The 135,488-nt window shown below is 39.9% G+C and overlaps 1 protein-coding gene across 1 annotated transcript; it reads right to left on the bottom strand.

Moving 5' to 3' along the window:
- Nucleotides 1-16,477: 16,477 nt before the first annotated feature.
- On the bottom strand, nt 16,478-92,994 carry ZC4H2 (zinc finger C4H2-type containing). The gene is made up of 5 exons (XM_052663520.1): nt 92,872-92,994; nt 42,448-42,619; nt 40,443-40,615; nt 39,458-39,620; nt 16,478-17,810 (listed from the first exon to the last, which is right to left on the bottom strand). Exons 1-5 carry the CDS (start codon nt 92,922-92,924, stop codon nt 17,697-17,699), a joined length of 675 nt encoding a protein of 224 aa, XP_052519480.1. The 5' UTR covers nt 92,925-92,994; the 3' UTR covers nt 16,478-17,696.
- Between the last annotated feature and the right edge of the window lie 42,494 nt (nt 92,995-135,488).

The raw sequence follows: 135,488 nt of genomic DNA, 5'->3' as shown, positions 1-135,488 counted from the left end.
GGGTGTGCCACAAGAGCACCATCTCAGGTTTGCCGTGTGTCTCCTCTGGGGAGTTTATCTCAGGCTGCAACCCTCCTGGCAGATGTATACCATTCAGGATCCCAGGAAGACTTGGTTAGCAATGGGAGCCTGCTCACAGTTTGGTTGAGGATGCCGTCTCTGGAGCCAAGCTTGCCTCTTGCTTTCGGGCTCTGGATGTCTCCTGCCGGCCTCTCTGCTTCTGGCAAGGGGATGGGCCAGTCCACAGCCGGCTACCTCTCCTTTGGTATTTGCTAAATCCTTTGTTCTGTGAGTGGGTTCCTTAGGTTAGAGCTTTTCATGGGAAAGTTCTCTCTCTCTCTCTCTTTTTTCTCTCTCTGGCTATCCCACAGTTTGGGTTGCTATCTCATGTTAGCTCCCTCAGATTGTCCTCAGGGCATGCAGGCCTGGTCCTTACCCTAAGCATGCAACTTGCACCTCCCTGTTCAGCCCCAACTCCCTGGTGGCTGACATGAGTGTCTGGGCTACTTCTCTGCTGGGAGTTGAGGTTAGGTGCGTATTATGTGGTTTTTTCTCCCCCCCTCCAGGTTTGCCCTCTGAGATTTCAAAACTCCCCACAGATCCGCCAGTGAGAGGTTTCCTGATGTTTGGAAACTTCTCCTCCTTCATTACTCGCTCCCTGGGATGGGTCTCTATCCCTAACTTTTTTGTCTCTCTTTTTGTCTTTTATATTTTGTCCTATCTCCTTTCAAAGAGAATGGGCTGCTTTTCTGGGTGCTTGGTGTCCTCTGCCAGCGTTCAGAAGTTGTTTTGTGGAAGTTGCTCATCATTCAAATGATCTTTTGATGAATTTGTGGGGGAGAAATTGGTCTCCCATTCTATTCCTCCACCATCTTCTCTTTTCCCCCTGGAAGTGTATTTTTTTTTTTTTTTTTTTTGCTCAGTATGAAACATGACTCAAATGATAACTTTGTACTGGGCAGCAAGACTCATCTAGACCTAGTTCTAATTTTCATTTATTAACCTAGTCTCCCTAGGTCAGAAAAAGTAAGTAAGACAACATTGAGCCAATGATAAATAATAATTAATTCCTCTTGTCTTTTTCCTGGGTCTTAAGAGGGTGACTCTTTTGAAATTGGATACAAAAGGGAGCAAAAACAATGAAAAGGGAGAGGAAGGGGAAAAAAGAAACTATGAAAAGACAGTAGAGACTAGTCCCTGACTCTGGTGTCTCTACATTTTGAGCAAGATACCAGAGAGAGTCTAGTTTTGCTCTGATGAACAAGATCTGGGGTGGAGTTAAAATGCTTTACAATGACCTGGAGACAGATTGGAGTGATGCCTTGAGACTCAGTCTCACTTCCTTGGCTATTTATAGGATAGGCAACGTGAAGGTCTATATCTGAGCTCTGGTCCAAAAGCAGGCATTAATACCAGACCTGTCACAGGCCACTTGTCCTGAGATGAAGAATGCTCAGATCCCTGGACAATTTGAATAATTTCTATATCTTTTCCCTTTTCCACCTACTTAGTATGACCTCTTCTCCCCCTTTCTTTTTTTAAGTGCATGGCTTTAAATGGGGCTTGGCAGACTCAAGACATGCAGCTTCAATCCCTGTGTCAGGAAAATCCCCTGGAGGAGGTAATGGAAACACACTCCAGTATTCTTGCACAGAAAATTCTATGGGCAGAGGAGCCTGGTGGGCTACTGCTCATGGGGGTTATACAGAGTCAGACTGCGACTCAGCACGCGCATGCACACACACACACACACACACACACACACACACACACACACACACAGTCTTTAAATGGGGCTTAATTGAGCTGTAGCTTGTGGATGGACAAGGAATAAATTAAAGGAAGAATGTAAATTACTAAAGTCAGCCAATGTCAGTGAATTCTATAAATTTATAATCTGATTACCAAAGCTTGGAGCATCTGCAAACTCAGCTAACGTCAGATGCAGGGCTTCCTAAGATTCTATGAGACACTTTTAATTAAGTCTTGCCCTTCAGTCCTGACTTTGACTTATCTATTATGCAATAAATTCACCAAGCTTACAGTCAAGCTCTGTACTAAAACCTTAGGTTAGAGAAATGAACTAGCTATAGCTATTATTATCTCTAATTTACAGACAAGGAAATAAGATCAGAAGGAATCACTTCTCTATCTCCACTCTCTTCTGGCAACACTCCATTCTGCCCACCTACCCCTTTTCACCATGATCCAGCCACACTGTCCTCCTTTTAGTTTCTCTAACAGCCTAACCCTCTTCTCATCCCAAGGCCTTTGTACTAACTGTTATTCTTCCTGAAATGCTCTTCTCCTGCTTCTCTGAGTAATTGACTTCCTCTTAAAAAAATTCCTTCTTCAGGTTTCAGCTGAGAAAGTTTCCCTGACCACTCTGCTAGGTAGCCACTCCTTTTCCAGTTTTTACTCTCTAATATGTCATCCCATTCATTCCCTCAGAACATTACTTAACACAAGTATTATTTTTATTATTTATTCATATGCTTCATGTTTATCATGTGTCTTCTCCCTTGCCTGTCCCTCTTCACTACAATGTCAGCTCCTTATGGGTTAATTTTTGTCTTGTTCCATCCTCAGCAACAAGGACAGAATTTGGTATGAAGCGGGTACTTAACACTATCTGTTGATTGATGGGCTGAAATGTGGTAAAACTGTGGGGTTGTTTATTTAATTAGCCTTAGCACAGTACCTGACACTTTAGTAGGTACCCAGTTAATGTTTGTTGAATGGATGAGAGGACGAATGAATAAACTTGCCCAAGGATGATCAGTTACTAAGAGGACAAGTTAGAATTCTCTGAATCTTATAAACCTTGCACTCTTTACACTCTATTCCCTCCTCTCCAATTCCTTCAGTATCTTCTTTGCCTATTGATTTGAGTTAACAGTGCTTCTGCCAGCTGTGAAGCCTCTGTTTTCCTATCAAACAGTATGTGATTAGTATCACGAATCAGTAGTCACAAGTATATGTGCCAATCATTAAAGATAGCAAAGACCAACCTCCAACATAGGAGACAGATAGTAATGCAGCCCCCATCACCCTCTCCCCCAACACACACAATAGGTAAGGCAGGTTATGACTTCAGGTCAGGAGTTATGTTAATAAAGTGGCCAGACCCAGAGAGCCACCTCTTTTGTTTCCTAATTCATAAGGCCTCCACCAACAGAGGGAGAATTCAAAAGAAAGGCACACCCTCATTCAGTGTCACCAAGCCCCTGGTTGTTTCTTTGGGAAATTGAACACACGACTGGCTGGTGGACTCCTGTTCACCTTTATCCAGTTGTTTGGTTTTAATCAGTGAACACTTAGAATTGACAGTATTAATAACAACCTTTCAAATCCACCCAACGTCTCTTACACATATCTGGCAAATGTTTAAGTGGTAACATACCTATTATGTCAGTTAAAAACCTCTGAATGTTGCCTATTTCCCTACCCAACTGCAGCTACTGCTAGGGAAAGAATTAACTTCTTTGATGGAGAAATCCTAACTGTGGTTACCAATATGCTGACAAAAGTCTTATTGGCATGTATTTTGATACTTTAAAATTTTAAATCTACCAGTCTACCTTCTTTCTCCTTCCTTGAAATCATCTTGATTGTGGTGGATACCTTCAGGAAAATAAGGCATTTTTACCCCTGCCTCCACTCCACTCTCCAGCTTGCCAACAGCCACAGGCATTTTGTTCTTCACAAGGATGTCCAGCCTCTGAGGATTTCGCAGCCACTCAGATAGAGATCAACTTTTGTTCCTTCTGAAGATCTTTCTAAAACAGTTTTTCCATTCAAAGGCAATCAAGTGGAATGAAAAACCATGTTTAAAAGACAGAATTACTTGGTTGAAATGAGTGACAGCCTTGGTTACTACCTTCTTAGTCATCACCATCATCTTGAGGGCTAGACTTGAGGACACAATAGAACCATCTGGGGACTCTCAGAGCAGTTTAAAAACAATCACCTGATGTGAGTACAGAAGAATGTCAGATTCAGCATTTTTGGCTCTGAAGATGGAGGACGGGGGCCATAAACCAAGAATTATGGGCAGTCATAGAAGCTGGAAAGGACAAGGAAATGGATTATACCCTAGAGCCTCCAGACAGCAAAAAACAAAACAAAACAAAACTCTGCCAACACTTTTGTTTTGCCCCAGGGATACCCGTGTTGAACGTTTGATTTACAGAACCATAAGATAATAAATTTGTATTGTTTTAACCCATCAAGTTTGTAGTAATTTGTTAAAACAGAGAATTAAAAAACCAATTCCTTCTCTTACTCTCTTTTCTCTTTTTCTATTTATTTCTTGGTGAAACTACATTTATCCTACCAAATCTCCTACATTCTGAATTTAGTTAATTTCATTCCTGTGGTGTCATTTAACATGTTCCTCTATCACTTGTATATCCTGTAATCTGGTAATTATATTTCGAGACTTGATCAGATTCACATTCAACTTATCAGTGTAGCTACTTCATAAGCATTGAGTTTTCCTCCTTTCTCAGATGATCTGAGGCATTCAATCCATGGACCAGCATTTGGAAACCATAGATCTTGTCTGACTTCTAGGAATATTGAAGCCCAGAGATAAGATGGAACCCACACAAGATCACATAGGAAGTTAGGGGCAGAGATGAGACTATAATTCCGATTTGAAGTTCATTATACCACCAGGTCCTGGGGCTAGATGAATCTTCAAAAGATCACTGAGGCAGAGATCATATAATCAGCTTTTTAGATGGTTCAATATTTAGCTCATGGGATAGCCTCAATCTTGGAAAAAAGTTTCAAGTCTTCCACCGTAAACTGCTTGAGAATGGGGGGAAAAAAAAGAAGAAGAGTCAGGTTAACTGGACTGACCCTTGCCAATCTTGTGGTTTGTTCTTCCTCAGAATGACATCCTAAGGAGGTCACCCTAATGTTGCTTCTTGCCACCTTCTCAATCAGGGTTCAAGAACATAGATAACCCTTGTGAGATAACACACACACACATGCATCTGTGCAACTAACATGAGTAGAATTTGTTATAATTTATAAGGCCACTTTATCATCCATTATGCCATTTTACCTTCCCTAAAGTCCTGGAGGTGTACTAAGCAATAATATTACCCCTATTTTACACATGAGCAAACTGAGGCTCAGAAAGGTAAGGTGACTCACTCCAGGTCACAAAAATTTCAGATCTGTCTGAATCCAGACTCTACAACCTTGGGTCCTCCACCCATGTCTTCCTAAACCAAGCCCCTCATGTGCCCACCTGGAGGCTCAAGCCCATCACAGGCCCTGAACCAGTCCCTACCAGAGTAACAACTTGGTCAGCAGCTTCTTTTAGTAAGCAACTAGACCTGGGTTTAAGATGTATGGCCAATCAGCGTGCTGCCCAGTTCACTATTTATTTATTAAACAGCCACCATTTATTAAGCACCTACCATCTGCAAAGTATTCTTCTAAGCCCTTAGGTAGATTCTCTACAACATTATTTTCCACACTTTACAGAAGAAGAAAACGAGGCTTAAGAGAGATTATTGACTTGCCCAAGATCAAACAACCAATAAGTGGAAGATACAAGATTCAAATTTGAACCTGTCTAACTGTAAACTGAGCTTCCCTGGTGGTTCAGACTGTAAAGACTGCTCAATCCTTGTGGAAAGGATTGAGTCAGACAGGGAGATCCCCTGGAGGAGGGCACACAACCCACTCCAGTATTCTTGCCTGGAGAATCCTGTGGAGAGAGGAGCCTGGTGGGCTATGGTCCATAGGGTCACAAAGAGTCGGACATGACAAGCGAGTTAGCACAACACAAAGCACAGCTGCAAACTGCCCCTGTCCTCTACTCATGCTGCCATAACACACGCAATTCTGAGCTCCCATGTAGCATCTAGGTGGCAGCCCTTACTCCTCTTCATTAAGGGAACAGGAAAGGATAGTGACCAGGGTCTAAATGCACAGTACTAAAGGCCCAGATGAGGTTAGGGACCATGAATGCTAAGCAGGACCAGGCTACTAGGGCTGGGAGTTGTTCCCAGCAGCACTTGGTTGCCTGGGACAACATTAGCAACAATCCTTGATTTGAGGTTCTTCAGATAAAATGGGCTTCCCTGGTGGCTCAGATGGTAAAGAATCTGCCTGCAATGCAGGAGAGCTGAGTTTGATCCCTGAATTGGGAAGATCCCCTAGAGGAGGGAATGGCAATTCACTCCAGTATTGCTATAGACAGAGGAGCCTGGTGGGCTACAGTTCATGGGGTCACAAATAGTCAGACACAACTGAATGACTAAGCACAGCACAGATAAGATGGAGAAAGGATGGGGAAAAGGAGAGCTGAAGGTATTGGCAAATGAAATGCTAAAGCAATGGACCAGGAGGTCCAGGCTGGAAGAAGACAGGATGGGGTAAATGGACCAGAAGAGGGCCCCAGGCCTGAGATATTTTGGGGATCCAAGAATAGGTGGGCAGAAGGAACTGAGGGAGAGGACGGAGACTGGGAAACATGGTAGAGGTGTGAGGTGCAGAAAGAGGACATGGAATCATAAGGTTATAACATTCCAGAGGTCCACATCTTTTGGGTATGGACAGATCTTGGAATTGGAAGTTGACAAGATGCAGATATGAAAGTCCAACAAGCTTTGATTTGTAACTGGAGGGAACCAACACCTTCCCTTGAGATGAGCTTCAAGCAGAAATGACCATCTAGTCCCTGGAAGGGGCTCAGCTTCAGTCTTTCTAGATGGTATATGGAGCTGAATTTTTCCCCAAATACAGTTGGCTTGTCCCGTTGAACTGAGCTCCTTTATACACTTTCCCCACCACCCCCTCACAGCTCACTACCAAGCAGCAACAATGGCCAGAGACATCTTTGGTCTTTTTGAAGACAGGACTATGTTGGGATGCCACAGAGAAGAGAGTATACAGTAGAAGGACATCTAGCTACTTTGATGAATCAGGACAAAGGTGGCATCAGAAACCTAGAATAGGCTGGAACTCAGGAGGAAACCTCAGTTCTAGCTCTTCCTCTGTAGTAGACTGATTTGTGACCTTGTGCCAGTTCCTTCCTTTCTGTGGGCTTAATGTACCCACTAGTATGAGGACGAGTTAGACTAAATGACTCTAAGTACCTTTCCACCTTAGATTCCAAGGCTCAAATTTAATAAGGGATCATCTGTGTAAGGAATGGGAACTGTCAGGCAAATTATCGAAGGGATTTGAAGGGATCACACAGGGATTATTGAACTTGAACTTTTAGGGTATGCTGGGGGTTTACTCCTCTGCTTAACTAGGAACAACTGCTGAGTTTCTTCACACTGAAGTTGATTGAGCTGGTTGGATAACAGAGTGCTGCTGCTAAGACACTTCAGTCGTGTCTGACTCTGTGTGACCCCATAGACGGCAGCCCACCAGGCTCCCTCGTCCCTGGGATTCTCCAGGCAAGAACACTGGAGTGAGTTGTCATTTCCTTCTCTAATGCATGAAAGTGAAAAGTGAAAGTGAAGTCACTCAGTCGTGTCTGGCCCTCAGCGACCCTATGGACTGCAGCCTTCCAGGCTCCTCTGTCCATGGGATTTTCCAGGCAAGAGTGCTGGAGTGGGGTGCCATTGCCTTCTCCGTGGATAACAGAGTAGAGGCTGCCTTATTAGAGCCCTAGGCTGATTGAATACCTATCATTATTTAGGCTCTGAGGCAAAACTGAAACTGGGTTTTCTCCTTTCCCTCCTTCAATCCCAAATTTAAGGAAGAGAATAAGTGTGTCTAAATTTAAAATTATAGGATGGACTAAATAAATATATCAGGAAAACTCATTAATCTTCCATCACCTGGTATTGCAGCATAGCCTTAAATCCTCCCATCTCACTCAACACTCTCATTTCCCCATGCTGCAGCTGATCATGGTGCATCCTGCCAAATGCTTTGGGGGAAATTGAAAAGGGAGTTTAGAAAGCTATTAGAGTTGCCTAGCAGAGAAGGCAATGGCAACCCACTCCAGCACTCTTGCCTGGAAAATCCCATGGACAGAGGAGCCTGGTAGGCTGCAGTCCATGGGGTCACGAAGAGTTGGACAGGACTGAGAGACCTCACTTTCACTTTTCACTTTCATGCATTAGAGAAGGAAATGGCAACCCACTCCAGTGTTCTTGCCTGGAGAATCCCAGGGACGGGGGAGCCTGGTGGGCTGCCTTCTATGGGGTTGCACAGAGTTGGGCATGACTGAAGTGACTTAGCAACAGCAGCAGCAGCAGCAGCAGCAGAGTTGCCTATACAGAGGAATATGGATGTCTATCAGCATCTATCACCCTGCTACTAATTGCGACAAAAGAGAGAGTCAGAGAGGGGAAACGAAGGGCTGAGAGATACTGGGCAGAGTTCTACCATTTTCTGGCTGTGGCAGTGCTTAGCAAGATGGGAGGCGGGCAGGGGAAGGGGAATGGAGCAGGTGTCTGATTACAATTGTCCTCCTAAGACAGGGCCAGGACTGGATTCAGTTCAGTTCAGTAGCTCATTTCTGTCTGACTCTTTTCGACATCATGAATCACAGTACACCAGGCCTCCCTATCCATCACCAACTCCCGGAGTTCACTCAAACTTACATCCATCAAGTTGGTGATGCCATCAAGCCATCTCATCCTCTGTTGTCCCCTTCTCCTCCTGCCCCCAATCCCTCCCGGCATCAGGGTCTTTTCCAATGAGTCAACTCCTTGCATGTGGTGGCCAAACTATTGGAGTTTCAGCTTCAGCATCAGTCCTTCCAAAGAACACCCAGGACTGACCTCCTTTAGGAAGGACTGGTTGGATCTCCTTGCAGTCCAAGGGACTCTCAAGAGTCTTCTCCAACACCACAGTTCAAAGGCATCAGTTCTTCAGCACTCAGCTTTCTTCACAGTCCAACTCTCACATCCATACATGACCACAGGAAAAACCATAGCCTTGACTAGATGGACCTTAGTTGGCAAAGTAATGTCCCTGCTTTTGAATATGCTATCTAGGTTGGTCATAACTTTCCTTCCAAGGAGTAAGCGTCTTTTAATTTCATGGCTGAAATCACCATCTGCAATGATTTTGGAGCCCCCCAATATAAAGTCTGACACTGTTTCCACTGTTTCCCCATCTACTTCCCATGAAGTGATGGGACCAGATGCCATGACCTTAGTTTTCTGAATGTTGAGCTTTAAGCCAATTTTTTCACTCTCCACTTTCACTTTCATCAAGAGGCTTTTTAGTTCCTCTTCACTTTCTGCCATAAGGGTGGTGTCATCTAGATATCTGAAATTATTGATATTTCTCCTGGCAATCTTGATTCCAGCTTGTGCTTCTTCCACCCCAGGGTTTCTCATGATGTACTCTGTATATAAGTTAAATAAGCAGGGTGACAATATACAGTCTTGATGTACTCCTTTTCCTATTTGAAACCAGTCTGTTGTTCCATGTCTAGTTCTATCTGTTGCTTCCTGACCTGCATACAGGTTTCTCAAGAGGCAGGTCAGGTGGTCTGGTATTCCTATCTCTTTCAGAATTTTCCACAGTTTCTTGTGATCCACACAGTCAAAGACTTTGGCATAGTCAATAAAGCAGAAAAAGATGTTTTTCTGGAACTCTCTTGCTTTTTCCATGATCCAGTGGATGTTGGCAATTTGATCTCTGGTTCCTCTGCCCTTTCTAAAGCCAGCTTGAACATCTGGAAGTTCACAGTTTACATATTGCTGAAGCCTGGCTTGGAGAATTTTGAGCATTACTTTACTAGCATGTGAGATGAATGCAATTGTGCGGTAGTTTGAGCATTCTTTGGCATTGCCTTTCTTTGGGATTGGAATGAAAACTGACCTTTTCCAGTCCTGTGGCCACTGCTGAGTTTTCCAAACTTGCTGGCACATTGAGTGCAGCACTTTCACAGCATCATCTTTCAGGATTTGAAATAGCTCAACTGGAATTCCATCACCTCCACTAGCTTTGTTCGTAATGATGCTGTCTAAGGTCCACTTGACTTCACATTCCAGGATGTCTGACTCTAGGTGAGTGATCACACCATTGTGATTATCATGGTCTTGAAGATCTTTTTTGTATAGTTTTTCTGTGTATTCCTGCCACCTCTTCTTAATATCTTCTGCTTCTGTTAGGTCCATATAATTTCTGTCCTTTATTGAGCCCATCTTTGTATGAAATGTTCCCTTGGTATCTCTAATTTTCTTGAAGAGACCTCTAGTCTTTCCCATTCTATTGTTTTCCTCTATTTCTTTGCATTGATCACTGAGAAAGGCTTTCTTATCTCTTCTTGCTCTTCTTTGGAAGTCTGCATTCAGATGCTTATATCTTTCCTTTTCTCCTTTGCTTTTTGCTTCTCTTCTTTTCACAGCTATTTGTAAGGCCTCCCCAGATAGCCATTTTGCTTTTTTGCATTTAAATTCCATGGCGATGGTCTTGATCCCTGTCTCCTGTACAATGTCACAAAGCTCCGTCCATAGTTCATCAGGCACACTATCTATCAGATCTAGTCCCTTAAATCTGTTTTTCACTTCCACTGTATAATCATAAGGGATTTGATTTAGGTCATACCTGAATGGTCTAGTGGTTTTCCCTACTTGCTTCACTTTAAATCTGAATTTGGCAATAAGGAGCTCATAATTTGAGCCACAGTCAGCTCCCGGTCTTGTTTTTGCTGACTGTATAGAGCTTCTCCATCTTTCACTGCAAAGATTATAATCAATCTGATTTCAGTGTTAACTATCCGGTGATGTAGAGTCTTCTCTTGTGTTGTTGGAAGAGGGTGTTAGCTATGACCAGTGCCTTCTCTTGGCAAAACTGTATTAGGCTTTGCCCTGATTCATTCCATATTCCAAGGCCAAATTTGCCTGTTACTCCAGGTGTTTTTTTACTTCCTACTTTTGCATTCCAGTCCGCCATAATGAAAAGGACATCTTTTTCTGGTGTTAGTTCTAAAGGTTTTTTAGGTCTTCATAGAACTGTTCAACTTCAGCTTCTTCAGCCTTACTGGTTGGGGCATAGGCTTGGATTTCTGTTATTGGATGGTTTGCCTTGGAAACGAACAGAGATCATTCCGTTGTTTTTGAGATTGCATCCAAGTACTGCACTTTGGACTCTTTTGTTGACCATGATGGCTACTCCATATCTTCTAAGGGATTCCTGCCTGCAGTAGTAGATATAATGGTCATCTGAGTTAAATTCACCCATTCCAGTCCATTTTAGTTCGCTGAGTCCTAGAATGTTGACGTTCACTCTTGCCATCTCCTGTTTGACCACTTCCAATTTGCCTTGAGTCATGGACCTGACATTCCAGGTTCCTGTGCAATATTGCTGTTTACGGCATTGGACCTTGCTTCTATCACCAGTCACATCCACAACTGGGTATTGTTTTTGCTTTGGCTCCATCCCTTCATTCTTTCTGGAGTTATTTCTCCACTGATCTCCAGTAGCATATTGGGCACCTACTGACCTGGGGAGTTCCTCTTTCAGCATCCTTTCATTTTGCCTTTTCATACTGTTCATGGGGTTCTCAAGGCAAGAATACTGAAGTGGTTTGCCGTTCCCTTCTCCAGTGGACCACATTCTGTCAGACTTTTCCACCATGACCCTCCCATCTTGGGTGGCCCCACAGGGCATGGCTTAGTTTCACTGAGTTAGACAAGGCCGTGGTCCTAGTGTGATTAAATTGACTAATTTTCTGTGATTATGGTTTCAGTGTATCTGCCCTCTGATGCCCTCTTGCAACACTTACCATCTTACTTGGGTTTCTCTTACCTTGGACTTGGGGTATCTCTTCGCGGCTGCTCCAGCAAAGCACAGCCACTGTTCCTTACCTTGGAGGAATGGTATCTCCTTACTGCCGGCCCTTCTGACCTTGAACGTGGAGTAGCTCCTCTAGGCCTTCCTGCGCCCATGCAGCCACTGCTCCTTCTACGTGGGGTTGCTAAGTTTCAATGCATTTCAGAATGAATTGTAGAGATTAGTTCACTCTTCCAAGCATTTTTATGGTGTAGTGGAGTCAGACAGACCCAAATTTGAAGGCACTTGACTTCTACCAGCTTAAAGTTTTTCATCTCTAAGCTGATGACAGTGTTGGTAGGAAGATTTGATTTGTTTACTTTGTGAAACACTCAGATAATGCTTTTTATGTGTAACTCATAAGCAGTGTTTTATCTAATCCTAGGAACAATCCAATAAGGAAAATTCTATTACTACCTCCATTGTAATTATGAAATTTTAAGAAGTTAATGAGCTCACTGAAAGTCACGCAGTCAGCAAATGGCTTTGCTAAGGGCTGAATTCAGACTCTCTGACTTTGGTGTCCATCCTGTTAGCCACTAGACTATGCTGCCTCCCACAGTGACCAGTAAATTATGGACATACTGTAAATGGTGACCCTTGCCTCTCTCTGCAACCTCATACAGTAGGTTTTGTCTCCAGTTTACAGATGAAGAAACTGGAGGTTGGAAAATTTGTTCAAGAATGCACTGCTAATAAATAAAAGATTGGGGATTTGAACTCAGGAACAACTGGCTCCTGGGTCAGTGTCATTTGCCTGTACCACTGCAAAGTACAGAAATCACTGAAGTGTATGTGAGCCTAGACTACTTATGGGGAATTTTTGTTTAGTGATGGTCTTCCCTCTCAGTGATAGCAGCAAAGAATGTGGTGAAAAGTGGGGCTTCTGCCTAGTTCCCATGAGGGGCCTCTGCCTTTTTACAACCATAAAATAGACTGTGGCAAGTGGCAACAGAACCTTGGAATCTCATCAAGCTCCAAGAAAGGAACCATGACTCTCAGCTATCAGCTTTCCCTCTGTGGTAAATTCTGCTGCTGCTAAGTTGCTTCAGTCGTGTCCGACTCTGTGCGACCCCAGAGACGACAGCCCACCAGGCTCTCCCGTCCCTGGGATTCTTCAGGCAAGAACACTGGAGTGGGTTGCCATTCCCATCTCTGTGGGAAACCCTACATGGGGGTAATCCCTTCCCTACTGTGCCTTGTCTCCTCTTCCCTTTCTCTCCCTCCCTTCTCCTCCTCTTCCCTTCCCCTTCTCTTCTTTCCTTTCCTCTTCCTCCTCCCCATCTTCCTCCTCCTCCTCCTCCTCATTGTCATCTTTGGCCTCTCAGCAAGCCCGTCATAATCATTATAATTTTCTTCCTCATCATTTACTGAGTGCTTCTCAAGTTCTGTTCTAAGCACTTTATGCATATTAATAGCTCATTTGATCTTCACAACAATGCCATGAGGAGAGGACTATTACATGAGATATTGGAGGCCCAGAGAGGTTAAGTACCTAACCTAAGCACACCTGGCCTTGAGTTAACAGATTTTCCAAAGTTCACCCTCAGAGATGTTGATCATTGCAAAGATGCTGATAATTGCTATGGGAAAGCTGAGGGCATAATATTAACAGTGAAATAAAGTTTTAAGAGCAGAATTGCTAAAATTGCCTGTCCTTTCCCTGTGGAGTGAGCACCTATCCTCAGTGTAAAAGCAACCCATCTGGCAAAAAGTATGTACAAATTCATCCTCATTATGTCAAACATGTAAAGAGGGCCCCAAATCAGGTTATTTCCAGATTGGAAGGCTTGGGTTCTAGTTGTGGCTTTGCTGTTAACTTGCTAAGTGACATCAGGTGAGTCAGCTCCCCTTTCTGGGTCTCATCTATAAAATGTAATACTACATGCTCTCCTAATAGTACAGGGCTATTAAAATGAGAATTAAACAAGAATGTTGAATAAGGTGCTTTAAGTATAAAGCATTTTACCAGTATAACAAATAATTTCTTACTCTGTTCCTCTTCCTTCTTCTCTCTCCTTCACCCACATCGTCTTTGTCTTTTACTGTATTTTGTTTTCTTTAGTCTCCTCTAACCAGGTCTCAGACCTACCTAAATAATTGCTTTTAGGTAGAAGAAACACAGGCTTTAAAGGCAGACAGACCTAGGTTTGCCTCTTGGCTTTGCCCCTTCCTAGTTGTTTGTTGGGAAACTACTTTCCCCTTTTTTTGAGCCTCAGTTTTATCATCTGTAAAAATGGACGCACATAATGTAAGTTTGTTGTTGGATGATGTGGTAAGTTATCTGCAAATATGAACAACAATTCCTCCCATCTTTGACATGAATGCAGCTCCTGCTATCAAGAGGTAGAGTCTCTTTTCCCCACTCCTTAAATCTAGATTGGTTCTGTGACTTGCTTTGACCAGTAGAGTACAGCAGCAGTTTTGCTGTATGACTTCTGGTTTTATGCAACAAAAGGCCTTGCAGTTTTGGTTCTCATCCTCTGGGAAGACTGGCGCCACATTAAAAAAAAAAAAAAGTCTCACTGTTCTACCTGGAAAGGGAGGCCCAATGAAGAAAGAAAGGAGGATAAAATACTATAAAGGGAGTTGGGAGGCCCAGGCAGCCCACAGCTGTTTTAGCCACTACAACTGAGGTACCAGATATGAGGGGGCATATATCTTCATCCCTTCAGCCCCAGCCAAGCTGTCTGAGGTAACACCACATGGAATAGAAATAAACCATTCACAGCAAGTCCTGCTCCAATTGCAGAATCACAAGCAAACAGATGATGGCTATTTTAAGTTGCTAAGTTTTGGGGTTGATTGCTTTGCAACAATAGATAGATGAGCTAGAAAAACTAAATGAAATAGTAGCACCCCACCCAGTCGCTGGAAGACATAGGTGCTCAACATTTGATTATTCCCTTCTCATTCAGAAGTGTTCCCTGGAAAATGGCTGACCTGACTATTTGTGCTACAACTGAATTGACAGATTTGACCTCCAATGTGCCAAAGATGCAGAGCAATAACCATTTCTCCTATACTTTACAGGTCAATATAGGTTAAGGTGTACTTCAAGTCACACAGGCGAGTGTCCCCCATTTGCAGAGTGAGTTTAAGCCACCTCAAAAGCAGCCTTGTAGCTGAACAAAATCTGAGATGGTGATGTCAGCTAAGACAAATGGTATTCCTTTGTTTCTTTTAAATTACTTTTATTTATTTTTGGCTGCACTGGGACTTTGCTGCTGCACATGGGCTTTCTCTAATTGTGGAAAGCAGGGTTACTCTCTAGTTTTGATTTGTGGGCTTCTCATTGTAGGGGCTTCTCTTGTCACAGAGCACAGGCTCTAGGGTGCCTGGGCTTCACATGGACTTAGTTGCACCACGGCATGTGGAATCATTCTGGACCAGGAACTGAATTCATGTCCCCTGCATTGACAAGCAGACACTAACTGGACCACCAGGGGAATCTAAGATATTATTTTTTGTGTGGCCATCCAATCTACCTGATGCCAGAGGTGCAAGGGGAAGAAGTACTTGCTATATGCCTGGCATTGAGTGCTTACTCCATGCCTCACATTGCTCTCAACAATGCCAGAAATAGGTACTATTACTTTTTCCATTTTTCCAGATGACAACACTGACCAGAGAAATTTCTGTCAGCTGTTGGGTTTCTGGAAAGAACTGGGACAGTTTAATGTACAGAATATTAACTAGGGTGCCCATGGGATCAACACTTATAAAAGAAAAGGGAAAAGAAGAAGGCAGGATTTGACAGAAGGAGCTATTGAACTGCTGTGTGTGTGCTTAGTTGCTCAGTCATGTCTGACTCTTTGTGACCCATGGACTGTAGCGCACCAGGCCCCTCTGTCCATTGGGATTCTCCTGTCAAGAATACTGGAGTGGGTTGCCATGCCCTCCTCCAGGGGATGTTCCCAACTGAGGGATCAAACCCAGGTCTCCCGCATTGCAGGTGGATTCTTTACCAGCTGAGCTACCAACTCAGTTTTAATGGAAACCACAGTCCACCCATGGGGAGCTCTGAAGCTGGGATGGCCTTTCAGAGGTGTTCCCTATTATATCCCCATAGGGGACCAGGCCTCTATACTCCTGCATCAGTCATTGAATTCATAGTCTCTGACTTCTAGTTCAGAGTTATTTCAACTACTCCTGTGATAAAGCCATCCCAAAAGGGAGAAAAGCTTTATAAAATGACCATGGAGAAAAAGTAGGGGGAAAAAATGGACTATGGAACCAGACAAATCTGAGTTCAAATCCTGAAATTTCTCTTACTAGCTGTCTGTTTAACTCTGTACAAGTTACTTCTCTGAGCTTCAGTTTACATTTTTGGAAAACGGCAATAAGAATACTTAGCTTGAGATGTTGTTTTGAAAATCAAATACAATCGTTTATACAAAGCATCTTACATAGAGACCCGACACAGAGTAGGCACTGAATAAATGGAAATTATTATAAAATAGGGCAAATTATTATGCAGTGATGCTCCTGATTTTCTTATTTATATGGTAGAATAAAGAAGAGTGAAGAAGAGCTACCCAGAAGGGGAAAGGGCATTACATCTTTTCTATTACCTGGCACTAGTAAGCACTGAGTATTTATTCCAATGAACAAATGTTTATTTAAAAGAATTTGTACAGACATAATGCTCTTACTTTCAAAGAGCAGAGGAACCTTCTATATATTATGAACATACAGACACTGTGGTAACTTAAAAGTACAGTTAAGAAAGGAAGGAAAAATATCCTCCCCTACCTAGCCAGGGCCTGATACCTGAAGCCAACATTTTTTCAGTCAGTCCCCGTCCCATCCCTTAAGTTTAAGAGGAAGAGGTGTAGGGCTTAGGGGAAACTGGAATCTTTTCTTCTCAGAGGGAAAGTCACCTGCACAATTCACTGGAAAGGGAGTCACCAAAAGCTGACCTGAGCTGAGGCTGCCTTAGAGAAGAGAGCCAACCCAAGAGAGGGAGGGATGACTGAAGTAGAGGTCTCACCTACCTGCATGGTAGTGACTGGCATTCAGTTGAATCACAACCCATTACTCTGAACTCTAAGATACACCATTGGAGTAGTTAAAAGGTTTTGAACAAAAAGTAACACGAATGTCATCCTGGAATCTCTCCAGCCTAACACAGCCCCTATAGCAGAGCCCTCAGACTTAGGAAACAAATTAGGCAGGACTTGCAGAGTAGGTCTGGCTCCTTGATTTCACTGTGGGGAACATCTACTACTAATTTTCGAAAGCTGGGGTTATTATTGGAGAAAAGTCCACAGATTTTAGGGTTCTCAGACACATAACCTGGTACCTGAGAACTTTAGTATATCTGGGAAACTGTCAGGGTAGGGGGTAATGGGGTGGTAAACTCTAATAAAACAGCTAGGCCTCCCAAATTAATACGAAAAGGAGAGCTTGTCCAAGCTGCCTCTGGCCCTTGAGGATGAGATGAGGGTGGGAGTGGGGGAGATATATGCACCAAACCTACTGGAAAGTCCAGGAAAAAGAATGTTGTCCCTTCAGAGCCTAAAGTAAAAGTACAGGGAGGGGAAACACTGGAACCTTCACCTGAAAAAAGATATGGGACTACTCAGCCCTCACGCCTTAGGCACTAGGCCTCAGAAGCAAGAGACAGAGAATCACATCTGGGATTTCTGCCCTTCCTTTGTCTCCTAACAAGGGCAGGGGTTAAAATGTGGGTGAGAGAGAAGGGATCTTCAGACACAACTGTCATTAGCACCTGAACAACACCTCTTCCTAAACCAGAAAGTCTGACAGCAGAAAGAAATAAAAGCAAAGTGAAAGGGGGGTTGTGCTTCTATCACATTAAATAGAAGTGGGGAAGGGTTCTTTCACATGGAGACATCAATCACTCTGGTCAAGGGGAGGGGTTATGAGCTGCAGAGCTCTAAGTGTTCTCCCTCTCTTCATTCATCCTGCTTCCGTTTTGGCTTTTTGGGATTCCTGGACCGACTCTTGGCTTTGCACAGAGGGCATATAGGTGCATTCCGGTGAATTTGTTGATGACATGACAGGCAGGCCTGGTGAGAGACACAGACAAAGAAAGTTAGTGGTCAGATTCTTCCAGGCCATGGTTCATCCTTCTGATCTCCCAGGGCTCCAAAAGTAGTTATGATTTCCTGTTAGGAAGGAGCAGAAATCAATGAGTGAGACCCAAGTAGGGAGATCTGTGCTGGATGTAAGGGATGTAATGGATATAAGGGAGTGAGATTCAAAGAGGGGTATTTAGGAAGAATATCCAAAACTTGGCAATAAGGCAAAATGTGAATTGTATACCCATTAAGCATTATACTGGAGCATGGTCTATTAGGCCCACTCAAAGATTATTTAATTCTCCAGTACAGGTATCAGTAAACTTTTTTTGTAAAGGCCAAGATAATAAATATTTTAGACCTTTTCAGGTCATATGATTTTAATTGCAACCATCAGCTCTGTTTCACATAAAAGAAGATATAGACAATACATAAACAAACAGGCATATCTGGGGGCCAATAAAATTTTATTTACAGAAACAGGAAACAGGTCACACTTGGCTTGTGGGTTCTGGTTTGCTGACCCTTCCTCCTTTTGACGATTTACTACTTTTTTTTTTTAATGAAGTATAGTTGATTTGTAATGTTGTGTTAATTTTTGGTGTGCAACAAAGTGATATATATATATATATATATATATATATATATATATGTATATGCATATATATGTATGTGTGTGTATATATATGTGTGTGTATTTCATGTTATTTTCCATTATGCTTTATTACAGGATATTGGATATAGTTCCCTGTGATATGGAGTAGGACTTTGTTGTTTACCTATTTTATATACAGTAGTTTGTGTCTGCTAATCCCAAACTCTTAATTTATCCCTGTCCCATCCCTTTCCACTTTGGTAACCATGATTTTGTTTTCTATGTCTACGAGTCTGTTTCTGTTTTGAAAGTAAGTTCATTTGTTATCATATTTTAGATTCCACATATAAGTGATATCACATGGTATTTGTCTTTGTCTGACTTCACTTAGTATGTTAATGTCTAGGTGTATTCATGTGGCTGCAAGTAGCATTCAGTTCAGTTCAGTTGTTCAGTCATATCCAACTCTCTGCAACCCCACAGACTGCAGCATGCCAGGCTTCTCTGTCCATCACCAACTCCTGGAGCTTGCTCAAACTCATATCCATCAAGTCAGTGATACCATCCAACCATTTCATCCTCTGTCGCCCCCCTTTTCTTCCTGCCTTGAATCTTTCCCAGCGTCAAGGTCTTTTCCAACGAGTCAGTTCTTTGTATAAGGTGGCCGAAGGATTGGAGTTTTAGCTTCAGCATTAGTCCTTCTAATGAATATTCAGGACTGATTTCCTTTAGGATTGACTGGTTTGATCTCCTTGAAGTCCAAGTTTTTCTGGATGATAGCATTCCACTGTATACATGTACCACATCTTCTTTATCTATTCATCTGTCGATGGGCATCTAGGTTGCTTTCATGTCTTAGCTATTGTAAGTAGTGCTGCCATTAACATTGTAGTGCATACATCTTTTCGAATTAGAGTTTTCTCTGGGTATATGCCCAGGAGTCATATTGCAGGATAATATGCCAGCAAATTTGGAAAACTCAGCAGTGGCCACAAGACTGGAAAAGGTCAGCTTTCATTCCAGTCCCAAAGAAAGGCAATGCCAAAGAATGCTCAAACTACTGCACAATTGCACTCATCTCACATGCTAGTAAAGTAATACTCAAAATTCTCCAAGCCAGGCTTCAGCAGTACGTGAACTGTGAACTTCCTGATGTTCAAGCTGGTTTTAGAAAAGGCAGAGGAATCAGAGATCAAATTGCCAACATCCACTGGATTATGGAAAAAGCAAGAGAGTTCCAGAAAAACATCTATTTCTGCTTTATTGACTATGCCAAAGCCTTTGACTGTGTGGATCACAATAAACTGTGGAAAATTCTGAAAGAGATAGGAATACCAGACCACCTGACCTGCCTCTTGAGAAATCTGTATGCAGGTCAGGAAGCAACAGTTAGAACTGGACATGGAACAACAGACTGGTTCCAAATAGGAAAAGGAATACATCAAGGCTGCATGTTGTCACCCTGCTTACTTAACTTCTATGCAGAGTACATCATGAGAAACGCTGGACTGGAAGAACAAGCTGGAATCAAGATTGCTGGGAGAAATATCAATAACCTCAGATAGGCAGATGATGCCACCCTTATGGCAGAAAGTGAAGAGGAACTAAAAGGCCTCTTGATGAAAGTTAAAGAGGAGAGTGAAAAAGTTGGCTTAAAGCTCAACATTCAGAAAAGGAAGATCATGGCATCCGGTCCCATCACCTCATGGAAAATAGATGGGGAAACAGTGGAAACAGTGGCTGACTTTATGTTTTTGGGCTCCAAAATCACTGCAGATGGTGACTGTAGCCATGAAATTAAAGGACGCTTACTCCTTGGAAGAAAAGTTATGATCAACCTAGATAGTATATTCAAAAGCAGAGACATTACTTTGCCAACTAAGGTCCGTCTAGTCAAGGCTATGGTTTTTCCAGTACTCATGTATGGATGTGAGAGTTGGACTGTGAAGAATGCTGAGCGCCGAAGAATTGATGCTTTTGAACTGTGGTGTTGGAGAAGACTCTTGAGAGTCCCTTGGACTGCAAGGAGATCCAACCAGTCTATTCTAAAGGAGATCAGCCCTGGGATTTCTTTGGAAGGAATGATGCTAAAGCTGAAACTCCAGTACTTTGGCCGCCTCGTGCGAAGAGTTGACTCATTGGAAAAGACTCTGATGCTGGGAGGGATTGGGGGCAGGAGGAGAAGGGGACGACAGAGGATGAATGACTGGATGGCATCACTGACTAGATGGACATGAATCTGAGTGAACTCTGGAGTTGGTGATGGACAGGGAGGCCTGGCGTGCTGCGATTCATGGGGTCGCAGAGTTGGACACGACTGAGCGACTGAACTGAACTGAACTGAACTGATGGTAACACAAATTTTAGTTTTTAAAGGGATTTCCATACTGTTCTACATAGAGGATGTGCCAATTTACATTCCCACCAATATTTCAGGAGGGTTCTCTTTTCTCCACACACTCTTGAGCATTTGCTATCTGTAGAATTTTTTTATTTTTTTTTTTTTATTGAAGGATAATTGCTTTACAGAATTTTGTTTTCTGTCAAACCTCAACATGAATCAGCCATAAGTACACATATATCCCGGCCCTTTTGAACCTCCCTCCCATCTCCCGCCTCATCCCACAGCTCTAGATTGATACAGAGCCCGTGTTTGGTTTCCTGAGCCATACAGCAAATTCCTGTTGCCTATCTATTTTACATATGGTAATGTAAGTTTCCAGGTAACTCTTTCCACACATCTCACTCTCTCTTCCCCTCTCCCCAAATCCATAAGTCTATTCTCTATGTCTGTTTCTCCACTGTTGCCCGGAAAATAAATTCTTCAGTGCTATTGTTTCTAGATTCCGTATATATGTATTAGAATACAGAATTTATCTTTCTCTTTCTGTCATACTTCACTCTGTATAATAGGTTCTAGGTTCATCCACCTCATCAGAACTTACTCAAATGTGTTCATTGTTATGGCTGGGTATTGTGTATATATACCAAAACTTATTTATCCATTCATCTATCGATGGACATCTAGGTTGCTTCCATGTTCTAGCTACTGCAAATAATGCTGCAGTGAAAAATGTTATACATATGTCTTTTTCAACTTTGGTCTCATCAGGGCATATGCCTAGGAGTGGGATTGCTGGATCATATGGTGGTTTTATTCCTAGTTTTTAAAGGAATCTCCATACCGTCTTCCATAGTTCCTGTATCAATTTACATTCCCACCAACAGTGCAAGAGCATTCCCTTTTCTCCACACACTCTCCAGCATTTATTGTTCGTAGACTTTTTGATGATGGCTATTCTGACCAGTGTGAGGTGATATCTCACTGTAGTTTCGATTTGCATTTCTCTAATAATGAGCGATGTTGAGCATCTTTTCATGTGTTTGTTAGCCATCGGTATGTCTTCTTTGGAGAAATGTCTGTTTAGGTATTTTTCTCACTTTTTGATTGGGTTGTTTGTTTTTCTGGCATTCAGTTGTATGACCTGTTTGTATATTTTGGAAATTAATCTTTTGTCAGTTGTTTCATTTGCTATTATTTTCTCTGATTCTGAGGGCTGTCTTTTCACCTTGCTTATAGTTCCCTTTCCTGTGAAAAGATTTTAAGTTTAATCAGGTCCCACTTGTTTACTTATGTTTTTCTTTCCATTACTCTAAGAGGTGGTTTTTAGAGTAATGGAACCTCTTGAGAAACCTGTATGCAGGTCAGGAAGCAACAGTTAGAACTGGACATGGAACAACAGACTGGTTCCAAATAGGAAAAAGTATAAGTCGAGGCTGTATATTGTCACCCTGCTTATTTAACTTATATGCAGCGTATATCACGAGAAATGCTGGGCTGGAGGAAGCACAAGCTGGAATCAAGATTGCCAGAAGAAATATCAATGACCTCAGTTATGCTGATGACACCACCTTTATGGCAGAAAATGAAGAAGAACTAAAGAGCCTCTTGATGAAAGTGAAAGAGGATAGTGAAAACGTTGGCTTAAAGCTCAATATTCAGAAAACTAAGATCATGGCATCCTTTCCCATCACTTCATGGCAAATAGATGGGGAAACAGTGGAAACAGTGGCTGACTTTATTTTTGTGGGCTCCCAAATCACTGCAGATGGTGATTGCAGCCATGAAATTAAAAGATGCTTGCTCCTTGGAAGGAAAGTTATGACCAATCTAGACAGCATATTGAAAAGCAGAAACATTACTTTGCCAACAAATGTCCATCTAGTAAAAGCTATGGTTTTTCCAGTAGTCATGTATGGATGTGAAAGTTGGACTACAAAGAAAGCTGAGTGTTAAGGAATTGATGCTTTTTAACTGTGGTGTTGGAGAAGACTCTTGAGAGTCCCTTGGACTGCAAGGAAATCTAACCAGTCTATCCCAAAGGAGATCAGTTTTGGGTGTTCATTGGAGGGACTGATGTTGAAGCTGAAGCCCCAATACTTTGGCCACCTGATGCGGAGAGCTGACTCATTTGAAAAGACTCTGATGCTGAGAAAGATTGAGGGCAGGAGGAGAAGGGGACGACAGAGGATGAGATGGTTTGATGGCATCACTGACACAATGGACAAGAGTTTGGGTGTATTCTGGGAGTTAGTGATGGACAGGGAGGCCTGGCGTGCTGTGGTTCATGAGGTCGCAAAGAGTTGCACACGACTGAGTGACTGAACTGAACAGAAGAGGTGGTTCATAGAGGATCTTGCCTTGATTTATGTCATCGAGTGTTCTGCCTATGTTTTCCTCTAGGAGTTTTATAGTTTCTGGTTTTACACTTAGGTCTTTAATCCATTTTGAGTTTATCTTTGTGTATGGTGTTAGTAAGTGTTCTAATTTCATTCTTTTACATGTAGCTGTCCAGTTTTCCAAGCACCATTTATTGAAGGGTTTATCTTTGCCCCATTGTGTTTTCTTGCCTCCTTTGTAAAAAATAAGGTACCCATATGTGCATGGGTTTATTTCTGGGCTTTCAATCTTATTCCATTGGTCTATATTTCTCTTTTTGTGCCAGTATCATGCTGTCTTGATGACCATAGCTTTGTAGTATAATCTGAAGTCAGGAAGGTTGATTCCCCCAGCTCCATTCTTCTTTCTTAAGACTAATTTGGCTATTCGGGGTCTTTTGTGTTTCCATATGAATTTTGAAATATTTTTTCTAGTTCTGTGAAAAATGCCATTGGTCATTTGAGAGGGGAAACACTGAATCTGTGGATTGCATTTGGTAGTATAGTCATTTTCACAATATTGATTCTTCCTACCCAGGAAAATGGAATATCTCTCTGTTTATGTCATCTTTGATTTCTTTCATTAGTGTCTTATAATTTTCTGTGTACAGTTCGTTTCCATAGATAAGTTTATTCCTAGATGTTTAATTCTTTTTGTTGCAATGGTGAATGGGATTGATTCCTTAGTTTCTATTTCTGGTTTTCCATTGTTAGTATATAGAAATGCAAGTGATTTCTGTGTATTGATTTCATATCCTGCAACTTTGCTAAATTCAGTGATTAGCTCTAGTAATTTTCTGATACTATCTTTAGAGTTTTCTATGTACAGTATCATGTCATCTGCATACAGTGAGAGCTTTATTTCTTCTTTTCTGATCTGGATTCGTTTTCTTTTTCTTCTCTGATTGCTGTAGCTAGGTCCTCCAGAACTATGTTGACCAGTAGTGTTGGAGTGGACACCCTTGTCTTGTTCCTGATCTTAGGGGGAATGCTTTCAGTTATTCACCCTTGAGAATAATGTTTGCTGTAGGCTTATCATAAATGGCCTTTACTGTGTTGAGGTAGGTTCCTTCTATGCCCAGCTTTTGAGGGCTTTTAATCACAAATGGGTGCTGAATTTTTTTCAGAGGCTTTTTTTTCATCTATTGAGATTATCATACGGTTTTTATCTTTCAATTTGTTCATATAGAATATCACACTGTTTGCTTTACATATATTGAAGAATCCTTGCATTCCAGAAATAAACCCAACTTGATCATGGTTTTTGAAATTTTGATGTGCTGCTGAATTGTTTACTAAAATTTTGTTGAGGATTTTTGCATCTATGTTCATCAGTGATATTGGCCTGTAGTTTTCTCTTTTTTGTGGAATCTTTGTCTGGTTTTGGTATCAGGGTGATGATGACCTCTTACAATGAGTTTGGAAGTGTTCCTTTCTCTGCAATTTTTTGAAAGAGCTTTAGAAGAATAGGCATTAGCTTTTCTCTAAATGTTTGATAGAAGTCTCCTGTGAAGCCATCTGGTCCTGGGCTTTCGTTTTCTGGGAGGTTTTTTTAAATCACAGCTTCATTTTCAGTGCTTGTAATTGGGTTATTCATAATTTCTATTTATTCCTGGTTCAGTCTTGGAAGATGAACTTTTCTAAGAATCTGTGCATTTCTTCCAGGTTACCCATTTTTTGCCATATAGTTGTTCATAGTAGTCTCTTATAATTCTTTGTATTTCTGCATGGTCTGTTGTAACATCTCCTTTTTCAATTCTAATTTTGTTGATTTGATTATTCTCTCTTTTTTCTTGATGAATCTGGCTAAAGGCTTGTCAATTTTGTTTTTCTTCTCAAAGAACCAGCTTTTAGTTTTATTAATCCTTACTATTGTTTTTTTTTTTAAATTGCTTTTTCATTTATTTCTGCTTGGATATTTATGATTTCTTTCCTTCTAATATTTTTTTCTTTTTTTTCCAGTTGTTTTAGGTGTAAAGTTACGTTGTCTATTCAATGTTTTTTGTTTGTTTGTTTCTTGAGGTAGGATTGTATTGCTATAAACTTTACTCTTATAATTCCTTTTGCTGCATCCCATGGGTTTTGAATTGTGTGTTTGCATTGTCATTTGCTTCTAGAAATTTTTTGATTTCCCTTTTGATTTCTTCAGTAAACTGCTGGTTATTTAGAAACGTGTTGTTTAATCTCCATGTGTTTGTGTTTCTTACGGTTTTTTTTTTTTTTTTCTTGTAATTGATATCCAGTCTCATAGCATTTTGGTCAGATGCTTGATATGATTTCAATTTTCTTATTTACTGAGGCTTGATTTGTGACTAAAGATGTGGTCCATTCTGGAGAATGTTCCATGTGCACTTGAGAAGAAGTTGTATTCTTTTGCATTTGGATGAAATGTCCTGAAGATATCAATGAGATGTATCTCATCTAAGGTATCATATAAGACTTGAGTTTCCTTATTAATTTTGTTTTCATGATCTGCCCATTGGTGTGAGTGGGGTGTTAAAGTCTCCTACTATTATTGTGTCACTGTCAATTTCTCCTTTTATGTGTTAGTGTTTAATTTTTTTATGTATTGAGGTACTCCTATTTTGGATGCATGCTGCTGCTAAGTCACTTCAGTAGTGTCTGACTCTGTGCGACCCCATAGATGGCAGCCCACCAGGTTCCCCTGTCCCTGGGATTCTGCAGGCAAGAACACTGGAGTGGGTTGCCGTTTCCTTCTCCAATGCATGTAACTGAAAAGTGAAAGTGAAGTCACTCTGTCGTGTCTGATTCTTTGCGACCCCATGGACTGCAGCCTACCAGGCTCCTCTGTCCATGGGATTTTCCAAGCAACAGTACTGGAGTGGGGTGCCATCACCTCCTCCGTTTGGATCCATAGATATTTACAATTGTTTTGTCTTCCTTTTGGATTGATCCCTTGATCATTATGTAGTGTCCTTAATTCCTGTAATCTTCTTTATTTTAAGGTCTATTTTGTCTGATATGAGGATGGCTACTCCAACTTTCTTTTGCTTCCCATTTGCATGAAATATATTTTCCCATCATCTCACTTTCAGTCTGTATGTGTCTTTAGGTCTCAAGTGGGTTTCTTGTAGACAATATATATATGGGTCTTTTTTTTAAATCCATTCAGCCAGTCTGTGTCTTTGGTTGAAGCATTTAATCTATTTACATTTGAAGTAATTATTGATATATATGTTCCCATTGCCATTTACTTAATTGTTTGGGGTCGATTTTGTAGATGTTTCTACTTCCCGTGTATTTCTTGGCTATATAATTTCCTTTAACATTTGTTGTAAACCTGGTTTGGTGGTACTGAATTCTCATAACTTTTGCTTGTCTGGAAACCTTTTCATTTCTCCATCAATTTTTAAAAATTAATTAATTAATTTTAATTGGATGATAATTACTTTAAAATATTGTAGCAGTTTTCCCCATACATTGACATGAATCAGACATGGGTGTACATTTGTTCCCCATCCTAAACTCCCTCCCACTTCCCTTCCCATCCCATCCCTCAGGGTCATCCCAGTGCACCAGCCCTGAGTACCCTGTCTCATGCATCGAACCTGGACTGAATATCTATTTCGCATATGATAATATACATGTTTCAGTGCTATTCTCTCAAATCATCCACCCTCGCCTTCTCCCACAGAGTCCAAAAGACTATCTTTACATCTAAGTCTCTTTTGGTGTCTTACATATAGGGTCATCATTACCATATTTCTAAATTCCATATATATGCATTAATATACTGTATTGATGTTTTTCTTTCGGACTTACATCACTATAAATGTCAGACTTCCCTGGTGGCTCAGATGATAAAAGAATCTGCCTACAATGCAGGAGACCTGGGTTTGATCCCTGCACTGGGAAGATCCCCTGGAGAAGGAAATGGCAACCCACTCAAGTATTCTTGTCTGGAAAATCCCATGGACAGAGGAGGCTGGTAGGCTACAGTCCATGGGGTTGCAGAGTCTGACACAAGTGAGTGACTTCACTCACTATGTATAAGAGGCTCCTGTTTCATCCACCTCATTAGAACGGATTCAAATGCATTCTTTTTTAATAGCTGAGTAATATTCCATTACTGGCAAGCTGGCAGCTTGTTCTCCACCACTGTGCTCCTGAGACCGAGCCTCCCCTGATCCTCTAGCCCTGGGATTGCAGCACCCTAAGGAGGCAGCATAGGTGAGGGGGCTAATGTTGTGGAGCCCCAGCCCCGGCTGCCCAACAGAGAACAAGCTGGAACCGCTGCCACCCCAGATGACCATAGCAAAAGTGAGCAGTGGCTGCGCGGGTACAAGAGGGCTGAGAGGAGCTACTCCACATTCAAGGTTAGGAGGGGCTGATGTGAGGAGATACCCTTCGTTCAAGGTAAGGAGCAGTGGCTGCGCTTTGCTGGAGCAGCCGCGAAGAGATACCCCATGTTCAAGGTAACAGAAACCCAAGTAAGATGGTAGGTGTTGTGAGAGTCATCAGAGGGTAGACACTCAAACCATAATCACAGAAAACTAGTCAATCTGATCACACAGACCACAGCCTTGTCTAACTCAGTGAAACTAAGCCATGCCCTGTGGGGCCACCCAAGACGGGAGGGTCATGGTGGTGAGGTCTGACAGAATGTGGTCCACTGGAGAAGGGAACGGCAAACCACTTCAGTATTCTTGCCTTGAGAACCCCATGAACAGTATGAAAAGGCAAAATGAAAGGATGCTGAAAGAGGAACTCCCCAGGTCAGTAGGTGCCCAATATGCTACTGGAGATCAGTGGAGAAATAACTCCAGAAAGAATGAAGGGATGGAGTCAAAGCAAAAACAATACCCAGTTGTGGATGTGACTGGTGATAGAAGCAAGGTCCAATGCTGTAAACAGCAATATTGCATAGGAACCTGGAATGTTAGGTCCATGTACCAAGGAAAATTGGAAGTGGTCAAACAGGAGATGGCAAGAGTGAACGTTGACATTCTAAGAATCAGTGAACTAAAATGGACTGGAATGGGTGAATTTAACTCAGATGACCATTATATCTACTACTGCGGGCAGGAATCCCTTAGAAGAAATGGAGTAGCCATCATGGTCAGCAAAATCGTCCGAAGTGCAGTACTTGGATGCAATCTCAAAAACGACAGAATTATCTCTGTTCATTTCCAAGGCAAACCATTCAATATCACAGTAACCGAAGCCTATGTTCCAGCCAGTAATGCTGAAGAAGCTGAATTTGAACGTTTCTAGAAGACCTACAAGACCTTTTAGAACTAACACCCCCAAAAAGATGTCCTTTTCATTATAGCAGACTGGAATGCAAAAGTAGGAAGTTAAGAAACACCTGGAGTAATAGGCAAATTTGGCCTTGGAATATGGAATGAAGCAGGGCAAAGGCTAACAGAGTTTTGCCAAGAGAATGCACTGGTCATAGCAAACACCCTCTTTCAACAACACAAGAGAAGACTCTACACATGGATGTCACAAGATGGTCAACACCAAAATCAGACTGATTATATTCTTTGCAGCCAAGATGGAGAAGCTCTATACAGTCAGCAAAAACAAGACCAGGAGCTGACTGTGGCTCAGATCATGAGTTCCTTATGGCCAAATTCATACTTAAAGTGAAGCAAGTAGGGAAAACCACTAGACCATTCAGTTATGACCTAAATCAAACTCCTTATGATTATACAGTGGAAGTGAGAAATAGATTTAAGGAAATAGATCTGATAGATAGAGTGCCTGGTGTACTATGGACGGAGGCTTGTGATATTGTACAGGAGACAGGGATCAAGACCATCCCCATGGAAAAGAAATGCAAAAAACAAAATGGCTGTCTGAGGAGGCCTTACAAATAGCTGTGAAAAGAAGAGAAGTGAAAAGCAAAGGAGAAAAGGAAAGATATAAGCATCTGAATGCAGAGTTCCAAAGAATAGCAAGAAGAGATAAGAAAGCCTTCTTCAATGATCAATGCAAAGAAACAGAGGAAAACAATAGAATGGGAAAGACTAGAGGTCTCTTCAAGAAAATTAAGATACCAAGGGAACACTTCATGCAAAGATAGGCTTGATAAAGGACAGAAATGGTCTGGACCTAACAGAAGCAAAAGATATTAAGAAGAGGTGGCAAGAATACACAGAAGAACTGTACAAAAAAGATCTTCACGACCCAGATAATCATGACGGTGTGATCACTCACCTAGAGCCAGACATCCTGGAATGTGAAGTCAAATGGGCCTTAGAAAGCATCACTATGAACAAAACTAGTGGAGGTGATGGAATTCCGGTTGACCTATTTCAAATCCTGGAAGATGATGCTGTGAAAGTGCTGCACTCAATATGCTAGCAAATTTGGAAAACTCAGCAGTGGCCACGGGACTGGAAAAGGTCAGTTTTCATTCCAATCCCAAAGAAAGGCAATGCCAAAGAATGCTCCAACTACTGCACAATTGCACTCATCTCACATGCTAGTAAAGTAATGCTCAAAATTCTCCAAGCCAGGTTTCAGCAATAAGTGAACCATGAACTTCCAGATCTTCAAGCTGATTTTAGAAAAGGCAGAGGAATCAGAGATCAAATTGCCAACATTTGCTGGATCATCAAGAAATGGAAGAGAGTTCCAGAAAAACATATATTTCTGCTTTATTGACTATGCCAAAGCCTTTGATTTGGTGGATTACAATAAACTGTGGAGAGTTATGAAAGAGATGTGAATACCAGACCATCTGACCTGCCTCTTGAGAAATCTGTATGCAGGTCAGGAAGCAACAGTCAGAACTGGACATGGAACAACAGACTGGTTCCAAATAGGAAAAGGAGTATGTCAAGGCTGTATACTGTCACCCTGATTCTTTAACTTATGTGCAGAATATATCATAAGAAATGCTGGGCTGGAAGAGGCACCAGCTGGAATGAAGATTGCCAGGAGAAATATCAATCACCTCAGATATGCAGATGATGCCACCCTTATAGCAGAAAGTGAAGAAGAATTAAATAGCCTCTTGATGAAAGTGAAATGAGGAGAGTGAAAAAGTTTGCTTAAAGCTCAACATTCAGAAAACGAAGATCGTGGCATCTGGTCCCATCACTTCATGGGAAATAGATGGGGAAACAGTGGAAACAGTGTCAGACTTTATTTTGAAAGTGAAAGTGAAGTTGCTCAGTCGTGTCTGACTCCTTGCGACCCCATGCACTGTAGCCTACCAGGCTCTCAGTCCATGGAATTTTCCAGGAAGAGTACTGGAGTGGGTTGCCATTTCCTTCTCCAGGGGATCTTCCCAACCTAGGGATTGAACCCGGGTCTCCTGCACTGCAGGCAGACGCTTTACCATCTGAGCCACCAGGGAAGCCCGGGAGCTCCAAAATCACTGCAGATGGTGATTGCAGCCATGAAATTAAAAGACGCTTACTCCTTGGAAGAAAAGTTATGACCAACCTAGATAGCATATTCAAAAGCAGAGAGATTACTTTGCTAAAAAACTTCCGTCTAGTCAAGGCTATGATTTTTCCAGTGGTCATGTATGGATGTGAGAGTTGGACTGTGAAGAAAGCTGAGCGCCAAAGAATTGATGCTTCTGAACTGTGGTGTTAGAGAAGACTCTTGAGAGTCCCTTGGACTGCAAGGAGATCCAACCAGTCCATTCTAGGAGATCAGCCAGTCCATTCTAAAGGACATCAGCCCTAGGTGTTCTTTGGAAGGACTGATGCTAAAACTGAAACTCCAATACTTTGGCCACCACATGCGAAGCATAGACTCATTCGAAAGAGATTCTGACCCTGGGATGGATTGGGGGCAAGAGAAGGGGACGACAGAGGATGAGATGGCTGGATGGTATCACCGACTCGATGGACATGAGTTTGGGTGAACTCTGGGAGTTGGTTTAGGACAAGGAGGCCTGGCGTGCTGCAGTTCATGGGGTTGCAAAGAATCGGACATGACTGAGCGACTGAACTGAACTGAATATTCCATTGTGTATATGTATCACAGCTTTCTTATCCATTTGTCTGCCGATGGATATCTAGGTTGCTTCCATGTCCTGACTGTTGAAAACAGTGTTGTGATGAACATTGGGGAACACGTGCCTCTTTTAATTCTGGTTTCCCCAGTTTGCATGCCCAGCAGTGGGATTGCTAGGTAGTATGGCAGTTCTACTTCTAGTTTGTTCAGGAATCTCCACACTGTTCTCCATAGTGGCTATACTAGTTTGCATTCCCACCAACAGTGTAAGAGGGTTCCCTTTCCTCCACACCCTCTCCAACATTTATTTTTTGGAGACTTTTTGATAGCAGTCATTCTGACCAGCCTGACATGGTACCTCATTGAGGTTTTGTTTGCATTTCTCTAATAATGAGTGATGTTGAGCATCTTTTCATGTGTTGTTTGTCATCTATATGTCTTCTTTGGAGAAATGTCTGTTAAGTTCTTTGGTCCATTTTTGATTCGGTCATTTATTTTGTGGAATTGAGCTTCAGGAGTTTCTTGTATATTTTTGAGATTAATTTGTCAGTTGCTTCATTTACTATTATTTTCTCCCATTCTGAAGGCTGTCTTTTCAACTTGCATATAGTTTCCTTCATTTTGCAAAAGTTTTTTAAGTTTAATTAGGTCCCATTTGTATATTTTTGCTTTTATTTCCATTACTCTGGGAGGTTGGTCATAGAGGATCCTGCTCTGGTTTATGTCAGAGAGTGTTTTGCCTATGTTTTCCTCTAGGAGTTTTATAGTTTCTGGTCTTACATTTAGATCTTTAATTCATTTTGAGTTTATTTTTATGTATGGTGTTAGAAAGTGTTCTAGTTTCATTCTTTTACAAATGGTTGACCACTTTCCCCAGCACCACTCGTTAAAAAGATCATCATTTCTCCATTGTATATTCTTGCCTCCTTTGTCGAAGATAAGGTATCCATACATGCATGGATTTATCTCTGGGCTTTCTATTTTGTTCCATTGATTGATATTTCTGTCTTTGTGCCAGTACCATACTGTCTTGTTGACTCCAGCTTTGTAGGTTAGTCTGAAGTCAGGCAAGTTGATTCCTCCAGTTCCATTCTTCTCTGTCAAGATTGCTTTAGGCATTTGAGGTTTTTTGTATTTCCGTACAAATTGTGAAATTGTTAGTCCTAGTTCTCTGAAAAATATCGTTGGTAGCTTGACAGAGATTCCACTGAATCTATACATTGCTTTGGGTAGTGTACTCATTTTCACTATATTGATTCTTTCAATCCATGAACATAGTATATTTCTCCATCTATTTGTGTCCTCTTTATTTCAGCAGTGTTTTATAGTTTTCTATATATAGGTGTTTTGTTTCTTTAGGTAGATTTATTTCTAGGTATTTTATTCTTTCCATTGCAATGATGAATGGAATTGTTTCCTTAATTTCTGTTTCTGTTATCTCATTGTTAGTATAGAGGGATGCAAGGGATTTATGTGTGTTAATTTTACATCCTCCACCTTTACTATATTCATTAATTGGCTCTAGTAACTATCTGGTGGAGTCTTTAGGGGTTTCTATATAGAGGATCATGTCATCTGCAAATAGTGAGAGTTTTACTTCTTCTTTTTCAATCTGGATTCCTTTTATTTCTTTTTCTTCTCTGATTCCTGTGGCTAAAACTTCCAAAACTATGTTGAATAGTAGTGCTGAGAGTGGGTGCCCTTGTCTTGTTTCTGACTTTAGGAGAAATGCTTTTAACTTTTCACCATTGAGGATAATATTTGCTGTGGGTTTATCATATATGGCTTTTATTATGTTAAGGTATGTTCCTTCTATTCCTGCTTTCTTGAGGGTTTTTTCTTTTTATCATAAATGGATATTGAATTTTGCCAAAGACTTTCCCTGCATCTATTGAGATAATCATATGGTTTTTAATCATTCAATTTGTTAATGTGGTTTATCACATTGATTGATTTGCAAATATTGAAGAATCCTTGCATCACTGGGATGAAACCCATTTGGTCATGATGTACGATCTTTTTTATATGTTGTTGGATACTGTTTGCTAGACTTCTGTTAAGGATTTTTGCATCTATGTGCATCAGTGATATTGGCCCGTATTTTTCTTTTTTTTTTTTTTTTGTGGCATCTTTGTCAGGTTTTGGTATTAGGGTGATGGTGGCCTTATAGAATGAGTTTGGAAGTTTACCTTCCTCTGTAATTTTCTGGAAGACTTTGAGTAGGATAGGTGTTAGAAAGTGAAAGTGAAAGTGAAGTCGCTTAGTTGTGTCCAACTCTTTGCAACCCCATGCACTGTAGCCTACCAGGCTCCTCAGTCCATGGAATTTTCCAGTCGAGAGTTAGCTCTTCTCTAAATTTTTGGTAGAATTCAGCTGTGAAGCCGTCTGGTCCTGGGCTTTTGTTTGTTAGAAGATTTCTGATTACAGTTTTGATTTCCGTGCTTGTGATGAGTCTAAGATTTTCTATTTCTTCCTGGTTCAGTTTTGGAAAGTTATACTTTTCTAAGAATTTGTCAGTTTCTTCTTAGTTGTCCATTTTATTGGCATACAGTTGCTTTGATTCTTCTTCCTTGTTTTCTGGATAAGTCTGGCTAATGGTTTGTCAATTTTACTTATCTTCTTAAAGAACCAGCTTTTGCCTTTGTTGATTTTTTGCTATGGTCTCTTTTTTTCTTTTTCATTTATTTCTGCCCTCGTTTTTATTATTTCTTTCCTTCTAGTAACCCTGGGGTTCTTCATTTCTTCTTTTTATAGTTGATTTAGGTGTAGAGTTAGATTATTTATATGATTTTTATCTTGTTCCTTGAGGTAAGCTTGTATTGCTGTGAATCTTCCCCTTAGCACTACTTTTTACTGAATCCCATAGGTTTTGGATTGTCGTGTTTTCATTTTCATTCATTTCAATGCATATTTTGATTTCTTTTTTGATTTCTTCTGTGATTTGTTGGTTATTCAGAAGCATGTTGTTTAGCCTCCATATGTTTGTAAATAGTTTTTTTTTTTTTTTTTTTTTTCATGTAGTTGACATCTAATCTTACCACATTGTGATCAGAAAGGAGGCTGGAAATGATTTCAGTTTTTTTTTTTTTTTTAAATTTACAAAGACTAGATTTATGGCCCAGGATGTGATCTATCCTGGAGAATGTTCCATTTGCACGTGAGAAAAAGGTGAAATCCATTGTTTTGGGGCTGAAATTTCCTATAGATATCAATTAGGTCTAAGTGGTTCATTGTATCATTTAAAGTTTGTGTTTCCTTGTTAATTTTCTGTTTAGCTGATCTATCTGTACATGTGAGTGGGGTATTAAAGTCTTCCACTACTATTGTGTTACCATTATTTTCCCTTTTCCCATGTTAGCATTTGCCTTACATATTGCAGTGCTCCTATGTTGGGTACATATATAAATTTTATAAATTTTATATCTTCTTCTTAGAGTGATCCTTTGATCATCATGCAGTGTCCTTTGTCTTTTTTCACGGCCTTTATTTCAAAGTATATTTTATCTGATATGAGTATTGCTACTCCTGCTTTCTTTTGGCCTCCATTTGTGTGAAACAACTTTTCCCAGCCTTTCACTTTCAGTCTGTATGTGTCCCTAGGTTTGAGGTCAGTCTCTTGTAGACAGCATATATAGGGGTCTTGTTTTTGTATCCTTTCAGCCAATCTTTGTCTTTTGGTTGGGGCATTCAACCCATTTACATTTAAGGTAATTATTGATAAGTATGATCCCATTGCCATTTACTTTGTCATTTGGGGTTCGAGTTTATACACCTTTTCTGTGTTTCCTGTCTAGAGAAGATCCTTTAGCATTTGTTGAAGAGCTGGTTTGGTGGTGCTGAATTCTCTCAGCTTTTTGCGCTTTTGCTTGTCTCTAAAGCTTTTGATTTCTCTTCATATTTGAATGAGATCCTTGCTGGGTACAGTAATCTGGGTTGTAGATTTTTCTCTTTGATCACATTAAGTACATCCTGCCATCCCCTCCTAGCCTGAAGAGTTTCTATTGAAAGATCAGCTGTTATCCTTAGGGGAATCCCCTGGTGTGTTATTTGTTGCTTTTCCCTTACTGCTTTTAATAGTTGCTGTTCGTGTTTCATCTTTTTAAATTTTATTAATAAATTTCTTTGGGTGTTTTGCTTTGGGTTTATCCTGTTTGGGACTCTCTGGGTTTCTTGGGCTTGGATGGCTTCTTGCTTCTCCATTTTAGGGAAGTTTTGAACTATTTTCTCCTCAAGTAGTTTCTCATGGCCTTTCTTTTTGTCTTTTCCTGGGACTCCTATGATTCAAATTTTTGGACGTTTAACATTGTCCCAGAAATCTCTGAGGTTGTCTTCATTTCTTTTGATTCTTTTTTCCTCTGTGCTTCATTTATTTCCACCATTCTATCTTCCACCTCACTTATCCTATCTTCTGCCTCAGTTATTCTACTGTTGTTTCCCTCCAGAGTGCTTTTGATTACAGTTATTGTGTTATTCATTATTTATTGACTCTTTTATTTCTTCTAGGTCCTTACTAAACATTTCTTGCATCTTCTAAATCCTTGTTTTCAGACTATTTATCTGTAACTCCATTTCGTTTGGAAGATTTTGGATCATTTTTATTATCATTATTCTGAATTGTTTTTCAGGTAGACTCACTATCTCTTCCTCTTTTGTTTGGTTTGTTGGGCATTTGTCATGTTTCTTTACCTGCTGAATATTTCTCTGTCTTTTCATCTTGTTTAGATTGCTGTGTTTGGGGTGGCCTTTCTGTATGCTGGAAGTCTGTGGTTCCTCTTTATTGTGGAGGTTACTTCCTGAGTGGGGTTGGACGAGTGGCTTGCCAAGTTTTCCTGGTTAGGGAAGCCTGCATCAGTGTTCTGGTGGGTGGAGCTGAATCTCTTCTCTATGGAGTGCAGTGAAGTGTCCACTAGTGAGTTTTTATGTGTCTATGGGTTTGGTGAGTCTTTTGGCTGCCTGTATTTTAATGTTGAGAGTTATGTTCCTGGATTGTTGGAGAATTAGCTTGGTATGTCTTGCTCTGAAACTTGTTGGCTCTTGGGTGTAGCTTGGTTCTAGTGTAAGTATGAGGCTTTTGGATTAGCTCTTGTTGATTCCCTGGTGTCTGGAATTTTCTGGTGTTCTCAAGTTTTGGATTTAAGCCTCCTGCCTCTGGCTTTCAGTCTTATTCTTAGAGTAGCCTCTAGACTTCCCCATCCATACAGCACTGATGATAAAACATCTCCTTTAGAAGAGAATGGGCTGCCTTTCTGGGTGCCTGTTGTCCTTTGCCAGCGTTCAGAAGTGGTTTTGTGGAATTCGCTCAGGGTTCATATGATCTTTTGATGATTTTGTGGGGGAGAAAGTGATCTCCCCATCCTATTCCTCTGCCATCTTAGGACTGCCCCTGGATGGGATCCACAATGGAGATGACAAAGGGAAGATTAGTGAACTTGAAAATGGAGTAATAGAGACTATATATAATCCAACCTTTGGAGCTTCCTTGGTAGCTCAGCTGGAAAAGAATCTGCCTGCAATGCTGGAGACCCTGGTTTGATTCCTGGGTCAGGAAGATCTGCCAGAAAAGGGATAGGCTAACCACTCCAGTATTCTTGGGCTTCCCTGGTGGCTCAACTGGTAAAGAATATGCCTGTAATGAGGGAGATCTGCCTGGGAGGGAGAAGATCAGCTCTTCCCAGCCACGCCCACCGGTGATGCAGCCTGGAGCCTTTCCATCAATTTTGAATGAGATCCTTGCCAGGTACTATAATCTTGGTTGTATATTTATCCATTTCAATACTTTAAATATATCCTGCCATTCCCTTCTGGCCTGCAAAGTTTCTCTTGAAAGACCAGCTATTAGGCATATGGGGTTTCCCTTGTATGTTACTTGTTGCTTCTCCCTTGCTGCATTTAATATTCTTTCTGTGTGTTTAGTCTTTGTCAGTTTGATTAATATGTGTTTTGGCATGTTTCTCCTTGGGTTTATCCTGTATGGGACTCTTTGTGCCTCTTGGACTAAATTGACTATTTTCTTTTCTATGTTGGGGAAATTTTCAACTATAATCTCTTCAAAAATTTTCTCATACCCTTTCTTCTTCTGGGATCCCTATAATTCTAATGTTGGTATTTGATATTGTCCCAGAAATTTCTGAGACTATCCTCAGATCTTTTCATTCTTTTTACTTTATTCTGCTTTTCAGAGGTTATTTCCACCATTTTGTCTTTGAGCTCATCTATTCATTTTTCTGCTTCAGATATTCTGCTATTGATTCCTTCTATTTTTAATTTCAGTAGTAGTGTTTTTTGTCTCTCTGTGTTTATTCTTTAATTCTTCTAGGTCTTTATTAATTGACTCTTGCATTTTCTCCATTCTGTCTTCAAGGTTTTTGATCATCTTTACTACCATTATTCTGAATTATTTTTCAGGTAGCTTGCCTATTTCCTCTTCATTTATTTGGACTTCTGTGTTTCTAGTTTGTTCCTTCATTGTGTAGTATTTCTCTGCCTTTTCATTATTTTTTTTTAACTTATTGTGTTTGAGGTCTCCTTTTCCCAGGCTTTGAGATTGAATTCTTTCTTCCTTTTTGTTTCTGTCCTCCTAAGTTTGGTCCAGTGGTTTGTGTAAGCTTCATATAGGGTGATATTGGTGCTGAATTTTTGTTTGTTTGTATTTTTTTCCTGTGATGGACAAGGCTGAGTGAGGTGGTAATCCTGTTTGCTGCTGATTGGGTTTGTATTTTTATTTTGTTATTTAGATGAGGCATCCTGCACAGGGTGCTACTGCTGGTGGAGTGATTCTTGGTCTTGTATTCAAGTGGTTTTCTTTGTGTGAGTTCTCACTATCTGATACTCCCTCGTGTTAGTTCTCTGGTAGTTTAGGGTCTTGGAGTCAGTGCTCCCACTCCCAAAGCTCAGGGCTTGATCTCTCTCCAAAGACCAGACTATGTCCAATCTACCAAGAGGAATTTCACCCGAAATGAAAGGGCCTTTACTTGAGTTCCAAAAGCCAGTGTGCAAGAACACAGTGGAGATATCTGAATAAGTGGAACCTCGGTATTGCCTGCCATGTGGACAAGCCTCCTTGGATTGCAACAGATGATTAGACGGTCTGTCCTTGGCAGTGGTCAGCAGAACTCTTGTAGAATTTTTAATGATGGCATTCTGGCCAGTGTGCGGTGATGCCTCATTGTAGTTTTTATTTGCATTTCTCTAATAATTAGTGATATTGAGCATCTTTTCATGTGTCCATTGGCCTATGTGCCTATTGGTATATTTTCTTTGGAGAAATGTCTATTGAAGTCTTCTGTTTTTTTGATGGGATTGCTTGTTGTTTTGTTATTGATTGTATGAGCTATTTGTATATTTTGAGTATTAAGCCTTTGTCCCATCATTTGCAGATATTTCCTTCTAGTTCACATTTTGGCTTTTCATTTTTTGTTTATGGTTTCCTTTGTGGTGCAAAAGCTTATAAGTTTGATTAGGTCCCATTTGTTTATTTTTGCTTTTACTTCTATTGCCTTGGGAGACTGACCTAAGAAAACAATGGTATGACTTATGTGAGAGAATGTTTTGCCTATCTTCTCATCTAGGAGTTGTATGGTATCATGACTTATATCTAAGTCTTTAAGCCATTTTGAGTTTACTTTTGTGTGTGGTGTGAGGGAGTATTCTAATTTCATTCTTTTACATGTAGCTGTCCAGCTTTTCCAGCACCACTTGCTGAAGAGACTGTCTTTTCTCCATTGTGTAGTCTTTCCTCCTTGTTGAAGACATTGAACGTAGGTATGAGGGTTTACTTCTGGGCTCTCTATTCTGTTCCATTGAGTATAAATACTGTTCCATTACATACCATACTATTTGACTATTTACTATTGTTCAAGGTCCAGATTCTGTGACTTAACATTAACAAGGCACAAATGGTTTTTGCCAAGTATAGATGCAAATTATGTGTGTTCCAAAGAAAAGGTAATCACAAAGATTACAGTTTTATTGCTCTATAGGACACTAAACATTTCTGGATTTAACACTGCAAACTTATTTCAGCATTCCTTTCCTTTCCTGACTATATAATTATCTGTTCCTCTAGTGCTTCTGGAACCAGATTTGTAATGCTGCTTGTTCCCTTGTTAATGATATACACTCACTATATATTTTCTGAGTCATGTTTCTAGCTTTTAAAAAGTTATACTTTAGCAGATCCCACTGACATTCCTGCATTCTAACTCTTCTGGGAAGGCAAGACCAGTGGGTCTCCTCTAGCACACACGACCCTTTCTTCTGTGTCCCAAACAAAAGCTGTTTTAGGAAGACCCCAAATAAGACCAAAGCCCCAGACCCAACCTTCTGTGGGGCTGCTTGAGGATACCTTGCTTCCTCCACAGTCAATACACAGCTCACTCACCTTCATAGGTGGGGGCTGCTGCCTGAAGGTGGCTGTCTGTCGAGTGTCCTGCTTCCTAGCCACTTGGAGTTGTTGAGCGGCAGCGGCTGCAGCGGCCAAGGATTCAGGGATCGGGGGCTCCTGAGGCTCTGTCTGCCACTCTGCTTTCTGTTTCTCAAAGTAACTTTGGAGAAAAGAAATACTAGCTGGATCATTCTGAAAGCAAGGATAATCTTACCCTTCTTAAGGACTCCATGCTACAGAATAAAGAGGGTTGGGCTGTGGCTCACTGTAAAAAGTTCCTGCACCCTCTCCAGCACAAGGTTCTTCTCCATGCATATTAGGCCCACTGTCTGTTGGAAAAGGTAATCTTCCTGCTCCCTGGCTCTGACAGACTCAGGAAAATCAAGAAATCACAGGGCTATCTAAGTGCTCAAAGGGCATTTGCCTACCCTCCATCCCAAGTTCCTCTGCAGCATTCCTATTAAGTGTCCTCAGGCCTCTGCTGACATACCTGTAGGAATAAGAAGCTCATCACTTCCACAGGCAACCTGCTCTACCTTAAGGAAGTTTGCTTCCTTCTACTAAACTGAACTCTATGTCTCTTTAAAGTAAGCCTACTTCTTAACTCTGAATCTTAAGATAAAATTTTAAGCTAGTCCCTGGAGGCCAGGAAAGCTCACCCTTCTGTATTTTCAAAGGTTTCTGGACACCTCTTGTAGACCTTGACTTGACTTCTAGATCTTAAGAGTCACAGACACACAGACACATAAAGTCATAGACATAGTCCTATATTCTCAAAACTGCACAAAGAACTTTGAATGCCATCTAGTAATTCTAGTTTAATCATCTAACAGCCCAACACAGAGACTTACCCAAGGTAATGCAATAAGTCAGCCACTGACTGGCCTGGGGCTATGACAGGCTTTATGTGTGTATATATACATATGTGCATGTGCACGCATGTGTGTGTGTGTGTTGCAGGGACAGGAGGCAGGCAGCTTACTCCAAGGAGAGCTTCTCCTCCTCTTCACATAGGTCAGGGAGCCTCTGCAGGCCCAGAGTCATGCGCAGGGCATCCACATGTTCCTTCAGTGGCTTATACTCATCATGTAGCCGCCGGGTAGACTCTAGCAGCTTGTTTAGGTCATTCTCAGACTGTTTGATAGTGTTTTCCATCTGGAACACAGAATGAGGTAGGCACACAGAAAAAACTCCAAGATTCTCAGTGAGACTCTACAGCTGAGTGGTTAAAAGCACAGGCTCCAGAGCCAGACCAATCTATGATCAACTCCTCAACCCACCACATATTCTTTGTGACTCTTGTCAAGCTTCAGTTTCTTCATCTATGTAATGGTGATAATAATAGTACCTACCTCATATAATTTTGGTGAAGATTCAATGACTGAATTAATATAAGCTCTCAGTATAGGGGCTATCACAGAGTAAAGGCTCAGTTTTGTTTGTTGGTGTTTAGTTGCTATGCTGTGTCCAACTCTTTGCTACCCTATGGACTGTAGCCCACCAGGCTCCTCTGTCCATGGGATTTCCCAGGCAAAAATGCTGGAGTGGGTTGCCATTTCCTTCTCCAGAGGATCTTCCTGACCCTGGGATCATACCCATACCTCCTGCATTGGCAGGCAGATTCTTTACCACTGAGACACCAGGGAAGCCCCCAAAAGCTCAATAAAATGATAATTATTATTCAGATATAGAACGTTAAAGGTGGAATAGTCATTACACACACCACCACCATTTTACAAGTCAGAGAACTGAGACTCAGAGAGAAGGAACTTCCTCAGAGAAATGCTTCTTAGGAGCAAAGTCTAGAAAAAGCCTCAGGGCTTCTGTCTCCTAGGCCAGTGGCCCTTCTTCTAGATCAGTGTTTCCCAAAATGCAGTTACCAGATAAGCAGCATCAGCTGGGAACTCATTAGGAATGCAAGTTCTCAGGTACCATCCCCAGATATAAGCAAACAGAGATTCTGGGGTGGGGTCCAACAATTTGTGTTTTAATAGGACCTCTAGATGACTTATGAGGCATGTTCAAGTTTGAGATCCACTGGTCCAGATTTTCAGCCCCTTTGTGACTCATATCTTGTTTTTTCTCTATCCTTCGTTACCTGGTAGCAGAACTACCAAATCTTAAGACTCTCATATCCTGTGATCTGATGACACAGAAAATCCTAAGTAACTATTATTCAAATTGCATTCATATTTTCTTTAAGATCCTAGGCCTGGCAATATCAGGAAATAAATATTGCCAGATAAATGAGTTTCCAAAGTATGGAAACTTAGCTTCTTCAAATGTAATTTAAAAACAAAACTATTTCTCATTATCATAGGCTCTAAGGGCTGGAAAGAGCCTTACTGATCAGCACCTCCAATCTCCCTCCTGGTGAAGAAATCACCAATACCATTGCCCAGACAGGTGATCAACCAGACTGTGCTTTAATAACTCTAAAAAGTGGGAAACCTATCACCTTAGCAGGCAGTTCATTCCCCACATTCTAAGAGTCTCCAAAAGAGAGACTCAAATGAGGGAGCCCCAGCTTGATAGGCTGGCAAAGATGATTTGTTTGGCATAGTTGAAAGCTTTGGAGCCCTAAATTTAAGTTAGACCCCAGAGGCATCTGCCTGCTCAGTCCCCCCACCCAACCCCACCACCAGAGTCATCTGCCCGCTCTGCTTTTCCCGAAGGCTAGCTCTCAACTCCCCAAATCAGAGCACATCAGAGCTGAATAAGACCTCAGAAGTGGCTGAATCCCTCTCATGGCACAGAGAGGGAAAATGAGGCCCAGAGAGAAGGAACTTGTCCAGTGATACATAGTCAATCAGTGACAGAACAAGGGCTGGATCTCAGAACTCCTAGATTCTTCCATTTCACCATAGCCTGATGTCTACTCCCCTAAGCTGGCCACAGACACATCTTGAGGAGAGGTCACAGCACTCACTACAGCCTATTCCTCCACAAAGTGCCCAAAAATAGGCTTCAGGCAGCCAGCCACATACCACATTGATATCAGCGTGGATGAGTCGGAGTTCCTCCACATGGGCCATCTTCTCCTGTAGCAGGAGGTCCATCTCCTGCTTGTATTCCTTCAGGTGCCTCTCCTCTGATTCAAGGGCCTCAAACTCAGCCTTCAAACGGGTTTTGATCTTTTCCATCTGCAGGGTCTTGTTCCTGCAGTCCCCCAAATGGAGGAAACAGATAAGCAGGAGGAGGAAGGAAAGGGGGAATGGAGTACAAAGTTAGGCCCTGAGCCAGGGCTATCTTGTTCAGTCATCTTTCTAAGTTTCCTTCTCTTTAGGCAGAAACAACCTGAAGATATGCCCACAAAGGTAGGGGATTCTTCTAACATAAAAGCTCAGTGAGTCTCAAATGTGGGTAATTGAGTTCCTTGATGGAACATTTGCAATTGTGGGTCAGGTTTTAGCTGTTAGATTGATTCAAGGGAGAGTACCACTAGCATTTAGTGGACATGAGACAGAAATGCTAAACAGTCCCAATGAACAGTAAAGTCTCATAACACATATCCAGAAAAAAAAAAAAAACCCTCTAGATAAGCACTACCCAATACATTTTCTACAATGGAGGAAATCTTCTGTACCTATGCTTTATAATACAGTAGACACCAGGCACATGTAGCTTTGTTATTGTTCAGTCCCTCGGCCATCTCTGACACCTTATGACCCCATGGACTGCAGGATGCCAGATTTCCATCTTCTTCACTATTTCCCGGAGATTGCTCAAACTCATGTCTATTGAATCAGTGATGCCATCCAACCATCTCATCCTCTCTTGTCCCCTTCTCCTCCTGTCTTCAATCTTTACCAGCATCAGGGTCTTTTCCAAAGAGCAAGATTGCATTAGGTGGCCACAGTATTGGAGCTTCAGCTTCACCATCAGTCCTTGCAATGAATATTCAAGGTTGATTTCCTTTAGGATTGACTGGTTTAATCTCCTTAAGGAATGCTCAAGAGTCTTCTCCAACACCACAGTTCAAAAGCATCAATTCTTCAGTGCTCAGCTTTCTTTATATTCCAAATCTCTCATCCATACATGACTACTGGAAAACCATAGCTTTGACTATATGAATATTTGTTGGCAAAGTAATGTCTATACTTTTTAATATGACTAGGTTTGTCATAGCTTTCCTTCTAAAAGGCAAGTGTCATTTAATTTCATGGCTCCAGTCACCATCCACAGTGATTTTGGAGCCCAAGTAAATAAAACCTGCCACTGCTTCCACTTCTCTCCCTTCTATATGCTATGAAGTGGCAGATGCCATGATCTTAGTTTTATGAATGTTGGGTTTTTAGCCAGCATTTTTATTTTCCTCTTTCACTTTCAGCAAGAGGCTCTTTAGTTCTTCTTTGCTTTCTGCCATTAGGGTGGTGTCATCTGCATATCTGAGGTTATTGGTATTTCTCCTGGAAATCTTGACTCCAGCTTGAGCTTCATTCAGTCTGGCATCTCCCATGACATACTCTGTGAGTTAAATAAGCAGGGTGACAACATACAGCCTTGACATACTCCTTTCCCAATCTGGAACCAGTCCATTGTTCCATGTCCAGTTCTAACTATTGTCTCTTCTCCTCACACAGGTTTCTCAGGAGGCAGGTAAGGTGGCCTAGTATTCCCATCCTTTTAAGGATTTTCCAGTTTCTTGTGATCTACACGGTCAAAGACTTTAGCATAGTCAATGAAGCAAATGTAGATGTTATTTTCTGGAATTACCCTGCTTTTTCTATGGCCCATCAGATGTTGGTAAGTTGATCTCTGGTTCCTCTGCCTTTTCTAAATTCAGCTTATATATCTGGAAGTTCTTTGTTGATGTACTGTTGAAACCTGGCTTGAAGGATTTTGAACATTGCCTTGCTAGCATGTGAAATGAGTGCAATTGTGCATTAGTTTGAACATTCTTTGGGACTGCCTTTCTTTGGGATTGGAATGAAAACTGACCTTTTCCAGTCCTGTGGCCACTGCTGAGTTTTGCAAATTTGCTGGCATATTGAGTGCAGCACTTTCTCAGCATCATCTTTTAGGATTTGAAATAGCTCAGCTGGAATTCCATAACTTCCACTTACTTTTTCTGTAGTAATGCTTCCTCAGGCCCACTGGACTTCGCACTCCAAGTTGTCTGGCTCTAGGTAAGTGACCACACCATCATAGTTATCTGGGTAATTAAGATCTTTTCTGTATCATTTGCCTGTGTATTCTTGCCATGTCTTCTTAATGTCTTCTGTTTCATGTAGCTACTGAGCATTCTAAATATGGCTAATGCAAGTGATAAATTGAATTTTGAATTTTGTTTAATTTTAAAATTAAGTTTTAACAGTCACATGGGAATAATGGCTCTCATATTGGAGCACACAATTCTATAGGGTCTCCTCATCAGTTCCAGAAGAGGCAGGGGATGGGAAAAATTGCAGTTCATTTCTTTCCTTAGAAAAATAAAGCCCATTTCTGGTTGTTAATTCACAGATGCATACCATCATGCTCAGTAATCCCACTTTATTCTAAGGAAATAAGTTAAGGAAGCAAAAAGTAAATACACATGGGTATGTTTTCTGGGCTACAAGTGAAATTGGACTGTTTGGCAGATACTAAAAGGAATCATTATGAAGACTTGTGACACAGAAAATTTTGAAGATACTCAGTAAAAAATAAAAAGGTATATACACTAAGATGCATTTTCAAAATACACATGCATGTGACTCAAAAAAATTGGCAAGAGTACAGTTTCAAGGCTCTTTGGGACCACTGAAGCCTGCCTAAGTGAAAGAGCCTTAAAATTTTGGAAGGAAGCCACTCTAGTGCACACTGTTGTCCTCCAACTTGCTCTCTACTTTCTGGTCCTCAAGGTCTGTCTAACCATTATCTATTACTCACATTAGGTATCTCCTTTATTCTACCTCTTTAGCTGGCTTTCTCATCTTCCTCAGTTCATCCATCCCATGGTTATTCTTAATCCACACCCTGGCCTCTGACCTCAGCCTGTTTCTGTCTTCATTCTCTCTCCTTTATTAATACTGCCTGTGGCTCCTGCCTCAAAAAGTGACTCTCAATGGCACAGAACCACAGAAAGAATTATGTTAGGTGGGTAGCTGATGATAGGGGAATTTTTTTCTTTCAATATTCAAAAATTTCTTTTCAAGTTATTATATTGCTTTTACCTTAGGAAAGCTTAAAAGGATGGGCATTATTATCCCAATTGTAAAAAAGGAAATTGGGGGTTCAGGATGGTAAGTTGCCCAAGACAAGAGAGCTAGTAAATGGGATGTTGGCATTTGAACTCAGGGCTCTCTAATGCCACCCACTACTCCACATGGCCTGATGGGAATTACCAGGCTAAAGGGCATAATAAACATATTGAATGTTTTTGGGATATCTGCTCAACTACCTTACAGAGGGATGATAATGGTTTTTACTGGTCAATTAATCCACTGTTTGGAGCCTCTCACATCTAGACTTCTATTCTCTTCCTCTAGATTACTCAGGGCTCCCTAGAGTCTCAGTCCCTTTGACGGAAATCCAGGTTGGGGAATCTGTTGTGGGCCCTACAACTTTTGCAACAGTTTGAGAACTTCTTTGATACAATTGTTTTCCATTTTGTGGGCCATCTGCTTGGTGGATCTATGATAGGGCTAAAGGCAACCTTCTTCAAGAAGAGTTATGCCACATGCAGCACCTTCTAGGTTTGCTGCAGCCAGAGCCCCTGTCCCCATGGTGGCCACTGCTGATCCATGCCTCTGCAGGAGAGACTCAATTAAACGTAGCTTGGCCTTGGAGTACAAAATGAAGCAGGATAGAGGCTAACATAGTTTGGACAAGAGAATGCCCTGGTCATAGCAAACTCTCTCTTCCAACAATACAAGAGACAACTCCACAAATGGACATCACCAGATGGTCAACACTCAAATCAGATTGATTACGTTCTTTGCATCCAAAGATGGAGAAACTCTATACAGTCAGCAAAAACAAGACTGGGTGCTGACTGTGAGTCAGATCATGAATTCCTTATTGCAAAATTCAGAATTAAATTGAAGAAAGTAGGGAAAATGACTACACCATTTAGGAATGATTTAAATCAAATCCCTTATGATTATACAGTGGAAGTGACACATAGATTCCAGGGATAAAATTTGATAGACAGAGTGCCTGAAGAACTATGGATGGAGGTTCATAACACTTTACAGAAGGCTGTGGTCAAAACCATCCCCAAGAAAGAGAAATGCAAAAAGGTTGTCTGAGAAGGCCCTACAAATTAAAAAAAAAAAGAGAGAGAGAGAGAGAGAGAGAAGAGAAGCAAAAGGCAAAGGAGAAAAAGAAAGATATATCCATCTGAATGCAGAGTTCCAAAGAATAGCAAGGAGAGATAAGAAAGCCTTCCTCAGTGATCAATGCAAAGAAATAGAGGAAAACAACAGAATGGAAAAGACAAGAGATCTCTTCTAGAAAATTAGAGATACCAAGGGAACATTTTATGCAAAGATGGGCATAATAAAGGACAGAAATGGTATGGCCCTAACAGAAGCAGAAGAAATTAAGAAAAGGTGGCAAGAGCACACAGAAAACTATACAAAAAATATTTTAATGACCCAGATAACCACGATGGTGTGATCACTTACCTAGAGCCAGATTCCTGGAGTGTGAAGTTAAGTGGGCCTTAGGAAGCATCACTATGAATGAAGGCAGTGGAGGTGACGGAATTCCAGCTGAGCTATTTCGAATCATAAAAGAGGATGCTGAGAAAGTGCTACACTTAATATGCCAGCAAATTTGGAAAACTCAGCAGTTTCCACGGGACTGGAAAAGGTCAGTTTTCATTCCAATCCCAGAGAAAGGCAATGCCAAAGAATGTTCAGACTACCGCACAATTGCAATCATTTCACGTACTAGCAAAGTAATGCTCAAAATTCTCCAAGCAAGGCTTCAACAGTACGTGAACTGAGTATTTCCAGATGTACAAGCCAGATTTATAAATGGCACAGGAACCAGAGATCAAATAGCCAATATCCATTGGATCATAGAAAAAGCAAAAGAATTCTGGGAAAAAAACAATTTACTTTTGCTGCATTGACTACGCTAAAGCCTTTGGCTATGTGGATCACAACAAACTGAAATATTCTTTAAGAGATGGAAATACCAGACCACCTTTCTTGCCTCCTGAGAAACCTGTATGCAGGTCAAGAAGCAACAGTTAGAGCCAGATATGCAGCAATGGACTGCTTCCAAATTGGGAAAGGAGTACGTCAAGGCTGTATATTGTCACTCTGCTTATTTAAGTTATATGCAGAGTACATCATGCAAAATGCCAGACTGAGGAAGCACAAGCTGGAATCAAGATTGCTGGGAGAAATATCAATAACCTCAGATATGTAGATGACTTCACCCTTTTGTCAGAAAGCAAAGAGGAACTAAAGAGCCTCTTGATGAAAGTGAAAGAGGAGTATGAGAAAGCTGGCTTAAAATTCAACATTCAAAACATAAAGATCATGGCATCTGGTCCCAACACTTCATGGCAATAGATTGGGAAATAATGGAAACAGTGACAGACTTTACTTTCTTAGGTTCCAAAATCACTGCAGATGGTGACTGCAGCCATGAGATTAAAAGGTGCTTGCTCCTTGGAAGAAAAGCTATGACAAACCTAGACTGCATATTAAAATGCAAAGACATTACTTTGTCAACAAAGGTCTGTCTAGTCAAAGCTATAGTTTTTCCAGTAGTCACGTATGAATGTGAGAGTTGGTCCATAAAAAAAGCTGAATGCCAAAGAATCGATGCTTTTGAATTGTAATATTGGAGAAGACTCTTGAGAGTCCCTTGGGCTTCAAGATCAAACCAGTCAATCCTAAAGGAAATCAATCTTAAATGTTCATTGGAAGAACAGAAGCTGAAGCTACAAATCTTTGGCCACCTGATACAAAGAATTGACTCATGGAAAAGCCCCTGATTCTGGGAAAGATTGAAGGCAGGAGGAAAAGGGGACCACAGAAGATGAGATGGTTGGATGTCATCACCGACTCAAGAAACATGTTTGAGCAAACTCCAGGAGCTGGTAATGGACAGGGAAGCCTGGCGTGCTGTAGTCCATTGGGTCGCAAAGCGTTGGACATGACTGAGTGACTGAACTGAACTGAGATGATATATAGAGCAGTCTATATTTCACTTATCCCTACCTCAGTTTACAAAAGGGATAACTGAGATTCAGAGTGATACAGTGCCTCACTCTGATTCATACAGCCAGTCTGTGGCAGTGCTGGGCCTAGAACCCATTTGTGCAGAACCATATTATGAAAGGAACATTGGCTTTAGATTCAGATAGAGAATAATTCCTAATTCTGCCTCTGACTAGCTATTTGCCCTTAGACAAAATGAATAACAACTATATCTATAGTTTAATTGTATTCATTGTGAACTGATTCTGTACCAATTATAGAGGGCTTAATGATACATTCATTCAACAAATACTTATGCAATGTCTATCACATGCCAGCCACTGTACTAGCTGCTAGAGATAGAGCAGAGAACAGGACAGTCTGTGGAGAAGAAGCTTCCTCTAATGAGGAAAATAGACCCTGAACACGTATAAAACAAAGTGATGAATAATATGGATGAGATGCAGATTGGAATGGAAGGACAGAACTTGAGAATGTGACATCTAAGCTAAGACCTGGAGAATATGTAGGAGGTAGCTGGTGGGTAGCAGAGAGACACTGAGTAGAGCATTTCAGGCAGAGAGAATACTATTAGCAATGGCCCTGGAACTGAAAAGGATATGACACATTAGAGGAACTGAAAAAAGGTCAGTGTGTCTGGAACATCTACTGCAAGAGATGTGTGTATAGAGGAAGAAGGTGTCTGAGATTAAAGTAGAGAAGTTGCCAGAATACAGCCTGGGGACTGAGATAAGGAGTCAGTACATTTATCTTCCGGAGAAGGGGCAATTGTTATAGAACTTTAAGCAGCAGGAGAGTGACATAATCTGATTATCTCATTTCACTTCTCTTAACCCTGGTCTCCTCATTGGTAAAACAGGAATAATCATAGCACTTACGTTTCACAGGTTGCATGGTAAGGGTTAAATGAGCTAAGACAGGAAAAGTCCCCAAGCAGAGTATATGGCACATGGTGGGCACTCAACAAATAGTACCTCTCCCTGCCCACACTGCCCATCTCTTCTGTTATGGATATCTCCTTTACTATAGTGGTTTAAACTTTGTTATAAAGAGCCTACAGTGGGTACAATGTATTCATAACGTATGTGTATGCATGTGTGCACATGTACTAGCATGAGCAGCAAGGTTTAATACCACTTACTCCCTGGTGGCTCAGACGGTAAAGTGTCTGCCTACAATCCGGGAGACCTGGGTTCAATCCCTTGGTCGGGAAGATCCCCTGGAGAAGAAAATGGCAACCCACTCCAGTACTCTTGCCTGGAGAATCCCATGGATGGAGGAGCCTGGTGGGCTATAGTCCATGGGGTCGGAAAGAGTCTGACACGACTGAGCGACTTCACTTCACTTCATTAAGATTATAATAATCATTAGCATAAGAATAATGGCATTTTATAGGGCTGGTTCAAGCCTTCCTAATTTGTAACCTATTCAGTTAAGATACTAGCAATTAGTACTAAAATCAGGGGTGAGAAATCAGGGGTGAGAGGTCTCTCTCATTGACACTTTGTATAAATCAACATAGTATACATTTCCCTGCTTGGGTGAGTGCCTTTTATCTAATCCTCCCTCCCCTATCCATGTCTTCCATACATGTCCAATATTGCTTATAGACCACCCCAAATTGTTGGGCAGGATACACTGCAATACCAGATTAAATAAAAATAAACCAAAGGTTTTCACCTGGTGGGGTCACAGTTAAAGCCCTGCCTGGATTTGGAAAATCAAAGGCACAAAGGCTTCCTCAAAGCACCATGGTATTTTCTCTCCTTGGGGAAGAGGACTGTCACCAGCAAAATGGCAACTTTATCCTTTTTTTATCCTTTGGGTATGAGGCCCAGGGAAGCCACAGTCCAAGGTATTTGGAGCCTTTTTCTATTGTCCACTGTGGCAAGAAATGCCAAGGACTGCAGACACCAAGTAAGGAGCAGAAGGGCTGACTCCCTGTTATGAGAGGGAAGCAGAGTTATTTACTGCTATTTCTAAAGTCATTTTCTCGGGGTTGGGGGGCGGGGAGCCTGGCCCATCCTTTAGTGGAGGGACAGCTATATTATTGCAGCCTTTGATGGTACTACAGTTACTCCTTAGCAGTGCTCTATCCTGCTTATGGAAATGCAATGGCTTCAGCACCGTTTTTTGTAAAGACTGTCCTTCCTTTGTTGGGTTACTTTTTCACCTGTCAAAAATCACTTGGCTATACTTCTATGGGTCAATTTCTGGCTTCTCAATTTTGTTCCAATTATCTATATGTCTGTCCCTTTGCTGATATCACCTAGTTTTAATCACTGTAGCTATGTAATACGTTTTGAAATCAGGAAGTGTGATTTCTACCACTTTATTTTTATATCTCAAGATTCTTTTGGCTATTCTAGTTCTTTTGCTTTGCCATATAAATTTTAGAATAATTTTGTCTATATCTACCAAAAATCTTTCTAGGATTTTGATGGGAATTTTGTTAAATTTGTATATTGATTTGGGAGGATTGGTGTCTTTATTATATTAACTCATCTTCTAAACCCTGGATACAGTGTCCTTCTATTCAGATCGCCTTTGATTTCTTTTATTAGCATTTTATAGTTTTCAGCAAAAAGTGCTATACATTTTTTTGTTAAATCTTAGTCGCACTTAGGAATTTCATGCTTCTGAATACTTGTAAGTTGTTTCATACTTTGTAAACATAGTTTCCACATGCACATTGCTATTTATAATGCTGATCTTAATTCTGCAATCTTGTTGACTCACTTATTTGACATAGGAGTTTGTTTGTTTTGTTTTTGACTTATCAGGATTTCCTACATGACAAATCATGTTATCTGAAAACAAGAACAGTTTTACTTCTCTTTTCATCTTATATGTCTTTTATTTACTTTCTGGTCTAACCCCTAGAGCTATATTGACTAGCAGTGCTGAGTGGACATTCTTGCTTTGCTCATGATCTAAGTGGGACAGCATTCATTTTTTCAGAAGTGTAATATTAGCTAGCCAAAGGCTATTCACAGATGTATTTTATCAAGTTGAGAAAGTACTCCCACCTCTGCTCATATTTTTTAAAGAGATTTTATCATAAATATGTGCTGAATTTTGTCAAGTGTTTTATCTGTATTTCTGGACATAATCATGATATTTTTTCTTCCTTAGCCTTTTAATGTGATATATAACATTGATTGATTTTTGAATAACAAACTAGCCTTGCATCTCTAGAATAAATCTCTTTTGGTCATGTGGTCAATTCTTTTTATATATAGTTGAATTCTGTTTGTTAATACTTTGATGATGATTTTTACATCTATAACCATGAAAGATTTTAGTTTGTAATTTCTTTGTACTCTCTTTACCTGAAATTGGTATCAGGACATTAAGACATAAAATTAAGACATAAAAGACACAAAATTAAGACATAAAATAAATAGAAAAGTGTTCTCTCCAATTCTGCTTTCTGGAGAGACTGTTAAGAGTTGAGGTTAATTCTGTTTAACCATTTGGTAGAATTCTCCAGTGAAAGCAAATGGGCATGGAAGTTCTTGTTTGGGGAGTTTTAAAATTAAATTTAAAAAATTTTAATTTTCTTAATAGTTTCAGGGTTATTCAAGTTATCTATTCTATATTGGATGAGTTGTGGTAGTGTTTTTTTGAGAATTTGTCCATTTCATGTAACTTGTCTAATTTACACAACTAGAGTTGTTCAGAGTATTCCCTTGCTATTCTTTTGAAGTCTGTGGGTTTAATAGTGATAGCTTCTGTTTCATTCCTGATGTTCATAATTTGTGCCTTTTCTCTTTTCTGTTTATTAGTTTTGCTAGAGGTTTTTCAATTTTACATATTTTTCAAATGATCAGCTTTCTGTTTAATTGATTTCCCTATTGTTTTCTTCCTGTTTTGAATCATTGATATCTGCTCTTATTTGTATTATTTCCTATATTCTACCTGCCATACGTTTGTCTTGCTCTTCTTTTCTAGTTACTTGAGGCAGGAGTTAAGATTGTTAATTAGAAGTATTTCCTCTGTTCTAATTCGGAGAAGGTGATGGGACCCCACTCCAGTATTCTTGCCTGGAAAATCCCATGGATGGAGGAGGCTGGTGGGCTGCAGTCCATGGGGTCACGAAGAGTCAGACACGACTGAGCAACTTCACATTCACTTTCGCTTTTCACTTTCATGCATTGGAGAAGGAAATGGCAACCCACTCCAGTGTTCTTACCTGGAGAATCCCAGGGACGGGGGAGCCTGGAGGGGTGCCATCTATGGGGTCTCACAGAGTCGGACACAACTGAAGCGACTTAAGCAGCAAGCAGCAATGTAAGTATTTGGAGCTCAAATTTCCCTCTCACCACTGCTTTTGTGGGATCCCACACATTTTGATATGTTTCATTTTCATTTTCACTCAGTTCCATGTATTTTTAGTTCCCTTGAGACTTCATCTTTACAACAGGCATTATTTTATAAGTGTTTTTTATACAATTCAAATATTTATAGATTTCCTTGGTACTTTTTTCTGATTTCTATTTTGAATTTATTAATGTCAGAGAAAACACTCTATATTTCCATTCTTTAAATTTGTTATTTTTTTTATATCCCAGAATATCATCTATCTGTATTGGTATATGTTCCATGAACACTTGAAAAGTATGCATATCCTGTTGTTGAGTGGAGTTTTCTATAAACGTTAATTAGATTCTGTCATTGATGATGTTGTAAGAGCTCTATACCCTTGCTGATTTTCTGTCTAGTTCTGTCAAGTGAGAGACGTATGTTAAAGGCTTCAGCTATAACTGTGGCTTTGTCTCTCTCCTCGTTTGGTTCTAACAGATTTGTCTCACACATTTTACAGTTCTATTGATTGTGTATACCCATTTAGGACTGCTAGGTCTTCCTGGCAGATAGACACTTTTGTCATTATCTAATGTACCTCTTCACATGCTAGCAAAGTAATGTGCAAAATTCTCCAAGTGAGGCTTCAACAGTACATGAACCAAGAACTTCCAGATGTTCAAGCTGGATTTAGAAAAGGCAGAGGAACCAAGACCAAATTGCCAACATCCATTGGATCATAGAAAGTAAGAGAATTCCAGAAAAAGTATCTACTTTTGCTTCATTGACTATACTAAATCCTTTGACTGTGTGAATCACAACAAACTGTGGAAAATTCTTCAAGTGATGGGAATACCAGAACATCTTACTTGCCTCCTGAGAAAACCGTAGGCAGGAGAAGGAGCAACAGTTAGAACCAGATATGGAACAGTGGAGTGCTTCCAGATTAGGAGAGGAGTATGTCAAGGCTGTATATTGTCACCCCACTTATTTAACTTATATCCAGAGTACATCAAGTGAAATGCTGGGTTGGATGAAACATCAGCTGGAATTGAGATTGCTGGGAGAAATATCAATAACTTCAGATATGCAGATGACACCCCCTTATGGCAGAAAGAGAAGAGGAACTAAAGATCTCTGGATGAAGGTGAAAAAGGAAAGTGAAAAAGCTGGCTTAAAACTCAACATAAGATCGGGCCCCTCCTGAGTTCTTCTGGTCTGGCAGCACTTCGTCTGCACCTTATCAGGACCTTCTGTTGAGAGACAACTTGTGCAGACGGTTACTATTGTGCCTGATTGGGTTTGAACAAGACACATCTGTGAGCTCTGTGCAGGCTTGGCATCTGGCACTTAGGGACCTCTGATATACATGATGTAAGAAGAGGGAACGTCAAGTTCTTATCTGCCCAGATGGCTCGAAGCTGTTAGGATGAACTCTGCAGCTAGATGAAGGTCACCTCCATCTCTTCCCTCCACCTTCTCTTCTCTACCCAACACTGTGAATCTCGGTATTCTGGGCTGTGGAGAACACTTAGGGAACTGATTACTGGTAGATCTGTCTCTCTCCTTTTGACTCCCCATCTTCTCCTCTTGGTCATCTCTAATACCTTCCTTCCTCTTTTTTGTCTCTATGTAACTTTGTGAACCTCTCTGGGTGCCCCAGGCAGCGGAGAGCACATAGGGAATTGATTACTGGCTAGATTGCTCTCTCCCCTTTTGACGCCCTCTCTTCTCCTGGTCACTTCTATCTCACTCCTCCCTCTTCTCTTCTCCATGTAACACAGTGAACCTCTCTGGGTGTCCCTCATTGTGGAGAATCTTTTCTCAATTAACCTAGATGCTTTATCATTGGTGTGGTATGGATGGAGAAGTCTTGAGGCTACTGTAAGAATAAGGCTGAAAACCAGAGGCAGGAGGCTTAAATCCAAAACTTGAGAATACCAGAAAGCTCTTGAGTCCAGGGAACATTAATTAACAAGAGCTCATCCAAAAGCCTCCATACCAACACTGAAACAAAGCTCCACCCAAGAGCCAACAAGTTCCAGAGCAAGACATACCATGCTAATTGTCCAGCAATGAAGGAACATAAACCTGAGCATTAATGCACAGGCTGCTCAAAGTCACACCAAACCCAAAGACACCTCAAAACTCACTACTAGACACTTCATTGCACTCCAGAGAGAAGACATCCAGCTCCACCCACCAGAACACCAATACAAGCTTCCCTAACCAGGAAACCTTGACAAGCCACATGTCCAACCCCACCCACAGGGAGGAACCTACACAATAAAGAGGAACCACAAACTTCCAGCATACAGAAAGCCCACCCCAAAACACATCAATCTAAATAGATGAAAAGGGACAGAAATATCCATCAGGTAAAGGAACATGGTAAATATCCACCAAACCAAACAAAATAGGAGGAGATAGGGAGTCTATCTGAAAAAGAATTCAAAATAATGATAGTAAAAATGATCCAATATCTTGTAAACAAAATGGAGTTACAGATAAATAGTCTAGAGACAAGGATTGAGAAGATGCAAGAAATGTTTAACAAGGACTTGGAAGAAGAAAAAAAGAGTCAATCAATAATGAATATGCAATAACTGAGATAAAAAACACTCTGGAGGGAACAAACAGTAGAATAACTGAGGCAGAAGATAGGATAAGTGAGGTGGAAGATAGAATGGTGGAAATAAATGAAGCAGAGAGGAAAAAAGGAAAAGAATTAAAAGAAATGAGGACAACCTCAGAGATCTCTGGGACAGTGTCAAACGTCCCAACATTCGAATCATAGGAGTCCCAGAAGAAGAAGACAAAAAGAAAGGCCATGAAAAAATACTTGAGTTGATGATAGTGGGAAAATTGCATAAAGTGGGGAAGGAAATAGCCACCCAAGTCCAAGAAACCCAGAGAGTCCCAAACAGGATAAACCCAAGGCAAAACACCCCAAGACACATATTAATCAAATTAACAAATATCAAACAAATATTAAAAGCAGCAAGTGAAAGGCAACAAATAACACACCAGGGGATTCCCATTAGGATAACAGCAGATCTTTCAATAGAAACTCTTCAGGCTAGAAGGGAATGGCAGGACATACTAAAAGTGATGAAAGAGAAAAACCTACAACCCAGATTACTGTACTCAGCAAGGATCTCATTCTAATATGAAGGAGAAATCAAAAGCTTTACAGACAAGCAAAAGCTGAGAGAATTCAGCACCACCAAACCAGCTCTTCAATAAATGCTAAAGGATCCTCTCTAGACAGGAAATACAGAAAAGGTGTATAAACTTGAACCCAAAATAACAAAGTAAATGGCAACGGGATCATACTTATCAATAATTACCTTAAATGTAAATGGGTTCAATGCCCCAACCAAAAGACAGACTGGCTGAATGGATACAAAAACAAGACCCCTATATATGCTGTCTACAAGAGACCCACCTCAAAATAAAGTATAGAAACAGAATGAAAGTGAAGGTTTGGGAAAAGATAATTCACACAAAAGGAGATCAAAAGGAAGCAGGAGTAGCAATACTCATATCAGATAAAATAGACTTTGAAATAAAGGCTGTGAAAAAGAGACAAAGAAGGACACTACATAATGATCAAAGGATCAATCCAAGAGGAAGATATAACAATTATAAATATATATGCACTGAACATAGGAGCACCACAATATGTAAGGCAAATGCTAACAAGTATGAAAGGGGGAATTAACGGTAACACAGTAATAGTGGGAGACGTTAATAACCCATTCACATGTATGGATAGGTCAACTAAACAGAAAATTAGCAAGGAAACACAAACTTTAAATGATACAATGGACCAGTTAGACATAATTGATATCTATAGGATATTTAACCCCAAAACAATGTATTTCACCTTTTTCTCAAGTGCAAACGGAACCTTCTCCAGGATAGACCACATCCTGGGCCATAAATCTAGCCTTGGTAAATTCAAGAAAACTGAAATAATTTCAAGCCTCTTTTCTGATCACAGGGTGGTAAGATTAGATGTCAACTACAGGGGAAAAAAAAGTAGTAAAAATACAAACATATGGAGGCTAAACAACACACCTCTGAATAACAAATCACAGAAGAAATCAAAAAAAAAATCAAAATGTGCATAGAAATGAATGAAAATGAAAACACAACCCAAAACTTACGGGACACTGTAAAAGCAGTGCTAAGGGGAAGGATCATAGGAATACAGGCTTAACTCAAGAAACAAGAAAAAAGTCAAATAAATAACCTAACTCACAGCTCAGTCGGTAAAGAATCTGCCTGCAATGCAGGAGACCTGGGTTCGATTCCTGGGTTGGGAAGATCCCCTGGAGAAGGAAATGGCAATCCACTCCAGTACTCTTGCCTGGAAAATCCCATGGACAGAGGAGCCTAGTGGGCTACAGTCCATGGGGTCGCAAGAGTCAGACACAACTTAGTGACTAAACCACCAAAACCACCACACCTAAATCAACTAGAAAAGGAAGAAATGAAGAACCTATGATACTGGATGCTTGGGGCTGGTGCACTGAGACAACCCAGAGGGATGGTACAGGAAGGGAGGAGGGAGGGGGGTTCAGGATGGGGAACACGTGTATACCTGTTGCTGATTCATGTTGATGTATGGCAAAACCAATACAATATTGTAAAGTAATTAACCTCCAATTAAAATAAATAAATTTATATTTAAAAAAAAGAACCTCAGGGTTAGTAGAAGGAAAGAAATCACAAAAATTAGGGCAGAAATAAATGCAAAAGAAATAAAAGAGACCATAGCAAAAATCAACAAAGCTAAAAGCTGGTTCTTTGAGAAAATAAACAAACTTCCCAAACCATTAGCCAGACTCATCAAGCAACAAAGGGAGAAGAATCAAGTCAACAAAATTAGAAATGAAAATGGAGAAATCACAACAAACACAGAAATACAAAGGATCATAAGAGACTACGATCAGCAACTATATGCCAATAAAATGGACAACTTAGAAGAAATAGAGAAATTTTTAGAAAAGTATAACTTTCCAAAACTGAAACAGGAAGAAATAGAAAATCTTATCAGACCCATCAAAAGCACAGAAATCAAAACTATAATCAGAAATCTTCCAGCAAACAAAAGCCCAGGTCCAGACGGCTTCACAGCTGAATTCTACCAAAAATTTAGAGAAGACCTAACACCTATCTTACTCAAACTCTTCCAGAAATTTCCAGAGGAAGGTAAACTTCGAAACTCATTCTATGAAGCCACCATCACCCTAATACCAAAACCTGACAAAGATGCCACAAAAAAAGAAAACTACAGGCCAATATCACTGATATTGGTGCAAAAATAGGTGCAAAATAGGTGCAAAAATCCTTAACAAAAGTCTAGCAAACAGAATCTGACAACATATTAAAAGATCATACATCATGTCCAAATGGACTTTATCCCAGGGATGCAAGGATTCTTTAATATATGCAAATCAATCAATGTAATACACCACATTAAAAAATTGAAATATAAAAACCATTATCTCAATAGATGCAGAAAAAACCTTTGACAAATTTCAACATCCATTTTTGATTAAAAACCCTCCAGAAAGCAGGAATAAAAGGAACATACCTCAATTTAATAAAAGCTATATATGACAAACCCACAGCAAACATTATCCTCAATAGTGAAAAACTGAAAACGTTTCCCCTAAAGTCAGGAACAAGACAGGGGTGCCCACGCTCAGCACTACTACTCAACATAGTTTTGCAAGTTTTAGCCACAGCAATCAGAGAATAAAAAGAAATAAAAGGAATCCAGATTGGAAAACAAGAAGTAAAACTCTCACTGTTTGCAGATGACAGGATCCTCTATATAGAAAACCCTACAGACTCCACCAGAAAATTACTAGAGCTACTCAATGAATACAGTAAAGTTGTAGGATATAAAATTAACACACATAAATCCCTTGCATTCCTATATACTAACAATGAGAAAACAGGAAGAGAAATTAAGGAAACAATTCCATGCACCATTGCAATGAAAAGTATAAAATACTCAGGAATAAACCTACCTACAGAAACAAAAGCCCTATATATAGAAAACTACAAATACTGATGAAAGAAATCAAAGAGGATGCAAATAAATGGAGAAATAGACCATGTTCATGTATTGGAATAATCAATATAGTGAAAATGAGTATACTACCCAAAGCAATCTATAGATTCAATGCAATCCCTATCAAACTACCAATGGTATTTTTCAGAGACCTAGAACAAATAATTTCACAATTTGTATGGAAATACAAAAAACCTTGAATAGCCAAAGCAATCTTGAGAAAGAAGAATGGACATGAAGGAATCAAGCTGCCTGACTTCAGGGTATACTACAAAGGTACAGTCATCAGGACAGATCATACTGGCACAAAGACAGAAATATAGATCAATCAAAAAAAAAAAAGAAATCCCAGAGATAAATCCACCACCTATGGACACCTTATCTTTGACAAAGGAGGCAAGAATATACAATGGAATAAAGACAATCTCTTTAACAAGTGGTGCTGGGAAAAGTGGTCAACCACTTGTAAAAGAATGAAACTAGAACACTTTCTAACACCATACACAAAAATAAACTCCAATTGGATTAAAGATCTAAATGTAAGACCAGAAACTATAAAACTCCTAGCAAACATAGGCAAAACACTCTCTGACATAAATCACAGCAGGATCCTCTATGATCCACCTCCCCAAGTAATGGAAATAAAGGCAAAAATAAACAAACGGGACCTAATTAAACTTAAAAGCTTTTGCACAATGAAGGGAACTATAAGCAAGGTGAAAAGACAGCCTTCAGAATGGGAGAAAATAATAGCAAACAAAGCAACTGACAAAGAATTAATCTCAACAATATACAGGCATGTCATGCAGCTCAATTCCAGAAAAATAAACAACCCAATCAAAAAATGGGCCAGAGAACTAAACAAACATTTCTCCAAAGAAGATAAACAGATGGCTAACAAACACATGAAAAAAAAATGCTCAACATCACTCATTATCAGAGAAATGTAAATCAAAACCACAGTGAGGTACCATCTCAGGCCAGTCAGAATGGCTGCTTTCAAAAAGTCTACAAATAATAAATGCTGGAGAGGGTGTGGAGAAAGGGAACCCTCTTACACTGTTGGTGGGAATGCAAACTAGTACAGCCACTATGGAGAACAGTGTGGAGATTCCTTAAAGAACTGGAAATAGAACTGCCATATGACACAGCAATCCGACTGCTGGGCATACACACAGAGGAAACGAGAATTGAAAGAGACGTGTGTACCCTAATGTTCATTGCAGTACTGTTTACAATAGTCAGGACATCAAAGCTTTCTAGATGTCCATTGGCAGCTGAATGGATAAGAAAAGCTTTGTATATAAACACAAAGGAATATTACTCAGTCATTAAAAAGAATGCATTTGAATCAGTTCTAATGAGGTGGATGAAACTGGAGCCTATTATACAGACTGAAGTAAGTCTGAAAGAAAACCATCAATACAGTATACTAACGCATATAAATGGAATTCAGAAAGATGATAACAATGACCCTATATGCGAGACAGCAAAAGAGACACAGATATAAATAACAGTCTTTTGGACTCTGTGGGAGAAGGTGATGGTGGGATGATTTGAGAGAATAGCATTGAAACATGCATATTATCATATGTGAAACAGATCCCCAGTCCAGGTTCAATGCATGAGACAGGGTGCTCAGGGCTGATGCACTGGAATGACCCTAAGGGATGGGATGGGGATAGAGGTGGTAGGGGGGTTCAGGATGGGGAACACATGTATACCCATGGGTGATTCATATCAATGTATGTCAAAAATGACTATAATATTGTAAAGTCATTAGCCTCCAGTTAAAATAAATAAATATTAAAAAACAAAAAAACACACAAAAATCTAAGATTATGGCATCCGGTCTTATTACCTCATGGCAAATAGATGGAGAAACAGTGGAAACAGTGACAGATTTTATTTTCTTGGGCTCCAAAATCACTGCAGATGGTGACTGCAGTCATGAGATTAAAAGGCGCTTGTTCCTTGGAAGAAAAGCTATGACAAACTTAGACACTGTATTAAACAGCAGAGGCATTACTTTGCTGACAGTGGTCCATTTAGTCAAAGCTATGGCTTTTCCAGTAGTCATGTATGGATGTGAAAATTGGACCATAAAACAGGCTGAGCAATGAAAGATTGATGCTTTTGAACTGTGACATTGAAGAAGACTCTTGAGAGTCCCTTGAATTGCAAGGAGATCAAACCAGTCAATTGTAAATGAAATCAAACCTGAGTATTCTCTGGAAAGATCGATGATGAAGCTGAAGCCCCAACAGTTTGGCCACCTGATGCAAAGCACTGACTCACTGGAAAAAAACCTGATGCTGGGAAAAATTTAAGGCAGAGAAGAAGAGGACAACAGGATGAGACAGTTGGATGGCATCACCGACTCAATGGACATGAGTTTGAGCAAGCTCTGGGAGAGGGTGAAGTACAGGGAAGTCTGGCATGCTGCAGTCCATGGGGTTGCAAAGAGTCAGACATGACTGAGAGACTGAATAACAACAATGTACCTCTTGTGTATACCTAGATGCTCAGATGGTAAAGAACCTGCCTGCAATGAAGGAACCTGGATTCGATCCCTGGGTTGGGAAAATGCCCTGGAGAAGGGAATGGCCAACCACTCAAGTATTCTTGCCTGGACAAGAGGAGCCTGGTGGGCTACAGTCCATGGGGTCCCAAAAAATCAGACATGACTGAGTGATTAACACTTTCATTTTTCAATGTACCTCTCTGTACCTAGTAATTTTCTTTGCTCTGAAGTCTACTTTATCTGATATTAACATATCCATTCCTGCTTTCCTTGGATTAATGTTTGTACAGTATATCTTCTTCCACTCTTTCAACATACCTATATCTTTATATGTGAAGTGAGATCAGCATAAAAACAGGATATAGATGGGCCATATTTTTTAATCATCCTAAGTATTTGGATTGCATTATTTAGTCCATTATCTAGTGGCCTTAAGTTAGGACTTAAGTGTGTCATTTACTTTTGTTTACTGTTTTATCTCTCTCATTTTAGTCTCTGGTTTTTTTTTTTTGTTATTGTTTTCTTATGTTTTATTGAACATTTTATGAAATTACATTTTATCTGTACTGTTTTTAAGTATACCTCTTTCTATAGTATTTTAGTGGTTGGTCTAGGTATTATGGGCTTCCCAGGTGACTTAGAGGTAAAGAATCTGCCGGCCAATGCAGGAGCTACAGGAGATGTGTGTTCAATCCCTGGGTCAGGAAGATCCCCTGGAGAAGGAAATGGCAACACACTCCAGTATTCTTGTCTGTAAAATCCCAAGGACAGAGGAGCCTTGTGGGGACCAGTCCATGGGGTCACAAAAAGTCAGACATGACTTAGCAATTGAACAATAACAACATCCTTTTTGAATCAGTGGGTGTATATCTCTTGACAAATATGGAGAGTCTTCAGCCATCATTGCAAATATTTTTTAGTTTCACCCTGTTTTTCCTCTGTAGACAAGGCCTTTCTATTGTCTAATTCTTCTTCCTTCCTTCCTTCTAACTTCCTACATAATTTATACCCCAGATAGCAACTATTGAAAACTACTTAATACCTATTTGTTGTATTGCATGTGTTTTTCTAAAGTGTAAATTATCGATAAGGAGAGAACTGTCTGTTGATGGGTGGGGCTGTGCTCCCTCCCTCTTAGTTGTATGGCCTGAGAGTACCCAGTCCTGGAGTCTACAACTGCTATGGTAGGGCTACTTGGTGACCTCCAAAAGGGCTTACGTCAACACTCACCTCCCAGGATTGTGGCTGTTAGTGCCCTTGTCCCTGTAGCAGGACACTGCCAACCCATGCCTCCACAGGAGACCCTCAAACACTCACAGGCAGGTCTTGTTTAGTCTCCTGTGGGGTCACGGCTTCTTTCCCCTGCATCCTGGTGCACACAAGGGTTTTTTGTGCCCTGTAAGAGTCTCTGTTTCCCCCAGACCTGTGGAAGTTCTGTAATCAAATATCGTTGTCTTTCAAGGTCAGATTAACTGGGAATTCCCAGTCCCTTTGCTGGATCCTCAGTTTGGGAAGGCTGATGTGGAGCCTAGAAACTTCAAAAGAGTAGGGGAACTTCTTTGGTCTTATTATTGATCTCCAGTTTGTGGGTTTCCCACCTGGAGGGTATGGCATTTGATCTTGATTGTGTAACTCCTACTGTCTCGTTGTAGCTTCTCCTACAACCTCACAAACTCCAGAATGAAAACCACCATCACAGAAAGCTAACCAAAATAATCACATGGACTCTAGCCTTGTGTAACTCAGTTCAGTTCAGTCGCTCAGTCATGTCCGACTCTTTGTGACCCCATGAATCGCAGCAGGCCAGGCCTCCCTGTCCATCACCATCTCCCAGATTTCGCTCAGATTCACCTTCATCAAGTCAGTGGTGCCATCCAGCCATCTCATCCTCTGTCGTCCTCTTCTCCTCCTGCCCCCAATCCCTCCCAGCATCACAGTCTTTTCCAATGAGTCAACTCTTTTCATGAGGTGGCCAAAGTACTGGAGCTTCAGCTTTAGCATCATTCCTTCCAAAGAAATCCCAGGGCTGATCTCTTTCAGAATGGACTGGTTGGATCTCCTTGCAGTCCAAGGGACTCTCAAGAATCTTCTCCAACACCACAGTTCAAAAGCATCAATTCTTTGGTGCTCAGCTTTCTTCACAGTCCAACTCTCACATCCATACATGACCACAGGAAAAACCATAGCCTTGACTAGATGGACCTTTGTTGGCAAAGTAATGTCTCTGCTTTTGAATATGCTATCTAGGTTGGTCATACCTTTTCTTCCAAGGAGTAAGTGTCTTTTAATTTCATGGCTGCAGTCACCATCTGCAGTGATTTTGGAGCCCCCCAAAATAAAATCTGACACTGTTTCCACTATTTCCCCATCTATTTCCCATGAAGTGATGGGACTGGATGCCATGATCTTCGTTTTTTGAATGTTGAGCTTTAAGCCAACTTTTTCACTCTCCTCTTTCACTTTCATCAAGAGACTTTTTAGTTTCTCTTCACTTTCTGCCATAAGGGTGGTGTCATCTGCATATCTGAGGTTATTGATATTTCGCCCAGCAATCTTGATTCCAGCTTGTGTTTTGAAGCTATAAGCCATGCCATGCTGGGCCATGTAAGACAGACAGGTCATGATGGTGATTTCTGATAAAACATGGTCCATTGGAGAAGGGAATGGCAAACCACTTCAGTATTCTTGCCTCGGGAATCCAATGAACAGTATGAAAAGGCAAAAAGATATGACACCAGAAGAAAAGCCCTCAAGGTCAGTAGGTGTCCAGTATGCTACTAGGAGAGAAAGGAGAAGAGGCTGGGCCAACGTGGAAACAATGCTCAGCTGTGGATGTGTCTGGTGGTAAAAGTGAAGTCTAATTCTGTAAAGAACAATATTGCATAGGAACATGGAATGTTAGGTCCACGAATCAAGGTAAATTATATGTGGTCAAGCAGGAGATGGCAAGAATGAACATCGATATCTTAGGAATCAGTGAACTAAAATTGAAGGGAATGGGAAAATATAATTCAGATAACCATTTTATCTATTAAAGTGGGCAAGAACCCTTTAGAAGAAATGGAGTAGTCCTTGTAGTCAACAAAAGAGTCCAAAATCCAGAACTTTGGTGAAATCACAAAACCAACAGAATTATCTTTTTTTTTTTTTTTTTCAAAGCAAGACATTCAACATCACAGTAATTCAAGTCTATACCACAATCACTGATGCTGAAGAAGTAGAGGTTGGTTGGTTCTAGGAAGACCTATAACACTTTCTAAAACTAACATCAAGAAAAGATTCTTTTTCATCATAGGGGATTGGAAAGGAAAAGTAGGAAATCAAGAGGTACCTGGAATAACAGGCAAGTTTGGCTGTGGATCCAAAATGAAGTGTGGCAAAGACTAACAGAATTTTGCCAAGAAAACACACTGCTCATAGCAAATACCCTCTTCAAACAACACAAGATACAGCTCTACACATGGACATCACCACATGTCAAAATTGAAATGAGATCAATGATATTCTTTGCAGTGAAAGATGGAGAAGCTCTATACAGTCAGCAAAAAAAAAAAAAAAAAAAAAAAAAAAGACCTAAGGTGACTGGCTCAGATCATGAACTCTTTATTGCAAAACAGAAGCTTAAGTGGGAGAAAGTAGTGAAAACCATGAGACCATTCAGGTACTGCCTAAATGAAATCCCATGTGACTATACAGTGGAGGTAACAAATAGATTCAAAAGATTAGATCTGATAGAGTGCCTGAAGGACTATGGATGGAGGTTCATAACACTGTACAGGAGGTGGTGACCAAAACCATCCCATGAAAAAGAAATGCAAGAAGGCAAAGTAGTTGTCTGAGGAGGTTATACAAGTAGCTGAGAAATGATGAGGAGCTAAAAGGCAAAACAACAACAACAACAACAACAACAACAACAAATGAACGCAGAGTTCCAAAGAATAGCAAGAAGAGATAAGAAAGCCTTCTTCAGTGATCAATGCAAAGAAACAGAAGAAAACAATAGAATAGGAAAGACTAGAGATGTCTTCAAGAAAATTGGAGATACCAAGGGAACATTTCATGCAAGGATGGGCACAATAAAGAACAGAAATGTCAAGTACCTAACAGAAGCAGAGGAGATTAAGAAGAGGTGGCAAGAATACACAGAAAACTATACAAGAAAGGTCTTAATGACCCAGCTAAACACAATGGTGTGGTCACTCACCTAGAGCCAGAGATTCTGGAGTGTGAAGTCAAGTGGGCCTTAGGAAGCATCACTATGAACAAAGCTAGTGGAGGTGATAGAATTCTAGTTGAATTATTTCAAATCCTAAAGATGAGGCTGAGAAAGTGCTGCACTCAATATGCCAGAAAATTTGGAAAACTCAATGGCCACAGGACTGGGAAAAGTGAGTTTTCATTCCAATCCCAAAGAAAGGAAATGTAAAAGAATATTTATACCATCATACAATTGTGCTCATTTCATATGCTAGCAAAGTAATATTCAAAATCCTTCAAGCTAGGCTTCAACAGTACATGAACCAAGAACTTCCAGATATATAAGCTAGATTTAGAAAAGGAAGAGGAACCAGTAATCAAATAGGATTGGATCATAGTGAAAGCCAGGGAATTCCAAAAAATATCTATTTCTGCTTCATTGACTATGCTAAAGCCTTTGACTATGTTTAGTTCAGTACAGTTTAGTCTCTCAGTTGTGTCTGACTCCTTGTGATTCCATGCACTGCAGCATGCCAGGCTTCCCTGTCTATCACCAACTGCCAGAGCTTGCTCAAATTCATGTCCATTGAGTTGGTGATGCTATCCAACCATCTTGTCTTCTGTTGTCCCCTTCTCTTCCTGCCCTCAATCTTTCCTAGCATCAGGGTCTTTTCCAATGAGTCAGCTCTTCATATCAGGTGGCCAAAGTATTGGAGTTTCAGCATCAGTCCTTTCAGTGAGTATTCAGGACTGATTTCCTTTAGGATTGATTTGTTTGATCTCCTTGCAGTCCAAGGGACTCTCAAGAGTCTTCTCCAACACCACAGTTCAAAAGCATCAATTCTTCAGCACTCAGCTTTCTTTATAGTTCAACCCTCGTGTCCATACATGACTATTGGAAAAACCATAGCTTTGACTAGATGGACCTTTGTCAGCAAAGTAATGTTTCTGCTTTTTAATATGCTATCAAGGTCTGTCATAGCTTTTCTTCCAAGGAGCAAGTGTCTTTTAATTTCATGGCTGCAGTCACCATCTGCAGTAATTTTGGAGCCCCCCAAAATTAAGTCTGTCACTGTTTCCATTGTTTCCCCATCTATTTGCCATGAGGTGATGTGACCAGATGCCATGATCTCAGTTTTTTGAAAGTTGAGTTTTAAGCCAGCTTTTATACTCTCCTCTTTCACTTTCATTAAGAGGCTCTTTAGTTCTTCATTTTCTGCCAAAAAGGTGGTGTCATCTGCATATCTGAGGTTATTGAAGTTTCTCCCGGCAATCTTGATTCCAGCTTGTGCTTTATCCAGCCCAGAATTTCATATGATGTACTCTGTGAAGTGAAGTCGCTCAGTCGTGTCCAACTCTTTGCGACCCCATGGACTATAGCCTATTACGCTCCTCTGTCCATGGGATTTTCCAGGCAAGAGTACTGGAGTGGGTTGCCATTTCCTTCTCCAGATGTACTCTGTATATAAGCTAAATAAGCAGGGTGACAATAGGCAGCCTTGGTGTACTCCTTTCCCAATTTGGAACCAGTCTGTTTTTCCACGTCCAGTTTTAACTGTTGCTTCTTGACCTGCATACAGATTTCTCAGGAGGCAGGTAATGTGGTCTGTTATTCCCATCCTTGAAGAATTTTCCACAGTTTGTTGTGATCTACACAGACAAAGTCTTTGACATAATCAATAAAGCAGAAGTAGATGTTTTTCTGGAACTATGTTGCTTTTCCTATGAGTCAGTGGATTTTGTAATTTTGATCTCTGGTTCCTCTGCCTTTTCTAAATCCAGGTTGATCATCTAAAAGTTCACAGTTCATGCACTGCTGAAGCCTAGACCACATCCTTGACTGTGTGGATCACAACAAAATGTGGATTATTCTTAAAGAGATGGGAATACCAGACCACCTCATCTGTCTGCTTAGAAATTTGTATGCAGGACAAAAAGCAAGTTATACCTGGACATCAACAGGACTGGTTAAAAATTAGGAAAGGACTATTTCTTGACTGTGTATCATCACCCTGCTTATTTAACTTCTATGGAGAGTACATCATCCAAAATGCTGTGCTGGATCAGATTGCCCAGAGAAATATCAACAACCTCAGATATGCAGACAATACCACTCTAATGGCAAAAAGCAATGAATAACTAAAGAGCCTCTTGATGAGGGTGAAAGAGGAAGAGTGAAAAAGCTGGCTTAGATTTCAACATTCAAAAACAAAGATCATGGCATCTGGTCCCATCCCTTCATGGCAAATAGTTTGGGAAAACGTGGAAACAGTGACAGACTTTATTTTCTTGGGTGCCAAAATCACTGTAGATGGTGACTGCAGCCACAAATTTAAAAAATGCTTGCTCCTTGGGAAGAAAAGCTATGATGAGCCTAGGTGGCATATTAAAAAGCAGAGACAACTGTTTGTTGACTAACATTTGAATAGTCAGAGCTTTGGTTTTCCAGTATTCATGTATGGATATGAGAGTTGGACAAAAAAGAAGTCTGATAAACTGATGCTTTTGAATTGTCGTGCTGGATAAGATTCTTGAGAGCCCCTTGGTCTGAAAGGAGATCTAACCAGTTAATCCTAAAGGAAACCAACCCTGAATAATCATTTGAAAGTCTGATGCTGAAGCTGATGCTCCAATATTTTGGCCACCTGATCCAAAGAGGCAACTCACTGGAAAATGCTCTGTTGCTGGGGAAGATTGAGGGCAGGAAGAGAGGGGGATGACAGAGGATGAGATGTTTGGATAACATCACTGACTCAATGGACATGAGTTTGAGCAAACTCCGGGAGATAGTGAGGGACAGAGAAGCCTGGTGTGCTGCAGTCTATGGGGTTGCAGAGTCAGACATGACTTAGTGACTAAGCAGTGAACAATAGAGGGGAAAAAAGGAGAGGGAAAGATAAAATATATCAGCCTATTTACCTGTGGAGATCTCTAGATATTGTGAGTGTTATGGACTGAATCTTGCTCTTCCAAAATCTGTATGTTGCAGCCCTAATCCCAAACGTGGGTCAAGTTTAGAGGGAGAGATTTACAGAGATAATTAAGGTTAAATGTAGTCATAAATGTGGGACCCTAATACTATTGGAGTGATGCCCAAGAAGAGGAAGATATATCAGAGGTTACTTTCTCTCTCTCTCTACATGCACAGAAGAAAGACCATGTGAAGACACAGCAAAAATACAGCTGACTATAAGCCAGGAAGAGAGCCCTCACAAGAAAGCAAATTCACTGGCACTTTGTCCATGGACTTCTAGCCTCCAGAACTATGAGAAAACAAACGTCTGTTGTTTAAAACACCCCGTCTGTGACATTATGTCTTGGAAGACCAAGCAGATTAACACAGATTTCAGTACCATGAAGTGGGGTACTACTTTAATAAAAATCTAAAAATGTAGAAGTGGGTTTGGAACTAGGTGATGAGTAGAAGCTGAGTTTTGAGGTACATGCTAGAAAAAGCCTATATTGCCTTTAAGTGACTGTTCCAAACTGGAGAAAAATTCACCCTTATTATAAAGTGGTAAAGGATTCAGCTGAAATTTGCTCTAATGTTTTGTGAAGGTAGTAACTGTTCTCAATGAAATTAGATATTTAGTTGAGGAGATTTTTAGGCAAAGTGTGCATGTGAAGAGCTGCTGCTTATAGTGAAATGCAAGAGGAGAGAGATAAATCAAAAGAATCATTAAACAAGAGGAACCAGAACTTGAATATTTGAAAAATTCTCATTCTATCCACATTGCCAAAAATATAAAGCATGTTCTGGAGTGAACACCAAGGATGTGCCTAGAAAACCACTCCCTGAGGAGATTACTCATGATTTTAATCAGGTATCTCAGCAGAAGTCAGGAATAGAGATGAGATTATGCAAACACAGACACTGTCAGTGTGGACCAGGGGAGCAGAGAGAGGATGAAGTAAAGCGAAGAGTTTGGAATCTACAAGGCAGGACAATAGGGTTATTTAGCTGCAAACATGCTTCATCCTTCAAGTAAAGAATGGCACCAAAGGTGATTTAGAGGTCATCAGGGCTGCAATTCCCACCATTGGATCTAGACCTAACAGACCCTGGAGGGAAGGCTGTTGCCTCCTCAGTTTCAGTGGGCCACACTGTCTCTGACTAGTGCCTCAGGAGAAAAGTGATAGCAAAATGCTGTGAGGGTGGGGGTGATACTGCCCAAGGCATCCAGCCAAAGATTATTCTTCAGCCTGAAAAATCTAAAGAAATTTGCCTTGTTAGCTTTTGTACTTTCTTGAGATCTATCTTTCCTCTCTTCTTTCTGATTTCTCCCTTTTCAAAAGGGAATGTTTTTCCTATGCCTGTCCTACCATTATACTTGGGAAGTAGATCATTTGTCTGATTTCACAGCTGGAGAGGAATTTTGCCCTTTGGATGAATCAGACCTCAAGTCTCATTGAACCCTAAATTAGATGATATACAGATGAGTCTTTTGACTGGGCATATGTGCTGGAATGCATCAAGACATTTGGGGCTGTTGGGAAGGGATGAATGGATTTTGCATGTGAGAAGGACATGCATTTGGTAAAAGTAATAGGGAAAAATGTTATGGAATGTATTGAGCTCCCTGATATATGTATGTTCAAGCTCTAAACCCCAAAGTACTTCCAGGTACTTTGAGAGAAATTTTAGGGAGGTGTAAGGTTAACCTCCAAAATATTTGGAAAGAGAACTGTTAGAGAAGTATAAAGTTAAATGAGGTCATCAGAGTAGGGCCCTAATCTGGTAGTACTGACATCCTTATAAGTGGAGATAGGGACACATGAGCTCTTTCAGGGAAGAAGCAGCCATTTACAAGGAAAGGAAGAGAGCCCTTACCACAAATCAAAATTTCTGGTATCTATATCATGAATTTCTAGCCTCCAGAATTGAGAGAGAATAAAGGTCTGTTATTTAAGACACTCAGAATATCCTTTGTTTCTTTGTGGCAGACTAAGCTGACTAATTCTCACACACACACAGAGTATAGACAAATGATACCATATAGGTTTCACATTGCACTCTGATATTAAGATCCAGGATTCTTTGCTTCTAATGTGGCCACCTACCACGTTTTACCTGTCTACCCTTCCAAGGATAGACTCTCACTTTGCTTCCATTCGGCCCCTGTACAAGCAATACTTTGATCAATATTTTTGTACTTGTCTGCGTAAATTTGGGGGGGGGGGGTCTCTATCCAAGGAACGGGATATCTAGTGCACAGTTAAGGTATATTCTTATTTTATCTAAGCAGTGCCAATTTGCTGTGTGTGATGTCTACACCAGTTCATACTCCTTGTAGTAGTGCATAAGGGCACCTGTACCTGTGCTTGCACTCAAAAAGGAGGAGCAGTGTGGAAGCTTGGTTGGAGATCTGTAACAGAATATATCCTGAGCCAGTCTCCTTCCTCTCTTAATTTCTGCCTGACTCAGCTAACAGCTCTATCCCACCACCATCAAGATATGATTAAGAGCTGATTAACCAAATTATTGGGCTCTGCCTACCTTCACGCCCCATCTCTGATCTCTGGGGGTCAAATGGAAATTTATCTGAAGTTCTCTGTATCAGTTCAGTTAGTTCCATCACTCAGTTGTGTCTGAATCTTTGCGACCCCATGAACTGCAGCATGCCAGGCTCCCCTGTCCACCACCAACTTTCGGTGCTTGGTGAAACTCATGTCCATCGAGTCGGTAATGTCTCTCTGTATACATCTGGGCAATTGCAGTGAAGTCAAACACTTGGCACAGACAGCAGCCAAGTGATTCACATACAGCTAGTAGGATTCACAGACCCGTGTGGGTAGAACCTGAGCATATGTAAAGCCCCAGGCTGGGAAGGACCTTTGAAGGCATTTGTTGTCCCTTTCCCAACCACTGCTTAAGTTCTTTCTATAATAATTCACTTCCAGTGTTCAGTTAGGCTATTCTTGAACAACTTAGTCACAGATCTCTTCACTATTTCTCTAGACAATCCATTCTTTCTATAGGCAGTTCCAACAATTTGAAACCCTACAGCCACACAGAACACAAATGCTCCTTGGCCCACGAAATTCATCCTCCCCTCCTTCCATAATAATAGAACCTCTTATTGTCATCTGGGTATGTGCCACCTGGACTAAGGGCTATATTTCTGTCTCTCCTTTGTAGCTTTTTCTGGCCACATGACAGTTTTCTGGCCAATGGAATGAACACACAAGCAATATATGCAGCGTCTAGGCTATGATCCTAAAGGGAAGGAGCATATCATTCACTTCCCCTCTGCCCTCTTCCCACTGCCTAATATGTATACACAACATCAAGCCATTTTCAACCATGTAGATGAGGGCTATACCCTGTTCATGGTGATGCAATAATATAAAAAGAGCTTGAGTCCCCAATATGGAATAACTACATGAAATACAGGCAGCTTGTTCCAAGGCTGATGAGAAAGAAATGAATGAATTTCTGTCTTGTTTTAGCCACTGTTAATCTGGAACCACGTTGGATTAGCTTTACTAATATATATCCTGGTTAATTGGCTACTGTATTTAATTGATTCTAAGATGCTGTTGGACATAAAGTACACATTATCTTATGGACTAGTAAAAGAGAGAAATGCTACCAATTATATTACAATAAAATGCTTGCTTTTAATTTTAATGTTCATTTAATAGTTGTTGAAAGAGCTCTGGTAGACTCATTTTGTTTATTATTTTTTTAATATAAATTTATTTATTTTTTTCAACTAAGCCACTTTATTATTATTTTTTACTTTACAATATTATATTGGTTTTGCCATACATCAGCATGGATCCACCACGGATGTACACGTGTTCCCCATCCTGAACACCCCTCCCACCTCCGTCCCCATACCATCCCTCTGGGTCATCCCAGTGCACCAGCCCCGAGCATCCTGTATCATGCATCAAACCTAGACTGGCGATTCGTTTCACATATGATATTATACATGTTTCAATGCCATTCTCCCAAAACATCCCACCCTCGCCCTCTCCCACAGAGTCCAAAAGACTGTTCTATACATCTGTGTCTCTTTTGCTGTCTTGCATACAGGGTTATCATTACTATCTTTCTAAATTCCATATATATGCGTTAGTATACTGTATTGGTGTTTTTCTTTCTGGCTTACTTCACTCTGTATAATAGGCTCCAGTTTCACCCACCTCATCAGAACTGATTCAAATGTATTCTTTTTAATGGCTGAGTAATACTCCATTGTGTATTCGTACCACAGCTTTCTTATCCATTCATCTGCTGATGGACATCTAGGTTGCTCCCATGTCCTGGCTATTGTAAACAGTGCTGCGATGAACATGGGGGTACACGTGTCTCTTTCAGTTCTGGTTTCCTCAGTGTGTATGCCCAGCAGTGGAATTGCTGGGTCATTGGCAGACTGATTTTTAAAAAATATTTAAATCAGACTTTTCCAGTCTGATTCATTTCTCATATACAATAACTTTTTAGTTCAAGGAAAAACCATGATAAAATCTTTTTGAAGATACTTTAATGGTAGTTAAACTCAACATACAGTCACAATCATATACATAATTCAGTTATATGAAGGAATGATAATGTGAACAGCCATGATCAAGTTCACATGTGTTTATGCATGGAAAATAACACAATTCCCTCATGGCCAACAGCAATTATAAGATAGAATTGTATTTAAGACACATCCTGACTATTTTTTTATATAAAATAAGTTTATAATTAATGGTAAAATCTGATTCTCTAAAACCAAATTTAAGGGATAGCCTTGACTTCCACTCTATTCATGATAGAGTAACAGGAACCAGATTTTCCATCTCACCCTTGAAAAACTAAAGCAAAACAAACAAAAACACCAAGACAAAAATATATGAAAAAGTGGGTTCCAAGATATTGGACATCAGGCAAGTAAGGTCAGTGATCTCTGAGAAGTGGAGAAGCTTAGATGAACCTGAAGATTGCCACACCCTACTGCCTAGAGAAATTCTCTAATCTGCAAGGCAGAGACAGGGAACTCAGACAGAGCCTGGTCATCTCCCTCAACAGAGGAAATGGAGTTATGAGTCTGGGGATGCCAAGTCATCTTGAGTTTGCAGGAAGGAATATTGGAGAGGGAAAGCTTGTGTAGATAAGGAATGGTTACAATTTTCAGAGGATTCTCCCTCAAGTTCTCACTGAAATACTGATCAGCATGTGTGTGTAAGGAAACTAACTATCTGAAGACAAGGAAACAACTACTCTTCCTCAAAGATTAGAGGAAGCAGTGATCAGAACCCACAAAGGCCTGAGAACAGTGACTGTTCCAAACAACCAAGGTAGAAAAAATTCACAATTTATAAAACATTAGAATACAAAGATAAGTTCTGAGGAAAATGAGCTCTACACTAAATGCTGCTATGTGCATGTGCATGCTAAGTCATACCAGTCGTGTCTGACTCTCTTCAACCCCAAGGGCTGAAGCCCGCCAGGCTCCTCTGTCCATGGGATTATCCAGGTAAGAATACTGGAGTGGGTTGCCATGCCCTCCTCCAGGAGATCTTCCAGATCCAGGGATTGAACTTGCATGTCTTATGTTACCTGAATTGCCATGTGGGTTCTTTACCAACAGTGCCACCTGGGAAGCCCTAAGTGCTGCTATGGTCCCACTTAACTAAGCTGAAAAGCAAAGCCTGGAAGGATAGAACTGATTCCAAATGTTTTAATGACATGCCAGAACAAGTCTCAAGAATATTTATAAGAATGCAAATATATGCAGACAAAAGGAAATTTCAAAATGTCTGACATCTAATCAAACTTTGCCAGGTGTGCAATTAAGCATGAATAATGCAGTTCATAATGTTGAGAATAATAAGTTAAACTGACCAAGAAATAACACGGTTGATAGAATTAGTAGCTAAGAATATTAATAGTTATTATAAACGTATTTCATATATTCACAAAGCTTGAAGAAATACTAGCCACATTAAGTAGAGATGAGGGAGAGATGAAAAAATTTCAAATATAAAAATAAGATATTTAAATATGAAAACTACAATGATTGCAATGAAAACTACATTAGTCAATTTAGACAATAAAACAGAAAAGATTAATGAACATGAAGGCATACCAATAGAAAGTTTCCCAAATGAAATATATAGGGGAAAAAAGATTTAAAAAAATAAACAGCATCAGCAAACTGTGGGACAACTTCAAGTGGCTAAAAGTACATGTAATCAGAGATCAGGAAGGAGAGAGAAAAGAAAAATATTTGAAGAATTGATAATCAAAAATGTTTCAAATTTGATGAAAACAACACACGCACCAATCCAAAATGTTCAAAAAATCTCGAGCATAGGAAGCAGGAGAAAAATTACACCAAGTGATAACACAATGGAACTGTTCATAACCAGTGATAAATAGAAAAACTTCACAGCAGCTTGAGGGAAAAAAAGGCATGTTAGCCACAGGGAAATGAACGATAGAAGCAAGATGGCATATTATTTTTAAACTATTGGGGGGGGGGAACAAACCTCTGCCAATATACAATTTTTTACATGCTGAAAACAACTTAAAAACAAAGGTGAAATTAAAACTTTTTAAGACATAGAATACCTGAGCTGCTATATCATCAGTAAAGCTGCTCTATGATAAATGTTGAAAGATGTCCTTCAAACAGAAGTAAAATGATAGCAGAAGAATATTGAGCACTGAACTTGAAAATATAAAATGATTCTTTTTCTTGTTATACAAATTAACTTAAAAAGATAATCAACAGTTTAAACCAAGAAGTGCATCAGTGTAAAATCACAGAGACCATAAAGGGAGAAACAAAAATACAACATTGCAAGTTTTTTAACACTATATCTGCAGCAGTATGAGATCACTTGAAGATAAACTGTGACAACTACTAAAACAATTTAAGAAAAAACAGAAAATAGCTTAAAATCAGAAAAAACAGATAAAATAAAATATACTTAATCCAAAAGAAGGCAGAAAGGGAGGGAAAAGGGAACAAAAGACAGATAAGATAAATGGAAAACAATAAGGTGGTAGATCTCATTCTAACCATATCAATAAACATGTTAAATATAAATGCTCTAAACAACCCCAGTTAAAAAGGAGATCATCAGGTTGGAAAACAAACAAACAGATAAACAAACCAAACTGTGGACTACCCATAAGATTCCTACTTTAAATATAAAGAAACAAATAAAGAGAAGAAGATACACCATACTAACACTATTCAAAAGAAAGCAGTCTAAATGCAGTGTGGTATCTTGGCAATGCTACCAAAGTCTCAGTGGAGACATTTTTTGTAGAAATTGAGAAGTGGAATCTAAAACTTAAATGGAAATGCAAAGGGCCTAGAGTAGCCAAAACAACTCTCAAGAAAAATAGCAAAGTTGGAGAACTTATACTGCCTTAATTCAAGAATTATTTTAAAGCTGAAGTTTTCAAAACAGGTGAAGTACAGGCATAAAGGTACAAAAGTAGACCCGTGGAGCAGAATAGAGTCCTGAAATGAACCCACACATATATGGACAACTGTTTTTAATGATGATGCAAAGGCAGTTCTGTGGAGAAAAAAACACTTTCTCACCAAATGGCCCTGAAACAACTGGATATCTACATGCAAAGACAAACAAGCAAAGGGCTTCAAACTATACTTTGCATCACACACAGAAATTAAGTGAAAGTGGATTGTAGGCCTATATGTAAAACCTAAAATTCCTGGAAGAAAACCTTTGTGACATTGGCTTAGGCAAAGATTTCTTTTATATGATACAAAAATCACAATTTGTCAAAGAAAGTACTGATGAGCAAGACTACTTTATCAATGTTACAAACTTCTGCAATTCAAAAGACACTCTTAAGAGGATCAAAAGACAAGCTGCAGACTGGGAGAACATTTTTGGAAGGCATGTATCTGATGAACGCAAAGAATATACAAGATCCACAGTAAGTTAACAAATAACCCAACTGGAAAATGGGTTAAAGGTTAAACTGAAAAATGGCAAAACGTTTCAATAGACACTTCACCAGAGAAGATAGATGGGTGGAAAAATAAATGTATGAAGAATATGCCCAACAGGATCAGAAACTGGAATCTTCACATTCTACTTTTAGGGATGGAAATTAGCACAAACACTTTAGGAAACAGCTTTTTTGTTGTTCAGCCACTCTGTGTCTGACTCTGTGATCCCCATGGACTACAGCATGCCAGGCTTCCCTGTCCTTCACTATCTCCCAGAGTTTTTTCAAGCTCATGTCCATTGAGTCAGTGACGTCATTCAACCATCTTGTCCTCTGTTGTCCCCTTCTCCTCGTGCCTTCAATCTTTGGGAGCATCAGGGTCTTTTCCAATGAATCAGCTCTTCGCATCAGGTGGCCAGAGTATTGGAGTTTCAGCTTGATCATCAGTCCTTCCAGTGAATATTCAGGGTTGACTTCCTTTAGGATTGACTGGTTTGATCTTCTTGCTGTCCAATGGACTCTCAAGAGTGTTTGCCAGTGTCACAGTTCAAGGGCGTCAATTCTTCAGCATTCAGCCTTTTTTATTCTCCAGCTCTCACATGACTACTGGAAAAACCATAGCTTTGACCATATAGACCTTTGCAGGTAATGTGATGTGTCTGCTTTTTAATACACTGTCTAGGTTTGTCATAGCTTTTCTTCCAAGGAGCAAGCACCTTTTAATTTCATGGCTACAGTCACCATCCACCGTGATTTTAGAGCCCAAACAGCTTTGCATTATCTTAAAAAGTTATAAAAAAAAGACCCAGAAATTTCATGCTAGGATCTAACCAGGAGAAATGAAAGCACATTTCCACACAAAGGCTTATATGCAAAAGATCAGAGCACCATTCATAAGAGCCAAAAGGTGGAAACAACCCCAATGTTCATGAAGTGATGAAAGAATAAACAAAACATGGTATAGCCATACAATGTAATACTGTTTGCCAATAAAAAATAAAGAAATGCTGATACATGGTACAATGTACATGAGCCTTAAAAAACAATGTTTTAATTTATGTGCAATGTCCTGAAAAGGCAAATATGTAGAGACAGAAAGTATATTACTAATTGCCTGGGTCTGAGGGTGGGAATAGAGATGGACTGAAATTTGACATAAAGGGATCTTTAGGGGATGCTGGGAATGCTCTAAAATTGTATTGTGGTGATAGTTTCACAACTCTGTAAATTGACTAAAAGTCACTGAATTGTATACTTAAAATTATACACTTAAAATGGATGGTTTTTATGGTATGTAAATCACAACTCAGTAGATCTGTTAAATGTATATCCCCCAATGACTTCTTACCATACCCAGAATTAAGTCTAAACATTCAGCACTGCTGCTGCTGCTAAGTCACTTCAGTCGCATCCGACTCTGTGTGACCCCATAGACGGCAGCCCACCAGGCTCCCCCATCCCTGGGATTCTCCAGGCAAGAACACTCGAGTGGGTTGCCATTTCCTTCTCCAATGAATGAAAGTGAAAAGTGAAAGGGAAGTTGCTCAGTCGTGTCTGACTGTTCGCAACCCCATGGACTGCAGCCTACCAGGCTCCTCCGTCCATGGGATTTTCTAGGCAAGAGTACTGGAGTGGGGTGCCATTGCCTTCTCCGAAACATTCAGCACTACTTGAACCCAAACTCTAAGCTGTTTCTACTCTTCTGCTCATGTTTTCCCAGGAGAACGAATGACTTGTCAAAAGGCTTCTATAGAGGAAACAGATTTTTACATGAATATTCACAATTGAGGAACCCAGGGGGAATGAGAAGTGGGTTAATGATGGAAAAAAAAAAAAAAAAAGAAAGAAATGAGGACTTGTTAGTCTTGTGTTTGATTGCCTTTATCACGCCATTCAGGCTTAGGATCTAATGCCCAGCCTTCCCGGCTCTATACAACAACTGAGCTAAGATTAAATTTAAGTAAAAGGTCATGAGTTACAAGCTGGAATCAAGATTGCTGGGAGAAATATCAACAACCTCAGAAATGTGGATGATATCACTCTAACAGCAGAAAGCCAAGAGGAACTAAAGAACCTCTTGATGAGGATGAAGGAGGAGAATGAAAAAGCCAGCTTAAAATGCAATATTAAAAAACAACAACAACAACAACAACAACAACACTAAGATTATGGCATCTGGCCCCAACACTTTATGACAAATAGCAGGGGGAAAGGTGGAAGCAGTGACAGATTTCCTCTTCTTGGGCTCTAAAATCAGCACAGATGGTGACTGCAGCCATGAAATTCGAAGATGATTGCTCCTTGGCAGGAAAGCTATGACAAACCTAGACAGTGTTTTAAAATGCAAAGACATCACTTTGCCAACAAAGGTCCATATAGTCAAGTCTATGGTCTTTCCAGTAGTCATGTATGATTGTGAGAGCTGGACCATAAAGAAGGCAGAATGCCAGGTTTTGGTATTAGGGTGATGGTGGGCTCATTGAATGAGTTTGGAAGTTGACCTTCCTCTGCAATTTTCTGGAAGACTTTGAGTAGGATAGGTGTTAGCTCTTCTCAAAATTTTTGGTAGAATTCAGCTGTGAAGCCGTCTGACCTGGGCTTTTGTTTGCTGGAAGATTTCTGATTACAGTTTCAATTTCCATGCTTGTGATGGGTCTGTTAAGATTTTCTATTTCTTCCTGGTTCAGTTTTGGAAAGTTGTACTTTTCTAAGAATTTGTCCATTTCTTCCACGTTGTCCATTTTATTGGTATATAATTGCTGATAGTAATCTCTAATGATCCTTTGTATTTCTATGTTGTCTGTTGTGATCTGTCCATTTTCATTCCTAATTTTATTGATTTGATTTTTTTCTCTTTGTTTCTTGGTGAGTCTGGCTAATGGGTTGTCAATTTTATTTATCGTTTCAAAGAACCAGCTTTTGGCTTTGTTTATTTTTGCTATGGTCTCTTGTTTTCTTGCCTTTATTTCTGCTCTAATTTTTAAGGTTTCTTTCCTTCTACTAAGCCTGGGGTTCTTCATTTCTTCCCTTTTTAGTTGCTTTATGTGTAGAGTTAGGTTATTTATTTGACTTTTTTCTTGTTTCTTGAGGTATGCCTGTATTGCTATGAACTTTCCCCTTAGCACTGCTTTTACAGTGTCCCACAGGTTTTGGGTTGTTTTGTCTTCATTTTCATTCGTTTCTATACATATTTTGATTTCTTTTTGGATTTCTTCTGTGATTTGTTGGTTATTCAACAGCATGTTGTTCAGCCTCCATATGTCAGAATTTTTAATAGTTTTTCTCCTGTAATTGAGATCTAATCTTACTGCATTGTGGTCAGAAAAGATGCTTGGAATGATTTCAATTTTTTTTTTTTAATTTACCAAGGCTAGATTTATGGACCAGGATGTGATCTATCCTGGAGAAGTTTCCGTGTGCACTTGAGAAAAAGTTGAAATTCATTGTTTTGGGGTGAAATGTCCTATAGATATCAATTAGGTCTAACTGGTCTATTGTATCATTTAAAGTTTGCAATTCCTTGTTTATTTTCTGTTTAGTTGATCTATCCATAGGTGTGAATCGGGTATTAAAGTCTCCGACTATTATTGTGTTATTGTTAAATTCCCCTTTCATACTTGTTAGTATTTGTCTTACACATTGTGGTGCTCCTATGTTGGGTGCATATATATTTATAATTGTTATATCTTCTTGGATTGATCCTTTGATCATTATGTAGCCTTCAGAATGGGAGAAAATAATAGCAAATGAAGCAACTGACAAACAACTAATCTCAAAAATAACTAATCTCAAAAATATACAAGCAACTCCTACAGCTCAATTCCAGAAAAATAAACAACCCAATCAAAAAATAGGCCAAAGAACTAAACAGATGTTTCTCCAAAGAAGACATACAGATGGCTAACAAACACATGAAAAGATGCTCAACATCACTCATTATCAGAGAAATGCAAATCAAAACCACAATGAGGTACCATTTCACACCAGTCAGAATGGCTGCTACCCAAAAGTCTACAAGCAATAAATGCTGGAGAGGGTGTGAAGAAAAGGGAACCCTCTTACACTGTTGGTGGGAATGCAAACTAGTAGAGCCACTATGGAGAACAGTGTGGAGATTCCTTAAAAAAACTGGAAATAGAACTGCCTTATGACCCAGCAATTCACTGCTGGGCATACACACTGAGGAAACCAGAATTGAAAGAGACATGTGTACCCCAGTGTTCATCACAGCACTGTTTACAATAGCCAGGACATGGAAGCAACCTAGATGTCCATCAGCAGATGAATGGATAAGAAAGCTGTAGTACATATACACAATGGAGTATTACTCAGCCATTAAAAAGAACACATTTGAATCAGTTCTAATGAGGTAGATGAAACTGGAGCTGATTATACAGAGTGAAGTAAGCCAGAAAGAAAAATACCAATATAGTATACTAATGCATATATATGGAATTTAGAAAGATGGTAACGATAACCCTGTATATGAGACAGCAAAAGAGACACAGATGTATAGAACAGTCTTTTGGACTCTGTAGGAGAGGGAGAGGGTGGGATGATTTGGGAGAATGGCATTGAAACATGTATAATATCATATATGAAATGAATCACCAGTCCAGGTTCGATGCATGATACTGGATGCTTGGGGCTGGTGCACTGAGACAACCCAGAGGGATGGTATGGGGAGGGAGGAGGGAGGGGGGTTCAGGATGGGGCACACGTGTATACCTGTGGTGGATTCATGTTGATGTACGGCAAAAGCAACACAATATTGTAAAGTAATTAGCCTCCAATTAAAATAAATAAATTTATATTAAAAAAAAAAAAACCAAAAAGGCAGAATGCTGAAGAACTGATGCTTTGAAATTGTGGTTCTGGATAAGACTCTTGAGAGTCCCTTGGACTACAAGGGGATGAATTTTAAAGGAAATCAACCCTGAATATTCATTGGAAGAACTGATGCTGACACTGAAGCTCCAATACTTTGGCCATCTGATGTGAACAGCCAACTCATTGGAAAAGACCCTGATGCTTGGAAAGATTGAAGGCAGAAGGAGAAGAGGGCAACAGAGGATGACATGGCTGGATGGCATCATCAATGCAATGGACATGGACTTGGGCAACCTCCAGGAGGTGGTGAGGGACAGGGAAGTCTGGTGCGCTATAGTGCATAGGGTTGCAAAGAGTCAGGCATGACATGGTGCCTGAACAAGAGCCTTACAAATTGACACTATACCATATTTCTCTGTAAACCTCGCATCATCTATCACACTGCTTTGGCCATGAGCAGGCTAAACAATTACACATTTGGAGTGACTGCAATGAATACAAATAGGTGGTATATCCAAGGTACTTATTGTAATTTCAGTAGTCTCAGAGAAAGAAAGATATTACTGTGGGTGAGGGGCTTTAATTCATTCAGTTAACATTTATTAAGAATCTATAAGCTCCAGGAACTGGGAAGGAATTTGGTGTTGAGAATGGTTTTATTTAATAAAAATAGTTATTATCTATCATCTATCTATCTATTTATTGGGATCTATTGTGTTCTAGCAACTGTGCTAGGCACTTAATAGTCTGTCTAATTTAATCCTCATCACAACCACAGAAATAGGTATGTTTAGCTTCATTTTTACAGATGAAGAATTTGAGGCTGAGAAAAGTACAGTGGCTTCCCAGGTTGCTCAGTGGTAAAGAATCCACCTGCCAATGCAGGTGACGTAGGAGACATGGGTTTGACCCCTGGGTCAGGAAGATTCCCTGGAGTAGGAAATGACAACCCACTCTGGTAATCTTGCCTGGAAAATTCCATGGACAGAGGAGTATGGAGGGCTACAGCTGAAGTTGCAAAGAGTTGGACACAACTGAGTGACTGAACAGGCATGCATGCACACACAAAGTTCAGTGACCTGCCCAACATCACAGAGCCAGGAAGTGGAAAATTCAGTGTACTTAGCCTAATGACCTTTCCATCATACCCAGGAACTTTCCCTATGATATATTTCAAGCCATGAAAAGAAAGCCATTGGGGTGAATCTTGTTCTGGATAAGTCAGTCACTAATTTTAAGGGTGAAATAGGGCACATTATGGAACCTCTTGGAAGGTCTATCTTCATGAGAAGCAAGACTCAGTGTAGCCTTGCACAGAGTTGTTGGATGACTCCATGAGATGGAATCTGTTGAATATTTGGCCCTACAAGTGAGGAAAGCATCCAAGTCATAAAAGACTGGACTTTTTGTGGAAAATTTCCTAATGAAGTCCTCCCAAGGGGAAAAGGTGCAGCTGCCATGTCCATATAATCCCAAGAATTCAAAAAATACATCCTTAGGGTTTCTCGCAATCACTAGTGCTACAGTCTCACTTAAATGTTGAACCAAGATTCCTGACTTCCCTAGGCCACAGCCTTTCCCGACAGAGTCCTAGGCCAAATGTTCAGTTTGGCTAACTTCTTTCAATGGTTCTTTGCTTATTAATGTGGAGAAGGAAGGGTAGAGAGCAGGGGATGTTCTAGAGCAATGGATGATCCACTCCTGGGACAAACATGACAGGTTCATTGGTAACCCAGCTTGACAGATGACTTAGCCCCAAGACTCACTCAACAAGCAGAGTAGAAAAGCTGAGACCGTAAGACTTGAGGATGGGCAGACCAAGAGAAGACCCTGGCTAGTGGAGATGGATGGAAAACTGCTTATTTATTGATGAGATAAGGGAACGGTGGGAAGTGGACATATCCAGAGTTACATAGGTATAACCCACCAGGTCTATAGCACAGTGGTTTTTCCAAGTATGTTCCCTTGCAATGCAGCAACAGCATTGCTTGGGAACTTGCTCGAAACGCAGATTCTCAGGGCTTCTACTGAATCAGAGATTCTGGAGATGTGATCCAGCAACCTAGGTTTCAACCACCCTCCAGGTTTGATAACCACTGTGTTAGTGTTTCAGATACACAGAGTCAGAGAAGGAAGAATAATTCCAGATTTAGCAATGAGGGGTGGAGGAGACTAGGAAAGGAGACTGTTTGGGGGTAAGGATGAGGATAAAGTTGAAAGTTCTGTTGGGGTCTATTTGAGATGCCAGTGATATATCCTGTGGGGTTGCTTAAGTGGGAAGCTGGACATGTGACTATAGAATTCAGGGGAGAGGTCAGAACTATTCACCTTAATTTTAAAATTCTTTAGAACACATCTAATTCATCTTAGTGGTCTTCAGAGACTATCTCAACCCAGAACAGAGGCTTGGTAAATATCACTGAATGAACAACAACACAAAAAATGGAGCCAGCAGGAAGCCTATTCTAGTCTGATGAAAACACTGCCTACATATTGAGTGTTTTCCCATTTAATATCTATTTGCTTATCTGGGAAAGCAGCTACTGTTGGAAAAGCAGTATTCTTAGAACAATTCATCTTGCAGACTTTCTTATAGCTCAACAGCAAATGTCAATTCCCGTGCATTCTCTCTCCTGTAGTGAAAATTGGCTTAACTTGCTTATACCTTAGTCCCAGAGTTCCCAGCTGTTTTGTGACATATTGTTAAGTGAGCACTGGGGCTGAAAGTGAGTTAGTTTTCAAGCCAGGTGACAATGAAGCCTGCTGAAGCTGCCATAGTAATGAGGGAGAGCAGGAAGGAAGGAAGGAAGGGAAGACAGGAGAAAAGGAGGCAGGCAGGGGAATACATATCAATTCAAAATTTTACCACAAGGTAGAATAACTTGAGTGCTATAATAAATCTCTCCACGGACACCCAAAGGGGGTATTAATTCCTTTGTATTAGGGAAATTGAGAAGGATTTGAACAAGAAGGTGGTGTTTGTTTTGGGTCTTCCTTGAAGAGTAAGTAGGATTTACAGGCTTAGAATAAGGGAAGGGCATTAAGAATGAGGGATCCACATTAGCAAAGGCCTGGAATAATGGAAATGTATGAAACAGCGAGGAACGTCTGTGAATAAAGAATAAGGTGAATGAAAATGAGTGGTAGTAGATAAGACTGGAAAGGTGAGTATGGGCCAGACTTGTTGGGGATAGGGGCATGACTATTACAGCAACAATTACAGACAAATGTCTATGGACATGCAGTAAGAAATGATTTACACTGAGAAATGAATCTTATATTGTAACCCAATAAACACAAACACTGATTGAAAACTGAAACAAATTTTCCACAGAAAATATCTACTATTTCTTGTCAATGTATACTGATATTTTCTATCTCATTTTTTTTTCACAAGTGCTTTTAGAAACTAATTCATTTCATGACAAATGGTTCATTGTCTGTGTTTTGAAAAATACTGCTACGGACAATGGAGAATCAGTGAATGTGTTTGAGGAATAACATAGCAACTCCAGTGCTTTAGGAAGATGGTTCTCACAGCAGTTGGATGGAATTAAAAATTGGGGGCAGAATGAAGATAGAAGCAATAGAAGCAATTCTATAGGTGGAAATGGATATAACACTGTAATTATCCAAGCTGGTCATGATGAATGCCTAAACAGGACAGTGAGTGTGGAGATGGAGAGTAGGGTAAGAATCTGAGCCAGATGTTGAAGGTAGAAATAGTGGGACTTGCTAACTAATCAAAAGTGAGTTATAAAAAAGAAAGGGTAACCAGCATCAACATTCAGGTTTCAGTTTCAGGTAACTGTGCAGGAGAGTGATGGCATTAAACAAGGGGTTTAGTGGGAGGAGCTGGATTGGGGCAGAAATAGACAAAGTCTAGAGAGTTGGTCAACTTGAGCTGTGTCTGTGGAAAAGTCAGGTGGAAAAGCCCAGTACACTGTGATATATCAGGCCAAAACTTGGAAGGAAGACAGAGAGTAGAAATTGGAGATAATATTTGAAGCCATAGGAGTACCAGAGGTAACTCATGAAAATGTGTAGAGAAAAAAGAAGACCCAGGGCAGGAACTTAGATTTAAGAGGATATACTTAACACTGTAATATTTACTTCCAAAATTAGTTTTTCCCTTCTTAAGTGAAGACAGTTTATTGTGTATGGATATGTGTGCATTTGGGGCATGGATGTCTGCAATGTGTGTGTATGGGTGGCATGTGCATGTTAAGGAGATATTGGTATGTATTTGGGGAGCTGGTGAAGGGCCCTGGTTGCTCCAGTGGTGGCTGCACTCACATTCTTTGCCTTGTGGCTTCTTTTCTTTTCCTTCCCTGTTTTCCATCTCCCCTCTTTTGCCCTATTCTTCCCTTCCCCTTTCCACATATCCACATGCTCCTTCATCACCACTTGGAAGCCCAAGGAATTGATGGGCAAAATAGACCAGTGTGGGATTTGGGAGCTGAGATCTGGAACATAATGTTGAAATGTGGTTTGGATTAAAAGGAAAGGCAGGGCTGTGAGCATGGTGTCAGAAGCATTAGTGGGGAATGGTCTGTGGTGATATTTCCCACTTCAAATTCTGCCATCAGTGTGTGAGAATGTGTTTGTGTGTATGACTACAAATATGTATGTGACTACAAGTGTGTATATTTATGTGACTGTGCCTGGAGGTGTGTATGGCTCTCAGCTTGACTTAATCAGATTATGGGGTGGTATTATCTTCATCACTGGGCTTCTGTAGTGGTTCAGATGGTAAATAATCTGTCTGCAATACAGGAGACCTGGGTTCCATCCCTGGGTCGGGAAATCCCCTGTAGAAAGAAATGGCAACCCACTCCAATATTCTTGTCTGGAGAATTCCATGGACAGAGGAGCCTGGTGGGCTACAGTCCATGGGGTCACACAGTTGGACATAACTGAGCAACTAACACTTTTACTTTTCATCCTTATCACTACTACTTCAGCAAAGAAGCAAAAGTATATTTTTAACAACAACAACAAAAGACTGCTTTATTTATACCTTTAGGAGATTTAGGATTAGAGCAGCTAAAGAATTATGGATAATGATTAATCAGATTATCAGCATTTCTTGAAATGCATATGCCAAGTGAATAGGAGGATATATTTGCTCTTCCTTTCCTAGCTGTGTGACCATAGACAGGTTACCTAACCTCCCTGAGCCTTAGTATCCTTTCTGTAAAGTGGGGATAATAATTTATACCACAGATTCCCATTAGCAAAATTGAGTATTAAATGAGCCAAGAGCTTTAAAACTAGTAGGTGTTCAACTATTGTTGGCTCTTTTCTCCAGTTCCTTCTATCCCTTCCTTCTGTCCACTTATAATACATGTTTTACCTGTCCATATGTGAACATCAAGTATGTATTTGTAGTACTTTCCCCATTTTCAATTCTTAAACCAAGTGATATAACCTTTGCATATTACTGTAAAATTGTCAAAAGCAGGATAATTTAAAACATGTTTGGTACATACATATCTAGAATTATGTCTTCTTTGTGAATTGACCCTTTCTCAAATAGTTTAGTCATGTCATTTAATTGCTGTATTTAGACCATTTATATTCAACATAATTATTGATATGTTAAGGCTAAGTCTGCCATTTTATCTTTTGTTACCTGTTTTTTCTCTCTGTTTTTATTTTTTTCTCTTTTCTTTGTTCTGCATTTCTGTGGGTGACTTGAACATTTTTTTTTGAATTCCATTTAATGTATCTATATTTTTTTAGTTAAAGTATAGTTGATTTGCAATATTAGGTTCAGGTGTACAACACAGTGATTCAATATTTTATATACTATGTACCATTTGAAGCTATTATAAAATATTGGCTATAATTCCCTGTATTTTACAATCTATGTATAATATGTATTTTATACATAGTATTCTATGTCTCTTATTCCCCTACCCCTTATCTTTCCCTTCCCCGACTTTCCACTCCTACTGGTAACCACTAGTTTGTTCTCCATATTTGCGAGTCTGTTTCTATATTTTGCTATGTTCATTGGTTTGTTTTATTTGTTAGAATCCACATATAATAGACAATATACAGAATTTATATCCTCAAAAAGCTAAAAATAGAACTACCATATGATTCAGGAATTCCACTCCTGTGTATATAATCCAAAGAAAATGAAAACACTAATTCAAAAAGATACATGCACCCCTATGTTTATAGCATCATAATTTACAATAGCTAAGATATGGAAGAAACCTTAGTGTCCATCAACAGATGAATGGATCAATAAGATGGAATTTTACCTCCCTTTTACATTCCTTTACACTCCCTGTTCATAATATAAATGTCTTAAATATTTCCTCTACACACATTCAGAACAACATGAGACAGTGTAATAAATTATGATCCAATCATCAAACAAGATTCATACAACTCAAGAAGAAAAGAAATTCTGTTGTATTTACCCAGGTTTTAGTCTACTATGTTCTTTCTTCCAAGTTTCCTCCTTTTACCATTTCTTTTCTGTTTTAAGATTTACTTTAGTCATGCTTATAAGATAGACATCCTACTGATAAATTCCCTGTTTCCTTTCATCTAAGAGTATCTTGATTATCCCTTTATTCCTGAAGATTATTAGCACTGAACATAGGATTCTTGGTTGATGATCCTTTTTCCTTCAGCACTTGAAAAATGTGCTACTTCCTACTAGGGCCTCATCACTTTCTGATCAGGAATCTGCTGACTTTCTTTTTTTTTCCCTTGAAGGCCGTCAACCACAAGTTGACACTTTCCATGGGTGCTTGCCATCTACCCCTACAAGGATTAAATCATGTGCTGCTGCAGAAACTGACCTACGACACCCCCTGAAGGACTTCAGGATGGAAAGCAGTAATCTTTGGATGAAGATCAGCTGCCCCACAACCTGCATACTGGAAAAGATACAATTTAAAGGACTATCTCCAACCTGGATGAAAGGACTTTTTATCAGGTACTCTTAATTATATAATGCACAATGAAAACTGAAGGGAAATTGACTCTTGGATTAATTCCCACTTCTAAAGGCCCCTACACTAGACTGTTCTATAGAGAGGACTGCTGATCTCAAATTCACCTTAAAACAATGTTCAAACACAGGACACTCACTAGGATGAGAAAAAGACATCAAAAGTAGACAGCTTACCCAAGATGCTAGACCTGATTCATATGATCATTTATAATGTTTTCTTGATTTCTTAGACCTCTGCATATAAATCAAATATTTTTCTACCATGGACACAATCCTATGCTAATTTTAAAGGTCAATCCAATTGTTGGGTTGTGGCCAATTACCTGTGTCTAGTACTTCCAAATTACCTTGGTGAATTTCTCCACTCTAAGGCTCTAATTGGATGACCCTTAAAAAACTTTATTTCTATCCTGTTCAGGCTACTCTTGATATTGCTAGGTGGGATCTTCTCTATTGGCCAATTAATAATGCCTGCTCTGACCCTAGTCATTGCTCAAGCTCAATCAGAGCAACAAGCAAAAATTCAGCCAAGGAATAAAACTTCTCACAATTGTGGGATGGATTTATGTGGTTAACACCAGGTTGTGGTCATTTAAGATTTAAACAATCCCCCCACCCTGCTTTATCTTGAGAACAATTAAATTTAGCTAAGGATATGCAGCCTAGTGACACTAGGAAATTGGATTGGGAGCCATATGGGCAGTGAAAATATATAATTTCCCTGAAAGATAAAGATTGGTACAGGATAAGAATAAGTCAGATCTGAGGATATAGGGGGCTGCAGCTAACGGAAGTTACTGGCTTCTTACTTATGACTTTAATAATATTGCTAGTTATGTTATTTGTACTTTGCCTGTTCTACAAGATTATTACCTCTTGTTTGACCAAATATGTGACTGAACCTCCAGTGAAAATAATGATGACTAGGCAAATTGAAGCAGTTGATCAAATATTCTGTATGTGATCAACAATTATAATAATGTAACTCTATATGGGAAGGTACAAAAAGGGGAAATTTTCCTGGACTGTAGCAGCTTAACTAAGACAAGTTAGTCCAGAGACCTTTGATTACTGTTGATAAGACCTAGTCCAGTAACAGCACATTGAGTGGCCTGCCTGAAAAATCTTCTTGAGACAGGAGAATGAGCTTTCCTAAAAATGTGGGACAAAATATGAAATAATATTTTTCATGAAATGCTTCCCAAAGTATGGCTGAATTTATAACCATGAAGGGGCCCTGTCAACTGCAAATTGGCCCTTGCTGTGGGTGCTTGCCATCTACCTCTACAAGGATTAAATCATGTGCTGCTGCAGCTGCTAACCTCCAACACCCTCTGAAGGAGTTCAGGGTAGAGAGCAGAAATGAGGCATTTTGTGTTCTAGGAAACTGGCAGGACAAGTCTTCAGATAGTTAGATACTCTCAGGAGCTGATTTTATGAGCCCAGTTCTTGTATCTCCTCATATTTAAAAAAGCCCAAAACTCCTTCATGGTGAACAACTGTTTCTCATGACTAGCAAAAGCTTCATGAGACCAGCAAAAACTTTCTACAAAAAATATGTCCTTGATTGCATGTACTCCCAACTTTTCCCCCTGCCTCTTTGGAGCAGTTTCTCAGAGCTATTTTCTGAGGTGCTGTCTCCCGGGGTGAAGTCATCATATTTCCCCAAATAAAACTTAACTCATAACTCTCATGTTGTGCATTTTTTTTTTAAGTTGACAAGGTATAGGTAAAATATTATTTCTTTGGCTGCTTCCTAGATCTTTTCTCTGCTTTTATTTTCAGAAAGTTGACTTGTTGAAGGTGTCTTGGTATGAATTTCTTCGGGTCTTTCCTAATGATATTTGCTTAGTTTCTTGGATCTGGAGGTTTATTTCCTTTGCTCAGTTTGGGAAGTTTTAAGCCACTACTTATTCAGGTACTTTTCTGGCCCTGTTTTATTTCTCTTCTCTGAGATTCTGTTGACATGAATGTTAGATCCTTTGTCATAATGCCACAGGTCTGGAGCTTCTGGCTCTGTTCAATTCCTTCTTTTCTTTCTTCTTCTTCTTTTTTTTTTGGATTTAATTTCCCTCTGTTGTTCAGATTGGGTTATTTCTATTGTTTTATGTTTAAGTTGTCTGATTCTTTCCTCTGTCTTCTCCATCTTGCTGTTGAGCCTCTTCATTGAGTTTTTAAGTCTTTTTTTTTTTTCCAGTTTTCAAACTTCCATTGGTTTTCTTTGCACTTTACATTTCTTTGTTGAGATTTTCTATTTAAATGCTGAGATTGTCTATTTTATCATTTGTTGCAAGTGTGATGCATTTGCTCCCTGAAGCATTTTTTGATGGCTACTTTAAAATACTTATCAGATAATTCTAACCTCTGTGCTATCTCAATCCTAGCATCTGTTTACTTTCTCTTGCCACTGAAATTGATAATCTTGGTATGTCAAGTGATTTTTTTTTTACAATTAAATTGGACACTCTGGATCTCTGGTTTTTGCAGGCCTTCTCTGACGTGCTACTTTTGCAGGGAAGAGGGGCAGCATAAGTCCAGGTTATCCACTGGGTCTCTGATTGACATCCAATTTGAGGAGAGGCTCTTTGCTATTGCTGGTTGGGGATGAGAGTTCTGACCTCTCTATGGGCCTCCTAGGATCCTATCCCAGCTAGAAGCGGTAGGAATGCCAAGTTTACCACTGGTGAGGATGGAAGTCATGCCCCTCCATTTGGTCTCTACTAAGATGGGTCACTTCTCCTTGCTTCCAACTATTCCTTCTCTTGGGGCTGGGTAGGATGCCTTTAAAGTCTGTAAAAAATAAGTCTAGGCTCTTCACTTGTAGGCAAAAGTTTCTTATCAACTGCATTGTTATTATGACAGTTGACCTTTTCCTGCAACAAGGTGTCTCACTCCCTATATCTGGATCCTTTTGAAGAAAAGAAAATGCAACACATGCCCCCTCTCTACCTTTTACCAGACCCTCCCTGGGATAGAGTGGGAAGCCCAGAGCCTCTGCACACAAACGGACTGGGTTTCTGTCAAAATCTGGTATTTTCAAATTGTTTGGTTCTGGAAAAGTTACTTAAATTTTCTGAGCTTCCATTTTCCCAGTTGTAAAGGAAGTGTAGGAAGTTGTCAGGATTCTTTCAGAATGAGCAATAGTAGGAGGTCAATCAGTTTGGTAAATATTAGTTCCCTTCCTCTTACTCTCCAGAAGAGGTAGAGATATAATCCCTGCAAAGGACAAAAAAGCCAAAGTGCTTCCCCATGACCACCATCACATGTGAATCTCGTATAAGGCATTCACTCCAAGAGTTAAATCTCTTGATCAAAGCCTTATTTCTTAAAGGGACACACTTGATATTCTCCCCCATTTTTCTTCAGGTTTCTAAAAAACACTAAAGAGAGACTGCCTGATCCAGGTCACCCTCAGAAGAAGGGTGGAAGCCGAGGTAGAGATGGGTAGGTGGGGGACAAGGGGTCTTGGCAGAGAAGGGCAGAGGAAGGAAGGCCTAATGTTGGCCCAGGCAGTTCACTCAACAAGTTATTATGTTCTGAGCAAGGACAGTATCATCCTCTAGCCAATGCCACTCCTGGAGAGAAGGGGGAGGGGATGTAGGCAACATCCACTTTGCCAACCTGCCCATCAGCCCGTCACCTCTGGGTCCTGAGTGCAACTGCCAGTAGGTGGTAACTGCCTCCCCAGTCTCCACCACTCCCGCCCCTCTCCCCTCCCTGAGCACCTGGTAGAAGAGGAAGAAAGCAGTGAGTGAAAGCAAAAAATACACAAGAGCGAGTGCTCTCTGTCCTCTCAGTGCGGGCCTTGCATAAGATTCCTCCTTATCCCCAGCTGGCAGTCCCCAGCTGCTGCCACCAGCCCCTGATGCGTTAGACTCTGCTCTTAAAAGGCTCAGCTGAGCTCGAGGTCCTGAAGTTGAACAGAAGACTGAAAAGAATCTAGATTCATAAAGAGCAAGGAGCCAAATAAACCTTGGAGCCAATCAACACTTTAAAGAATAATGGGTGGGAGTTACGGGAATGCCCTAACTCCCACCCAAGAAGAATAAAGCTGTCTTGGGACTGATACCACCGCCACCCTCGCCACATACACACACACACCGCCCCCCCCCCCCCCCGTATGTCTCAATCTGGCTTTCTCAAACACATCTGACAAGAGATCCCTCTCGGTCAGTCTGTTTCTCTGCCTCTCTCTTTCTGCTAGTCTCAGTTCTGACTCTCCCCTGCCTCTTTCCCATCCTTGAATTCCATAGTGAATGGGATCCTTTCCCGTCCCTCTCCGCAAGTAGCCCAACAATAGATACTTTCCGTAGGTAATAGCCCTCTCCGGTAGTGAGGGATTTGTGGAGCTTCGGAGGGGGACTTGGGGTGCACTGCAATGTTGTACTTACCTGATCTCTTTAATGCTTTCCAATTTGCACATGATTTCCTGCTCATCTGCCATGCTTTTCACTCTCAACTTCACGTCCTGAGAAATACACAAACACAGAGACTCAGGGATACAATAGACACAATGTAACCACCTCCTCTCGGCAGGAGGCTCTGAGCCTGTGCGGTAGGGACGTGGAGAAGGCCTGGGAGCTGTAGTCCACAGCTCTAGGACCAGCCAGGCAGCCCAGGGGCCTGCAGGACTACAACTCCCAGAAGGCCAAGCGAGACATTCCTGTTTCTCTTCCTGCAGCCGCACTTTAAGTCAATTTGTCACCGATAATTGTGTCAAAGTTTGCCAGGAGTACAAAACAATAGTGATATTCGTTTGGGCGGTGCGCGGAAAAAAATGAGGAAGAAATACCACAGAAGGCCACTGAACAGATGAGAGACATACTCACATCCCGCGGGGGCCCCTCACACCAACAAAAGCTTGCCAGGTGTCGCTCATTAGTGGACACTGGGGCTGGAGAGAAACTCTGCAGGTGACATTGCTTCTGAGAGATTGAGTGTTCTGGCAAACGTCTGGGAACTAGTGGCTTTGGGATTCAGATGGAGATGGAGTGGAGGTAAAGAAGAGGCAAAGGAAGGAGGGAGCAGCTGCTATAGCTGAAGGATGGGGAAGGGGTGACCTCTTTCCTTCCTGCCCTCCATCCATTCTAGTTACTGAGTTCAGATTTTGCCAATCAACAAAGGAGGTACTGGGGACAGTACTGGGTGGATACTGGGGTTGGCACCGGGGTGAGGCAACGGTAAATTAAAAAAGTCCTTTTCTGTGAGGAGCAGGAGAGTATGAAAAATAACCCATTAACTAAAGTGCATTGTGCTGTAATAATACAGAAATGGATAAAGTGTAATCTGAGCAGAGAAGATGTAAATAGGTCTCAAAAGGTAACAGAATTTTCCAGTCCATTGAGGAGGACTGACTTTCCAGTACAGGGCACAACACATACAGAAAAGAAAGGGCAAGTAGGCCAAGGTGTCTGAAGCGCAAGGTTAATATATGGAGTTCAGAGGAGGAAAAGAGAAATGGGGAGATGTACCTGGAAAAGATAGGTTGGAACCAGGTTGTGAAATGTTTGGATTTAATCATACAGGCACATATATGTCACACACTTATTAAGTGTGCTAAATAATACCAAGCTATTTTATGTTTCAAAGCACAGGGGTGGTAAAGTTGGAGGGATGTCTTAGGGAAGTGACTCTAGAGGCAAAGAGGTGAATGGTTTCGGGGAGATGAGAGCATGTAACAAGAGGTAGTTGTTTAGAGAGCATGGACAGGCCCAGAGAGTTGGGTTTTGGACAAATAAAGGACTTTGACGCACTTCCAACTAAAAGTAAGCTGGAATTCTTTCCAATTGATCTTGCCCTTTCTTTTTCTGGGCCTCAGTTTCCTCATCTGAAAAATGGACCTATGAAGCCACACCTCAAAAGCTTGTTGTGAGTACTCAATGAGATCATTCTCAGATGGTGCTAAATACAAGGCTTGCTATTGTGGGGAGCTGGAGAATAGTGGGACATGAGTCTCAGGACATTCTGGATATACATACTGAGTTTAAGAGTTCTCTAGAGAATTGAATCCCTGATTTTCTTTGGATCCTAGACATAATAACTTTACACAGGAATTGTACAGAGTTTTACACAGTAAATTCTCCCTGGTATCCAGCCTAAAATTTTCCTGGTGGTCTTGAGGATCCCTGTCTTGTAGTGTCACTAAAAAGCATCTGAAGACTATTAAGTTGGTTGCTCACAAAGACTGTGGATCCGAGCTACTGTACCTTAAGTGTCCAAAGCCAAGGCTGCAGCCCTGTTCTATGAGAGGAGGGGGAAGGGAACAAGGCCATGTAAGTTCCTGGAATGTATCTGATACTGTGCTAAGAGCTATATGTATATTCCCTCATTTCATCCTCTCAATCACTGTGAAGGTGATGAATAGATTTATCCCTTTTTACAAGGAAAAAAAAACTGACTCTGGAAAACTGGCTTGGCCAAAGCCACAAAGTAAGTTATAAAGCTAGAGCCTGGGCACAGGTTGAACCAGGGGACTTTGGAATATCTATGAAAAAATATGAAGAACAAAAGTAAAATGGGATCTTAAATGTATATATTTATGTCAAAAATTGTTTTATAAGTTAACTCTGATTTGAAGAGAAATGGAGGATGTGTATAGGGGTGTTGGGGAAGTTATTTAGAAATGGCCTCTGAGGTTTTAAAATATTTCTCTCCTTCTGTCATCCACTTCCTTCTAGAATCGTTATCTCATGCTATTTTCACACGTCTGGTAAGGGTCTAGATATGGCTTTGTATCTGTTTCAATTAATGTGTTAATACCTTTACAATATGATTTTCAAAGACATTTGGCCAGTTTCTTTCAGGCCTCACCAAAACCCTACTTCACAAATAAGGAACCAGGACAAGAGAAGCAATGTACTGATCCAGGGTAACCCAACCCGTCTGACACAGAAACATAAGCCTTGACTCAGGGACTTGCGCTGTTTCCATAGTCCCACACTGGCTGTATCAAGCTGCTGTGCCCCCATGGAATCCAAATGGCTCTGTTACTTCAGCTAGATAGTACACTCCAATACAGGGAGCCTGCAGAGGACCAAGTATGTTCCATCTTTGCAACCCAAGGACATCAAAGTTAGATGACAGTTAATCTAGGTAAAGGGGGCTTGAGCACTTGGAGCTTAGAAGAAGCTTTATGTTATTTGTAATAGTTAAGGTATCCAACTAAGGAAAGGGTTCATAAGTGTAACTGTCATGGATTTGTCTTGGTTTCTTAACCTCTTTATTAACAGGTGTCTCACCTGCTCCTTGCTGAGTGCTATGAAACCCAAGCTAGCTGTGAGATGAAGGAAAATGTTACAGATAAAGAGAAGGCAATAGAAAGAAACCTTACCTTCTGCTCTATCTCCTGAAGTAGCACTTAACACAGTATCTTCAAGACAATCTGGTAGCCTTATAGTAAGAAGTGTTCAATTACTGTTTAATTACTCTCAGTTGATTAGAAAGCTCTTTAATAGATGACAGAATATTTTAGAGCTGTGCTAGAAATGAGTTATAATGTGTTATTTTATTAGAAAATATTGGTTTGAGGTAGTAGAAATAAATGCCATGGTTCTATCAGGATCAACTTTGTCCTTGTTTCTAAGAAACAGGTAAGGAGGCAGGATATGTTGGGATGAATATTATTAAAATGCAAGGAATTAGCAAAGGAGAAGCCAGTCAGTTTCCTCTTAACCTGATATTTTCAAGGAACAGATCAAGATTTAAAGAGTGGAGGCCAGAATGTTTGAATTCATACATCTTTCCCTTTGTTTCAATAATGAACTAAGAGAGGAGGCAGAGGTGCAACAACAGCTTTCAGTCTGAATTAATTTTCAAAAAGTGCTGCAAAAAAATAATTGCAGAGGGAGGAACACTCTAATGCTCATTCTAGGAGGATACCCTGATACCAAAAGCACACAAAGATATGACAAAAAAGAAAATTATAGGCCAATATCACTTATCACTGATGAACATAGATGCAAAACTCCTCAAAAAAATACAACAACATATTAAAAGAATAATACACCATGATCAAGATATTTATCACAGGGATACAAGAATTCTTCTGTATACACGAATTAGTCAATGTGATATACCATATTAATAAACTGAAGAATAAAAACCATATAATCATCTCAATAAATATAAGTGAAAGTCGCTCAGTTGTGTCAGACTCTTTGTGACTTCATGGAATTCTCCAGACCAGAATATTGGAGTGGGTAACTTTTCCCTTCTCCAGGGGGACCTTCCCAACCCAGGGATGGAACCAAGGTCTCCTGCATTACAGGTGTATTCTTTACCAGCTGAGCCACAAGGGAAGCCAAAGGATACTGGAGTGGGTAGTGTATCTATTTTCCAGCAGATCTTCCAACCCAGGAATCAAACTGTGGTCTCTTCCATTGAAGGTGGAGACTCTTTACCAACTGAGCTATCAGGGAAGCATCATCTCAACAAATGTAGAAAAATCTTTTGACAAAATTCAACACCCATTTCTCCCAGCAATCTTGATTCTAGCTTGTGCTTCCTCCAGCCCAGCATTTCTCATTATGTACTCTGCATATAAGTTAAATATCAATAACCTCAGATATGCAGATGACACCACCATTATGACAGAAAGGGAAGAAGAACTAAAGAGCCTCATGATGAAAGTGAAAGAGGAGAGCGAAAAAGTTGGCTTAAAGCTCAACATTCAGAAAACTAAGATCATGGCATCCAGTCCCATTACTTCATGGCAAATAAATGGGGAAACAGTGGCTGACTTTATTTTGGGGGGCACCAAAATCACTGCAGGTGGTGATTGCAGCCATGAAATTAAAAGACGCTTATTCCTTGGAAGGAAAGTTATGACCAACCTGGACAGCATATTAAAAAGCAGAGACATTGCTTTGTCAACAAAGGTCTGTCTAGACAAGGCTATGATTTTTCCTGTAGTCATGTATGGATGTGAAAGTTGGACTATAAAGAAAGCTGAGTGCTGAAGAATTGATGCTTTTGAACTATGGTGTTGGAGAAGACTCTTGAGAGTCCTTTGGACTGTAAGTAGATCTAAACAGTCCACCCTAAGGAGATTAGTTCTGGGTGTTCATTGGAAGGACTGATGTTGAAGCTGAAACTCTAATACTTTGACCACTTGATGTGAAGAGCTGACTCATTTGAAAAGACCCTAATGCTGGGAAAGATCGACGGCAGGAGGAGAAGGGGACGGCAGAGGATGAGATGGTTGGATGGCATCACTTACTCTATGGACATGGGTTTGGGTAAACTCCGGGAATTGGTGATGGACAGGGAGGCCTAGCATGCTGCGGTTCATGGAGTCACAAAGAGTTGGACATGACTGAGTGACTGAACTGAACTGAACACCCATTTATGATAAAAACTCTCCAGAAAGTGGGCATAGAGGGAAACTAACTCAACATTATAAAAGCCATATATGACAAAACACACAGCAAACATCATTCTCAATGGTGAAAAACTGAAACCATTCCCTCTAAGATCATGAAGAACACAAGCATGTCTATTTTTGCCACTGTTATTCACCATAGTTTTGGATGTCTGAATCATGGCAGAGAAGAAAAAGAAATAAAAGGAATCCAAATTTGAAAAGAAATAAAACTGTGATTGTTTGCAGTTTACATGAAAACTACATGTTTTCATAGAAAACATTACATAGAATGCTTCACAGAAACAAACATAGAAATGTTCATAGAAAATGTTGCATAGAAAAGGTTCCCCTGGTGGCTCAGATGGTGAAGAATCAGCCTGCAATGTGGGAGACCTGGATTTAATCTATGGTTTGGGAAGATTCCCCTGAAGGAGGGCATGGCAACCCACTCTAGTATTCTTGCCTGGAGAATCCCAAGAATAGAGGAACCTGGTGGGTTACAGTTCATGGAGTTGCAAAGAGTTGGACACAACTGAGCAACTAAGCATACCACATACATAGAAAAATCTTTAAAAGACCACCAGAAAATGACTAGATCTTATCAATGAATTTGGCAAAGTTATGGGATACAAAATTAATACAAAGAAATCTCTTTACACCAATAATGAAAGATCTGAAAGAGAAATTAAGGAAAGAATTCCATTTACTATCACACCAAAAAGAATAAAATACCATGGAATAAGCCTGCCTAAAAGACATGTACTTAGAAAACTATAGGATAATGATGAAAGAAATCAAAGACAACACAAACAGATGGAGAGACATACCATGTTCTAGGATTGGAAGAATCAATATTTTGAAAATGACTATACTATGCAAAGGAGTTTACAGATTCAGTGCAGTCTCTATCAAATTACTAATGGGATTTTTCACAGAATTAGAGCAAAAATTTTTACAATCTGTATGGAAACACAAAGACCCCGAATAGCCAAAGCAATCTTTTTTTTTTTTTTTTTTTTGTGGCTGAGCTAGTGTTCATTGCTATGCTGGCTTTTCTCTACTTGCAGTGCACAGGCTTCTCATTACAATGGCTTCTTTTGTTGTGGAGCATGGGAGCATAGGCTCTAGGGGGTGTAGTTTTCAGTAGTCCTGGAACATGGGCTCAGTAGTTGTTACTCCTGAGTTCTAGAGCATAGGCTCAATAGTTGTGGTGCACAGGCTTAGTTGCTGCAAGGCATGAGGGATCGTCCCAGACCAGGGATCAAATTCATGTCTCCTGCATTGCCAGGTGGATTATTTACCATTGAGCCACCAAGGAAGCCCCCAGAGCAACATAAGAAAGAAAAACAGAGGTGGAAAAATCAGGCTCCCTGGCTTCAGACTATACTACCAAGCTATGGTAATCAAGGCAGTATGGTACTGGCACAAAAGCAGAAACATACCAATGAGACAGGATAGAAAGTCCAGAGATAAACCCATGCACTTACAGTCATTTAATATCTGACAAAGGAGGCAAGAATATACAACGGAGAAAAGACAGTCTCTTCAATAAGTGGTGCTGTGAAAACTGGACAGCTATATGTAAAATAATGAAATTAGAAAACACCCTTACATGATACACAAAAATAAAATAAAAATGGATTACAGACCTAAATGTAAGACTGGACACTATGAAATTCTTAGAGGGAAATATAGACAGAATACTCATTAAATCATAGCAAAATCTTTTTTGATCCATCTCATAGAGTAATCAACATAAAAACAAAAATAAGCAAATGGATTCTAAATAAACTTAAAAACTTGCAAAAGAAGCCACAAACAAAATGAAAAGACAAACCTCACAATGGGAGAAAATATTTACAAATGAAGCAACTGACAAGGGATTAATCTGCAAAATATAGAAACAGTTCATGCAGCTCAATTTCGAAAAAAAAAAATACACAACCAAATGAAAAAAAAAAAAATGGGTGGAAGACATAAATAGCCATTTCTCCAAAGAAGACATACAGATAGTTAAAACACACATGAAAGGATGCTCAATTTCACAAATTATAGTTGTTCAGTACCTAAGTTGTGTCCAACTCTTTGCAACCCCATGGGCTGTAGCATGTCAGGCTCCTCTGTCCTTTCCTATCTCTCAGGGTTTGCTCAAACTCATATCCATTGAGTCACTGATGCCATCCAACCATCTCATCCTCTATCGTCCCCTTCTCCTCCTGCCCTCAATCATTCTCATTATCAGGGTCTTTCCAAAGAGTTGGCTCTGTGTATCAGATGGCCAAAGTATTGGAGCTTCAGCTTCAGAAACAGCTCTTCCAATGAATATTCAGTTGATTTCCTTTGGATTGACTGTTTTGATCTCCTTGCAGTCCAAGGGACTCTCAAAAGTCTTCTTCAGCAGCCTGATTCCAAAACATCAATTCTTTTGCAGTTAGACTTTGCTATAGTTCAACTTTCAGATACATATATGACTACTGGAAAAACCATAGCTTTAACTATATGGACACTTGTCGGCAAAGTAACTCTCTGCTTTTTAACACACTGTCTAGGACTGTCACAGCTTTATCTCCAAGGAGCAAGCGTCTTTTAATTCCATGCCTGCAGTCACCATCTGCAGTGATTTTGGAGCACAAGAAAATAAAATCTGTCACTGCTTCCACTTTTTCTCCTTCTATTTGCCATGAAGTGATGGGACTGGATGCCATGGTCTTGGTTTTTTGAATGCTGAGTTTTAAGCCAGCTTTTTTACTCTCCTCTTTCACTCTCATCAAGAAGCTCTTTAGTTTTCTTTGCTTACTGCCATTAAAGTGGTATCATCTGCATATTGAGATTCTTGATATTTCTCCCAGTAATCTGGATTCCAGCTTGTGATTCCTCCAGCCCAGCATTTTGCTTGATGTACTCTGCATTTAAGTTAAATAAGCAGGGTGACAATATATAGATTTGATGTCCTCTTTTCCCAATTTTGAACTAATCCACTCTTCTATGTCCAGTTCTAACTGTTGTTCCTTGACCTCCATACAAGTTTCTCAGGAGGCAGGTGAGGTGATCCGGTATTCCCATCTTTAATTTTCCTCAGTTTGTTGTGATCCACATAGTCAAAAGCTTTAACATAGTCAATGAAATAGAAATAGACATTTTTTCTGGAATCCCTTTGCTTTCTCTATGATCCAACAAATGTTGGTAATTTGATCTCTGTTTTCCATGACTTTTCTAAACCCAGCTTGAACATCTGGGAGTTCTCAGTTCATGTACTGTTGATACCTAGCTTGAAGGATTTTGAGCATTACCTTCCTAGCATGTAAAATGAGCACAATTGTATGGTAATTTGAACATTCTTTTGCATTGCCTTTTCTTTTGAGATTGGGATGAAAACTGACCTTGTCCAGTCCTGTGGCCACTGCTGAGTTTTCCAAATTTGCTGACATATTGAGTGCAGCACTTTAACAGCACCATCTTTCAGGATTGAAATAGCTCAGCTGGAATCCTATCACTTCCCCTAGCTTTGTTTATAGTGATGCTTCCTAAGGCCCACTTGACTTCACACTCCAGGATTTCTGGCTCTAGGTGAGTGACCACACCATCATGGTTATCTGGGTCATTAAGACTTTTTTTGTATAGTTCTTCTGTGTATTCTTGCCCTCTCTTATTAATCTGTTCTGCTTCTGTTAGGTACTTACTTGCCATTTCTATCCTTTATCATGCCCATCCTTACATTAAATGTTCCACTTTTCTTGAAGAGATCTCTAGTCTTTCCCATTCTGTTGTTTACTCTATTTCTTTGCATTGTTCACTTAAGAAGCCTTTTTTTAAAATCTCTCCTTGCTATCCTCTGGAAGCATTCAGTTGCATATATCTTTCCCTTTCTGCCTTGCCTTTCACTTCTCTTCTTTTTTAAGCTATTTGTAAAGGATCCTCAGACAATTACTTTGCCTTCTTGCATTTCTTTTTCTTTGGGATGGTTTTGGTCACTGCCTTCTGTATAGTGTTAGGAAACTCCATACATAGTTCTTCAGGAACTCTATCAGATCTAATCTCTTGAATATATTTGTAATCTCCACTGTATAATCATAAGGGATTCGATTTAGGTCATACCTGAATTTTCTAGTGATTTCCACTACTTTCTTCAATTTAAGCCTGAATTTTGCAATAAGGAACTTATAATCTGAGCCACATTCAGCTCCCAGTTTTGTTTTTGCTGTCTGGATAGAGCTTCTCCATCTTCAGCTGCAAAGAATGTAATCAGTCTAATTTTGATATTGACCATCTGGTGATGTCCATGTGTGGAGTTGTGTCTTGTGTTGTTGGAAAAGAGTGTTTGCTATCACCAGTGAGTTCTTTTGGCAAAATTCTGTTAGCATTTGCCATGCTCCATTTTGAACTCCAAGGCCAAACTTGCCTGTTACTCCAGATATCTCTTGACTTCCTACTTTTGCATTCCAATTCCCCATGATGAAAACAACCTCTTTTTGGTGTCAGTTCTAGAAGGTCTTGTACATTTCCATAGAACCATTCAACTTCAGCTTCTCAGCATTAGTGGCTGGGGCACAGACTTGGATTTCTGTGGTGTTGAATGGTTTGCCTTGTAAATGAATGGGGAGCATTATGTCATTTTTTAGATTGCACACAAATACTGCATTTCAGACTCGTTTTTTTTTGACTATGAGAACTATTTATTTCTTCTGAGTTTTTCTTTCCCACAGTAGTAGATATAATGATCATCTGAATTAAATTTGCCTGATGCTAAGTCTCTTCAGTCATGTCCAACTCTTTGTGACCCTGTGGACTCTTACCTGCCAGGCTCCTCTGTCCTTGGGATTCTCCAGGCAAGAATACTGGAGTAGGTTGCCATGCCCTCCTCCAGGGGATCTTCCCAACTCAGGGATTGAACTTGTGTCTCTTATGTCTGCTGCCTTGGCAGGCCAGTTCTTTACCACTAGCACCAACTGGGAAACCCTATTCTCGTTTATTTTACTTTAGTGATTCCTAAAACATCAGTGTTCACTCTTACAATCTCCTGCTGTCCAATTTACTTTGATTCATAGACCTAGCATTCCAGGTTCTCATACAATATTGTTCTTTACAGCATCAGATTTTACTCTTACCAGGCATATCTCCAACTGAACATCATTTCCATTTTGGCCCAGCCTCTTTATTCTTTCTGGAGCTCTTCCCGGGAGTATATTGGACACCTTGTGACCTGGGAGGCTCATTTTCTGGTGCCCTATCTTTTTGTCTTTTCACACTGTTCATGGGGTTCTCCAGGCAAGAATACTGGAGTAGTTTGTCATTCCCTTCTCTAGTGGACCTCATTTAGTCTGAACTCTCCCCTATGAGCAATTCATCTTGGGTGGCCCTACTTAGCATACCTTATAGCTTTACTGAGTTGTGTAGGCCCTTTATCATGACAAGGCTGTGATCCATGAAGAGGGCAAAGAACATAATCTATCTGATTTTGGTATTGACCATCTGGTGATATCCATATGTAGAGTCATCTCTTGTGTTGCTGGAAAAGGGTGTTTGCAAACTCTGCTAGCCTTTGCTCTGCTTCATTTTATTCTCTAAGGCCAAAGTTGCCTGTTACTCCAGGTATCTCTTGAATTCCTACTTTTGCATTCCAATCCCCTATAATGAAAAGGACTTTTTTTTTTTTTTTTTTGGTGTTAGTTCTAGAAGGTATTGTAGGTCTTCATAAGACCTGTCAACTTCAGCTTCTTCAGCATTAATGGTTGGGGCATAGGCTTGGATTACTGTGATGTCAAATGGTTTGCCCTGAAAACAAACTGGCATCATTACATCGTTTTTGAGATTGCACCCAAGTACTGCATTTCAGAGTCTTTTGTTGATTATGAGGGCTAATCCATTTCTTCTAATGGACTCTTTCCCACAGTAGTAGATATACTGGTCATCTGAATTAAATTCATTCCTGCCCATTCATTTTAGTTCACCAATTCCTAAGATACTGATGATCGATCTTGCCATCTCTTAAACTTGACCACGTCCAAATTACCCTGATTCATGGACCTAACATTCCAGGTTCCTATGCAACATTGTTCTTTACAGCACTGATCTTTACTTTCACCACCAGACACATCCATAGCTGAGTGTTGTTTCCAATTTGGCCCATGCATTGCATTCTTATTGAAGCTATTAGTAATTGCCCTCGGAGAAGGAAATGGCAAACCACTCCAGTACTCTTGCTTGGAAATTCCCATGGATGGAGGAGCCTGGTAGGCTGCAGTCCATGGGGTCACTAAGGGTCAGACACGACTGAGTGACTTCACTTTCACTTTTCACTTTCATGCATTGGAGAAGGAAATGGCAACCCACTCGAGTGTTCTTGCCTGGAGAATCCCAGGGACGCGGGAGCCTGGTGGGCTGCCGCCTATGGGGTTGCACAGAGTCGGACACGACTGAAGCGACTTAGCGGCAGCAGCAATAATTGCCCTTCACTCTTCCCCATTAGCTTATTAGACACCTTCCAACCTGCAAGGCTCATCTTCTGGTGTCCTGTATTTTGCCTTTTCATACTATCCATGGGATTCTCCAGGCAATACTAAACTAGAGTACTTTTCCATTTCCTTCTCCATTGAATCATGTTTTGTCAGAACTCTTCACTATTACCCATCTGTCTTGGGTGGCCCTGCATAGCATGGTCCATAGCTTCACTGCATTACACAAACCCCAGTGACATGAAAAGGTTGTGATCCACAGTGGGGTAACTAAATATTAGATAAATGCAAATCAAACTACAATGAGGTATCACTGTACACCAGTCAGAATGGCCATCATTTTAAAAAATCTACAAACAATAAATGCTAGGGAGGATGTAGAGGAAAGTGAATGTTGGTGGGTATGTAAATTGGTGTAGCTAATATGTAGTCAGTATGGAGGTTCCTTATAAAACTAAAAATTGAATTATATGACCCTGCAATCTCACTCCTTGGCATATACCCTGTGAAAACCATAATTTGAAAAGATACATGCTCCCCAATGTTCATTGCAGCACCGTTTACAATATCCAGGACATGGAATCAACCTAAACCTCCATCAACATAGGAATGGATAAAGATGATGTGGTACATGTACATGATGAAATATAACTCAGCCATAAAATGGAATGAAATAATGCCATTTGCAGAGATGTGAACATACCTAGAGATTTCCCCGGTGGCTCAGACAGTAAAGCGTCTGCCTACAATGTGGGAGACCCAGGTTCAATCCCTGGGTCGGGAAGATCTCCTGGAGAAGGAAATGACAACCCACTCCAGTATTCTTGCCTGTAAAATCCTATGGACAGAGAAGCCTGGTAGGCTATAGTCCATGGGGTCGCAAATAGTCGCACATGACTGAGCGACTTCACTTTCTTTTCATACAGAGTGGAGAAAGCCAGAAATAGCAAAATAAATATTGCATAATATCACTTATATGTGGAATGTAGAAAAAAATGGTTCAGATGAACTTACTTGAAAAGCAGAAATAGAGATGCAGACATAGAGAAATACTTATGGTTGTTTAGGGGGAAGGGGAGTGAGATGAATTGGGATATTGAGATTGACATATTACAGTACTACGTATAAATAGATAGCTAATGTGAACCTACCTTATAGCACAGAAAACTCTAATCAGTGCTCTGTGGTGATCTAAATGGGAAAGAAAATCTGAAAAAAAAAAAGGGTCTCTATGTATATGTATAACTGACTCACTTTGCTGAGCAGCAGAAGCTAGTAACAATATTGTAAAAAATATTATACTCCATAAAATTAACAAGAAAAGTGCTGCAAAATAGTCAGTTTCTCAAGTCATGTTTCTTAACATTTCTAAGAGAAAAATGAGTCATTTAGTTAAGAAATATTTATTGTGTAACTTTTGTGACAAGTATGATGCTAGGCAGCAGAAATCCCATAGCAGATATGACAGACATAGGCCCTTCTCTCACCAAGTTTGAAGTTAAAGAGACTAGTTATTACAAAGATTACACACGCACATAAGTGTACCACTATATCCAGCAATTAGTGATTGGAAGAAGTCTCAGTTCTGTGAGTACACAAGAACCAACTTGGTCCTAGCAAGTAAGAAAGTGAACAGTCAGGGAAAACTTCCTGAAAGAAGAGTCCTGAGGGGAAATTAGACAGGAAATGAGAGAAGGAACATGAGGCATCAAGGATTCCTCCATTCAATCAGTCATTAAGTACGTCTTGCCTGCATGCTAAGTCCCTTCCGTTGTGTCTGACTCTTTGCAACCCACTAGACTGAAGCCCATCATGCTTCTCTGTCCATGGTATTTCTCAGGCAAGAATACTGGAGTGGATTTCCATTTATTTCTCCAGAGGATCTTCCTGACCCACAGATTGAACTGGCATCTCTTATGTCTCCTGTAATGGCAGAGAGTTTCTTCACCACTAGCACTACATGGGAAGCCCAAGTACTTCTTAGGCATCTGCTATTTACCAGACATTCTTCTAGGTACTAGAGATATAGTTCTATGCATGTATTAATTCAGTTAGTCATTTCAGTCACCTACCAAATATTAATATTACTGCCACCATGTTATAGAAGAGGAAGCTGAGGCACAGAGAAATTATGTTCTCCAGAATCACTCAACTAATAGGTAGCAGAACTGGGATTTGAATTTAGACAGTATGGCACCAGAAGTCATGCTCTTAACCACTATGTTCTATTGCTCTCCTCATGAAGCTTGCTTTATAGTGGGAGCTGCTAGACAATAATAATGGAAATACATATGGTGATTTTAGGTAAAGATAGGACTGGTAAATTAAAAGAAGATAATGGAGGAAAACGAACCCTTCCATACTGTTGTTGGGAATGCAAACTGGCACAACCACTGTAGTATGGAGGTTCCTTTAAAAATCTGAACAGAATGGAGGTTCCTCAAAAGTTTGAAAATAGTGCTACCATATGTTCCAACAACCCCTCTCCTGGGCACATATCCAGAAAAAACCATAATTCAAAAATTTACATGCACCCCAATGTTAATTGCAGCACTATTCACAATAGCCATGGAAGAAACCTAAATGTCCATCAACAGAGGAATCGATAAAGAAGATGTGGTACATATATACCCTGTAATATTACTCTGCCATAAAAAGAACAAAATAATGCCATTATCAGCAACATGGATGGACCTAGAGATTCTCATAGTGAGTGATGTAAGCCAGACAAAGACAATCGTCATATGACATCATTGATATGTGGAATCTAAAAAAAAAGGCTACAAATGAGCTTATCTACAAAACCAAAATAGAGTTAGAGATAACTAATAAAAACCTCCTGCGATATAGCACAAAGAACTCTGTTCAGTACTTTGTAATGGCCTATATGGGAAAAGAATCTAAAACAAGTGGATATATGTATTTGTATAACAAGCCCACTTGCTGTACATCTGAAACACAGCATTGTAAATCAGTTACACTCCAATAACAATTAAAAAATAGCATTTTAAAAAAGAAGATAATGGAATAGAATGGTGGTAGAAGGAGAAATGTTTAACACAGATTGATCAGAAAACGGTTCTTTTCAGAGATGACACTGAAGTAGAGACCTGAGAAGTAGTCAGTCACGTGATGATCTGGAGAAAGTGTTCCAGGCAGAGGGAACCAGTAAAGTGGTTCTAAAGCAGGAACATGCTTGACCTATGAAAGAAAGTAGTCAGGAACCTGAGGGGAACAGTAGTATATTGAGGAGTATATTGAGGGGAACAGTAGTATATTGAGGAGGTAGGCAAAGACAAATGGTATCTTGTAAATCATGGTGAGGAATATGGTTTTTATTCTAATTATGATAGGCAGCAGTTGAGAGTTTTAACTAGGGGAGTAACATTCAGTTCAGTTGAGTTACTCAGTTGTGTCTGACTCTTTGCGACCCCATGGACTGCAGCACACCAGGCTTCCCTGTCCATCACCAACTCCCAGAGCTTGTTCAAACTCATGTCCAATGAGTTGGTGATGCCATCCAACCATCTCATTCTCTGTGGTCCCCTTCTCCTCCCGCCTTCAATCTTTCCCAGCATCAGGTTCTTTTCCAATGAGTCAGTTCCTCACATCAGGTGGCCAAAGTATTGGAGTTTCAGCTTTAGCATCAGTCTTTCCAGTGAATATTCAGGATTGATTTGCTTTATGGTTGACTGGTTTGATCTCCTTGCAGTCCAAGGGTCTCTCAAGAGACTTCTTCAACACCACAGTTTAAAAGCATCAATTCTTTGGCCCTTAGCTTTCTTTATGGTCCAATTCTCATATCCATATATATCACTAGAAAAACCAGAGCTTTGACTAGACAGAGGGTGGCATAAGCCCTCTTGGAGGAGGTTACTATTAGCCCCACCATAGAGCCACTGAGCAGACGACACACAAACTGGAGAGTAAAATTATCAAGTTTTTAAAGATCATTTTGACTGCTATGAAAATAAGTTGTACTGGACAACAATGGAGGCAGGAAAACCAGCCAGCAGATTATTGCAAGTATCCAGGAAATAGATGATGGTGACATGGATTGGAGTATAATAGTGGGTATGAAGAAAAATAGACTGATGGGAAACATATTATTGGATGTATAAACTGATATGAATAGGACATGGATGGGATGAGGAAGTACGAAGGTAAAAATAGGGACATCTAAAATGACTCCTGGATATTTAGCCTGTGTAATAGTGTAGTACTATTCACTGAGAAAAGAAAGACTGGAAGATAACCATAGGATGTCAGAATTGGAAGGGACATGTTGCACATGGAAAAATTAAAGAGCAAAAATTGTAATTGACCTACCTGGGGTCAACCAGTGAGTTAAGGGCAGAGATAGATGATCACATTTTCACACTCTTCCAGAAACTTGTATGTCCTTCATCCCTTCAATTAAACTAGCCTAATAATTCATATAATGGGAGGTGGGGGAGAGTAATTGAACCCTTAACCAAGATTGCCTTTGTAGATGAGAACTGTGGGTGATTAGCATATAATTTGCATCTGCCTACCTGGATTTTGCTAGGTATTTTCAAGCAATGTTTCAATTGAAATTCTTGATATATTTTACTGATTTACAATTCCTTCTTTACTATATTTTTAATTGGAGGATGATTACTTTACAATATTGTGTTAGCTTCTGCCACTGATCAAAATTCAGCCATAGGAATACATATGTCCCATCTACTTGAATCTCCATCCCAACTCCCACCCCATTCCACCCCTCTAAGTTGTTACAGAGCATCTGATTTGAGCTCCCTGTATCATACAGCAAATTCCCACTGGCTATCTACTTTATATATGGTAATATATATGTTTCAGTGTTACTCTTTCAATTCGTCCCTCACTTTCCTTCCTTCAGTGTGACCACCAATCTGTTCTCTATATCTGTATCTCCATTGCTGCTCTGCAAATAGGTTCATCAATATCATCTTTCTATATTCCATATATATCTGTTATATACAATATTTGTTTTTCTGCTTCTGATTTACTTCACTCTGTATAATGAGCTCTAGGTTCATCCATCTTATCAGAATTGACTCAAATGCATTCCTTTTTATGGTTAAGTAATATTCTATTGTATATATGTACCACAACTTCTTCATCTAATCATCTGTAGATGGACATCTACGTTGCTTTCAAGTCCTAGCTATTGTAAATAGTACTGTGATGAACACTGAGGTACATGTGTCTTCTTCAGTTATGGTTTCCTCAGGGTATATGTCCACAGTAGTGGGATTGTTGAGTCATACGGTAGTTTCATTCCTAGTTTTTGTAAGGAATATCCATGCTATTCTCCATAGTGGCTGTATCAATTTACATTCCCATTAAAAGTGCCAGAGGGTTCTCTTTTCTCCATATCCTCCCCAGTATTTATTGTCTGTAGATTTTTTTGATGATGGCCCTTCTGACTGGTGTGAGGTGATACTTCATTGTAGTTTTGATTTACATTTTTCTAATGATGAGCAATCTTGAACATCTTTTCATGTGTTTATTAGCTATCTGTATGTCTTCTTTGGAGAAATGTCTGTTTAGGTCTTCTGCCCACTTTTTGTTTTTCTGGTATTGAGCTGTATGTACTATTTATATATTTTAGAGATTAATCCTTTGTCTGTTGTTTCATTTGCTATTATTCTCTCTCATTCCAAGGATTGTCTTTTCACTTTGTTTAGTTTTCTTTGCTGTGTAAAACCTTTTAAGTTTAATTAGGTACCACTTGTTTATTTTTGTTTTCATTTCCATTACTCTAGGAAGTTGGTCATAGAAGATATTGCTATGATTTATGTCAGTGAGTGTTCTGCCTATGTTATCCTTATGAACTTTATATTTTCTGGCTTTATATCTAAATCTTTAACCCATTTTGAGTTTATTTTTGTATATGGTATTAAGTGGTGTTCCGATTTCATTCTTTTACATGTAGCTGTCTGTTGTTTCATTCTTTTATATGTAGCTATAAAGAATCACAATTCCCCTGTCTGGTTTCATTCTTTTACATGTAGGTATCCGCTTGTTGAAGAGGCTGTCTTTTCACCATTGTATAGTCTCACTGCCGTTGTCTAAGATAAGGTGCCCAGGGGTGCATGGGTTTATCTTTAGGCTTTCTATATTGTTCCTTTGGTCTATATTTCTCTTTTTGTGCCAGTAACACACTATCTTCATTACTGTAGCTTTGTAGTATTTTCTGAAGTCAGAAATGTTGATTCCTCCAGCTCCGTTCTCCTTTCTTAAGATTTCTTTTGCTATTCAGGGTCTTTTGTGTTAAGTGTTAGTCGCTCAATTGTGTCTGACTCTTTGCAAGCTCATGGACTGTAGCCCACCAGCTCCTCTGTCCAGAGGATTCTCCAGGCAAAAATACTGGAGTGGGTAGGCATTCTCTTCTCCAAGAAATCTTCCTGATCCTAGGATCAAACTCAGATCTCCTGCACTGTACACAGATTCTTTACCATCTGAGTCATATGTTTCCATACAAATTGTGATTTTTTTTGTTCTAGTTCTGTGAAAAATAATATTGGTAGCTTGATTGGGATTACAATGAATCTGTAGATTGCCTTGAGTACTATAGTCATTTTCACAGTATTGATTCTTCCAATCCAGGAACATGGTATATCTCTCCATTTGTTTATGTTGTCTTTGATTACTTTCATCAGCATTTTATAATTTTCTGCATACAGATCCTTTGTCTCTTTAGATAGGTTTATTTCTAGGTATTTTATTCTTTTTGTTGCAATGATGAATGTGATTGTTTCTTTAATTTCTCTTTCTGATTTTTCATTGTTAGTGTATAGGAATTCAAGAGATTTCTGTGTATTAATTTTACATCCTGTGACTTTACTATACTCATTGATTAGCTCTAGAAATTTTCTGGAGACATCTTTAGGATTTTCTATGTATAGTATTGGGCTTTCCTGGTAGCTCAGCTAGTAAAAGAATCTGCCTGCAATGCAGGAGACCCTGGTTCAATTCTTCGGTCAGGAAGATCCCCTGGAGAAGGGATAGGCTACCCAGTCCAGTATTTGTGGGCTTTCCTGGTGGCTAGGTGGTAAAGAATCTGCCTGCAGTGTGGGAGCCCTGATTCGATCTGTGAGTTGGGAAGATCTCCTGGAGGAGGGCATGGCAATCCACTCCAGCATTCTTGCCTGGAGAATCCCCATAGACATATGTGCCTGGTGGGCTATAGTCCATGGGGTCGCAAAAAGTCAGACATAACTGAGTGAGTAAGCAAAGCACAGCACATGTATAATATTATGTATCAGCAAACAGTGAGTTTTACTTCTTTTCCAAACTGGATTTCTTATGTATATTTTTTCTTCTCTGATTGCTGTGAATAAGACTTCCAAAACTACGTTGAATAGTAGTGGTGAGAGGGGGCACCCTTGTTTTGTTTCTGTTCTTAAAGGAAATGCTTTTAGTTTTTTCACCATTGAGAATAATGTTTTCTGTGTGTTTGTCATTAATTGCCTTTATTATGTTGAGTTATGCTCCTTTTATGGAGAAGGCAATGGCACCCCACTCCAGTACTCTTGCCTGGAAAATCCCATGGACGGAGGAGCCTGGTGGGCTCCAGTCCATGGTGTCGTGAAGAATCAGACACGACTGAATGACTGCACTTTCACTTTTCACTTTCATGCATTGGAGAAGGGAATGGCAACCTACTCCAGTGTTCTTGCCTGGAGAATCCCAGGGATGGGGCAGCTTAGTGGGCTGCCGACTATGGGGTCACACAGAGTCGGACATGACTGAAGTGACTTAGCAGCAGCAGCATGCTCCTTTTATGCCTATTTGAAGAGTTTTTTTTTTTTATCATAATGGATGTTGAATTTTTCAAAAACTTTTTCTGCATCTATTGAGATGCTCATATGCTTTTGTCATTCGATTTGTTAATATGGTGTATCACATTGATTGATTTGCATATACTGAAGAATCCTTGCATCCTTCAGATAAAGCCTACTTGATCATGATATATGATCCTTTTTGTGTGTTGTTGGATTATGTTTGCTAGAATTTCATTGAGCATTTTTGCATATATGTTCATCAGAGTTGTGGTGCTGGAGAAGACTCTTTAAAATCTCTTAGACAGCAAGGAAATCAAATCAGTCAATCCTAAAGGCAATCAACCCTGAATATTCATTGGAAGGGCTGATGCTGAAGTTCCAATACTTTGGCCACCTGATGCAAAGAGCCAACTCATTGGCAAAGACCCTGATGCTGGGAAAGATTGAGAGCAGGAGGAGAAGGGGGTGACAGAGGACCAGATCATTGGATGGCATCACCAACTCAATGGACATGAGTTTGAGCAAACTCTGGGAAATAGTGAAGGACAGGGAAGCCTGGCATGCTGCTGCCCATGTAGTCACAAAAAGTCAGATATGACATAGTGACTGAATGACAATGAAGCAGTGAAAATATTCTCACAGGATTCAGTTTATAGCCTTGGTCTGACAATCATAAACTGAATCCTGTGAGAATACTTTCACTGCTTCATGTCTTTCAGTCACTATGCCGTGTCTGTCTCTTCATGACTGCATGGACAGTATCATGTCAGGTTTCCCTGTCCTTCACTAGGGGATATATGCATACCTATGGCTGATTCATGTTTTGGTTTGACAGAAAACAATAACATTCTGTAAAACAATTTTCCTTCAATTAAAAATAGAGTGATACCCCTACAGATCTGGAACACAAATTGCAATCTAAAAATGGGCATCAAGGGACTGCATATTCTATAATGGCTAAAGAATTCCCTGTTGAGTCAGTAACTGAGGTTAGTGAGAATCAGAGGCAGGGGATAAAATATGCCATTTTTGAGAGGCAAGGGATAAAATATGCCATCTTTGAAAAAGCTGTAAGTGGTGGTCCTGTGGTACACTCCAGTCATTGGTGGCACTAGAGCTATAAAAGCCATGTAGTGCACTAGATTTAATTGCAATCTTTCAGTCTCCTCCTTTATTAAATTTATTTTTTAATTGGAGAAAAATTGCTTTACAGTGTTGTGTTGATTTCTGCCATACAACAAGACAAATCAGTCCTGTATTCTTTAAATAATAAGTGCTCATGCAAAGATATATTTGGTAGCCAGTTACAGAAGTTTACTCATGTAAAGAGAGGTTATTGTAATGAGATAGTAGAGAATTTTGTGGAATCCAACTGTGGAAACTCAAGTATGGCCCATTCTCTGAAAACATCTGCTCAAAAATTCTACTTCTTCTTGCAAACCAGCTTCCTCTTATTTATCAGAGCTGATCATCAATTTTTCATAACTGATAATAGCTATTAAAAATGAAAGTTTTAGTCCTTCAGTCTACATGACTGACTGTACCAGTAGACATGATTTTAGCAGCAATAAGCAAGAAATCTGGGCTTCCCTAATAGTTCAGGCAGTAAAGAATCTGCCTGCAATGCAGAAGACCTGGGTTCACTCCCTATGTTAGGAAGATTCCCTGGAGATGGGAATGGCTACCCACTTCAATATTCTCACCTGGAAAATTCCATGGACATAGGAATTTCATCTAACAAATGTAGATGTAGGGGGTTATTGGAGCCAAAATTTCAGTGATTTTCCTCACACTGTTGCAAGATAGCTGTGGGTGAGTGCCAGCCATTTTAGCCATAATCATGGCAAGAAAAGTGGGAAAAAGGAAGAAGAAAGTGCTATTTTTGCCTTTTTTCATCAGGAAAGCAAAGCATCCCAAAAAATGCTTATCAAAGTTGTCCTTACATTTTATTGGCCAGAACTAAGTTTTATGCCCACCCCTAGCTACCAAAGAGACTTGATAAGTGAGCCAGGAACATTATTGCACTGAATAAAATCTCAGTTCTGCTAACAAAGAAAAGTATGATAATGGATACTATATTGCAGCTAAATCTCTGCTACTGTGTCCTGCTAGCTCAGCTCCCTGAAGCATGCAATGCAATCTCTGTTCAACTTAATCTAAACCATTGTATGAGCCAGGGAAATAAGGAAACATAGTGAGAATGGCCAGTTTGTTCAGTCTGTGGCTAGGGAATATAAAAGGGAATATAGAAGGGTCTATGTAGTAGGTAGACTTCTAAGAGGACCCTCAATGATTCCTGACTCCTGGTATCCAGTTTCTTGTGTGCTCCCCTCCTTTTGAGTGTGGGCTTGTCCACGTAATTTGCTTCTAAGAATAGAATATGGTCAGAATCATGAGATGTCTTTTCCAATATTAGATTATAGAAGATTGCCACTTATATCTTGTTAACAGGCTCTATTGACTTCTTAGATTGCAGCTTTGATGAAACATGCTGTCATGCTGAAAAAGCTCATGTAGCAGGTAACTGAGAGCAATATCTGTGTAACACAAGGAAATAGGGCACCCCCCACTTCAGTCCAAAATTGAGATGGCTACAGGCTAGCTAAAACATTGATAATTGCCTGTGAGAAACCCTGAAGTGTTATACTCGGTTAAGCTGTGCCTGGATCCCTGATGTACAGAAACTGTGAGATAATACATGTGAGCTGTTTTAAGTTGCTAGATTTGGAAGGCAATTTGTATAGCAAAAAAAAAAAAAAAGATATAGAAAGGAAATGATGGACATCTCTAGAACATCAAGTTTTCTGCCATGAACTACCAACTAATGATTCAGATATTTTCTCATCTACTTTCACTTCCCCAGCTGTCTGCTTGTGTAGAGGAAACACTTAAAAGAAATCTAAAAATGGAACTGAATAAAGATAGGTGAATGAGTTCTTCATCTCTGGTGGTATTCAACCAAGAGTTACATGACCATCTATTAAAGATTTTGTGGGAAGGATTCAGGCATCATTTGAGTAGTTGTACCAGATCAGTGCTTTCTGACTCTTTTTTACATTTATGGTATATTGAGTATAAATAAGAATGTGGTCAAAGGTTACTAATCAATCATCTTGAGGGTAAACATTGTTAAGTATCTCTGCATACCTGCATTCATTTGTGGCACATCCCTGCACTTATATCCACTAATTTGAAAGCTCACTATTATATGAATAAAGGCTTTCACAATGTTGGATTCTCTGGAGCAATAGTTACAATGGTGTGATCCCCGAGGATCACATAACCTGAAACAGAATGCAAACTCCAGTTTAGTTCAGTTGCTCAGTCATGTATGACTCTTTGCGACCCCCTGAATCACAGCACGCCAGGCCTCCTTGTCCATCACCAACTCCCGGAGTTCATTCAAACTCCTGTCAATAGAGTCAGTGATGCCATCCAGCCATCTCATCCTCTGTCGTCCCCTTCTCCTCGAGCCCCCAATCCCTCCAAGCATCAGGGTCTTTTCCAATGAGTCAGCTTTTCACATGAGCTGGCCAAAGTATTGGAGTTTCAGCTTCAGCATCAGTCCTTCCAATGAACACCCAGGACTGATGTCCTTTAAGATGGACTGGTTGGATCTCCTTGCAGTCCAAGGGACTCTCAAGAGTCTTCTCCAACACCACAGTTCAAAAGCATCAATTCTTCAGCACTCAGCTTTCTTCACATCCATACATGACCACTGGAAAAACCATAGCCATGATTAGATGGACCTTTGTTGGAAAAGCAATGTCTCTGCTTTTGAATATGCTGTCTAGGTTGGTCAAAACTTTCCTTCCAAGGAGTAAGCATCTTTCAATTTCATGGCTGCAATCCCCATCTGCAGTGATTTTGGAGCCCCCAGAAATAAAGTCTGACACTGTTTCTACTGTTTCCCCATCTATTTCCCAGGAAGTGATGGGACCAGATGCCATGAGCTTTGTTTTCTGAATGTTGAGCTTTAAGCCAACTTTTTCACTCTCCTCTTTCACTTTCATCAAGAGGCTTTTCAGTTCCTCTTCACTTTCTGCCATAAGGGTGCTGTCATCTGCATATGTGAGGTTATTGATATTTCTCCCAGCAATCTTGATTCCAGCTTGTGTTTCTTCCAGTCCAGCATGTCTCATGATGTACTCTGCATATAAGTTAAATAAGCAGGTGACAATATGCAGACTTGACATACTCCTTTCCCGATCTGGAACCAGTCTGTTGTTCCATGTCAAGTTCTAACTGTTGCTTCCTGACCTGCATACAGGTTTCTCAAGAGGCAGATCAGGTGGTCTGGTATGCCCATCTCTTTCAGAATTTTCCACAGTTTATTGTGAGCCACACAGTCAGAGGCTTTGGCATAGTCAATAAAGCAGAAATAGATGTTTTTCTGGAACTCTCTTGCTTTTTCGATGATCCAGCGGATGTCAGCAGTTTGATATATGGTTCCTCTGCCTTTTCTAAAACCAGCTTAAACACCTGGAAGTTCACGGTTCATGTATTGCTGAAGCCTGGCTTGGAGAATTTTGAGCATTACTTTACTAGCATGTGAGACGAGTGCAATTGTGCGGTAGTTTGAGCATTCTTTGGCATTGCCTTTCTTTGGTATTGGAATGAAAACAGATCTTTTCCAGTCCTGTGGCCACTGCTAAGTTTTCCAAATTTGCTGGCATATTGAGTGCAGCACTTTCACAGCATTATCTTTCAGGATTTGAAATAGCTCCACTGGAATTCTATCACCTCCACTAACTTTGTTCATAGTGATGCTTTCTAAGGCCCACTTGACTCTTCATATTCCAGGATGTCTGACTCTAGGTGAGTGATCACACCATCGTGATTATCTGGGTCCTGAAGATTTTTTCGTACAGTTCTTCTGTGTATTCTCGCCACCTCTTCTTAATATCTTCTGCTTCTGTTAGGTCCCTACTATTTCTGTCCTTTATTGAACCCATCTTTGCATGAAATGTTCCCTTGGTATCTCTAATTTTCTTGAAGAGATCTCTAGTCTTTCCCATTCTGTTCTTGTCCTCTATTTCTTTGCATTGATCGCTGAAGAAGGCTTTCTTATCTCTTCTTGCTATTCTTTGCAACTCTGCATTCAGATGCTTATATCTCTCTTTTTCTCCTTTGTTTTTTGCCTCTCTTCTTTTCACAGCTATTTGTAAGGCCTCCCCACACAGCCATTTTGCAGGTAAGTTCTACTATGTCTTTTGTGATACCATTTCCAAGACATTCGTTATTCTTTTATTTACCTTCCCAGTGCCACAGCTGCACAGCAGGCCAGAAATTTATCTATTATTTTACTTTACATCTCAAATTATGATTATCTACAATTGTCCAATCTGGTTCAATGAGTAATACTACATGGTATCAATAGTCCACATAGTGAAACACTAGCCCAGCAATATAATGTCTTACTTTTAAACAATATGAATTCCCTCAAAGATTGTTTCCTCAAAGATAGAGTCACATATGGAAACTTGTTTACTTTGTATATAGAAATTAAACTCCCAAATACGTTAGAGTAAAAAATCATCTTATCTCCAATTTCTGATTTTTTTTTTCTTATCTCAGCCAGAGTAGGTATACCCAGTTGCCTGGGTGGTGTTTGAAAAGTGAATATGTTAGTTGCTCAGTGGTGTCTGACTCTTTGCAAACACATAGACTGTATGTAGCCTACCAGGTTCCTCTGTGCATGGAATTCTCCAGGCAAGAACACTGAAGTGGGTAGCCATTCCCTCCTCCAGAGGATCTTCCCAACCCAGGTATTGAAACTGTGTCTCCTGCACTGCAGGCAGATTCTTTACTGTCTGAGCCACCATGGAAGCCCTATGGGGTGGAGCTTAGTATTTTTTAGTAGCTACAGAATTGGCTCCATTTTACTGGGGTTTTAACTCTTCTAACACTTCTGACATTGTAGTGACACAACTTCACGCCTCCCATGGTCACTCTTTTTTCAAGTTTCAGTCCCACACTCATAAAATCTAAGACCAGTGCTTATGACAGTCCTAAGAAAAAATGTTTCACATATTGCTTCTAGCAGCATTAGTGCTTATGGAACAAGGTTAGAAAGGGGACAGAAAAAAGCCAAAATCTTGGTTTTAACTTCACCTGTATACCTGTAAATTTGTACTATCAGTGTAGTGTCTATAATCTATTACACAAAATTCAACTGAGAGACAACTGCAGGCCAATATAACTGATAAACATAAATGTGAAAATCCTCAACAATATACTAGTAAACAATCCAAAAACACGTTAGAATTATACACCATGATCAAGTGGGGTTTATCCCAGAGATGCAAGGATTCTTTAGTATACACAAGTCAATCAATGTGATACACCATATTAACAAATTGAAAGATAAAAACAATATGATTACCTCAATAGATACAGAGAAATATTTGACAAATTTCAACACCCACTTATGATTAAAAAAAAAAAAACTCCCCAAAAAATGTGTATAGAAGGAAACCACTTCAACATAATAAACAGCGTACATGACAAACCTACAGTAAACATTATTCTTAATGATGAAAAACTGAAAGTATTTCCTATAAGATCAGGAACATGACAAGGGTGCCCAATCTCACCATTATTATTCAATATAATTTTGGAAGTCCTATTCACAGCAATCAGAGAAGAAAAAGAAATAAAAGGAATCCAAGTTGGAAAAGAAGTAAAACCCTCACTGTTTGTATATGATATGATATTAAACATAGAAAACCTGAAAAACACCACTGAAAAACTACTAGAGCTAATCAATAAATCTAGTAAACTCATGGGATATAAAAGTAATACACAGTCTAGGTTCAATGCAGGATACAGTATGCTTGGGACTGGAGCACTGGGATGACCCAGAGAGATGGTATGGGGAGGGATGTGAGAGGAGGGTTCAGGATTGGGAACTAATGTACACCCGTGGCAGATTCACGTTGATGTATGGCAAAACCAATACAGTATTGTAAAGTAAAATTTTAAAAAATTAATACATAGAAATCCCTTGCATTCCTGTACAGTAACAGTAAAAAATCAGAAATAGAAATTAAGAAAACAATCCCATTCACTATTGCAACAAAAAGAATAAAATACCTAAGGAATAAACTTACCTAAAGAGACAAAAAAACTGTATGCAGAAAACTATATACACTGATGAAAGAAATCAAAGATGACACAAACAGATGGAGAAGATATACCCTGTTCTTGGATTGGAAGAATCAATATTGTGAAAATGGCTATACTACCTGAAGCAACCTATAGATTCAAAACAATACCTATAAAATTACCAGTGGCTCCTTTCACTAGAACAAAAAACTTCACAATCTTTATGCAAACACAAAATACCCTGAATAACCAAAGCAATCTTGAGAAAGAAAAATGGAGTTGGAGGAATCAATCATCCTGACTTCAGATTATACCACAAAGCTACAGTCATCAAGACAGTATGGTGCTGACACAACAGCAGAAATATAGATCAATGGAACAAAGTAGAAAACTCAGAGATAAACCCACACACCTATGGGCAAATTATCTTTGACAAAAGAGGCAAGAATATACAGTGGAGTAAAGACAGCCTCTTCAGTAAGTAGTGCTGGTAAAACTGGACAGCTACATGTAAAATAACTAAATTAGAACACTTCCTAACACCAACACAAAAATAAACTAAAAATGGATTAAAGACTTAAATGTAAGACCAGATACTATAAAGCTCTTAGAGGAAAACATAGGCAGTACACTCTGACATAAATCACAGCAAGATTCTCTCTGATCCACCTCCTAGATTAATGAAAATAAAAACAAAAATAAACGAGTGGGATATAATTAAACATAAAAGCTTTGAACAGCAAATGAAATTATAAACAATATGAAAAGACATCCCTCAAAATGAGAGAAAATATTTGCAAATGACATAACTCAAAAATGATTTATTCTCCAAAATATATAAGCAGTTCACATAGCTTAATATCAGAAAAACAAACAACACAATAAAAAATGTGTAGAAGATCTAAACAGACAATTATCCAAAGAAGACATACAGATGGCCAATAAACACATTAGAAGATGCTCAACATTGCTCATTATTAGAGAAAAGCAAATAAAAACTACAATGAGGTATCACCTCAAAACAGTCAGAATGGTAATCATAAAAAACCTACAAATAATAAATGCTGGAGAGGATGTGGAGAAAATGGAACCCTCCTACACTGTTGGTAGGAAGGTAAACTGACACAGCCATTATGGAAAACAGTATGGAAATTCCTTTAAAAACTTGGAATAAATCTTTCGTATGACCCAGCTATCCCACTAACGGGCATATACCCTGAGAAAATGGCTGTTCTAAAAGATGTGTGTAACACAATGTTCATTGCAGCACTATTTATGATAGCCAAGACACAGAAGCAACCTAGATGTCCATCAACAGATGGATGGATAAAGAAGTTGTGGTACATTTATACAATGGAATATTACCCATAAAAAGAATGAATCTGAGTCAGTTGTAGTGAGGTGAATGAACCTAGAGACTATTATACAAAGTGAAGTAAGTCATAAAGAGAAAAATAAGTATCATATATTAATGCATATATATGGAAACCAGAAAAATGATACTGATGAATCTAGGAGAGAACAGACTTGTGGACACAGTGAGGGGAGGTGAAGGCAGGATGAATTGAGAAAGTTACACACACACATGCACACACACACACACACACTATCATGTAATTAGATAATGAAAGTGAAAATCACTCAGTCGTGTCTGACTCTTTGCGATTCCATTGACATACAGTCCATGGAATTCTTCAGGCCAGAATACTGGAGTGGGTAACCTTTCCCTTCTCCAGTGGATCTTCCCTAGGTCTCCTGCATTGCAGGCAGATTCTTTACCAGCTGATCCACAAGTGAAGCCCAAAGATAGTAGGAAGTTGCTAAATAACACAGAAAACCCAATCTGGTGCTCTGTGATGACATAGAAGTGTGCGATGGGGATAGGGGAAGGAGGCTCAACTGGCAAAGGGTATATATTATGACTGATTTACATCGTTGTATGGCAGAAACCAGTCAGAGGATGAGATGGCTGGATGGCATCACCGATTCAATGGACAAGAGACAGGAGAAGGTGAGGGACAGCGAGGCCTGGTGTACTGTAGTTCATGGGGTTGCAAAGAGTCAGACATGATTGCGTGACTGAACAACAGCAACAATAATAGCAGAAACCAGCACAAAATTGTAAAGCTATGTTCCACCAATTAAAAAAATTCAATTGAGAAACTGCCTGTCAAAAGATCAAGTCAGCTTCCATATTTATTTTCTAAAAGCCTCTCAAATATTTATTGGCTCTTTGCTGTGACTATTGGCACTTATCAAATATGAACCTATGGAAGTATTGTTTTACCTTAGTATTCGAATTCTCCACCCTTTGGTTAACTAGGGCTTTTGGGCTTTCCTGGTGGCTCAGTGGTAAAGAATCCACCTGCCAATGCAGGAGATGCAGGTTTGATCCCTGGGTTGGGAAGCTACCCTGGAGAAGCAAATGGCAACCCACTCCAGTATTCTTGCCTGGAGAATTCCATGGACCGAGGAGCCTGGTGGGCTATAGTCTATGGGGTTGCAAAACAGCTGGACATGACTAAGTGACTAAACAACAACAATAACACTTTGGTTACCTAAACAGAAACAAAATTTTTCTTCTACCATCCAAATTTTCTTGCCATAGCAGGATGTAACCTCTATTGGGGAACTAGTCCATTGCTCAATTCCAAGTGAGAGACAAGGGAGAGGGAAGGAGGAGAGCAAGATACTGCCCCTCTAGTCAATGACTAAAAGCATGTGCACCAAAATTCTGTCTAAAGAGTCCTTTCCTGGCTGGTCATAAGGAGAACTTTCCTTTCTCCATGTGGAACTCTGCCTTCTAATCTAGCTTCAGCAGCAGTGCAGCTGTCTCTTCAATCTACATTCCACAAAGGGATCTCCTACTTCAGGATAGAATCTCTTTTCCTTCTAATACCAGGTACAACTATGATGACTAACTATAAGGGACTGCACAAAGTATTCCCTGGTAGAACATGATGGAAAAATGTGGTTGAAGTGTGGCTCACTTAAAACCTAAGTGAGGTTCTCTAATGACACTCCTGTTCCTAATCTCAAATCCAAATGTTAGTGTTCTCTGGGTAGTCACAAGACACAGGAATCTGAATTAATGCTGATATTATTAGATGGAGAGAGAGGGAGGGAGAGAGGGACAGACAGATTTCTGGAATGTAGGCTTTGGCTTTTTAACAATACCTACAACAGAGACAGTGGAGGAACAGAAAAGGAAGGACCATACATAGCCATGGGGCTTGTTTGTAAATAATTATACAATCTACTACTAAGTCTGACATAATCATGGTCATGCAATCTGACTTATCAGTATTCCTTTTCCTTGGGGAGGAATGAAGAAAAGCCAGGGTAGAAAGGTAGGTATCTTTCCAGGACAGGTGAAGGGTCTGAGTGCTACCTTCTCTACTAAAATAGGAATTATTCAGATAAAATAGTCATGGGAAGAGCAACAATTTTTTAGTTAAAGGGAAAAAATAATCAAAGACATGGGAATGTTAAATAGCTTGATACGATAGTGTATTATTTTTTTGCAAGGAAGAGAAATTAAATTCTAACTATCTTGAGCAACAAAAACAATTTAACATGAAGATAGAGTGTCATAGGGAACCCAAGAACAATAAGGCAGGTGGGCTTAAAGGAGTAAGCTGGAGTCCAGGGACTCAACTGCTATCTAAATTCTCCCTTTTCTCATCTCTGAATCTCTCTGCGTATCTTTTCCATCTATCATAGCAGACCAGGTTTTTCTTTTTCACAGACCATACGGTATAAAAATTGCTACTGCCAACAGCTCTGGCGTATATACTACTCTCAGCATAATAAAGCAGCCAGAGTGGGCAGAAATCTCTTAGGCTTGATTTCAATTTTCTGAGGAAGGAATATGACAGACCTTGATTGGTCAACTGTGGCTAAGGGGTCACATAATCTGAAACTCTATAGTAACACTAAGATAAACTGGTGGGAAGAGAAGCTCCCAGATGAAGGAGGATATTTATCACAGGAGAATTGCAAGTAGTATATTCCTGTGCATGGAATGGAATGGATAGAATAGTAGGAAATAAGGCTGGAGAAGAGATAGATTATAAAGAATTATGTAGCTTGGAGTGTATTCAATAGGCACTAGGGATAGGTTTGCAATATTTTAAGCAAAGAGGAATTTTGTCAGGTTTGCATTTTAGATAGCTCATTCAAGAAGCAGCATGGAAGATGGTTTGGAGAAGCAAGGAGCCCAGTTAGAAAGTTGTTGAAATAGTCCTAAAAAGAGATCAGGGCCTAAACTAAGGCAAAACTGGTGGCAGTGCAAGTATAAAGGAGAGATGAATATGAGAGATATTTAGGAGATATAATTGACAGGGTTTATTAATTAGATGTGGTGGGAGTAGGGATGTAAAAGAGAGTCTAACTTCTAAGTTTCTGACTCAGAAGACAAGGTGAAGGGTTTCACATGTTCTTTATTCACCATTGAATATAATGCCAAACAAGATCTAGACAAGACCCACAATCCTTCCAATCTTCTTGGAGATGAGCTGGCATTGTTCACTCTGGAACTGGAGGCAAACCTCAGAGTTTTGTCAATAGCAGATATCTGAGCTCCTGGAAGAACGAACTGCCAATTGGCTGTTTCAGGAAATAGATGAATGTTTTTATCCTTCCTGATCCTTTCTCTTTATTTCCCATGGGCAGAAATCTGGGTGAAATGCAGCTGTAATTTCCTTTAATCTTATTTCAGATACAAAAAGATTACATTCATCCATAATCTATGGACATATGTATTCTGCTACAGTCTAGCAGAATTCCTAAATGAAAGTTCTTTAAGCAGAAGATATGTGCATTCCTTTATTATTGAGGTCTTACTATGTGACAGGTACTATTCTAAGCACTGGAGATACAGCAATGAAGAAAACAGACAAAAAATCCCTGCCCTCATGGAACTTCCTTTTGAGTGACACAACTTATTATTCCTTGGTACATATATGCAATCTATTTTCAGGAAAACATAGAGCTATCTTGACATAGCTCACATAAAATGGCTATAATCTAGTCATTTCATTTGTTTCTGCAGGAAGATAGAATTATTGTGTTGTAATAAAAGGGTCTCTCTGTGATGAGTTTTTTTGGGGGAATCTCCCTTAACAAGGAAGAAGAATATTTAGCATGGGAAGATGATGAATTCAGTTATGGACAAAATGAATTGTCTGGGGGTCATCCAGGTGATAATGTCTAGTAGACAGTTAGATCAGGAGGGAGGTCTGAACTAACATTAGAGATTTGAAAGTCATCCATGTATAAGTAATAGACTGTGGAGAGTAGAACAAAAGAAATAGCCCATGGACAAATCCATATAAGAACATAATCATTTGAGAGATATGTAGAAAAAGAAAAAATCCATGAAGATTACAAAAGTGAGAAAGCTAAAGAGGAAGGAAAAGAACAGAGTGTGTGTTTGGAAGTCAAGCGAATAGATAATTTCAAGCAAATCAAAATACTCAACACTATCGATGTAGTGGTGAGGTCCAAAAGAAAGTGCCCATGGCACAGAGAAACTTACGGGTAATTGTTATACTTATAAAAAAGAGGTTTCAGTAGAGAGACAGAGGCGGATGACCCAGAGAGATGGTATGGGGAGGGAGGTGGGAGGGGGATTCAGGATTGGGGGGGATTCACACATGTACACCCGTGGCAGATTCATGTAGATGTATGGCAAAACCAATACAGTATTGTAAAGTAAAATAATAAAAAAATAAAGGTGAAAAGAAGTGAAGGAATAGAGACAGTAAATGTAGATGACTGCCTCTGAGACCTTTGCATCATAAGAAAAGGTAATAAGATAAAGGAGACATTTCAAGGAAATGAGGGGAAGCTCCAGGATAAAGGAAAAGTGTTTCTTTTAAGGATGGAAGAATCTTGAGTATGTTTATAGGTTAAGGAGAATGTCAGAGAGGGAGAGATCTAAGATAATAAAGACAGAAACAGTGATAAACAAGGTCTTGAGGAGCTGGGTGAGACAAGGTTTTGGAGCTCAGATGGAAGATGTAGTTTTACACAGTCTATGTGAAGCTGAAGGAACCGAAGTACAATATGGGAGCAGATGCAGGTTGTAGGTGAGAAAAATGCCTAATAGCTTCCATTTCTGTAAGGAATGTAGGTGATGAAGAAATAAGTTGGGTGGTGGGTTTGATGGGTGGGTGAAGTATGTCAGTTACAGTGGAGAATGGTTAGAGTTTAGAATGACAGCTGAGGAAAATTGGAGAGGGACTGACCAAGAAAAAGTTAAAGGATTGCCAAGTGGTGCCAAGTAGTGAGATAAAAAAAATTAGTCTGTGCAATATCAATTTGCACTAAAAGGTCAGAGTGATTTTCTTCACAAAAGCTGGAATGGAAACTGAATAGACGTGGGGGGTAGGACTATAGTATATGGATACACAGGGTTCAAGTATTTGGAGTTCCAATAAAGGAGACACCTTATGTTATAGGTAAAGATGGAGTCTCCAAGGCACTTTCTCAGAAACTTTATCCAAAGTCTATTCCAAATCTATTCCCCTAAAATTCCTGTCAACTTATGGTATTTCATTTATGTTAATCGCTACTTTGCCTTGTTGCATCCATTAGATTATAAGCTCTTTGGGGCTTCAGTACTATCTAATATTTATGCCAGACCCCTTAACAAGTATTAGAACATTACCCTATTTTAACCATCAGATATAGACCGTTTCTAAATTCTTTGACATGGCATTAAAGGCATTTCACAATCTATCTCCAACTTACTTCTCTATACTCAATTCCATTACAGCCTTATGGTGCTCATCTCCTAAATATAGATACATAGTATGTGTAAATCAAACTGAACATACCGTATACTTTCACATTCTCTGGACCTTTGAATATACTTTTTCATTTGAATGGACTATTTTTATCTCCTTCTGGAAAACTCTTACTCATTCATCAACACCCACAACAATGCTATCTTTTTTGTGACTTTCTCATTTAAGAAAAACTTCTCCATGGTCTTCTAGGTGCCATCTACTGTACCAACATGGAGTTCTGTTTTTGAGGGACTCATTGAATTGGAAAGGTGGTGGCTCAGATGGTAAACCGTCTGTCTGCAATGCAGGAGACCCGGGTTCAATCGGTGGATTGGGAAGATCCCCTGTAGAAGGAAATGACAGCCCACTCCAGTATTCTTGCCTGGAAAATCCCATGGACGGTAGAGCCTGGTAGGCTACTGTCCATGGGGTTGCAAAGAGTTGGACACGACTGAACGACTTCACTTTAGTTAAAAGACAAAGAGATTATTTTCCTTCCCTTCATTTCTTATGGGCTTCTCTGGTGGCTCAGAGGTTAAAGTGTCTGCCTGCAATGAGGGAGACCTGGGTTCGATCCCTGGGTCGGGAAGATCCCCTGAAGAAGGAAATGGCAACCCACTCCAGTATTTTTGCCTGGAGAATCCCATGGATGGAGGAGCCTGGAGGGCTACAGTCCACGGGGTCACAAAGAATTGGACACGACTGAGCGACTTCACTTTCACTTCATATAGTGTCTTTTGAGGAGACATAGTGAACCTGAATCTTCTATCTAACTTTTAGAATGTCCCTTTCCAGAACTAAAATGTCTGTCTCCAGTTTTATAATGTAGACATGTTTCCAAGGTCATGAGCCATATTCCCTATGGAAATGTAAATACAGAGTTAGCATGGGGGTCCATCTCCGTGTGTAAGCATTTGCCTTTTCAGAAGATTCAAGGTGTCTTTGGGGGAGATAATGGAAGCTTTATTATTCTTTTGGAGGAAGTAAATTAACTAAACAAATAACTGCCTCAATTTCCAAGTACCTTTGTATTTGCTTTATTATAAGTTGTGTGGAACTTTATCCTGACTTTGCAATCTCTTAAGGTTTACCCTTATGCACATACTGTGTTGCACTTAATAATAAATGTTTTATTTTTTTCCATATTGATGTGGATAGATCTTTGTTGATAGGAGTTTTTACTTCACCACCATAATAGAGGCAGATACACTGCTGTGTGCAAAGGAGCTCAGATTTTATATTGAAACCCCAGGAAAAGTATTGAAAGAGTGTAAGTGAACCAGTGACACAGTTCTATATCTAGAAGTATACGGGAGAATTAAAGGTGATTACTTATTCCTCTGTTTCACTAATAAACATAATGTATGCTATAGAATGTTATGAGTTCTATAAGTAAATAGGGAATAAAGATTTTATGTAACTAAATACAGATTTTAGAAGATCCAAGCAAGTTCTCTTGGAAGTCTACTCCTGTGAGCTGTTGACAGCCCTTGCAAAAGGCTGAATGCTAAACAGTTCTCTTCTTTTGAAACTGAAGGGCATTTCTGTATCATACAAAAGGAAAGGTATGATCTATGAGAGAACTCCATCCAAGCCCACTGCCATATTCACAGTTGTATTAAATATTCTCTATGTTATGATCTTCCCTGTTAGTTAGTTTGTTGATTATTTCCATCTAGTACTTCCATTTAATTAGTCTCAGAGTGATTCACCCTTTTGCACCTTTCCAATTCTTCTATTTCTTCAATATTTTCTGGCTGTCTGGTTCCCATAAAGTTTCATTTTAGTTTTATATTCCATTTGAGATTACACTAATGTTTCATTAGCAATTCTGGTGTTTCTCAAACTTCTTACACATGTGCTTTCATGGTGTGTGCTAAGTCACTTCAGTCATGTCTGACTCTATGGACTGTAGCCCACCAGTCCCCTGTTCATGGGATTCTCCAGGCAAAAATATTGGAGGTTGCCATGCCTGCCTTCAGGGGATCTTCCTGACCCAGGGATCAAACTTGCATCTCCTGGAACTCTGGCATTGCAGAAGGATTCTTTACCAATAAGCCGTCAGGGAAGCGCCCCCCCCCCCCCCCCCGCCTTTTTTACACTTCCTAAAATGTTGAAAACTTTTATTAAACACCCAGAAGGGCATAGGTTGTTGGTAAATATGTTTATGTATTATATTAAGTTCAAAATTGGTGACATTTTTCATTACACCTTATAGAATCTCTAAGCATAATTTCAAAAAGATCAAGTAAATAGGCCCCCAGAAAAACATACAATTTTTGTAAATAGTCACTACCTACATGTCAATTCTCAGTGTAAATATATGAATATTAACATGTGTGATTTGGGAAGGACCACTGATACTTACATGTTCACTAACTGGATAGTTTACACAGAATTCTTCCCCAAATGAACTTTAAGGAAATATATCCAAGTACTTCATTGATCCAGGTATATCTCAAAAAGTACTTGTCTGTTGCTGGGTGCCCAGTAGGGATTGAAAGTAGCTAGGGCTGGAAAAATAGAGGCAAGATCTTAGAAGACTTTAAATGCTAAGCTAGGGAGTTTTTATTATAGGCAACAAGACCTACTGAAAAATAGTTCTAATTTTTACTGAATGTTTACTCTGTGCCAGAGTAAGTTATGTATATTAAGTACCTTATATGTACTCTCTCATTTAATCCTAAAAACTAGTCTATAGGTGCTATAATTATCTCCATGAGGAAACATATTCAGTGAAGTTAAGCACCATAGCTCAAGAAAATATATCTACTCAGTGGGTGAGGCATAATTTAAATACTGGCTCTAACTTCAAAGCCCATTCATTCTCTAAACCAGAGGGAAGTGAGAGTAGATTTGTGTTTTACAAAAATCAATCTGGTAGAAATATGAGAACGGATTTCAGAAAGACAAGTCTAAAGGCAGGGAGACCAGAGAGGATGCTAATACAGCAGTCAAGAACAGTTAGGGCTTATTCAGCAGACTGTCCGCTAATCATTGGAGTTTTGCAGATGAGTGACATGGTCAGAGAAGCTATTTAGAAAATTCTTCCGGAGGCCCTTGTGAAGGATCAGATTGCAAGAAGCGCTTTTGAAAAATAAGTTAGGAGATTCTCAGGACTGTCAGTCTCAACCATCGATGTGCCTATGGAGGTGCCAGGAGACAGCCATAACCTAGATCCTCCAGCCTCTTTAGATTTGCAGAGCATTCTGCACTTTCCCCACTTCACCCCTACCTTGCTGCTGCTGCTAAATCACTTCAGTCGTGTCCGACTCTGTGAGACCTCATAGACGGCAGCCCACCAGGCTCCTCTGTCCCTGGGATACTCCAGGCAAGAATACTGGAGTGAGTTGCCATTTACTTCTCCAATGCATCCATGCGTGTTAAGTCGCTTCAGTCGTTTCCGACTCTGCGCGACCCCATGGACAGCAGCCCGGCAGGCTCCTCTGGCCACGGGATTCTCTAGGCAAGAATACTGGAGTAGGATGCCATTTACTTCTCCCACCCCTACCCTGACATCGTTCTATCTGGGCCCTAGGAAACGTGCTTTTGCGTACTTTTCTAGGTCACAGACTGAGCTCTGAAAGCGGCGCCAGCAGTGACGGCGGTCGATGGAGGAGGCGGGGCGCATGCGCGCGGTTGCTAGGCGACAGCATTCAGGGTGCAGCGGCTGTGTGTGTAGGCAGCAGCGCCAGAGAAGGAGGAGCACGAGGATGCCGCTGCGACCGCGGCCCCGAGAGGGAGCCGCTGCTGCTCTGTGGCCGCCAGGGCTGAGGGACGGGAATCAGGCCTGGGGATCGCGTCCCTGAGGGGGCAGCGGTCCCGCCCGAGCTCGGGCCTAGTACCGCGGGGTGGTCCGGGCCGTTGGGCGAGGGCCTCCCCCCACTGCCTCCCCTCACCCCTCTACGTCGATGGTGGTGAAGTTGTCAGCGCCGGGGAGCGCAAGGCACCAGGCTGCCTCCCTTGAACCCAGTTCCTCTTGGGGCACTTCTCTCGCCCCGGCTCACGGACACCTGCGCCGCCGCCTCCTCTAACCCGCTGAGCCCACCTCTGGCGGCGGGCGGGGGAGGGGCTCCCCCTGCAGGGGCTGTGTCGAGCTGGGCGACGACGGGGACCGTAGGAGAGTAGGGGTGAGTAGTGGCACTGCACTCGCCCGGTGCTGGGGCGCCTTTCTGGCCTCTGGGGCCCCGGGAAGAGAATGAAGCGCTGCTTTCTCCTGCAGACGCTTCTTATGCCTCTGCTACATATCTGCTCGCGGTTACCTATTCCCTTCGAGGTAGTTTTCCTTCTAAAGAGCATCACTTTCTGGTCTAAACCCGGGCGTCCGGGAACGAGAGGTCGGTGCTTAAGGCCTGGCTTTGCTTCTTAGGTGCCGTGGATGCTGATACATCTACGTACAATCATGCAGCCTGGTCTCTAATTCGGGGACAGACGTTTCCAGTGCTATGCTTGCCCCTTTCCCTCACTCTTGCTCTCAGGAGGCTGTCTAACCCCAGGCTTCTCTAGAGCCAATTCTCAGGCTGCTATGGCTCCATGCCTCAAGGCTTGAACAGGCAGCTGGCATGGCCCCTTACTTTTCAGTTTTCTTGCTACTTTTGAGGTGAGAGCATTTAAAAGCCTTGTGCCTGGCTTCTGATGTATACAAGTTAGGAAGACAGTACTTATATTAAATAATACTAATAAAACAAACTAGCAAACACATACTCCACTTGACTTCCAGAGTGGCATCAAACTTGAAAAAAGCAGGCGAAGAGTGACTGATAAGAGGGCAAACGAGCTTTACAAACTAACTACTCTTTATCCAGAATGATGTATTTATATAAAAATAAGTATGATAAAGAAACCTAAAATGTCCCTAATAAAAGTGAGATTGTATTATGATATGTCTGTTCTTCTTGAGGTAGCCTGTGGTTGAGAATTGTTACTCCAAAAAACATTGATATGAGGAACCTGAAGTGATATTTTGGACAGAGTGATTAGATGAGGATCTAAAGTTGTAGGTACTTAAAAAAAAATCAATATTATCTTTGAGCAGCGAAGTTGTTTCTTTAAGAGAAAACGGTTTAAAAAAATTTCAGTTCTTAGTTGACCCCTTTCAAAAGCAGACCGAATTTAGATTAACTAGTAATTTTTATTATAAGGTACTTCTGTGTGTAGACAATGAAAGATGGGTTCCTTCTTTTATTTGGCTCTCTTCCTTCCTTGCTGATTTTTAAGCCATTTCAGGTTTCTTTTATTTGAAAAAGAAGTGAAATAATAAAAATGCTAAATTTAGTTTTGGGTAAAAGCTTTTAAGATAAAAGATTTTTTAAAAGGATATAGATGTCATTTGTGATTAGGTAACTTTAGTGAATCAGTCAAGATTGACATCTCTAGTAGTTTTGGATAAAATGCTTTTCTTTGGAAGCTTTCATGTTGTTTGAAGTTCTCTTAGGTAGGAGTTACAGTAGGATGTAATTCTGAGTATCACTGCAAAATAATCTTGGACCTCAGCTAGTATTGTTTGTTTTATGCATGAATTGGCAAACTGATGTGCTTCTCAGTGCTATTAATAGATGGCAAAGTTAGAAATATTTTTGTTTTGGAAAAGCTCTTGATGAATTAAATCTGAATTATTTGAAACAATAATGTACCATGTGGATACTTGCTGTTCATCGTCACCAACTGTTAGAAACAGGCAGTAATTTGAATCTAACTTAAAATTCTATTGTAATGAGTATGGCTACGAAGGCACCACATACTCAAGAGCATCTATCTGTGTTGTCATAGCCACGTTATAAGATAATAGTAATAGTTCATTTTGCCAGGCTTTTGACCAGTGAACTCTAGAATGAGGTTTTTAAAAATTGACTTTTAACAAGTTTTTCTTTTCTATGAGTGCCCATTACTATACTAGGTACTGTGGAGAACAGAACAGAAACAGGTTCTGGGAGATAAATTGCTTACCCATTGGAGAAAGAAAATACATACATGAGATATCATGATCAACGAATGGAGCATAAAATAGTACAGAATAAGAACTAAAAGGATTGAGTAAGAGGAGATCTTTGGAGACCAGTGTTTGTCTGAGAAGGCATTATAGAGAAAAGTCTTGATTTGTTTTATTAGAAGTGTAGACTGTTGGAAGGGGAGGAGTTCAGCACAGCTTGAGCTAAGACACTTGATTTTTGAATTTTTGTGCAAATTATTCTTCTGGATAAACCTTAAAGGTGGAGAAGGGGACTGTCAGTAGCAATTAACTACATTGTAGTGGGAATAGTTTTATGTCAAATTACATACCTTTATTAAATTAAATGTCAATACTTTTACAAATGTACACACTATAGGAGTCAGACTTAACATAATCCTATTTCCTGGGGCAAACTTTTCACTGTCTCCTAAGACTGTTAAAATATAAGTGCTTTGTACAAGATTGATCTGATTAGTTAACTTCAGACTAGTAATAAAATAATTTGGGGAAAATTCTATAAATTTTGGTCCATTAAAACACATGATAATTTTTAGTACAGCTCATTAACACCACTATTTCTACTGTTTTCTAAAAACAAGGGGTATATGTCAGAGTCCTGCTAATTGACGTCTGTCAAAGTTTAAAATTATGTCATTAATAATCAGTGACTAGTGTGTGTTAGTTGTTCAGTTGTGGCTGACTCTTTGTGACCCCGTGAACTGTAGCCTGCAAGGCACCTCTGTCCATGGGATTTTCCCAGCTAGAATATTGGGGTAGGTTGCCATTTCCTTCTCCAGGGGATCTTCCCAACCCAGGACTCGAATCTGTGTTTCCTGCATTGCAGGTAGATTTTTTTTTTTTTACCATCTGAGCCACCAGGGAAACTCCAATCAGTGACTAACATCAGTGTTTAAACTCCAAATATAAACCTCTGCAACACTTATAGTGTTTTTCTAACAACTGTCTGCTGTGTTGAGAATCAGTTACATGACTAGTCTTCTGGGTTTTTGTCAACCATTGTAAGTTGATGTCTATAGGTGTGTGTGTGTGTGTGTGTGTGTGTGTGTGTGTGTGTGTGTGTGTGTATAGAACAAGATAATATAGTGTAATTGTTACATAAGGAAAGAAGTATGCACCCCATAAACAGAAACTTACATATTAGAATTCCAAATACGAAGAATTTTCGAATTAATTCACAGATTTGCTGTAAGGAAAAATATACCCAAACTTGACATTTTGAGGCTTCTATGCTGTTGGCATTCAGTTCCTTGTAACCATGTGGACTATAGCACGCCAGGCTCCTCTGTCCTCCACTATCTCTCAGGTTTGCTCAAATTCATGTCCATTGAGCCTGTGATGCTGTCTAACCATCTCATTCTCTGCCGCCTCCTTCTCCTTTTGCCTTCAATCTTTCCCAGCATCAGGGTCTTTTCCAATGAGTCAGCTCTTCACATCAGGTGGCCAAAGTATTGGAGCTTCAGCTTCAGCTCAGTCCTTCCAATGAATATTTAGGGTTGGTTTCCTTTAGGATTGGCTGGTTTGGTCTCCTTGCAGTCCAAGGGACTCTCAAGAGTCTTCTCCAGCACCGCAATTCAAAAGCATCAATTTTTTGGTGCTCAGCCTTCTTCATGGTCCAACTCTCACATCTATACTTAACTACTGGAAAATCCATAGCTTTGACTGTATGGACCTGTGTCAGCAAAGTGATATCTCTGCTTCTTAATACACTGTCTAGATTTGTCATAGCTTACCTTCCAAGGAGCTTCTATATAACATCATATATCTTTCATTTGGTATCTTTTGGCTGCCAGTAATAGTTTTCTCTGAATATAGTTATTAGTGATAAACCCTAATTTAAAGTATCTAATAATTTCAATAAATATAATTCTTTTGAGGATCCTCTGCTTAGGATGTCAGCTGTTAGTTAAATAAGCAATAGTTTATGACTTCTAAATAGTTATTAGAGAACAGAATGGCCCACACAGACACAGTCAATGAATACTGATCATTGTTGGAAATTAACAAGTCAGTAGATAGCAAAATATTTTCAGAAGGCATTGGGTCTCCTTTGCTAAGCATTATTGAACAATTCTGTTCTTAGCTGCTTATGCTGGTATCAAAAGGGAAGATCTTTGGAAAGAGAACTGATTAATCTAAATGATAGAGAAACTGTTAAGAAAGTTAGAATTACTTCATAAGCCGAGTTCTAAGTACTATGGTAGTTTAAGGCAGGTACATATCTTAGTTGTATTGCTAAATATCAGTGGTAGCTCTATGTGAAATATGGCATGGAACTGTTAGTTTTGTTACTGCATAATAGATAAGTCTTGATGTTTTTATCACTCTGCTACTGAATCTGAAGGTAGAGCACTGAGCATCAATGGTGTATCCCTAAGTTATAATTTTCTTTAAATATGTAGTTTTTAAAGTACTATCATATTATTAAGCATGATCTGTATTATATCAATGGATTGAAACATTTTCCAGCTAAATACATCTCTATATTTTATTGTGGAAGCTTATGGGAAAATGGCTTTTACCCAACAATTTAATTTTGGAGCATATTTTCTGGAACATAACCCTTTTCACAAAGTGAAAAATACCCACAGCCAATTCAGTATAGGAAGAAGAGTAAAGATTAGAGTTTCTTCTTAAAGTATTGTGTCTACAAACGAAATAAAAGAAAATCTTCATATATAAGATGTAAACTAATATTCATAGGAACTGTCTCACATATAGTTATCATTCTTTTAGTATCATATCTTATATTATGAATTGTTAACTCTCTTTGAACTGTTGGCACCCAAAAGATTCCACGTTATTAAGTCATTCCTGTTTTCTTAATATATCTCAGGAATTTGGTGGTGAAACTTTGTTACTGAAAGATAAGCTTTTTGTAGCAGTTTTAAAATGCAGTAAATGTTGACTGAAAACCTGAAATTGAATTTTGATATGATTAATAATGAGAAAAATGGATGTTTTCTAACAATCTTCATTAAACTATTTTGTAGGATGTTAATATCTTCATAACCTTTCAGAGTCCTGAATTATGTCTCCTTATTATGTACACTTTCTGTACCTCATTTCCACGTTTCCTAACCATTGTGGATATTGGTTGTTTTCACTGTCAATTATGAGCTACTTTTTTAGCTCCTAAGTGAGTTTTACAAAATACATTTATATTTTTAAAAAATTATTTAGGAAAAATTTTTTATCATAGTCTCAAAGGCTGGATCCATGTCAGATAAACTGCATTTTTTTTTTTTTTTACTTTATTTTACTAGAAGGAGCACCAAGAAGACTAGTCCAAGTTATTTTAAAATACTGTATCTAACTCAGGCAACTTTTGAATTACCTGTATTTTTACTTCAAAAATAATTTCCTTTATTGTATGAAGGAAAAAGTCAGAAGTTGGTTACTTCTAGATTAAAATTATAGATCATTTCATTCAGATGATAATTCCAAGTTCTTCATTGCATTTTTATAATTTAAACATTATATTTTAATCATATAGATATGTTTTTTATTTAGAATAAAAAGGTATATCT

The sequence above is a fragment of the Budorcas taxicolor genome, chromosome X (genome assembly GCF_023091745.1).
Source record: "Budorcas taxicolor isolate Tak-1 chromosome X, Takin1.1, whole genome shotgun sequence".
NCBI classification, from domain to species: domain Eukaryota; kingdom Metazoa; phylum Chordata; class Mammalia; order Artiodactyla; family Bovidae; genus Budorcas; species Budorcas taxicolor.
The sequence above is the reverse complement of the archived record's forward strand: the minus strand, read 5'-3'. Positions and strand labels throughout refer to the sequence as shown.

Coding starts and splice junctions, on each gene's coding strand:
- ZC4H2 (XM_052663520.1), bottom strand. CDS start 92,924: ATGGCAGATGAGCAGGAAATCATGTGCAAATTGGAAAGCATTAAAGAG. Junction 40,616..42,447: donor TCCACGCTGATATCAATGTG/GTATGTGGCTGG, acceptor TCTGTGTTCCAG/ATGGAAAACACTATCAAACA. Junction 17,811..39,457: donor AGCAGCCCCCACCTATGAAG/GTGAGTGAGCTG, acceptor GTCTCTCACCAG/GCCTGCCTGTCATGTCATCA.